At 52.2% G+C, this 140,188-nt stretch overlaps 4 protein-coding genes across 27 annotated transcripts in view; all 4 read left to right on the top strand.

Annotated features, from left to right (window-relative positions):
• The window catches only part of GATAD2A (GATA zinc finger domain containing 2A), a 108,083-nt gene extending 93,859 nt beyond the window's left edge, over positions 1-14,224 (top strand). For 12 of the 23 annotated variants that reach the window (XM_043502707.1, XM_043502705.1, XM_043502697.1 and 9 more), the window contains 7 exons: positions 306-395; positions 1,878-2,009; positions 3,225-3,413; positions 4,534-4,813; positions 9,080-9,369; positions 11,718-11,901; positions 12,781-14,224. In XM_043502707.1, coding sequence (XP_043358642.1) covers positions 306-395; positions 1,878-2,009; positions 3,225-3,413; positions 4,534-4,813; positions 9,080-9,369; positions 11,718-11,901; positions 12,781-12,911 — 1,296 coding nt within the window. In that variant the 3' untranslated portion in view covers positions 12,912-14,224. The remainder of the gene's footprint in view (positions 1-305; positions 396-1,877; positions 2,010-3,224; positions 3,414-4,533; positions 4,814-9,079; positions 9,370-11,717; positions 11,902-12,780) is intronic. The other 11 variants (XM_043502702.1, XM_043502701.1, XM_038383913.2 and 8 more) reach the window with 4 other exon arrangements.
• Positions 14,225-36,712: 22,488 nt separating this feature from the next.
• NDUFA13 (NADH:ubiquinone oxidoreductase subunit A13) lies at positions 36,713-43,939 on the top strand. Its single transcript, XM_038383931.2, has 5 exons — positions 36,713-36,873; positions 37,438-37,516; positions 37,802-37,873; positions 39,143-39,212; positions 43,692-43,939. Exons 1-5 carry the CDS (start codon positions 36,780-36,782, stop codon positions 43,809-43,811), a joined length of 435 nt encoding a protein of 144 aa, XP_038239859.1. The 5' UTR covers positions 36,713-36,779; the 3' UTR covers positions 43,812-43,939.
• A 5,264-nt stretch (positions 43,940-49,203) lies between these two features.
• On the top strand, positions 49,204-96,974 carry YJEFN3 (YjeF N-terminal domain containing 3). 2 transcript variants are annotated; one of them, XM_038383930.2, is made up of 7 exons: positions 49,204-49,882; positions 50,870-51,088; positions 67,963-68,071; positions 84,797-84,907; positions 87,901-88,014; positions 90,756-90,906; positions 93,976-96,974. In XM_038383930.2, exons 2-7 carry the CDS (start codon positions 51,033-51,035, stop codon positions 94,173-94,175), a joined length of 741 nt encoding a protein of 246 aa, XP_038239858.1. In that variant the 5' UTR covers positions 49,204-49,882; positions 50,870-51,032; the 3' UTR covers positions 94,176-96,974. The 2 variants fall into 2 exon arrangements, with proteins under 2 accessions (XP_038239858.1, XP_038239857.1); XM_038383929.2 differs by having other exon boundaries at positions 50,867-51,088.
• A 2,036-nt stretch (positions 96,975-99,010) lies between these two features.
• Positions 99,011-115,424, top strand: CILP2 (cartilage intermediate layer protein 2). Its single transcript, XM_038384152.2, has 9 exons — positions 99,011-99,244; positions 103,528-103,626; positions 104,870-105,139; positions 105,516-105,698; positions 107,433-107,591; positions 108,659-108,973; positions 109,445-109,553; positions 110,135-110,292; positions 111,052-115,424. Exons 1-9 carry the CDS (start codon positions 99,187-99,189, stop codon positions 113,442-113,444), a joined length of 3,744 nt encoding a protein of 1,247 aa, XP_038240080.1. The 5' UTR covers positions 99,011-99,186; the 3' UTR covers positions 113,445-115,424.
• Positions 115,425-140,188: the final 24,764 nt, after the last annotated feature.

Genomic DNA, 140,188 nt, shown 5'->3' with positions numbered 1-140,188 from the left:
TATATCTATATCTATACGAGTAAGAATGAATGAATCCCTTATCTATACTTGAACACTAATTTAGGGATTTAAACATGCCAGTTAGTGTGTGTGTGTGAGATATATTTCTCACACACACACACACACACACACACACACACACACACACACACACACACACACACACACACACACACACACACACACACACACACACACACACACACACACACGTTATAAGGAGGCAAATATTTTTATTTTCCTTCATTACTCCAATTCTGCTCATACCCTGTCATGGGTCTGTCTTTCTGGTTTTTCTCTTGCAGCCTCCTGGTTCCTCTGGGAGTGCTGTGGCCACCCCTCCCCCATTGGTGCGGGGAACACAGAATGTTCCTTCTGGCAAACCATCCCTTCAGGTTAGCATGGGGGCCTCAGATGTTGCCAGGTTTGGGGCATGCAGTGGAAATGAAGGTGCATAGTAATAGGAGGGATAATTTTCAATATAGATCTAGCAAAGTTGCTCCATATATTGCTAGGTGGAGACATAGTAATATGTTGATGACATCTCTCCTACTTCTAATCTCAATAAACATTCCAGGAAAGTTGTACAGTAGGAGGTAATGAACAGTTCTAGCACAAAAAGCATCCTGCAAGTTTTATTTCATAGGACTGGATGTCTAGAATCTGGTTAGTTGTCACAAAGAGTTTGGTTCCAAGTGGCATTCTTTTTATTGATTAAACCAGTGCTAACCCCATGAATCCAGTTACAATAAGCTTTTAAGACTGGGAGTGGGGGAGAAAACCCCTATAATCATATTTTCCAGTGGCTGATTTTTAGTCCAATTCCAAATGCACTTTCCTGACTGATTTAAGGCCTGATTTAAGATAAGAGGTACTGAAAGAGCCTTTGGCCAAAGAGCACTCTGCTTAATTTTGCTGTGAAACCATCCTACCATCATAAGCAAGTTTCAGGGCACTAGAATAAAATGATCAACTCAAAGGTTAACAGATTCTTTATTTCTATTGCACAGAGAGACAGCTGCCCTCACTAAAGACAGCATTTTAGGAGGAACTTGCACCACAAATAAAATTTTCAAGTAACAAAGACAGTGGAAATTTTTTCAGTCATGGAAGGCATATAGTGTAGTGGTTAGAGTCAGGACTCCTGGGTTCTGTTGCTGTTGTGTCTCTTTCTTGCTGTACAAATTTGGGGCAAGTTACTTTACCTCTCTGTATCTGTTTACCTAACTGTAAAATAGCAATAATTCCCAAATTTTGTGAAGTTTATTGTTTGTAAAGCATTTCTTAAATTCTTGAATGAAAAGCACAATATAAAGTAAACGTTAGCGTCCCCTATGCTCTTCAAAGTATGAAGTTTTATTACTTACTATAAATAGTGATGGGGAAGCTCCAGTGCATTTGTGAGAACCTTAACTCATGAACAGTGGCCAATTTTTGGCTTCTCTAAGTGAACAGATACCCAGATGTATAAAGCTGTATTTCATGTAGTAAAAAGTTATCCACCCTAGAATGGATACCCTATTATAATTGAAATCTTTGTTTTTCTCACTGAAGCAGTTTTGAATAATGAACCTCTGTGCCTTTACGTTCAGTGTAAGGTCTGAGACTCGCCTATAGCATTCCCTCAATACCAATACCAAGAACAGCTCAGAAGATAGACAAATTAAGGCAAGTAAAGAGGAGAGGGAGGAAGTAAGAAGAAAAGAAAAATCTCTTTTTGGGTATTCACAAGGAAGGCGTGGCAGTACAGTGTTTGCAAATGACATAGGCATATAGTCAAATACCACTGTGAGAAACTAAATATAAACATCTATGTAGATAAGCATGTTCTGTTTTCTAAAAATAAATTTAAAAGTAAATGCTCCTCTGTTTTGTAGACCTCTTCTTCACGTATACCGGGCACTGTTATTCCCCCTCCATTGGTCCGTGGAGGGCAACAAGCATCTTCAAAACTGGGATCTCAGCAGAATACACAGATAGTAATGCCACCTCTTGTCAGAGGAGCACAGGTAAGAGTTGGTGTGGTGGAAGGTCTTCCTCACCGCATGAGGTATGTTCTTTCTTTCCATTCCCCTCAGGGCTTAGGGGATTGTCTCACAAATTCTCTCCACTTTTATATTCCAACTTCAAGGCTCTGAGTCATGATCACCATTCTCCTTACCCAAGAGGGTGGGATAAGGTTCTCGTAAGACCCTCTCCTTAATAGACTGGATGCATTACTGTTGAGCGATGCAAGGTCCTTCCGATATGTGCTGACTAAATGCACTGTCACTCCTAAAAGACTTATGCTGAGGACTAATCCAGGTCTCGTATGGTGATGCAGAGTACTACCATTGGGCCATCTTTAGCAGCAGAACAATGTAGAAGACTTAATCCTACTGTGTTTTTGGTTCTTAAAACATTTTTCTACTTACTTTTCCTGTTTTATCAATTTCACCTCTGATGTATGTTTTAATCTCTCTCAATGCCTTCATTGTCAAATTGACTGATGGGCTGCTAGAATGAGGTAGCAAACTGGAGAACTGAAAATGCTGTGAAGGTGTCTTGTTCTTAAGTCCATTTGTCTTCTATGAGGGGAAAGTAGTGGTTGCACCAAAGGAGCAAGGTGGGGAGCGCAGAGAGTTACCTCCAATGGATCTTATTGAATTTACTGTGATCACTGTGTGATGCAGGGAAATTTTTCTTGCTCAGTGGAGATTTATTTTGCAGTCATGGGGCTACTTTTTTTAAAAAATAAATAAACCATCTGTGCCTGCTGAATGGCTAATGTTAAGAAAGAAGGTATGGCACCTGGGATTTAGTTTCCTTTCAGTCCTGATTAATATGCAAAAAACTTGTTCACTCTAAAGTAGAATAGCCGCACTAATAATCTTAAAATTTAAACAGACTATTAGGAGCTACACATTTTTGAAAGGAACTGTTGACTTCAAAACTTAAGCTAAAAATCTAACCATTTTGGCCTTGATAAACACAATGGTTTGAAGTTTAAGCATCTTTTCTAATGTTGCATTCTACGATGCTTCTCTGGGAATGCATTTACAGTCAAAATGAAGCTGCGGATTTTGACAATGATGATGTTGTGTGGGTTTTTTTTTTTTTTGTTTTTGTTCCCTGACTTGCATCATTTCCATCACATCATTTCATCCTACCTCACCTCCTACCCACTGTTTTTTCCACTTTCTCTAACACTCTCCATCCCATCCTTCATGGAACCATTGCATCAGCCCATCTCTGTTTCTCCCCAGCAAATCCACAATATCCGACAGCACTCCAGCACGGGGCCACCTCCACTGCTTCTGGCACCACGGGCATCCGTCCCCAGTGTACAGATTCAGGGACAGAGAATTATACAACAGGGTTTAATCCGCATTGCCAATGTTCCCAATACCAGCCTGCTTGTCAATATACCACAGGTGAGATCCGAAAGATACAGAACACTATTCACTTCTGTTCTTTTGAGACTAAATACAATTACTGATTTGTCCAATTGCTACATCTCATTACTCTGTTTGCAGTCTTCTCTCCTAACTGATGTAACTGGTTATTATTGTTACTGCTCCGCTCTTTGTTCTTTGCTTGCAGGCAGTTCTTTCTTTATTTAAAGTTTTGCAAAAGCTCTAGATAATATATGCACATACGAGGGAAAAGAACAGTCCATATGAATTTGTTCAAACCCAATAAAAATCTGTTCATTTAAGTTAGTTAATTTTAAAATGCATTTAACTTTTGACATTGGAAATCTTAATTGACTTTTTTGTATGGTCTCTGAGAAGACAGAGAGGAAATATGTAACGTCCTGGGGTATGACACAACAAGACTTGGAAGGAACATAAATGTTGTGGACAAATTTTTGGGCCTCAGCTTCTATACTGGGCATGTTTAGTTGGAAATGTTCCCCAGAATCAGTTTTAGTTTCTCTTCTCTCCTTCCTTCTACCCCCTTCTCTCTTCTAAGGAAGCATTTTCTCACATAAATACAATAACCACTATTTAAGCAGAACCCAAAATGCGCAGTGCATTTCTGTTAGTGAACCAGTGAAGGAGACGAAAGCAAACTGTTGGCTTATGATTCATAATCTATGCAGGGAAAAGTCAGCATTTGTCATATCAAAAAAGACAAAATATTAAGGGGAAGTACTGTAAATGGCCTTTTCATGCTTCTAAGAATGCACTGCAAAAAATGGTGAATGAGCAAAAGTTAAGAATTCTGAAAAAGTATTAGCTAGAAGGACTAGATGCCTGGTAATGGAATGCCTAGTATTGCGCTTCTAGGTGACCCATTTATATCGAGGGCACAAGTCATATACCCTGATGTCTATTCTGTGGGCTATATGAAATTAATTTTTTGGTGAGAGATGGCTTAGTCCAGTTCCAAATAGTTTTTGTGATGTGGACGCTGGTCTACTATCACAATTGATACTAGTTGGCTCTTTGTTGGTTATCTCAAAGAGGACAAGATTAGAATGGGCTATAAGGATTAAACTATCAAGGCAGTTGTATTCTGATCAGTAACCATGCTTGTATTTTCTTTAAGGCCTCACCTACTTCAATAAAAGGTACAACAGTGACATCAGCTCAGGCTAATGCTACTACTACAAGTGTTGCTTCTATAGTGAACTCCAATGAGTCCCCAGCCAGTCGGCAAGCTGCTGCCAAACTTGCACTGCGCAAGCAGCTGGAGAAGACGCTACTGGAGATCCCACCTCCTAAACCACCTGCACCAGAGATGAATTTCCTGCCAAGTGCAGCCAACAACGAATTTATTTACCTGGTTGGTTTGGAGGAAGTAGTGCAGAACTTGCTAGAAACTCAAGGTAAGATAGTACCAGATACTTGAGGCTTGTTTATTGAGGGCTTTAAAATATACTAGACTCATTAATACAAGTGCATTAATTTCAAGTACTGTGACTTCTCTCACCACCCTTGCCTGTTTTAGAAGCAGCCTGAGTTAGTGTTGAGAGCATGCAACTTAGCCTTAGTTCGGTCACTGATACTATGTGGATTTCTCCAAATTGCTTAATCTCTTCCTTAATTTCTTCATCTTAAAAATGGAAATAATACATACCTTCCTCAAATAGGTGGTGGTTTTTGCACAGCAGTTTTAAATGCAAAGTGCAGCAGAAGTACTCAATTTATTTCTTAAAATTCTTGGTTTATGTGGTGGAGGGTGCTTCCTTAGCCTCAGGCAAAAGAGGAGGTGTTGGCCCTTCCTTATCTCCTAAGAAGAGTTTGAGTAGCAATGTCTTTTAATCATGGCTGTCTCAGAAGAAATATTTTGGGTTCTCCCACAGTAGTTAGGTAAACTGAGAACAAAAATGTAATACTGGTTTCAGTAATCTCTGTGGCTTTCAAATCTCTGTGGCTTTTTTTCTCTAGAACAGCAGTTCTCAAACTGTGGATCGGGACCCCAAAGTGGGTCGCGACAACGTTTTAATGGGGTCGCCAGGGCTGGCTTAGACTTGCTGGGGCCTCGGGTGGAAGCCGAAGCCTGAGCCCCACCACCTGTGGCCAAAGGCGAAGCCCAAGCGGTTCAGCCTTGGACCCTGGGGCTCAGGTTACAGGCTTCCTGCCTGGGGCTGAAGCCCTTAGGCAGTGGTGTGGCTTGGGTGAGCTCAGGCTTTTGTTCTCTCCCCCCAGCCCCTCCTGGGGTCGTGTAGTAATTTTTGTTGTCAGAAGGGGGTCATGGTACAATGAAGTTTGAGAACCCCTGCTCTAGAAAGCTCCCTTGCCCTTATCTTCAATTCTCTTTGAATTGAATTGAATTGAATTCTCTTTCCTCAGAGAATCTTGTTGGGTAGAGGACCAGTTTCAGAATAATATTACCTGGACATTACCTGGAAATCTGAGCAGGTTTCTATCCAAACTTGTTCCTAAAAGCAAAGAGTATTTGCATTTCCAAACTAACTGAATTTGTGTAATTGAAAAAGCTTTAATTTGCTTGCTGGAGATGAAGGAAGTTGACCTCCACGTTCAAAGTGACCTAGATCTGATCATTTTGTTTTGCAATGGAGCTTTAAGTATGAGGACTCTAGTTAAGACTTGGCTAGACAACAAAGATTTCTACACCGGTAACCTCTGAAGTTATAACCTTGAAGACCCATAGATCTGCCTCCTGTTCCTTTGGAAGGTTTTTTTTAATTCAACTACCTATTCAATTTCACATTGGGTCATTGACTCTGAGGCTTTTAGGCAGTGCCTGCATAGTAAAGTAAAAACCACCCCAAGAACAAACTCACTGCTCCAGTCGGTGGTAGAGTGATCACCACACACCATGCTGCCTCACTAGTTTGTTATAAATTTGACCTGGAGGCAACCATCTCTTAAAACACAATAAGAAAGTGGTTTCCATTGGCTGTTCGGTCTTTGGCCTCGGAGTCTGCCAATAAGACTGCAGTTTATGATGATTTGAATACTTGTGACTACTAGAACTGTGCTTAAAAGTGACTCCCTTCACATTGATCTGATTTCAATTGGCTGCTTTGTGTCTAATCCAGAGCCATCAAATCCACCCCCAAAATACAGCCAGCTTTCCTTGAGAATTGTGACCCTCTTACTATTCTCTCCTCCTAGCAGGTTAGTCATGCTAGTCACAAGTGGGTTATTAGTATGTGGCTAGGTGGGCTCAGCTTCTGTAAGGTTCTTTTCCCTAAAGATCCATTGCCACACTTCAGTAAAGTTTAAAAATATACTTGTTTAAATCCAGTATTTGGGTATAAATAGCTTTCATCCTTACTAATAATCTTGTGTCTCTTACCTGATCCATTCACTGATGTCACAATCCATCTTCCTCCTGGAAACCATTCTTTTGCTGTTAATGCTAGCTTGTGGGGACTTGGGCAGGATAGACTCTAGACTTTAAGATCAGAAGGGACCATTATGATCATCTAGTCTGACTCCTGCACAACACAGGCCACAGAATCTCACCCACCCACTCCTGCAATAAACCTCTCACCTATGTCTGAGCTATTGAAGTCCTCAAATCATAGTTTAAAGACTTGAAGGTGCAGAGAATCCTCCAACAAGTGACCTGTGCCCCACGCTGCAGGGGAAGGGAAAAAACCCCCAGGGCCTCTGCCAATCTACCCTGGAGGAAAATTCCTTCCCGACCCCAAATATGGCAATCAGCTGAACCCTGAGCATATGGGCAAGACTCACCAGCCAGATACCCAAGAAAGAATTCTCTGTAGTAACTCAGATCCCACCCCATCTAACATCCCATCACAGGCCATTGGGCCTATTTACCACTAATAGTCAAAGATCAATTAATTGCCAAAATCATGTTCTCATCATACCATCTCCTCCATAAACTTATCGAGCTTAATCTTGAAGCCAGATAAGTCTCTTGTCCCCACTGCTTCCCTTGGAAGGCTGTTCTAGAACTTCACTCCTCTGATGGTTAGAAACCTTTGTCTAATTTCAAGTCTAAACTTCCTGATGGCCAGTTTATATCTGTTTGTTCTTATGTCCACATTGGTACTGAGCTTAAATAATTTCTCTCCCTCCCTGGTATTTATCCCTCTGGTATATTTATAGAGAGCAATCATATCTCCCCTCAGCCTTCTTTCGCTTAGGCTAAACAAGCGAAGCTCCTTGAGTCTCTTTCATAAGACAGGGTGATGAGACATAAGGAAGTTCTTACGTAGACACACACATTGGTAACCAAAAGAGATGGGAAAAGACATGCAGAAAACAAATGTTTAAAGAGGTTTTGCTTATACAAGTGTTTTTAAAGAATGAGGAAGGGAGAATATTCTTTAAAAGGCATTTACTTTGTATTATGAGACTTTATACAGGTTGTCATAGTTAACTTCTGCATACAGTATAACCCCATTTAGTTAACTTCAGGTTAACTAAATATTGGTCATGCCCATTTGACAGCAATACTTCCCATCTAAACCCTGTTGTTGTTGTTTTTTTTTAATGAAGACTTCAGATATCTGAAACCCTTCAGAAAATTGAGGTTGTACTATATGGGCTTCAAGAATCTATGTGTGTCTCTAGTACCTGTTCATTGGTTTCTTGGGGAAAAAAATGACCATTTTTAATCCATGCATAATCTTTCATGAAGCTCCTGTGAGGTTATTGTCAAATGTTTTTTATATGTGGTTTAGTCAGTTTGGATATTGAGAAAAATTGTAAATAACCTTAAATAGATGGTTTTCATGCCATAGACTTGAGAGGTCCCTGTTTAAAATAGGTTAGACCTGCTGCAACAAAGGATGACAATAATGGGGAGAGTAGGACCATTTATATACACATTTTGGTAATTAGACTTTTAAAAAAAAAAAAAAAAAATCTTGGTGGACAGGGTCTGGAATGAAGATTGAAGTGTCCCTCAGTTTAAAAAAGAGATGAAAGATGTATTGCCAACCAAACAAAACTGTCCAGATGTGCAAAATAGCCATGTGACTTTATAAATGTAGTTCTTATCCTTCCTTAACCCTTTCTCTCATCTTTATTTTTTTAATGATCATACTTATTTTGTCATGTCAAAAAATTAGATGTTAGTTTCCTTGCCACAAGGACTATATTGCTTTTCAAGTGTCTAGTATACTTTGGGGCAGTTTAAAATAGTAATTTTTAGCTTTCATTTGAGCAGTAGGAAAGGAGGGAGGGGACAAAGTAAGGAAAATTTACTTCACAGATAAGGATTTAGAAACCAGAAGCGTAATGCCATAGTTGCTAGTCAATAATGATACTTTTTAGGGGTCTGAATACAAGGGTAAGGGAAGAATTACACGCAAGTATTTTCTTGCAAAATCCTCTGATCTAGTTTTTGTGAGGAGAGGGCTTTATTTAACTCCCATGGCTCTGGGATGGTATATGGCTCCACTGTGTATTCTTTAGGTAGTCTGCTTTGGTAAGTAACTGCTTGTTGCCAAGATTCAGACTTGCTTGATGCGTAGATAAAAATTGGTTAAAGTTGTTACTAAGAGTAGTAAATGAAGCTGTGTGAGAGGATAAAAAGGATAAAATAGGAACATAAACGGACACCCACTTGGAGTGATGGGAGCTTGTGAACAAAAGCATAGCTATTTTTAGAACCTGCAGTGGTGAGCTAAACTGGTTGCATTCCACAGGTAAAGTTTCAGTCACAGCCTCATCTCAGGAGCCCTATATGTGTGCTCAATGTAAGACTGACTTCACTTGCCGCTGGAGGGAAGAGAAGAATGGAACCATTATGTGTGAAACCTGTATGACATCGAATCAGAAAAAGGCCCTCAAGGCTGAGCACACTAATCGACTGAAGGCTGCCTTTGTGAAAGCATTGCAGCAAGAGCAGGAGATTGAGCAGCGGATACTGCAACAGACTGCTTCTCCTGTACAGACCAAGTCAGAACCTGTAGTCCAGCACCACTCACTCAAGCAGGTAGGAATCCTTCAGTACTAAATTAGCCATTGCAGATGATCAAGAAAGGCTTCCTCTGCTGTACATGCCCATTGTGCTCCTGCCATACATTTTAAAAGACCATGCACCTGTTTTGCACCACACACAGGTGTGAACGTTGATACAAGAGCTTGTTGTATAACCTCTGAAGCATATTTTGAATTAAGTTTTTTTGACTGCCCTGTTGTTAATCCAGTGTGCTATGGTAAGGGAATCCTAAGGTTAAGATGTGAGCTCTGCTCCTAAAGTAGCAGAGAACAAACACTTACTTCTGCAGAGGCATCCTGGAGAGACACTTGCACTGTTTCAAAAACCTTCTCTGGCAGATTGAGGAGGAACCCTGATGAATCTGAAGAGTCACATCCAGCTCTCATTAAGAAATAAGGGCATGAACCTGCAAATTCAAAGGGGAAGGGTGCCCCCAAGACTCCAGGGAAGGAGAGAAGGTTTTTATCAACACTGGTGTGTTAAAGCCACCTTCTAGTAGCCACCAAATAGCATGCGTCCTTGGCTGTAACACCAGTGGGAGGGCCCAGTGACAGAGGTCATAGAGCCATTTCTGTAATGCTTGGAAGAGCTCCATTTTTAGATATTGACTGAAATGTTAAAGAACTCCTGGTTGTTTAGGCAGGAGGTTGGGTATCAACGGGACACTTTAAAAATTCTAATTTTAGTTAAAATATTTCAATTGCAAAGACTGCTCTTCTCACCTTGTTTCAGCTGAACTACTCCCACGTATACTCCAGACTCCCACGCTAAGGAGCACATTTGGGACAGCATTCTTTTAAAACCACAACCAAATTCTCTGACATCCTATAACTTGGTATAGATCAGATACATTCCAGTAACCCTGTGTAGATTTGTAATACTAGCAATTAATGAAAGAATAAAAGAGCAGCAAAACTATTACAGGCAAGAACTTGTACAAAATAATAAACTGTTGACTAGCTCAATTATGGCCTGATTATGTAATTTCTACTTAAAATCAATATCACTGGTAAAATGAGACCATTTGTTGTTCTCAGGGTGTTATTTTGGAAGGGGAGGTGGCAAGAGGAGCAGAATAACTCTGCTCTGTGTGACACAGTAGAGCCCAAAAAATAATTGGATAAGTTCATGGAGGATAGGTCCATCAGTGGCTATTAGCCAAGATGGTCAGGGACACAACCCCATGCTCTGGGTGACCCTAAGCTCCAGAGTGCCAGAAACTGGGACTGGATGATGGGATGGATCACTTGATGATTGACGTGTTCTGTTCATTTCCACTGAAGCATCTGGCACTGACCAGTTGGAATACAGGATACTGAGCTAGATGTACCATTGGTCTTATCTAGTATGGCCGTTCTTTGTGTTCTTGCACAGTATGTAGCATATAAGAATGTCTTTAATTTTGGGTTTGTCTAGATCGAGGAAATTCTGCTTCAGTGCAAGTACATCAGTGTACAGAGTAGCAGCCGTGTTAGTCTGTATTCGCAAAAAGAAAAGGAGTACTTGTGGCACCTTAGAGACCAACAAATTTATTTGAGCATAAGCTTTCGTGAGCTACAGCTCACTTCATCTGATGCATTTGGTGGAAAATACAGAGGGGAGATTGCCCCTCTGTATTTTCCACCAAATGCATCTGATGAAGTGAGCTGTAGCTCACAAAAGCTTATGCTCAAATAAATTTGTTGGTCTCTAAGATGCCACAAGTACTCCTTTTCTTTTTACATCAGTGTAGTTACTCGTAAAAATTTCCCGAATTTAGATAATCACAAATTTTGATAGGAAACACTTAGAAATATAGTATAGAGAAGTGCGAAAGGAACTCCTGATGCTGTGAGATGTAAGATCTCTGTTGTTGTGTAACCCGTGTCCATGCCAGAGACTTGGGTTCAAATAGCAACTCGGATCATAAATGAAACTGAGTCACTTGGTTGTCTTCTAATCACAATCCCCACTTGTACACCTCACAAAACCACCATGGAATTGGAACACTGCCAAGGAAGTCCAGAACTGGAATAGCAAGGGATGGATAATGTAGGTCAGACTTGCTGTCTGGTGGTGCTTCTGAGAGAGGAAGTTTACACAGTACTTACCTTCTTTGCTGTTTCTGCTAAGTACAACTGCCTCACTTTTATGTGCATTTCACTTTTAAAAGGTAAAAATAAGCTGTTTTTGACACCTAGAAAAGCTAGCTTTTATTTTGATTTAGAGATAAAAAGTTTGTGGCCAGTACTAGGTGTGGTAGGAGAAGGAAAAGAAGAATGTCATAGCTGTTGTACTGAACATTTTGCAAGACACAAATTTGCATTCCTGTGCCTTTCTAATTAATTCTTCTCTTGCACTAGACTAGCCAGCTGTCTCGAGGTCCCCCAGGAACCACCCGAGGAGTCTTGCATGCATTTAGTCAGTCACCTAAGTTGCAGAATGCATCAGCTGCAGCAGCACTTGGTAGTAGGCCAGGTAAGCATGCTGAGAGACCTGTCAGCAAGAGCAATGCTACTACCTGGAAGAAGACCCCCATCACTACAGGTAGACTTTTTCTTTGTGTTCTTTTCTTTGTAGTTGCTAGTTGCATTTTGTTGGCCAACAACCTTAATTCTTTGTTACTCTTTGGCACCTCCCTGCATAAAGGGCAGTGGCCTGTTGCTCCACTGCCTCACGCTTGGTACAGTTGTTTACATCAGTCCAAAGTGGCTGTAAAGTTCTACTCTAGGAGAATGGTTGTGTTTTACCCTAAGGTGTAAATGATTTTACAAGGTGCAGGGCAATGAACAGGTCCGGTCCTGGGTGTGCAGCTAATACTGTACTGTTAATATCAACAAAAATTTCGAAATAAACATCATCTGCCTCTACTGAAAGTGGGAAATAATAAATCTTTTTTGCTGTTGGAAAGGCTACAACACATACTTGTCAATGTGCTTCACAGAATATTTAACTGTTAAACTAGCATTTTAACCTTTTAGGTTAAAGGGTCTGAGACCTCACTTCTGTTATGTCTTCTGGTCTCCTCTTCCTTTAAGCAATATTTGGAATCCCTAGGAAAGAGGAGATGCTGCAGCAGCTAGCTCTCTGCTGGCTTTGTTTTTTCTGCCCAGTATTGAAATCTTTTTATACCATTTAATTTAGAGTTGAAATAATATTTGATTTTTTGGTCAACTCAGATAGCTTAATGACAAGACTTTTAAACAATCTGGAAAGTTTTGCTACCATTTGTGCAGATGGTTGTGGAGACTTTTCCTTTTGAAAGACTGACCTGTTCTGGGTGATGGTAGTGTGTGTTCATATTTTGAGAGCATCCATCCCCATAGTATCTGGGTGCTATTTACTGAGCTGTAAATTTTCCACTGTTCTTGTCTCAGTCTAAGCATACTGTGACACTCGCTTCGTTCTCTTTTTCTATTTTGTCAGGTGGGGCTCTAGCTTTTGTAAACCCTAGTTTAGCTGTGCACAAGACTTCTTCAGCAGTAGACCGTCAACGTGAATATCTCCTGGATATGATTCCCCCACGATCCATCCCTCAATCTGCAACATGGAAATAATGCAGTGGAACGCCCAAGAGGAAGACTTACCTGTTTCTGCCATTCTTTTTTAATACCACAATACAGTGGAATCTGCTTTAAACCCAGCTGGATTTGCCCAAGCTTTGTAGGAAGCAAGAAGACTGCTCCTCATCCCATTGAGTGCTGCTGTCCTTGCTATGAGAAAATGGTACCAAGAGAGTGGAAACAGACTCGAGCTCATCTGGCTATCAAATTCTTGTGATTGGCTGATGGTGAAGGCTGTCAGGAAGGGGGAGAAATTCTTATTTTTTGGCTTTGTGTATTTAGGTGTTTGGGGGTGTGTTTGTGGTCACCAGCACAAAGGAGGACTGAAAGGACTATCTGCCTTTGGTTTCTTTACTTTACGAGCTAGCTAGTCACCAAGCATAGAGTGTTCACTGGCAAACAAGGATGCACTTCCTTGTAAGAAAAGTGGAATATGAACCTAGTGATAGCAGATGCATTTAGCAGGTTGAATTCATGTTTGCTTCTCCTCTTTCCCCCACCCCAGAAAGGCAATCTACAATTTATAATAATGAGCTAATGATAAATAAGCGCAAACTCAAATTCCAGTTGGTCGTGATTTCTAATGGACTGGTTGCTGCCCCAACAGTCCCAGCAGGTGGGAGGCAGCGTAGGCCTCTCACTTTCATTGGATTCTGTTGAATAGACTTTGTGGACACTTGATGGTCTAAACCCTGATGTTCTGAACAATAAACAGTACTTTGTTCAGTCTCTCTAATCCAGCACAGAGCCGTTGGCCCTTGCAAAAGTTCCCAGAGACTTTTTTTTTTAAAGTGAAACTTTTTTTGTTGTTGTTTTTGTTCTTTTGAGAAGTTGTATTCAAAAACTAGAGCTCCTGAAGCTGTGTGTAATCAGGGAGGGTGAGGGGAGGGAGCAGAAGGATGAAAGGTAGGAGTCGGGCAACAGGTTCTTTCCTCTGTTATCAGTGGAGAAGCAATCCTTCCTAGTCCATGCTTTAGTGGTGTGATGACTGTACAAGCACATGTTGGGCATGCTTCACCCTGATCCCTAGAATTCCATTCTTTCATGCTCCCCTCTATCATATCACTCCAGTATTTCAGTTTTGGTAGAGCTTTAGGTAACCCTTCTTTAAGGACAGGATTCTGTGTGGTTTTAATATATTTTGGGATTACACGGATATGTTTAGAATCATTTTGGTTTGTTTTTTTTCACTTTATGTTGGTTACAAGTGGCAGAAATACATACCTTGCTACTTGTATTGCATATTGGTACTAGAACTAGTGCTGATATGAATTCTTTTCAAAGTTTTTATATATATATATATATATATATATATATATATAAAAAAATAAAAAGAGGAAGGGAGAGTTACTATCCAGATTCTACTTTGAATCTGGTATTTGTTTTCTTAGCAGCTTCAGTTAGATCCTTAATTTAAAACAGTTACTGTGTAGGGCATCCCTTTTCAGATCCACCTATCACATTATGATAAGTTTTTATTTTAACCCCTCTTCTGTTGTGTGAATATCAATATTTAGATACATTTTTTTTAAACACCCAGTAGTGTAGATGACCTAGTTTTGCAAAATGGTATTTTTTGCTGTATAAAGCCCTAGAATTTCAGTTTGACTTTTTTTGTTTTGAATGTATTAAGAACTAGATGAGGATGAGAGGGGTTGTGGGGTGTTTTTTTTGTTTTGTTTTTTTAATTTTCATTCCAAGGTGTGGGGTTTTTTGTTTTGATGGGGTGGGGAGAAAGAAAGCGTGCATATTATTTTGCACAGTATGAAAGTATTTCAGTTCCTTGAATTTTTTTGTTCCTTACAAATACCTGTCTTACAGACTCACAAATACAGTTGTCCATTTCTATTTAATGACCTGGGCCAAAATGCATTTGAGTTTAAATCTCACTTCTCAAGTTACAATCTTGTGCCTGCAAATGGCTTTTTGGAAACCTAGGGTATGAACAACTTCTATGGTCAAAAAGTGTGCCCTTTCTAATGTTGGGCAGCTGTAGTTTCACCCAGTGCTGCAGAAGGGTGATGGAAGAAGGGGAAGAAGCAATAAAGTTGCTTGTTAAAAGCAATGTCAAAGCTGTTTTGGAGAGTGCCAATATCGGTATAGCAGCATTTAAAACTTTAATTTCAGTAGAAAGGATAATGAGAACTCTCAAAGGCCAGAAGATTAAATAAAAATCAAAGCCTGCACATATTGCATCTTGTAGACTTTACCCCCCTCTGCCATATTGTATCAGCATAATTTTGGACTTAAAAAAAGTAAAAATAATATACTGAGGCCAAATTATTTTAGGAACACAGTGTAAAAGATTGATCAAAACTCATTTTGCAGATATTATGCAGCATGGATCTAAAAACAGTTTTGACATAGTTTTGTATCTGTTCTTTGGATGTTGCAGGTAATTTAAAGATAATTATTGCATATGCTGTTTCTGAAAAGTTTGGCTAAAAATGCAGCAAGAAAAGATTCAAGTGGTGTACATGGGTAAATTGGCTTACTCGGTCCATATGTTCAGAGGTGTGTATTCAGTTGACCATGTGCTATACCTGGCCAGTTAAAACTCCATACACTATCTTTAGAATAACTATTAAGATTTGCAACAAATCTTTCCAAATAACTTGCATTTCTCCTCCTTACCTGCCCCTTCCAGCCCCCCCCAATATACATAACAAAACAACACGTACATCTATTGTTCAACTTACGGTATTGTGACTTAACCTTTTAAGTGGTTTGATTGTGGAGGAGGGGCATTTTAGGCATGTTGTAAGAACAAAATCTTCAGTTTATTTTTACTACTGTCATGTTTGGAACTCCTGCCATCAGAAGGGCGATTCTTTTCTCCTACAGATCTGCCCAATGCGATGTAGTTTGCTGACTCATTCTTACGGGCCTGGAAAGAGGTATCCCACACCCCAGTCCTTTTAAGTGAGGCATAATTTTACCTAAAGCTTCCTCTCCGAGCAAGAGATGATGTACAATTTGATTAGTACAACATGCAAATTGATCTCCTTTAGGTGGTACACATTGCAACATGCCCCATATTCCATTTCCCCCAACCCTGCATTGCTTTGCTGCAAATTGCCGCATGAGCTGGTTTGACATTGCTCAAATGCTGCTTGCTTCCCCCCTCTCCTGGGGAGAGGGTTAGAGCAGCGTTGGTTCTTGCAAGCCATATAACCTTTCTTTGAGACGTTGCAACTACGAGATTTTATAATACAGTAATAATGAAAATGACTAACTATTGTACTTAGATTTTAGCAACTTGTGAAATAAACCCCTGACTTTCATTTGAACCAGTGTTGAAATTTGGGAGCTGTGTGGTTTTTTAATTTTATTTTTTTATAATCTAATTTATTATCCGTTTGATTTTGGGCATTGAATAGATTACTGTTTTCTGCCCAGAAACGTGAAAAGTGGCCTGGCTGAACCTTTTATTTTTATAGTGTAGAAGATTTTGACACTTTCCAGTTCATGTAAAGTTTGACTTGCTAACTTTTTTGTATTTTAGGGATTCCTGTAAATGGCATTCCAGCTATAATACTGAGGAGGATTCTTTTTGGCTAATCTTAAATTCTGGATAGCATTGTTTTGTTTTCTATAGATATTTTGATCATTATTTTAGGAACCATTCAGTTACCTCTTAATTATCAAATTTAGTTACCAAATTTTGCTTACTAAAAAAAAAATTTACCAAAGTATAGCTAAGAAAATGAAAATGGGAGACTCGTTTCAGAGCACAGTAGAAGGGAGAAGGCTTATACAGTGGTCGCATCAGAAACCCTATTTGGCTCATATGTCACTTTCTCCTTTTGTAAGGGGGGGACACAGTTGTCATTTTTTTTAGAAAATATATAAATATATATATCTATATATAATGCAAAAAGACCTCAAGGAACCGCAGTAGTGTTTGTCTGCTTAAGGCAGAGTTATGCTGTATATTGCATTTAGCGAAATAACTTGCATTGTGCTTTTTTAAAAAAAAATTTATAATCATTTAACAAAGAAAAAACTGTAACAGAGTAACGTTACGCAAGCGCAGGGTATGTTTTTTGTCACTCGTATTTATTGTGACTCTAAATCTTTGATAATAAAACAAAAATTTTAAAAAATGTTCCCACTAAAGCCTGATAAGTCAATTTCAATGGAAGAAAAACCTGAAATCAATAACTGTATATTGTATTGTGAGGGATTTTTAGTATTTGAATGACAATAAACAAATGGACAAACTGCTGTGTGCTTTGCTTTTCTAAGCTTGGTATTCAAGTCATGCTCTGAATTCTTTAGAGACCTGTTTTCCCAGAAATGTGCTTGCACACCACTCTGATCAAAGTCCTTGGGAGTTGCATGTATGCATTTGAGAGCAGACTTTGGGCTTAAATGTTTTGGAGCTGTCTAGTTCAAGATACTACATTGCAGGTATGGCATGCCAGTTCTACCAGTACACTGTAGTCATCTGAGGGTTCTAAAAAAAGTTCATATTTCTGGCTTTTTTTAACTACATGCAGAATATGAGGCAGGCTTTCAAAATCTTGAGGTCCACAATTGTTATGGATGCACATAGGAAGGACCTCTGCATTAGAACAGGGAGGCTGGTTTTTGTTGTGTGTTTGTTTTTTTTTTTTTTTTTTTTCCCTACCCCCAAAAATACTTTTTTTCTGAACTGGGAGGGTGGGGAGGTGAGTAAAATCCACAGACTTCATGACATGAAACATAAAGCATGCTGACAGCCAGGGTGGATAAAAATCAATTTTTTTTAATCTGATTTTTTTTATTGAAATAGGTTATCCAAAAAATCTGATCTAAAGATACATTATAGCTCAAAAATATCTCATCATGGTATAGGGATTATAAATTCTAATTCTACAGTATGAGACAATATATTCATGTAATGTTTAAGAATTTTGTAAATGAGTTCCAATAGTTCATGGATTAGGGACCCAATCTTATGGTGTTCTATAGGCTTCTGTACAGATTATTTAGGTTAATCTTTCTATCTACCCAATGGGACTCAGTGCTCAGTCTAGAAGATACCATCAAAGATGCTTAGTTTTCCAGTTCTCAAACTGTGGATGTGTCTCTCCAGAAGTAACATGCTTGTTAACAGCAAAAATAAATATACAGAGGTGATAAATAACACACCTCAACTCCATTGTCCCTCTGCAAATTTATGTACACAGTCAATCCCTTACCTCTAAAAGTGCAAAGTTTCAAAAAGTTCAATGAATTGAAGATTGTTGGGGGTGGAATAGATCTGGACAAGAAGAAAGTCTGGAGATAAATGTGAGAAGTGAGGGACATATGTTTGTTTTGTTAAAATATTATGCTTGCTGTTGAAGAAAAAATCCAGAATACATAACGTTGTTGTTTTTAGTTAACTAAAACCATTTAAATGTCTCTCTGGCGATGTTCTCCTCCTAATACAGCACGGCAAGAAAATCTTCCAAATATAAATGATTAACCTGTTGAATCGGAGATCATTCACCTCCCAGTGACTTCATAAATATCATCTTTAATTATGTTTGGTAAATGAAATAACCAAACAATCATTCATTTTCTGATATAGCTGTAAAACTAATCTGAAAAGTTTTCAAAATAAATCTGTTTAAAAATGTATCATGTTACCTTCTAAAAATGACACCTACATCTCTGAGTTGTGAAGAATGTGTATTAAGGTTATAACAACCAACAAGAATGCACTTTTTTTAATATAGAAAACCATGATTAAATAGAGTTTCCTGACTAGTGATTTAAATCAATTTGATTTTAAATCAAATCCACCCTGCTGACAACATGCAATTCTGTAAGTAAAACACCTTTCTAGTCAATGCTACATGTCGCTTTTGGATGCCTATACATGTTTTCCCCACCTTCCTCTCAGTCCCTTGTCTGTTAAATTTTGATGAGACCAAACTACATGTGCTAATGCCATAAACAGGTGGGCTGGATAGCATTACAGCAGGACTCACAAAAGCAGACAAAGTTCCTACTTCAACTGTCCTGTCCTCCATTAATTCCCCTCACTAGCTATGCTCTTCTCTCCAATCGCTAATGGCTCCATCCACTCCCTTGCCCTCTAGGCTTCTAGACAGCTCTAACTTTCTCGTTTCCTAAAGTGAGACAACGACAACCTTGTACAAGTTCATTTCTTCCCTCTTTAACTTCTTGGAATAGTTTAAATTTTGTATTCACATTAGAAATTCTTGAAACAAGAAGAGGCTGAGGAGACTGTCTGACGTTCACTTTTGGATGTTGCTTTCCATACCACTCTAGATCAGGTCTTCCCAATAGCTGAGATTTCTGTGCCTGCACAAGATTATCATCAGGGAAAGTTTCATTCACACAGTACGTTCCACCTACTGGGAACTTTACCTTATTACAAAGAGGGAAGACTTCATCTCAGGGAGGCCTACAATAATGCTCTTTTTTTCAACTAGCCAGAGCCTGGTCTTGTTATCTCCAGAGATGCCTCAGACCACTAAGGAAAGAGTTATTTACTTGCTGCCACAGTAATAGTTGTAGTTTCTCTGAGTGTAACGTCACTCTTGAAATTGAACAGCGATTAAGGAGAAAGATGGAAGAATTTGTTCAAACCATGGTGAAAGCCTGTGGTCTCCTTGCCTCTCCATCTCCTATGCAATTTCCTCAACTTGTACTTTCTCCCTGGACCTTTCTTTACTCTAGGGGCTGTAGATAATCACATGGGCTGTGCAGACAGTGATTCCTCCTCTTCCAGAGCTGGTGAAGCTGCCTGGCTTCAGAGTGCCATAACGTCACAGAACCTGGTCAGAGCCATGCTACTGTAATAACATAGTCCTTTGATAGGCTCCAGGGAAGTAGGTTACAAATCTCTGCTAAAATATCTATTTCAGGTAAAGAGGTTTCTTCCACCTCATTAGGAAGCTGATCCATGGAGTGAAGTTGTGGAAGATAACGTATGAAGCTGGCAGGCAGGAATAAAAGTCTGAGTCAGTTTACAAGCATCAGGAAGATCATGTAATATCAGATGAGCAGAGGTGGGTGTATCCATTCTAAGCCTTGAATTAGTTAGCAGGTGAAACTGCCACCCTCCAAAGGGTTAAACCCAGTGCAATCATCCTTCCAAAGTTATAATGTGGGGGTGGGGCTTTGCTCTGAGTTACAGAATTCAGCCAATGGAAATTATAGGCCTTTTGATGCCGCCACCCCAACTGCAGCAGGCTGGGCAGCACTTAAAAGGCTGAGCTGCTCCAGAGGCAATTTAAAGAGGGGATGGGGGAAGGAGGCTAAATGGCTCTGTGTAGCCCAAGCGATAACAAACCAGGCCCTGCCTGGATAAAATTCCAGCTCAGGTCTGTGACCTCACCAGAGCCCCTTGGTGGAATCCTAGTTCCACATTTCACTCCCCTCTTTTTTTTTTTTTTTATTATGATTATTCTGTCTGTTTGCTGTGGATGCAGCCAGACCAGTGAGGCCAACTCTTAAAAGTTGATGTGATAGGAATCTGTTGGGATTGGCGGGCAGCCCTCTGTGAAGCCTTGGACAGCGGGCTGGCTTGGTTGGAGCAATCCATAGTGTGTTTCCGCCAAAGCATTTACAGGATTTCAGCTCAGCAGCCCTCTCCTCTCACTTCCGGTAGCTTTTATTTGCTGCCAGACCATCCCCAAGCTCCAGGCCGCTGGGGCAAGGCACGCAGAGTGAGTGGAGTGTTGTCACCTGCACCCCCACCCCACCCCACCCCCCGGCAACCTTGAAATACCAAATGCAACTTTTTTGTATATGAGGTTTTAAAACCTCCTTAAAAACAAAGTTTAGACACCCAGCTGCAGTTTAGTTGGGATTCTGCAGGCGGGGGGTGACCTGTACGTGGCAAGCTAAGTTCCATTAGGAAACTGCTTAAAATGCCTCATATCTCAGACTCCTTTCCCTGAGGCCCAGTTCTCCTCCTAGCAAATACAAAAGGTTTCTGCCTATTGTGAAAACAATCCAGCAGCCAGAATGGATGCTAAACATGCAGCTATATTATCTTCTCCATCCAGCGGGACAACTTGCACGAGGAAGAGGTCCTTCACGCTATGGGATAGTGCAAATGTTTTAGATTTCCACAATTCACACACACACACACACACCCCTGCTACGGAGGGCTGCTGCTGGCATCTCTTTGGACACAGCAATTTCAGCATTGCTTCAATCTTATAAACATTTGGCTTGGTGCCAAAGATCTTAGCCTGATGCGGCTGCCATGCAAGAACAGGCCAGGATTGCATCAGCCCATTACACACAGCTGCCCCGATAGAAAGCTGGTGGAGAATCTTACCTTGCTTAGGGCATTGTGCATCCCATAAGACATTTAACTTTAAAGCCAAGGGGATTCCTAGTCCTGCCCCTTGAGAGCGAAACCCTTGGCCAGTACTGAGCAAGTAGAAGTTGCCCCATAACATTTTACATTCATTGTTACTCTTAGGCCAAAAATGAAGCTGTAAACTAGAGCCAGGAAAGCACTAACCCTTAGCTCCCCAAGTAGATTTTTCTGTATTCACCACGATGGTGTCCAAGTCTGTGCCAAGACACCTTTTAAAAGAAAGGGGGAGACTAGCTCCAACTCCTTGCCTGAGCATTTCCCTAACCAGCTTGACAGGTTTCAGACCTGATGCACAGGAACTGTGGTTGGGGCGTTTGGGAGCTCTAGCTTCTATTCCCGGCTCTCCCACGGTCTTTGTGAGACCTTGGGCAACTCACTTGGTTACTCATCTCCAAAAATGAGGCTAACAACCCTACTTAAATTGTAAGCTTTTCAGGGCAGAGGCTTGTATGTGCATTGCCTTGCAAATGGGGTTTCTCAGTGGGGCCTCTAGGAATTACTGCTCCACAAATACATGTGCTATGTACTTTTTCACAGTGACCATAAGGTCAAACTTCGCTGGTCAAGACCCAGCTAGGATGACTCTCCTTCCAGGGGAATGGGATCCAATGCTGAGCTGCTGCGTAGCAAGGAGGCATCTTCCTTAAATTGACAGCAAGCTTCTCGCTCTGTGTACGATAATTGCATTTCTAAGACTAAATGGTGCTGCTTTTTTAATGAGGAGAAAATGTCAGAACAAGAGTTTTACAAAGTCATTTTAAGTAATTACTTCTGAAAAGCAAAATAACATTTTCCCCTTTACAACACAGTAGCCCAGTTTAAAATCTCTTAGAATTAGACAAGCACCCCTCTGTAGACGGGGTTGCAGAGATTCTTACTGCTTGCAGCAATATTCAGAAAAGAATAAGGACGGTTTCCTTCTCCTTTGCCTACACATAAGGAGGGAAATTAACCCTAGTTTAGAGGGCCCAGAACAAGGCTAAAGCCCTCTTTAAACCCCTTGTGCTGGTCTCTGCACAGGGATAAATTTAACCTACTGTGTACAAAATTAACCACGTGTAACCCAAATTATCCTTAAATTATTTAGACGCAGGAGCTGAGTCTGGCCTCCAGTTTGTGGCTAGTTACAAGTACATTTGATAAACAGACTGGCTGTTTACACGCAAACACCCTGCACTGTCTCATAATCGCCTTGTTTGTAAAGCATGTAGGATTTCTAGAGTTTCTGGAAATGCGGGAGTAGCAATGAGCTGGCTGGAGAACTAAATCAGGGCTAATGGCCTCTGGCTGTGCTGGGGAGCCTGATCGACTGTATGCATTCATCTCCTACAGGGCAGAAATGAAACACATGCTTATGGAAACTAGCTCGTGATGTTCAGCCATGTGACCATCATCTGAACTCACGGCTGCTGGCAAGCAGGATGCTCCCATGCACTTCTGCTAAGGGGTAGCTCTGGACTTTACACAGGCCGGGTGGAACACTTCTCCCAATAAAGAGCATTCTAGCATTAAACCCTCCAGAACTGGAGCCAACTTTAAAAAAAAACAAAAAACAAAAAACTTGCATTGTAGTGAAAAACTCCCAGCTTAGCTCCCCTCTGTATTTGGGAGCTGAAGGTTACCAAACCGAATTTAGTTTTTAATTCCTACGCTGGGAGTCATCCCCAGTTCATTGGATCCACCTTGTAACAGAAATACTATTTCAAGATAGGCGTTGAAAACCTAATTTAAAAACAGCTTGAAAGGTGGTAACTCACTGAGGCAGTGGTCCTGATGTCTGGGAAGCACAGCTGTTAAGCTCAGTCTGTAACATCCCTCGGGGGAGGGCGGAAGTCATAATGTGCTCTGAATATTGGCCTGGTTGGCGCCCATTGCACTGATGCAAAATCACCAAGGTACAGGACTGCCCAGTCCAGAAGGCACTGGGGCCTCTGGCCTGGGCAGCATAGACCTGCAAAACATCTGTGGGGCCTGCCAACATCTCTGAGTGGTTTATAGCCCCTTTGCCTGTTCAGCCGGTAGAAAGGTGCTGCAGTGCAAGAGTGAATTCCCCTGAATGGGGTCACACAGCTGGAACAAGGAGGCAACGCTTTGACCCATATTATCATCTGTGCTAATGAAAGAGCCCAGCTCCACTTTCAGCTCCAACACTGAGTGGCTGGACTGGAAGGCTGCAGGTCAAAAGGTGGGTTTGGTTTTTGTGTTTTCTTCCTGGAGCAAACTTGACCTGGGAAATTGCTAAGGCTGGAAAACCACAGAACGCCGTGTCTTCCAAAGTCCCTTCTCAGAGCAGAATTGTGCTTTGAGTGAATGGATGCTGTAAAAGCAGCTGTCCTCAATGGAGAAGGGCAAATGCAATGGCATCAAAGATGACTGGTTTTGGTAAAGGAGCCTTTTTCCTTTGAATGAGCAGATTAACCAACCACTCTGCTTTCTCTTCCTCTCTTTAAGGGAGGATGCTCTTCCTCTTAGCAGTTGTTCTGTGCAAACAATGGTCTCAAGAGACCTAGGGTCTAGTTGCAGTATTGTCACCAGAAATCATGAGATTATGTAAAAAAAAATAGATTTGCTGCTCCCTTTTTGAGCCTCGAGGGTGCACAAGGGTTACATTTTGAAGCTTTCTCCACAGCCAGGAGAGCTGGAAACTTACTTTTCCTTTAAGAAGGAAGGCTGAAATCATCACATATCCCCTTGACTCCAGGAGCTGGGGCTTTAAGGAAAACAAGCACAAGGCTCATGACAAAATCATGGGAATTGGCAGCACTGTCCTTGTTTTCAGAAAACCCGAGGAGCCACCAAACACCACATGGAGGTGTTAAGAGAGCAGGGAAGTCGTGGCAATGACAGCCTGGCTTTCACCAGGATCCCATCGGAAAAGTGAAGTCTCCATGTGGGTGCAGAAAACAATCACCCTCCATAAGAAATTTCCTCCTGCTACCGGGTCTGCTGTGAGGTCACACAGCGTTTCTTCCCCCACTGACTCTTAGTTCACTGCCTGGACCATAACCCGCCTTCTCTGTCTGCACTGGAGCTGGCTAACGCCTCTGACAGGCTTGCAGTGCCCTCCTCTTCACACCCTGGCTCTGGAGAGCTTCCCAGCAGGACATGCAATCTGCTTCTGGCTTTCAGTAGGCTTGACTGGCGTGGGAGACAAAATCAAGGACCCAGCTCATGACTCTGTGTGGCGTGGCTGCAAGGTTATGCTCTGCGCAAGGCAGGCAAAGGTCCTGCTGTCGGTGACTGCTCAGCCAGGCTATTTCCTTTCCTCCCCCCACCCCCACTCTTTAGGTTCTTAGCCTCTAGGAGCTTTATCATGAGCTAGCGATTGCCTTGTATCACCTCCGTCACCAGACTGAGTAGGAAAACAAAGGGAACAGGGGATGGCAAAGTAACATTTAATGACTTAACCCCCTCAGGGTAGCTGCCTGCAGGTTGTTTACTGAAGCTTTCCTCCAAGGGGAAACGCCAAAGTCCCAGAGCCAGCCTGTGTTCAGGCTCCAACCCAGAAACCAGCGGGCCCTTGAAACTGCCCCAGGGCCCCACAGGAAACGCAATTGCCAAGGTAGGAGTCCAGCTGGTGCCACTGCATCTTGCTACCCCCTGCCTGGGGTACCTGAGGCAAGATTCTGGAGAGGAAGCCTCTGTGACAGGAGTGAAGCAACCTGGGCACGGAACAGTTGCAGCAGCGCAAGGAGGCTGAGCCCAGTGGCTTCGTTAACCTAGACCTACGGGGCCATGCCACTGGGTCTGCACATATGAGACTGAAGAAGAATTTGGCCTCATCTACAGCGTCTTCCTTATTGAGAACATGCTTTACGAACCCAGCTTGACTCTCAGCTCCCAGACTGCGGCACTGGCACTTCAAAAATATCTGAGCAAATCAAATCTGGAATCATCAGGCTGCAACTCCCACGGAGCCTCCTTCGAATCACGCTTCCACGCAGGACTGCCCTTTGGCTTTGATTCTCCACAGCCACCTGAAGGAGCTTCCATCACTGTCCTCCAGTTCTCAGAAGAACAGTGAACTTAGTATTTGCAGCAACAATTGAAACCAGGCCAGTGGGGGGTAACCGAGGTGTTTACTTAGGTCCCACAAAAAGTAGGGGCTACTGAATTTCTTTGTCAGGGCTTGATGCATTTTAATTTTTCAGTATCAGGCACAAAGTCATGCATTAACAATAAACCAACACATGGGCATTGTATAACTTAGTTTTAGTCATTGCATTTTCCTTTACTGGGGACACACAGTTCTTTGGTTGTTTGCAACTTACTCTAGGGAAGAGTGAAGGGGGTCCAAGTGAACAGGGTTGATCTTTGTATCTTTTTCTCTGCAGTCAACAGGTCAGACTCCTTCCCTTGTACCTGGTCCAGTGGCTTGTGTACTAGTCTAAGACTTAGAAAATCCATGTTCAATTCCCTGGTCCACCACAGACTTCCTGGGTCATCTTGAGCAAGTCATTCCCTGAATTCAGTTGGTTCCTGGGTCCAGTGGTCCCTCCAGCAAGGCTTGGGGGAGGGGGCTTTAGACACGGCCAGGTGTGCACCCGCCCGCCTCCCAGGATTTCCAATAAGGCCCTTGTACCTGGTTTACACTGAGAGGGTTGTGGTGACTTCAGTGGCCTCATGCCAGTTTGATACTGGTGGTAGTAAGAGCAGAATCAAAATAATTGGCCTGATTCTCAGTTACGCTGTTCTGCGCTGTGGTCAGTGTGTAAGTGGTTAAGTCACCTGTGTGTTCCCTGCATTCTGGGGCTCACCCTGTTTCAGGTCCACACGCACCTCCAGCCCTCGACTGGAGACTTTCCATTAGCAGTATCCGTTCGGCCTGTGCATGCATCCAATACACCTTCGGGCCGTGCACTCGATATATATGGCTGCTTGGGAGAACCGCCCTCAGTTCCTTCTCAAATGTCTCTGCCTGAGACGGAGCCCTAGCCTGTCTGTACCTCCTGTGAGCCTAGGAAGCAGCGGGTAGCCGCAGGGCAATGGTTCCAGTAGTGCCCTGATCTGCCAAGCTGTGGCAAGGGGCTGGGAGCAGGGCTGGCACAGAGCTCTTAAGCTTGCTCTGCACCAGCTGAAGGGAGCCTTAGGCAGGGGTATGCTGAGGGCCTTGTCTCCCCTTTTAAGGCCCTTTTACAGTGCTAGAGTGCACTCAAACGGCCTTCATGCTAGCGCCAACTGGGCCTGTTATTTTCTATATTAGACTGAACCCAAGTGATTCCTCCACTCTAGGGTTACTCCCATAGATGCTGGGAGCCCACACCCATTCCTGACTCCATTCTGGTCTGTGAAACTCTTCCCCTATTTGTCTCTCTCTCCAACCCCAAGATCCTGATGTTGCTTTTCTGTTTTACTCTGAGCCCTGGACAAGGGTTGGCATTGACGTGTGTGTGTGTGTGTGTGTGGGGTGGTGCTGGGGTGTTATTCCAAAGGTAGGGAGGACAGAAACCATTACTGAGCATTAGACAAAGAAAAATGACTTCCTGGTTCTCAGTTGCCATCCGTTTTGCTGGCGCAACAGGGCTGGTAGCAGTTCTTGACCAAACGCCATAACTTACAGCAGCTATTAAACTAAAACATGATTCAAGCCCCTGTCAACTCACCGGTGAATCATTAACCGGAGCTGCCTCCCCTGGATTCAGCCATTTGCAAGTGGCCCAGGCATTGTGTGCTTGGGGACTGGTTGGTCTCATCCTATTGCTCGGTGCGGGAACTGTACATCCAGCTAAGGGCAAAACACACTGCGCCCAGCCTGTTCTGCCAGGGAGCTGAAGGCTGCTTGCCTGGCCCAGAGCGTTCTCCCCAGCAAACTAGGCCGAGTTCAATTCCCTGGCTCTGCCACTGACTCCCTGGGCAAATCGCTTAACCTCTCTGGGTTTCTATTTGCCACCACTACCCCGCAGAGGCAGTGAGGATACACTCCTTAATGATGGGAGGTGCTCATGTGCCCTGGGGGAGGGGGGATAAATAAGGACTAAGACAGACAGGTTTTCCTGAGCCAATAGGCTCCTTTCAGATCAATGTATAACCACCTGCTGGCTGTAAACTTCTCCTTTCCCTGAATTCCTGCATGGGGCGTTTCCACACTGATGCCTTCTACTAAAAGCAAAATGCCTTAGCCAGCAGCGGCTGCCCTCCCCAAGGGCTGGGATGGGGAGTCTCTGCTGTGGGGGTTTTATATGGACAGATTCTCAGCTCGCTCTTCTTTGATATAGAAAGGAAAAAATGAGCTGGGCTAGCAGCACCTCTAACCAGACGGAGGAGCAAGTTAATTCAGCCTGGAAACCCTCTTGGTGCTGCTACTGACTTTAGCAGGAGTGAGGCCTTAGTTCTCGGCTGAATTTCTGTCCTCATGCACGGAGGAGGCCTCCCGGAGCATGTCAGCATCCTGCTCTGACAATGCACCTCAATCCTGAGCAGCAGCCCCAGGGTTATTCCAGCTCTGGGCCTCCACCCCCAGTGCTGCCAACCGCTCTCGCTCCTAACCAGCATACTAGCTCACCTTGCCCCTTCTCTACCAGCCCTAGGCAGTTCCTAGGCTAGCCCAGTGGCGCTGGTGTGCCATGGGGGCTGACTTGCACTACGCTCGTGCCACTAACTATCTAGGAGGCTCAGGACAGCACATGGGGCTGACGTCCTCTGGGCAGAGCGAGCCCGCAAGGCACGTGACTGTCGCCCTGGGGTGTAACAGGGGAGCCTTAGAACCAGGCTTGCTGTTCTTGCCATCGGCTTCCACCCCGTGGCTACTTGAACAAGGGGTGTTAGCCAGGCAGTGCCATCAGAGTCACTGTGGGGCTTTGGAGGCCTTGCCCCTCCCTGTCAGAGGTTACCCCAGGGCCGCAGCTGCAGGGTGGAAGGGTGAGGCTTAGCTGCAGCCATTTTGTTGAACTGCTGCTCTCTTGTCCTTCCATTTTCCTGTACTTCAGCCAAGAGGGCAGGCCCAGCGGAGCCACCCCGGGCTCTGCACAGCATGTGACTCTGTGGGGCTCACGGGCTCTGCCGCCTGCCTCTCCCTCTCCCTTCTACAGTTTCAGACAGGGCTAAGCCTTTACCCTCCCCCACTTTTCCCAACACTCCCTCCCGCACCCTGGAAACAGTTGAGGCGGCTGCTTGCTTGTGCAACGTCACCAAAGGGGAAGAAAACCACAGGCGCCCACAACCCCTCGCCCTGCCCCACCCTGGAGCTGCAGCCCAGGAGAGCTGTAGGAATCAAGCGCACAAAAGTCCTTTGCAATCATGCTGCCAGTGCTCCCCACGCTTCCCCCTCCCAAAGTCACAGCCAGGATTGAAACACAGAGCCTGCCACGGGGAGGAATCCAGAGCCACTAGCGCCAGCTGAGGAATGACCCTCCAGGGAACCTCCCATAGATTAAGCCAATAAATCATTTTGGGCTCCAGCCCAGTCTCTCTGCACCATTCTTCCAGCCAGTGGATAAACGCAGGAGAGGGCCAAGCAGGTCGCAGCATCCCCGACGCTGGGGCACCACGGAGGAGGCAGGCTCTGGGCAAAGGCCAGCGTGGCCCAGTAGGAGAGGGTGAAATCTAGAGCTTAACCCTTTGGCTGCTGCAAGTATGGTGGCCTATGCTCGCCCGCCCCTTTTGAAAACCCTCCGTCAGCAGGCAGGCTGGGAAACGCCGGCAGTGCAAGGGTTAACACAGTGAGCTCTGGCCCTACAGTGACACAGATTAGCTGTCACCTGTGAAATGGGGGCGGGGGGGGGGAGAAGTGGCATCTGTAAAATCCCAGCCAGGCACATGGGGCCTAGCACGATGGGGCGGGGATGCTGTAAGGGGCGGGGGGTGTAACTGGAGCCCTGTGGCCTCTGAAACCCTGCTGAGCTGGGTGAGCTCAATCTATCCCCTAGCGGAGGCAGGCTGCATTGCAGCGTAGGCCCAGGCTTGGCCCTGCCCCAAGAAGCCCAGACCCGGGGCGGGGGCAGAGTCGTTGGATGCAGGGGCATCTCCCAGCACGGCCTGCCCTGCAGAGCCATGTGTGGTGTTGTGTGTGTGCGTGTGTTTTAAGCGAGCGCCTCACAGTAACTGCCCATCCCTGCTGCGCCACGTCTCGTCCAGGCAAGTGCCTGTGATGCTCAAAAATGGGGGGGAGGGGCCCACGAGGAAGCACCGTTTTTCCACCCCCACCCCTCCAAGACTGCCTGATGTTGTAGGAACAGCGCAGACATGCAGGGTGCTCGTCACACTCAGGGCACGAACGCAACCGAGCGTGCATGCTTTGTCTCCAGTACCGCCGAGGGGCTGGAGGTAAGGGGCGCTCTGGCTGGCCGGGGAATGCCTGGTCACTATCTCTCCTTCCATGGGGAGTAGGAGAGAACCCACGTCTCCCCGGGAGCGGGGGCTCCGGCGAAGCCATGGCTGCAGCCTGCAGGGAAGGACCCCTGCTGCACGTCTGAGATACCCGGTCCTGTCTGCTATGCGAGATCTTGGTCTGACCATCTGCAATGTTGTTAAGTCCGATGAAGTGAGCTGTAGCTCACGAAAGCTTATGCTCTAATAAATTTGTTAGTCTCTAAGGTGCCACAAGTACTCCTTTTCTTGTTGTTAAGTCTGCGGCAGCTGAGTGATTATGAGCCCTGATTAGAGTTAAACCAAGAGTGACCTTGCTCTGAAACGTTCACCAGCTTAGGAAGCAGCAGGGAGCTTGGTGGCCAAAGAAGGAACTTTTATAAAATAAAAATAATCAAACTGGAGCCAGTAATTGCTTTAATGATTCCCTCCCCACACCCATCCTTCCAGCCCCGGGCTCTGAGTCAATGCTCCGACCCCCACCGAAGGACAAATGTGACCCTCCAGTTGGGGGGGGTCTAGGCCTCCCGGGGCCTCCCGCCAGGCTGCAGGTGCTCAAGCGGCCTCAGCTGCTCTAGCCCTGAGTAGGGGATACAGGGCCATGTAAGGGCTGTGGACTCCTCTTGCTCCCTTGGGTCCCAGGGCAATGCTGCCCACCACTGATCATCACTGCCTCTGACTGAGGCTTGACAGCTCAGGGACCAGGGGCTCAGGGAGTTTCACCTGGAGGTTGCTGTTCAAAGCCAGCCCAGGTTAGCAGTGACCTGTCTGACAGGTTCAGTGCCGTGTGAAATGCCAATTACCGTGGCACCAAAGTGCCCTACATGCTGATTTAATTGGCACCCAGTGGCTCCTCCTTCCCAGATGCCAGAGGCTTCCCTCTCTTCTGCTCTCCTTGATCCCCGGTGCAGTCTGGCCATGGTGTGGTTACTGAGGGAAGGCCTGCAGCTTGACCTGAAAGTGGCCGGGGGCCAGAGAGGGCTCAGTCTCGTCTCCTGTGGCAAGGAGTTCCGCAGCTCGGCAATTGCTGGTGAGAAGACTTGGGCTTCTCTAGCTGTATCATCCCCTGCAGCCAGGCTATTGCTGAGGTCACTGGCTCAGGGAGCCAGAGCTTTGAATTCAGCCTGGAAGGGAAGGGGAAACCCGTGGAGGGAGGGCTGGTTGCATAAACCCCTGTTGTTCTTCCAGCGGGTGGCACACCGTGGGGCCTGTGCTGGAGCAGAAAGGGTGCAAGGAGACAGCTTGCCCAGCATCTTGGTTGGCAGAATCCCCACGGCCATTTGGATCAAGCTGCATCCAGCTGCCCCCGACGCTATCTCGCTGGCCTTGGATTGTCTTGGTGGTCATGGAGGCTGATGCCCAGCTGCCAGTGCCAGTCAAGTCTTTGCGGTCTCACAACCACAGTGGATGTTGAAGAAGAAGAGCCAAAATTTTGCAACCTGTGGGACGCCACTGGGGAGGGGTCCTGGGAGGGGCTTTCTGGGAGCTGGTGGAGGAGGAGTCAGGTCCATTGTGGTGCTGTTCTACTTACTCCAGTTGAGACAAGGTCACTGGTGGCAAAGACCTCGAGGGGTCTAGCAGCAGGAGCTGCCCTGTTCCTAGTGCAGGAGTGTCCATCTCACACCTGGCCCCCATCATTGGCTGACTGGCGGAGAGCCCAAATGGGCCACAGAGCCTGTTCAATCCCTCTTCCCCTCGCCTTGGCCTGCAGTCTGGGGAATGGTGAAAGCAGAGATGCAGGGGGAGGAGCTTGCCTGTGGTTCACCTGCCCAGCAGATGAAATTCAGGATTCTTAGTCCTACCCCCTGCCCTGCAATAATCCTGTTCCAGGTAATGGTACGTCCAGCTGGGTCGGCAGGACCGGGCCCAGAACTGGCACCAGAAGCTCCCTAAGGAAGCTGGCCTGAAGGAGTGTGTCGGGCTGGCTCTGGGCATGGCCGAGGCTGCTTTCCCTTATGCGCAGCGGGAGAACTCCTGGCCAGTGGCGCAGTGGCGTGGCTCTCGTCCTGCGCTGGAGAGGCGGGGCTGCTCCAGGCACCGCATGGGCCTGTTTACACTGCACCGCTCCACAGGCACTTTTAAAAAAGCCTTAAATAAACCCCAAAGAGCGACGGGTAGGAGGTGCGAAAACCAGTTTTCTGGAGTGACCAGCCCAGCCCAGGGGCGAGTGGGAGGCAGGACATGGGAGCAGCTCTCTGGGGAGGAGCAGATCGCACCTGCCCAGCACCATTGCTGCTTGTGGGAGTTGCTGCCTTCGGCCTGCAGGCTGATTCCACGCAGAACGCTCCTTTTAATTCTGCTCCTGCTGTGCAAAGAGTGACATCTGCCTTGGCCAGCTCGGCCTGGCTCCTCCCCTCCGGCAAGGATACTCCCGCCTGCCACCAGCTCAGCCCAGCTCCCAGTGGTTTGGCCAGGGCAAAGTTCCTCGCAGGCTCATTGTTGAGAGCTGCTGGCTTCAATCTCTAGGCAGGGAGGGTCGGGCACCACTTTTGACCACCCTAGCGCTTTAGACAAGGTGCCATAGCAGTTTTCCCCTCTTACTCCTCCCCTAAGCTGTCAGATAATGCACCATTCTAATCATGCAGTAGTGAACCTAATACTACTTTTCCCTTTGCTAGAGCTTGTCAGCTGGGGAACTCAGGAACTTGATGCGTGTCATTAGACCCGTTGTACAAATGGGGAAACCGAGGCACAGAGTGGTTAACAGGATTTACCTGAGATCACACAGTCAGGCAGGAGCAGATCCAGGAGTCCTATCTCCCAGTCCTCCGTACCAACTTCCTAGGTCCTACTCCCTCCCAAAGCTGGGAACAGAACCCAGTAGTCTTGTCTCGCCATCTTCCTGCTGTAGCCCTCAATTCCCATGCCAGGCTGGCAGCAGAATCCAGCAGTCTTGATCCCTGGTCTCATCACTCTAAGCACCTGCCAACACTTCCTTCCCACTCGTGAGTTACTGCTTTACATTTAAAGTGCTGCCAGGAATAACAGGGTGACAAAATGTCAAGAACAGATAAATCTATAATGTGGGATAAAATTGAACTCCACATCAGCAAAAAGTCCTGTTCTGACACCGTCATCGCTCCTGGTATCACTGGCATTTCAAGGGCCAGGGGCAGCTGGTAGATGTGACCCCACTCTGGCCATTTCTCAGCTGTGTCAGCATCTTAAATTCACACCCAGGTTTTTCTGCCTGGCAGAAGCTTTACCACACCCTGTCCAATCTGCCTGCATAGCACCTGTGCACACATAACCTCCCTACCAGGAGCCAGAGCGTAAGGGCTAGCTCCGAGTATATGCCCTTACAAAACCTCCAACCTAGGTCTGTCTCCTCCCTCGCTGTGGGGCTCGTGAACTGTACCAAACAAAACCCTGGTATCGGCTGACGGCTCTGGGCCACCACTACATTCCTCGGGGACACAGCAGCTCCCTTTATCCCAGTGAGGTGACAGCAAGGTTCACCTGGGACCTACAGTTTCAACCTGTTTATAACATTAAAATCCCAGGCTTCCAAATCAGTTTTCTCTAAATGTCATCAACCAGCTCCCAACACGTTATACAAACCTAGACCATTTGCCTGCTGCTGAAATCCAGCCATCTCTGGTACTGAACACAGCAGTTCTTTAAACATGGGGGCGCGATGGTGCCCAATCGATCCCTGTGCAGAAGGGCCCCAGCATGTGGGGGGGGGTGAAGGGTCAAGGGTCAGCCACATCTGCAGCACCCTTCCTGCACAGAGACAGTGGTCTCTAGAATCTGTGCATGGTGAGGGTCATGCATTCCCTTCCCGCATCCCAAAATGCAGGCTGTTCACCCCCTTCTTTTTAACCGTTTCTTGCCATTCCCCATTCCCCTTAGCAGAGCCATGGCCCCTCTGTGACTCCTTCATTCCCTCCCCTTCCCTGTTGAGTTGCTAGGGCTCCTATACCTCCCTTGGGAAGCCAGGGATTTTTAACATCCACTAGAAACACTAGGTACGAGGCAGTGCCTTTGAGCTTGTGTACAACATGCCAAGGCAATTAGTGCAGAGACACTGCCCTCCTGCCCACTCCCCAGCTCTGCTGCCCTGAACGTTTACCCCGTGCTGAGAATGGGCCACGAGACAGGAGGGTGGCTGCTGTGGCTCCTGCAGGATTTAGCAAATGCTCTTTTTAAAATCGAGGGACATTTCAATTCCAAAGGTACCCTGCAAGAACGGTGAGGGAGGGGCGCCATCTAGCGCCAGGAAAAGAACAATCGGAGGCGCCACTGGCTGAGTTGCAGATCACTATACCCTTCACAGCCTCGCCTAGACTAGGGGTTCTCAACCTTTCTTTCTGAGGCCCCCCTGACTGCATAAAAACTCCACGACACACCTGGGGCACAACATCTGGTTTTCTGCATACAAAAGCCACAGCTGGCATTTCAGGGTAGCAAGCAGGGCAATTGCTCGGGGCCCAAAACCACAGGGAGCACCGAGAAGCTAAATTTCTTAGGCTTCTGCTTCAGCCCCAGATGACAAGGCTCAGGGCTTCCCCGCTTCAGCTTTCTTCTCTGGACCCCAGTGAGTCTAACACCGGTGCCATTTGGCAGCCCCCATGAAACCTGCTCATGGCCCCTAAGGGGGCCCCAAACCCCTGGTTGAGAACCACTGGAAAGCACCTGAATGAGTTCAGCTTCCTTTTGTTATTTCTTGCAGACAGTTCTATGCACTGTCGAGACCAAAACTCAGTGGCTAAGCTCAGGCCTAGGTGCAGAAAGTCCTGTCCAGGCCACCACGTATCTGACCCTCAAACTGGCATTTTGGGTTTATAGACAAGTACTGTGGAACCGGTACTTCTCTATAAACAGCCTAGGGCTGTATCAAAACTGATTCTCCGTGGTAAATGGAGAAAGACCATCTCCCCACTGTATTTTCCACCGAATGCATCCGATGAAGTGAGCTGTAGCTCACGAAAGCTTATGCTCATATAAATTCGTTAGTCTCTAAGGTGCCAGAAGGACTCCTTTTCTGTTTGCATCTAACCACAGCGTGACTTAACCGTCCGATAGCATTCTGTTAAACCAGCCTAATAAAACAGAGAAAGGTGGTAACTTCTACTTACAACAGGGTTTGCAGGCCACCCCACTGCAGGGATTTAATCCTCAGTTACGTTTTATAGGATGTACTAAAAATGAAGGTAGGTGATAATTTTCTATTCCATTTTCTAGGGCTTTTTCCACTAAGGGGTTGTTGAGCCCTACTAATTATCCTGTCCATTCAACGGATATGTTCCCGGCCTTGCCTGCTGATCACTTTAGGGTGGGAAAGCAGGACAAAAGCTGGGGCTTGGACTTCATTTTGAAGGTGGAAAGGACTTGGGTCCTTGTATGTCCAGCTCTGGGAGGGGAGCGGGGCCTAGTGGTGAGAGGGGGGGAGGGGCCGGACTCCCGGGTTCTCTCCCTGGCTCTGGGAGGGGAGCGGGGCCTAGTGGTGAGAGGGGGGGGAGGGGCCGGACTCCCGGGTTCTCTCCCTGGCTCTGGGAGGGGAGCGGGGCCTAGTGGTGAGAGGGGGGGGAGGGGCCGGACTCCCGGGTTCTCTCCCTGGCTCTGGGAGGGGAGCGGGGCCTAGTGGTGAGGGAGGGGAGGGGCCGGACTCCCGGGTTCTCTCCCTGGCTCTGGGAGGGGAGCGGGGCCTAGTGGTGAGAGGGGGGGAGGGGCCGGACTCCCGGGTTCTCTCCCTGGCTCTGGGAGGGGAGCGGGGCCTAGTGGTGAGAGGGGGGGAGGGGCCGGACTCCCGGGTTCTCTCCCTGGCTCTGGGAGGGGAGCGGGGCCTAGTGGGAGAGGGGGGGGAGGGGCCGGACTCCCGGGTTCTCTCCCTGGCTCTGGGAGGGGAGCGGGGCCTAGTGGTGAGAGGGGGGGGAGGGGCCGGACTCCCGGGTTCTCTCCCTGGCTCTGGGAGGGGAGCGGGGCCTAGTGGTGAGGGGGGGAGGGGCCGGACTCCCGGGTTCTCTCCCTGGCTCTGGGAGGGGAGCGGGGCCTAGTGGTGAGAGGGGGGGAGGGGCCGGACTCCCGGGTTCTCTCCCTGGCTCTGGGAGGGGAGCGGGGCCTAGTGGTGAGAGGGGGGGGAGGGGCCGGACTCCCGGGTTCTCTCCCTGGCTCTGGGAGGGGAGCGGGGCCTAGTGGTGAGAGGGGGGGGAGGGGCCGGACACCCGGGTTCTCTCCTGGCTCTGGGAGGGGAGCGGGGCCTAGTGGTGAGGGGGGGGGGCGGGGCCGGACTCCCGGGTTCTCTCCCTGCTCTGGGAGGGGAGCGGGGCCTAGTGGTGAGAGGGGGGGAGGGGCCGGACTCCCGGGTTCTCTCCCTGGCTCTGGGAGGGGAGCGGGGCCTAGTGGTGAGAGGGGGGGAGGGGCCGGACTCCCGGGTTCTCTCCCTGGCTCTGGGAGGGGAGCGGGGCCTAGTGGTGAGAGGGGGGGAGGGGCCGGACTCCCGGGTTCTCTCCCTGGCTCTGGGAGGGGAGCGGGGCCTAGTGGTGAGGGAGGGGAGGGGCCGGACTCCCGGGTTCTCTCCCTGGCTCTGGGAGGGGAGCGGGGCCTAGTGGTGAGAGGGGGGGAGGGGCCGGACTCCCGGGTTCTCTCCCTGGCTCTGGGAGGGGAGCGGGGCCTAGTGGTGAGAGGGGGGGAGGGGCCGGACTCCCGGGTTCTCTCCCTGGCTCTGGGAGGGGAGCGGGGCCTAGTGGTGAGGGGGGGGGAGGGGCCGGACTCCCGGGTTCTCTCCCTGGCTCTGGGAGGGGAGCGGGGCCTAGTGGTGAGAGGGGGGGAGGGGCCGGACTCCCGGGTTCTCTCCCTGGCTCTGGGAGGGGAGCGGGGCCTAGTGGTGAGAGGGGGGGAGGGGCCGGACTCCCGGGTTCTCTCCCTGGCTCTGGGAGGGGAGCGGGGCCTAGTGGTGAGAGGGGGGGGAGGGGCCGGACTCCCGGGTTCTCTCCCTGGCTTCTCCTGTTGTTGTTTGTGGCCAACGCAGCAGCCGCGACAGGTCCGGGGCGGGGGGCGGAAGCCGGGTCTCGAACTGCCCGGGGTGGGGGTGGGGGCGGGGCAGACGCGAGGCCGGCAGCGCCGCAGGCCCTTTAAGGCGCAGGAGCCCGCCACTGCGGTCACGTGACGAGACGGCACGTTTCCAATATGGCGGCAGCGCAGCGTCTCGTCGTCACTTCCGGGTGTGCGTGGTAACGAGCCGGTAGTGACGCGCGCCTGCGTGGGGGGGGGGGGCGAGGATGGCGGCGGTGAAGGTGAAGCAGGACATGCCCCCCCCGGGGGGCTACGGGCCCATCGACTACAAGCGGCACCTGCCCCGCCGGGGGCTCTCGGGTCAGTGCGGGGGGGGTAGAGTCCCCTTCCCCCCCGGGGCTGTTACCCCCCTTCCCCCCCGGGGCTGTTACCCCCCCCTCCCCCCCAATCTCCACCCCCCTTCCCCCCCCCGGGGCTGTTACCGCCCCTCCCCCCCAATCTCCACCCCCCTTCCCCCCCCGGGGCTGTTACCGCCCCTCCCCCCCAATCTCCACCCCCCTCTCCCCCCCGGGGCTGTTACCGCCCCTCCCCCCCAATCTCCACCCCCCTCTCCCCCCCGGGGCTGTTACCGCCCCTCCCCCCCATCTCCACCCCCCTTCCCCCCCCGGGGCTGTTACCGCCCCTCCCCCCCAATCTCCCTCCACTTCCAGGCTCTTACGGCCTTGCTCCTCTCCCGCCCCATGTTGACCCCTCTGGGCTCTTACTGCCCTGCCCCCATCATTGCCCCCCCCCCGTTTTGGGGTGGTTACCACCACTTTTTATGCGGTGCTGCCATTTGAGGGGCTCTGCTTGCAGGGGGCTGAGAGGCTAAAGCGAAGCTCTGACCCAGGACAGCTCAGTGAATTTCCCTCTTTCTTCTGGTAGGTTATAGCTTGTTTGCCATTGGCATTGGCAGCCTGCTCCTGGGTTACTACAACCTGGTCAAGTGGAACAGAGAGAGGAGGTAAATGTCTGTTGGGCGGCTGTGTGTTCTTCCCCCGTATGCTATATAATGTGGCCTGACTGGAGAAAGGGGCGAGCATCCACAGGCTGCCGGGTCTCCTGTGTTTGTGTAGTGTGATGATGTATTGCAGAAGGCTGGGAATTCTGGCTGATGCGCGTGTGACAACTGAGTGGCGTGGTAGTCTAGTGTTCTTAGTACAGGCGTTTTTGAAATTAAGATACAAAAATGGTCCTTTGGATTCTCCGATAAGAAATCCACTCTTCGAACCTTTATCTTTGGTACCAGGCGCCTGCAGATTGAGGATCTGGAAACCCGTATCGCTTTGTTTCCCCTTCTGCAAGCAGAGTCCGATCGAAGGTAAGTTCATCCCCACCCTGAAGCTGATCATTTCGATTCAGGGGACCCGTCTCCACATGCCACCACATTTACCTGCCTTGCTCAGCCTTTGCTTTGGGGAGGGCCTTGTGGTGACTAATAGTCTTGTCCAAGGAGGGGTAAGATTTTGCACTTGCTGGGCCCCTGTCATGGTTGCTGTAGCACTGTCATGCCCCTGCTAGCTATTGTATAAAGACCCAGGGATACCTCAATATCCTGAACAGCTGCTTACTGTGCTGTTGCCAATGCCCCGGTATTTGTAAGGGCTGCAAGCTACATCCCCCTGCATAGGGCAGAGCTGCCCTTTTTTTGCACCCAGAGAACCATGCAGGACTGGCTCTGCCTCACACTTCATGATGGGACTGGAGCTGCTGATTTGATGAGCTGTGAGGGAAGCTTCTGTCCCAGAGGACTCAGCAGATGAATGTAAGGGGATGGCCTACCTTCTTATCCCCCTTCCATAACCTGGCCCTAACTACTGGCCGTGAATGGCATGTGTTTGAGGGGATTGGGGTAGCAGTGAGTGAGCAGGCTGACGGGAGCTGACTGGAAATGCCAAAGCTGGTGCATAACATGAGCTTGTTAATTTTGCTTATATGTTGTAACCATTCCCCCACACCTGCAATGTTCTGTTTTGTCTCTTATACTGGAAGCTCTTAAGGGCAGAGCCCAGTCTGTGTAAGGCCCATATCATTCTGGATGCTGACTGAAGACTTGAGCCACTGGTACCCTGGTGGGTCCCTGCATGTGAATCCTTTGGAGCCCTGTAAGGTTCCTTCCTGCATTGAAGGAACCCTTGTTAACAGAGACAAGGCACCATTTCATCTCTCCAAAGGGTGTTGACAGGTCCATTGCTTTGCAAGGCCTGAAAGTGCTGCAGACCTCATGTGGAAACCGCTTCAGGAGCAAAATCTTTGACCACAAAAACAGTATCTCTTCATAGCTTGAGGCCTGCTGTGCCAGGATTCTGTGCCCTATGAAAGGTGAACCTGGTTGTTATCTGTAGAGAAGTTGGTTAAGGCTCCCCCAGGTACCAGTGCTAATTTCACTGGGTGTTTGTGGGTACTTCAAACAGAATAGTATACTGTGCCTCTTTAAAACGTGGCCCATGGCAACCTGATCACCTCTGAAACAAACTTTAGGGCAAGCAGGGTCAGTAAAGATCCTCTAGTCTCTTTCGTGCACCATGCAGGAGTCAGACTGCCACCCAATGATTTCTGATCCAGACACAGGCTTTTCTTTCTGTTTAAGGACCCTGCGGCTCTTACGGGAGAATCTCGAGGAGGAGGCCAAAATCATGAAAGATGTTCCTGGGTGGAAGGTTTGTGCCTTGCAATGCTAGTAGCAAAGGGCAAGGGGGAGTAACATATAGTCTGGGGATGGAGAGTGGGGTGGGAGGAAAGCTGATGGAAGTTACTGACACCAGATCATTAGTGTTTTTGGCAATAGTGCATGAGGAGGTGACTTGTAATGAGTATCCCAAAGGTCACTTATAACCAGTGGTAGAAATTAATAATTCAAGAGGCTGGTTCAGTCTACCTTTTGGTTTTCTCAGCAGGCTCAGATAATGCGATTATGAAGGAAGGCATTAATGCCAGGTGGCCGCCTAAGGGGAGGGTGTGAATGAGAGCATGCACAGCTGATACTAAGCAGGGTGGGACCAACACTTTATCCTAGTCATGCTGGGTTGCATTCGAGCCCTGGTACATAGGACAGGAGTGAATGTGATTAGAGGAAAAATAGTTTTCTGTGTAGGGAGAGACTGGCATGTTCTGTGAGCCTACGGGGAAATCGAGGGCTTCTCGACTGTGGTATGTTAATGTCCCGAGGGGATGTTTGCAGAACATGCAGGGTCTTGGTCTTGCGATGGTCACTGCTGTTTGAGACACCTGCTAAAGTTTCATCTGGGGAGCTCAAACTGAAGTCCTATTTATCCCTGGAGCAGCTACAGTGCAGTCAGCAGCAGTGAATTTTTCTTCAAGTGTGTGTCCCTATGAGTGCTCCATGGTAGGATGAACGTGCACCCATGTGCTCTCCACCAGAGAATGCAGAGCAGTGTCTTTGGGCCGCACCTGCGCAGAGCAGCACCACATGCCTCCAAACAACAGTGTATAAGAAGGCACAGGTGCGCTGCCACTCAGTTCCCTCGCAACTGCCTGCGCTCGAGACGGAGCCATTGCATGTCTGCTAATTCTCTGCTTCCCACATTTCTTAACCTAGCTATTTTCTTAGTTTATCCGTTGCTTTGTTTAGTTATTTTATTTCTTTTTAGTCTTAACACAGCCCGTTTTTGGTCTAGTACCTCTCTGGGTTATGTGGAAGACTCTGGGTTTTAAGCCCTGCCAGGCAGCTTTTCCCCAAAGTGATGGGCATTTGAGCTGCCTCAGAGATGTCCCATCAAAGTGGAAGGTCTGCGTGGGATTTAAAGGCATGTCTTGAAAGGATAGAGGCTAGACTGAAGCTCCTCCTAATGAAGCACTCACTAGCTCCAGTGAGATCTGCTTCACCAGCCTGTACATTGGCCTCTATCTTAGGCTGCTCCCGTGGCTGTTGGCAGTTTCAGCAGCACCTTTTAAGCAGGACTTTTAAGAAGAAGAAACCAGGGAAACTAGGAAGAGGAGTAGGTCACCCTATAAATCCCACTCTAAGGAGTCCTCACATTCCTCGAGGGGTACAGCTGAGGCTCCATCTGGTGCCAGCTCCAAGCCACCAGTACTGCCCAGGAAGCAGCCTGTGGAGAATAGCCAGCACAGGGAGCCATCTACCTTGTACCGACTGACATCTCTTGGCATCAAGATGCGCACAGGGCTCTTATTCATGCTCCGGTACCATTGATTTCCCTGTACCAGAGCTCTGAAGTCAGAGAGGTTCATCAACAAGCCTCTCTGTTACCGGGCTCACCGCCTCAGCATTGGCGTTCCCTGGTACAGCTCAGACTCCTGCAACTGCAGTCCTCCCAGACTGAACTGCAGTCAGACCTCCAATCTTCAGTACTGGCACCTATGTCTGATGTACCAACCAGAAAGACCCCAATACCTACAAGTAGCACATCACTCACAAGCACTTTAGGATCCTCCTTTCCCCCCGCCAGCCCCTCAGTACCTTCTTTTCCTTCAGCACTGGGAAGCAACCAAAAACAGGAGGACCCATAGATGGAGGAAAACTCCTCCCCAACAGCAAAGTCCTCTTCAACCCCAGATAAGGCAGTATTTCTCCCCCACCCTCCCTAATCCTGTCTCCTCAGGAGTCGATCAATTCTAGAGTCTATTTGGCACTAGCCCTGTTTCAGTCTCTGGGTCGTCTTATCAATCAGAAGAAGTCTGCATTGAGCCCAGTTCAAAGAATAGACTTAATCAGAGCCGCTCTAGGCATGCTGTCTCCTGAAAGAGAGATTCTCCACTCTGTCTTGTCTAATCTTGGTGATACAACACAGCCTGCAAAGAACTGCAAGAAACCAAGTACAATTCTTGGGCCCCATGTTGGCCTCCACCTTTGTGACACCTCATGTGAGATTGGACCTCAGATTCCTTCAGATGAAGTTACGGTCTGCATTTGCCCTCAGTGCATCACAGTACCTTAGAAAGTTGTGGACTCTCTCAGGTGGTGGAAGAACCCACTGAAGTGTGGAAACCCCATTCTCACATCCCTCCTACCCTCAAAGATCCTCACAACAGACACTTCTCTTTAGGGATGCAGGGTTCACCTGTAAGGGGATCCAGCCCTGGACAAGCAGTTTGCACAAGAGGTCACGCTCCACATCAATATTCTGGAGCCAACAGCAGTTTGATATGCTTGTCAAAACTTCCTTCACATCACACTACACAGGGCCACTCAGTCAGGATAATGCGGGACAAGAGGACAGCAGTGTATTCTAAAACTGACTGGGTGGAGCAAGATCAGTCCTTGTGTGCAGAGTCGCTAAAGCTGTGGAACTGGTACATTTCCCGTCAGACCAATGAGATTTTTTGTCTGCAGCTATATTCCAGTAGCCTGAAAGACTCCCCGAACAGGAACTTCCATCAGGACCACAAACGGGAGCTCAACAATTCTGTCGTCTGTAGTATCTGCCAGACCTGGGGTATTCCAGACACAGATCTCTGCCAGCCCAGACAACGCAATGTCATCTTTTCTGCTCAAGGGAGGCTACAGCTACAACTCACTGGGAGATGCCCTGATAACACTGTGACCCTTATAACACTGTATGTTTGTCTACCTCTAACTCTAATTCTCAAAACCCTAATCAAACCACATCCGAGCTAGAATTATCCTCCTAGTGCCATCCTGGCCAAGGCAATTTGTGGTACTTGAACCTCCTCTACCTCTCAGTGGCAATGCCTTTCTGACTTCCCATCAGGAAGAATCACAACTCTGGGACCCTGATCCCTCTCGACTTCTCCCTGAACCAGAGAACGTAGTCCCTGGATGGTTCTCGAGCCAGGAGCTAACCTGTGCGAATAAGGTTCAGTTGGTTCTCCTATCTAGAGCAGGAAATCTAGTACCCCCAAAACGTACCTTCAGAAATGGGAACGCTTTTATTTCTGGTATTCTCTTCACTCTTCTCAAACCTCAGAGGTTCCACTCTCCAAGATCCTAGGCTACCTGTTGGATTTAAAGAGACTGGGTCTATCATTGAGCTCACTCATGGTGCTGTCACAGCCTTCCACACACCCACTGAGGGCTCCTCAATTTTTCCCCACCTCTCTATGGCCAGATTCCTCAAGAGCTTAGATAACTTGTTTCCCCTGTAGGAAACCTGGCTCCCCACTAGGACCTTCATTTGGTTCTCGGGGCCCAGAAGAAAACCCCCATTGAACCAATGACCACCTGTTCTCTCCTCCCCCTGCCCCTCAAGACTTGATTCCTCATTGTCATTATGTCAGCTAGATGAATGGGAGAGCTTGGTGCTCTCAAGGCAGACCTGCCATTTACTTCCTTCTTTAGAGATATCGCTACACTGCATCCCCCTCCTTGCTTCTTTTTGAAGATCTCTTTGGAAAGCCACTTTAATGAAGAGATCCGCCTACCAGTATTCTACCCAAAGCCTCTTGTCTCCAGAGCGGAGACTAGCCTACATGCACTAGATGCCAGAAGGGTCCTTGCCTTCTATCTTGACAGGACTAAGACTTTCTGGCCCTCTTCTAGGCTATTTGTATCATTTTCAGAGATGATGAAGGTGCAACATATTTCTACCAAAGACTGTCAAAATGGGTTCTGGGTTGCATTTTAACTTATGAATCTGCTAGGGTGCATTGAGTCCCCTCCTAGAGTGACAGCACATTCCAGCAGAGCTCCATCCACAGCTGTAGCTCTGCTGAAAGGCGTTCCCGTAACAGAAATCTGTAGGACTGCACCTTGGTCTTCCCTCAAACTTTTGCCAAGCAGTACGCCATCTCACCAGCTTCCAGGGATGATGCAGTCCTCAGAAGCATCTTGGATTTGCCTCCTCATTGAGTTGCTGCTTGGGAGTCTCCTCCAGTGGAGCCCCGAGTGGGACATATATTCCAAGAAGGAGAGTTTACCTACCTTGTGGTAACTTGAGTTCTTTGAGGTGTTTTATGGGTGCTGCACCTCCTGCCCCCCTTCCCCTCTGCAGTGGAGGCTCTGCTTAGTGCTTAAGATGAAACTGAGTGGCAGCAAGTCCATGCCTCTTTTATGTGCCCTCATTTAGAAGCTCGAGGTGCTACTGCACAGACACAGGCCCCCAGACGCTGCTCTGCATTGTCTGGGTGAGGGCACGGGGTGCAGGGATCCTGCCTTGGAATACTGGTAGGAGCTGCAGTAACCAGCTCTTTCTCTCTAGGTGGGGGAGTCTGTATTCCACACTGACCGCTGGGTTCCTCCGACACCAGATGAGCTGTATTACCTCAGGCCTCTGAGTGAGCTGCACAACCAGAAGTTTGGCTTGCAGTGGTATGTCTGAAGCTTGGCCAGTACTCTCCCCAGACTGCTGGTTCCTCCAATTATTGCACCGGTAGCATTATCTATGTTAGATGCAATGCTCAAAGGCCATGTGTTCCAAGTGTGTGACATTAAACAGTCTGGTGGAAATGTGTGTGTGTGTGCATTTATTTTTTAAACAGCTGACTGCACTTCTTCCTGGGCTCTTCATCCTTAGCACGAAGCCTCCTGCTTTAACAGGCTGTCCTGGTGCCATGCTCCCAGCTCTGTCCAGCCCCATTAGCAGCCTTTGCCTTCAATTATGTATCTCTTGGGGAGAGGAGATGTGGAGAAAGGATGATGGGTGTGTGTTTAGGCCACTGGGCTGGGACTCAGGAGAGCTGGATTCATTTTCCCATTGACTCTGTGGCTAGCTCCTAAATCTACCCCCTAATCTGTCCTTATGTTCCCTGTCTGCCTCCCTATCCAGAATGTACAGATAATTCTTCCTTTTCCAGGCTGGCCTATTTAGAGTGTAGTCTCTTTGGGGCCACGGTCACTCACTAAGGGTCTGGGCAGCGCTCAGCATATTGGGCTCCCATCCCCCCTCAGTCAGGGCCTCCTGATCTCTCTTATTAAGAGAGAAAATGTGAGGACTGTTGACACATGCCCACACACACACACATACACACACACACACACACACACGCACACCCCTCCCTAGCCATGGGGATCCCAGGGCTTGTTTCAATAGCTCAGTCTTCCCAGCTCCTACGGGGGAGAAGGTCACATTTCTAGTGTCGGAAAGGATCAATCAAATCCCAAGCTAAGTTCATTTCTTCCATTTCTTTAAAAACCCAGCATGTGTCTGTCCTAAGGCTCAGTGCGACCAATTGTAGCCACTTCACTGGAGGGGGAAATGAAAATTGCTGTGCTACTGCAAATCTCTCTGCCACTTTACGGGGCAATTTTATTTAGCGGAAATAATCTCAACAGATGTCCATGCAGGCCCCAAAATGAGCAATTCTCTTTGTAGCTGATACCAAGAACCCTTGTATATGGGGCTGGGGTGTAGCTTTTGTGATGGGTCTGGATCCTGCTGGCAGGTTGGAGAGGAGCTGACTCAGCTGATACTGAACTGACTCTATTTCTTTGAATTAAGCAATTCTTCCATTGCCCTATGGCACCTTCTCTTAAGGGGTTTTAGAAGCTTTTTGAAAGCAACTTTAAAAAGCGGATAAGGGAAGACTTTCACACACTGGCTCTAGACTGTGCAACTCACTGCTACAAGCTGGAAGCCAAGAGATTAGCGTTGATTGGACATAAATTTGGGATCTTTTTATCCCAAAATCTACAGCTTTGGAAGAGCTGGAAGCCCTCCTGCTGTGGGACATGAGCCCCAATCTCTAATGGGAATCAGGAAAAGCTTTTCCTTGGGAGTAGATTGGCCCTCTGGGGTTCCTAGCACTTTCCTCTGAAGCTGCTGGTGCTGCTGGATAGGGGGCAGGATGGACCCTGCACTAGAAATTCCTACTTTTAGAGATACACGGGCATTGCTTCTACCATGTCTGACGAACAGGGCAGAACAGCATTACCCAAGAGTCTGAGTCAGGAAATGGGGAGGGGATCTTTGCAGGGGGACTGCAGGCAGCCATTCCGGCTTTCCAGAGCTGGAGAAGGAGCTGGCTGTTGCTTCCTGGGGTGCGATGTGCAAACAGGAGGCAAGGAATTGTGTTTGCGGGCTTGTCCCCTGAGCGTTCACTTACAGCCTTGTGCCACCAGAGGGAGACGAGCAGGGCCAGCCTTTCCTGTGCAGCAGGGCCAGATGTGGTCTGCTGCGCAGAAACTTGGCAGGTGTGCTCAGAGAATCAGTAGGGCTCTAGCCAGAGCAGCACGCTGGCACAGGCTGGGCTTTAATTCTTAGAGAGTATTTCCTGGAGCCCCCCATGCTCCTTCCCAACATGCTATAAAAACTCCATGAGGTTTGAAAATATTTACTGGAGCTTTGCTCCAGACAGCTCTGGCTGAATTGAAGCCCTGGGTGCAAGGGTGCATCACAGAAGCAGCGTTGGTTACTTAAACCGCAGATGCTTTCATCAGTCGAAAGGTCAGCTTGTGCCTTGATTTGGCCAGGATCCACTTGGCAAAGCACTATAAGACTTCTATCTAAGGAGTGGTTGCCTGCCCCTCCCTCCACACACACTCCCTCGCAGCTGTGTGATTGCTAAGCAATACAGGCTGGCAGCTAAGATGCTGTGAAATAGGAGCAAAGGGGAGACATGAATAGGCATTTCAGAAAACGGGAAAAGGCCAGCATAGCACCAGGTGGAAGTGGATGGACTCATTAAACAGGATCTGACAGACCCCTCTCACGTACCCAGGGTGATAGAGGGGGGCCTGGTATCCACCCTATTACACCTGTCAGTGTTCTTCACAACCCTGAGAAATGGCTTAAAGCCCCTCCCCTGGGGTGTTAAAGGGCAGGTGGCATTAAAAAACACAGAGGTATTTTAAATCTCCTTAGCTATGTTACCACCATCACTTGCAATTGTGGCACCAAGGAGGAATTCCAGTTGTATTTTACTTCTTAACAATTCTGCTTTGGAAGTAAAAATTTAAAAAGTGTCTGGGTCACCTAGGCGTCCAGATCCTATTTTCAAACGTGTCAGTCTTTGCCTATGCTGAAAAGTGTTTGCCAGGAGAGCCATCCTGGCTTACTAGAACTGCATTAAGCTATCCCAGGACACCCTCCTCTTGGGTGAGCTGCTCTTACCATGCCAAAGAGTTCTTTTTGCTTAACCCAGTTCCCCAAATGGAGTATGTCATACTGGCACTAGGACTTCCTTGCCAGTGTAACTGCAGCTACGCGAGGGCTTCCGCTGGCACAACTGTGGTTACGCGGGGTTACTTTTTTAACCCCAACCCTAACCCACACAGCTATGCCAGTAAGGGTACGTCTGCACTGGAGCTGGTGGCGTGATCTGCAGCGTGTGGAGACATACCAGTGCTAGCTTTATCTAGTTCACTAAAAATATCAGAGAGGACACAACGGTGCGGGGCTTCAATGTGGGCTGCACAATCCCACCTGACACCCCCACTCCCCCGTTTGTGCAGCCCATGCTGCCTGTTCCTCACTGCTATTTCGATCGAGCGAGCTGGAGCATGGCTCACGGGAGTACGTATATATGAGCTGCCAATCACATGCCTGGCTTCAATGTAGGCAGACTTAAAACAGTGACTTCAGTGAGACTTCAATCTGAGTGCCCAAGTCACTTCTTAATATGCTGGTCCTTGTCTGTTGACTAGTTGGTTTCCCTTTCTGGCTCTTCCATCCTAGCACCTGTTCTGGTGCTTGGGCTGTAACCACTGCAGGGAAAATTCTATATCTAAACTGCACTTCCTTAGTAGTTCGCCATGTTAGTAGCAGATATGAGAGGGACAAGGTGGGGAAGGTGATCTATTTTACCGGACCAACTTCTGTTGGGGAAAGAGACAAGCTTTTGAGCTCCACAGAAGTCTTCACGTCAGGTGCTCACTGTAAGCTTGAAAGCTTCTCTCTTTCACCAGCAGAAGCTGATCTAATAAAAGATATTCCCTCCCCCCCCCGTGTCACTTTTTTTCTTGAATGTCAACTAAAAAATCCCACCAGTTTCTATACAGATCAGGGCCTATAACCCTCTGCTTCTTTCAGTGTTTGTTCCTTTCAACTGAGCCTAACCTGCCTGAAATGTCAACTTGAAATTCTTTGTGGGTGAGGGGAGCTTTCCAGCACAGCCCTCTAAGTATGTCCAGTCTTTGCTCTGCAAAATTGGGCTAGCAATGGAAGGCAGGTGTGGAAGGCTGCTACTTTGAATGTTTTTGTTAGCTAATTGGCTAATATCTGCAAGTACCAAGTATTGTGTTTGTAGTTGTGTCTCAAGGTGCCAGCTGAGATCAAGACCCCCCAATGTGCTAGGTGCGGTATTGAGTGAGACACAGTTCCTGCCTGGAAGACTTTGTAGTTAAACATCTGAGAAACAAATGCTGAGTTGGGGGTGGAGGAGAAGTGTTGTCCTCATTTTGCCTAGGTACAGAGACACGGAATCTCAAAGGCATGGGCGTTGTGTATGTAAATACCTTTCGAGGATCTGGGCCAGAGAGATGTAAGCCAAAGTCACCTGAAAAGTTTGATTCAGAGCTAGAAATTCAGCTTTCCTTAATTGCAGACCAGAGTCCTAACTGTGAGAGCAGCCTGCCTTGTACCATAGATGTGGGTGTGTAATGTAAAAGATGGGTTCCCCCTCCCACCCAGTGCAAACCTGAGATTTTCCCCCTCCATCTGCAGAACCAAAGGGAACAAGTTGGCAATTAGTTAAGCTGAAAGAAGAGGGTGGTGAATTTACGAAGGAGGAAACCTCCATCCTTCTAAAAAAAGGAAAGATAAAACAAACCCCACTTCAAACTCCGCTCTAGTATTTTTAAAATGTAACTGAGATCAGGTCCATGAAATGCACGTGTCTCTCCAGCTGCCTGATTAAAGCCTCACTTTGAAACAACATGGCCAGAATCTAACGAGTGCAGGAGAAAGTCAAGCTGGCAGACTGAATTTACACTTATCCTTAACAGCAGGCAGAACGGCATAGAGGGAAATAACTAGGCTTGTGTAGCCTTTTAGCTTCTAGGAATTGTAGTGCAGTCCGTTGTTGGGCTATTAAAGGACTGTGAGGGGGCTAGGAATGGGGGCTTGTTTTATGCAAACCCTGGAAAGAGCCATTCAAAGCCTAACCCACTTAGAAATGCCTACAGAACCCCAGTGCTTAGGGCCAATACCTTAGCAGCTCCCTACAGTCACCCCTGCCCCCCAAAATATTATAGGGATTTGTTAAAATGAATTTTGAAAAACAGGCAATTTTAAATTTATTTTAAGGACCCCCCCTCCCCACCTTGTTGCTCTTTCAGTACCTCTATTGTCCTGGGCTCCTTTCCTAGTGGGAACTGCTGTTTTACTGACCCTTCCCAGCAGGAGGTGCTGTCCCCAGCTGATGCTAGGCTGCCTTTCTGCTGTGGTAACTGAAGTTTGCCCTTTGAGCGCACGGTGAAGCCTGGATCCTACAAACACTTTGAATCATAGAATCATAGAATATCAGGGTTGGAAGGGACCTCAGGAGATCATCTAGTCCAACCCTCTGCTCAAAGCAGGACCAATCCCCAATTTTTGCCTCAGATCCCTAAATGGCCCCCTCAAGGATTGAACTTATATACACATGCTTAATGTCACCCTCCCCATTTTAGGGACTGAGAGGGGAGATCTCTGACCGTGTTCTGCCCGTAGCCTCGCTGATGGCTGTGCTGATTCTGAATGCTCAGAATTCTGTGGCTGCAGCCTGCTGCTTCTGTCAGAGCCCAGGGTGGGGGCTTTGGGAAGAGCCTTGCTCAAGTGCAGAGAGGATGGGTTAATGGCGTGAACTTTAAGCATGGGAAGAATGGCCCTGGTGCAGCTTGCCTGTCTGACGGTGAAGCACGTGTGTAAGTGTTTGCAAGACTGGACTGAGCTGGGTGAAACTCCGTGCAAGGAGCCAGCGTAGAGGCCAGGCTCCAGTAACTGCTCACAGCCACGGGGAGGTTGTCAGATCTTGGCTGTCCAGGCAGCAGCTTCCTCTTTGTTAAATCACCTCCCATCTGTAGGGGAGAGACTTTTCTTGGCGACTTACTCTATGTTGTGGTGATTGGGGTCCCCTTCCTTTACAGGAGCAAATCCCCATCTACGCCCCTACCCAGGGAGCAGCCTGATTTCCTTAGACACTAGTAGCTGGGGCTTTGCCTAGTTCTAAATGATCCACCCCATGCTTTGGAGGAGGCTTATTGCAGGTGGAAGAGATCTCACTGGGCCCCAGGGCGCTGGAACAATCAGTGAGCTGTCCCGGGGCCATTGCCTCTGGGGGGAGGGACTTGGGGAAGGCCCCTCCCGCTCCCAAGGATGTGCTGGGGAAGGAGCCGTCTTCTCTGCAGAGCCGGAAGCCCATCCTGTCCACTGCTGCTCCCTCCCGCAAGCAGGGCTGCAGGCCCCCGAGGTCATTGGGGAGCAGCTGCAGAGGGAAGGAAGACAGCTTGGAGCTGTGTTTTACAAGGAGCTCGGTGAGTGGCTCTGCTAGCTGCCTGGCTGGATTGTGGGGAACGTTGTGCTTCAGGGTGGCTGTGTGGATCAGGAAGGGATGTGGAGGGTTGCACCAGGCTGGGTGCATTGTGAGTGGTGGTAACGAGGTGGCTGCTTTCACCAGCTGAGCAAGGACCCTTTCCAGGCGGCTTTTCTCTGGCTCTGCAGGTGCCCTGGGGATCTAGAACTCAGCTGAGGAAATGGCTATTGGTCTCTTCGCAGCAAACCATGTCCAGACCTCGAGTGGGTCTGAGTGATGGGGGATGGAGGCTCCTTCAGAGGTTTGACTGACCCCACTGATCTCTCCTGACTTTATTGCCAGCCGTGGCTGTGCTGGGTACCTCGTCCCAGGGCAGAGCCTCCCCTGTGGCCTTGAGTCGGCTGCTGTCCCTCACGCTGGAGTGTCAATCAGGAGTGACTCCACTACAGCCGAAGGGGTGACGCTGGTGTAAGGGCAAGCAGGGCTGGGCTCCCTTGCCCCTGGGAACCGCTCTGTGCAGGGCAGTTTGGAATCTGCCAAGCTCCCACCCTGGTGCTCATGGGGGTGAAGCCAGCACCGGGCTGAGCGCTCCGGCTCTCCCCATGCTCTGTGACCAGTTGGGAACGGGGCGCAGTGATGCAGGCTTCCCTCCAGGCGCCCTTCGTGCCTCTCTCTCTCTGGATGGGGAAACCCAGTTCTCGTGTTTCGGCTGGCCCCTCTGCCCGGTCCCAATCTGTTCCATTTGTGATGGCAAGACAGTACTGAGACCTGCCAGCTCATTCCACCCTAGAGCAATGCCCCAGTTCCCTCGGGTGGGCATGACGCAACCTGGGGTACTCGCCATCTAAGGATCAAGCCCAGCCACGGGACTTGTTGAAGCTGCTTGATGGCCATGTGGGCTGGAAGGGGTTAACAAATTCCCCATTTCCCATTGGGCGAGGGGAATTTCGCTTGTTCCTCCAACCAATCGCCCTCCTTCCCGCAGCAGCTGCTGTCTCATGACTGGCTCGGTCTCCTGGAAGGTGGCTCTACTCTCGAAGCCATAAAGAAGAGGAGCAGAGAAGCGGCAGCAGTGCAGGGAGCTCCAGCTGCTGGGAGCCAAGGCAGAGAGGGGGCAGCTGTACCTCCTGCCCCGTGCTGAGCCAGGGAAAATGAGCAGCCCGTCCACCCAGAGCAGGGAGCAGAACGAGCCGCTCAGGTACCTCAGGTGAGTGGAGCTGCAGGTGGGAGAGCAGCTGGGCTACAGGAAAGGGTCTCATGCTCGCTGATGCTCCGGGCACTGTGGGGTCAGAAGTTGCCCCAGTGTGAGCCCACGGGAAGGGACAGGACTCCCAGGCAGTTGGGAGCCTGCAGCTCCATCGCTGATTCAGAGTGGATTAGGATGGCCAGGGAAAGTTTCTGCACGAGCAGGGGTGGCTGGAGCAGGTGCCCATGCAGCTGGTTTCCTGCCCGCACCTCTTACTTGCTATCACTTAGTAGGTTAGGAAGCTGAATTCCCCATTTGGCTCTTCAGCGCACGGGAGGCTGGATGTGGGCAGAGTGGGTGCAGCCTGGGCTAGCTTGCAAGGGAGCGGGCAGGACACAGCAGAGTTGCTGACCCAGAGGGGTTGGAGCCCTGGGGATGCTGGAGGGTTTCTTCCTGGACAGAGAAGAGAAAGTGCCACCCTGTGCCCTGATTTCCATGCCACAGCTGTTCTCGAACATGGGCAGGGAATGGGCTTGCCGCAGCCCTGCCACCCTGCCCACTAGAGTCCCCACTGCCATGCCCCCAGGCACTAGTGTGAGGTGCAAGCCAGTGTTGGACGCTCTCCTCTGAGCCACCTGCTGTGTGTCCCTGCCCTTCACCGAGGCACTGGGATGCGGTTTGAGGGAGCCGTGGGCATGTTGAGCTATTTCGGGTTCCCCAGGTGAGGCAGGGCTGCCTCCGGTCCATGAGAGTGAGCCCTTCCTGGCGCTGGCTGGGGCACAATGGCTGACACTGGCTGCTGTTTCTGATCACACCCTTTCCCTGTTGTCACCACGCCCTTGATGAGGTGGTCAGCGGGTGAGCTGTGCTGTTCTTGGGTGCTAGCTCTGGGCTGATCTGAGGGCAGCCGGTGCCAGGGCCGAGCACTGCCCTGGCTGTGTTAGTCAGGGCTGTCTCTTGTGCCAATGAGCCCCATGGGTACTTCAGCAGCTGGAATGAGCAATTTCCACAGTTGACAGGTTCCGGGGCTGGCACAGAATCTTAATCAGTTGCACTGGGGCATCCAGGGCCATCCAGCTGCCACCTTTTGGCAGCAGTTTTTAGCCCTGTGTCCCTTGTCTCTGGTGCACTGGAGGTGTGGTGGCTCAGCAGGGCTGCCGGAGGTGTCCAGAGCACCGGGATGGTCTGGATTAGTGCAATTGCTGTAATCTCATTGGGGAGCCTAGAGAGGGGTGCCAGGGCCAAGGAGAGAGGAGATTTCCATTCTCTGTCCCTGGCGGGAGGATTGGCTGGGCCCCTCCACATTCAAGCAGAGGGGAAGCATGAAGGAAGCACAAGGTATGGCCTGCAGACTCTAGGGGTGTCACCCAGCCCTGCCCCCACGTGCAGAGGGGCTGTCAGCTACTCGAGGCTCCCAGCCCTTCTCCTAGGGACACCTCTTCCGGGAAGGAGAGAGAAATCGTGTGGCACTGGTATCAGGGACTCAACGATGCACCTCAGCCTTCACGCTGACGGGACAGCCTGATGAGAGCTGTTCCCCATGCGCTGACCTAGAATGGGGCACAACTCAGAGCATCTTGTCAAAGCCAGGATTACTGGGATGGGCCAGCTGGCATCACCCTGCCCTGTGGGAGGACCCACCTGCCAAGCACTCCTGGAAATGGGACCCTGAGCCTGCCTTCTTCCACTCCCAGCACTCGGAGAAAGCTGCTCCTGGAGCTGGAGTATCCCCAGCTGGGCCAGGGCCCTGCTTAGATACCCGCTGCACCCCTCCTGGGTGACTCCTGCAGGTTGCCCCGGGGCAGGTGGGGGGACCCGCTGTATGCTGGGGTCATGCCCCATCTGGACTCGTAGCAGGGGCTGAGAGACATCGCTGTCCTGGCTCTGATTGGTCCCTTCCCCAGGCTCTACCCCCGCTGGTCCTGTTCTGTCTGCTGGGGTGGGGCAGCTTCCTCCTGAGAGGGGCCTCGAACACTGCTCCATCCACCCAGGCCAGTGGCTCCTGCATGGCCCATGGCCAGATGCTCAGGAGGAGGGTGACCTCCCCCTACAGAGGCTGCAGCTTGGGGAGAAGAATCCAGTGTCCCTGCAGCAGATGGGGCTGGGGGAGCGTGGGCTGCGTCCTCTCCAGACCTGGCGGCACAGGGAGGGTTGAACGGGGGCCCAAGTCCTTGCGGGTGGGGCTGCAGGGAACCCTCATTAGGGTGGCCTCAGCCCTTAGGAAAGCTTTGGACCTGCAGCTGCCTCTTCGGCCTCCCAGCTGGCTGCACTGGAAGGTGATACCCCAGTGCTCTCGAGACAGGACCCTGGCCTCACCCAGTGGGGGCAAGTGGCACCCTAGGGGCAGGGATGCTGTTTCCATGGTGCTAGCAGGGACAGTACGCATGAGAGGAGATGCAGAAAGGGTGGAGGCAGTGTGGCTTAGGGGTTAGGGCTGCTGGCCTGGGGCTCGAGGGCCCGGGGTTCTATTCCCAGCTCTGCTACTGACCTTCTGGGTGACCCTGAGTATGTCCCTTCCCCTCCTGGCATCTCAGTGTCCCCTTCCACTCCGTCTTTTCCGACGGTGAGCTCTTTGGGGCAGAGACTGCCGCTCACTGTCTGAGCAGCGTCTGGCATAGCAGGGCCCTGATCTCAGATGGGGCGACTATAATACACACACTAAACAACAGCTTAGGCTGATGGCACATTGGGCCTTCCCAGCAGTCTCAGCCACCTGCTCCATCTGTCTTGGCATCAGTCTGCTCTGTCAGCTGCTAACTGGTGCTTCCGAAGAATGCAGCTTCCCCCTATAATGCTTCATCTCAGCACGCACAGAGCTGTGGCCAGCGAGGGGTTGTGATGGGACGAACTTCACCGCACATGTACTCGCCAGCTGTTAGTTACCTCACATGGATTCCAGGGAGCACTGAGTGCAGGTGGCACCTTCTCTCCTCTGGGCCTCTCGGGCTTCTCTTCTTCCTTGGCTGATGGGCCTTGCTAGTGGACGGAATAGCTCTGGGAACTGTCCAAGGTACAGACGGGGTTGGGGGGAACCTGGGCAGAGGCAGAACCGCTCAGCAGCCATTTCCAGATGCTCTGCTCCTGCTATGGGTGTGATCAGGTGCAAAGGTCCCTTTAGTGCCAGGTTGGGGGCCCCCCTGGTGGTACTGGGTTCCTGGCTGAGGCACGTCAGAGCTGAGCAGGCCCCCAGCAGGTGCAGTGCAGGGGAAAGTCTCTCCCCACACATCAGGGCTTCTCCAAGCGTGAGCACATGCTGAACCATCCTGGGGCGATGACAGAATGAGCATCTTGAGCAGTCGCTCCCGCTCCTTGCAGCTCTGTTCTCCTGAGGCCCCTGGCACCAGGACATTGGCATGGTAGAACTGTGTGATTAATCAGGGTGGATCTAATCAACAGGCTCAGGCCATAATTACCATGACTTCTTGGGGGCCCTCTCTGCTCTGTGCGTGGTGGAAATGTGTCTGCATTATAAACAAAGCTCTTTGCCAGCCTCCTCTGAGTGCAAGAGTAGGGAGCCCTAGGTTGGGAACAGGGAAACCAGGGGCTGCGGGTCAGGATTGAAGAGCCATTTAATGCTGTTTGTGGTGTGAGAGACTTAAGCCGGGTCAGTACTAAAGAAGAGTGGCTGGAGCAGTTATTTCAGTGTAGCTATACCAGCACATTCTCCTGGTGTAAATGCAGCTTATACTGGCAAAAAAAACCAGGGCTTTTGTACCAGTTCCCTGAGCAAAATATGCGATCCTTGTGAAAGCACTTCTGGGTGGGTCTCACGGCGCCTGCACTGGGGCTCTTGCTGGGTTAGAAATGTCACCAGTCAACCCCCTAACCAACCATGCTACCCCAGCAAAAGTGCCTTGTGTTGGTCCAGCCCAAGGTTTGGGGGCCGGGACCCTAAGGGGGTTTGCAGAGATGCTGGGAGCTCCAGCTCAGGTGACCGTGTGGGCAATGGATGTGGAAGGTTCTGGCTGGAGACCGAATCCTTCATTATTCACTGAACCAGGGGGCTGGGCCAGTGTCTGCACAGCTTCCCCTGCCTGAGTCAAGGCCTGGGGACCATGCTGGACCTCTGACCTGAGCACAGAGGCTGGGAAGCAGCCAGGGCAGCCCATAGCCCCCGTCTGCGCCAGGGATGAGGGATAAGGGTGACTCCATGTGGGAGCATCTCGGCAGCTTGGCGCTGCTGCCTGCAGCTGGAGGCAGTGCAGCTTCCCAGATAATTGCAATGAGTTTAGCTGTAATTACAAAATTAAAAAGCGATTGAGGGGAGATGGATGGATGTGAAGGGGAGTTCGCTGTGAGAGGCAAACCCGGGCTTAGCTGGAAGAGAAACCTGTCCGTGGCTGCCGCTGGGAGCGGAGGCATTCGGAGGCCTAGGGCTGGATAGCTGGAGGGTGGCTCAGGATTGAGGGCATCAGCCTTACCCTGAATCCTGGCGCCCTGCCGTGGTGTTACTTCCATTCTGATCAGTGCTCTGAGGCAGTGAGTCACCGGGGGGGGGGGGGGGGGGCGAACTGCTGAGCCAGCTGGGGTGTGGCTGCCGGAGCCGTCCCTGCAGATGGACTTGGAATCAGGGGGGGCATCCCCGATGGAGCCCTTCGTCAGCTCTTGAGCTGCCTTTGGCTGCCAGCCACGGAGCTGCTTAAAATCTTGATGGCTTTGATCATCCCTCTGCCTGCTCCCGGTCATGGCCCTAAATGTTGCCGAGATCAATTGATGCTTGGCGCGGCCAGTTCTGCCTTGATACTTCCCCGTTGCTGCTGGGCCCACTCTTCTGGGGACTGGGAAAATGGATAGTGCTGGCCCCTGGGGTGTCTGCAGACATGGTCCTGCCCCCCTGTGGATTCCCTCTCCCCTCAAGGATTTTCCTGGGGCTGATCTCCCACCGTTCCCCTCCCCAGCCCTATGAGATGTTGCACTGGATATTTTAGTCCACCTTGGTGGGGACCGTCCCCCTGGCAGGTGCTCTGATGTGCAGGGAGAGTGAATTTAGCCCAGGCAAAAGGGCCCTTGAGAGTCCAGAAATCCCTGAGCTCCTGCCTTTGCTCTGGCCCCAACCCTTAGCCTCAGGAAGAACCACGCAGCTCCCCAGTGCCATGGGGTTAATGCCAGCGCAAGGCCTGGTGCCCACCACATTCAGGGCTGGTCAGCCCCGACCTCCCTCAGCCTCCTGGGGGTGGAGGAGGGGCTCAGAGCTGGAGCTGCTGCCGTTGCTACGGAAACTGCTTCCCGGGTATCCATGGATTCAGCCGGCGTGTTTGCTGGTGGGCGCCCACCCAGCTCCCTCCTTGTCAGTGAGGGAGCAGAGACAGGCTGGCTGGGGGGCAGGGTTCTGGGGGTTGAACTAAGAGCCCCCCAGCTCTTACCGTGACAACACCCAGGCTGCTCCCACATATCCTTGCCCAGGGCTGGGGTCAGAGCGTGTGTCGGGGGGGGCTCGGTTTGTGACGGGGAGCACTGTGGGGGATGGGGTGAGGCAGACGGGAACGCCATGGGGGGCAGGGTCCTGGCAGAGTAATGCCGGGATGCGGATCCCCAGTCGCCCGGGGCTGAGGGTTAAAATAGAGGGCTTATTTTCAACTGAAAAAAGAAAAGGCACCTTAGAGACTAACTAGAGACTCACGAAAGCTTATGCTCAAATAAATTTGTTAGTCTCTAAGGTGCCACAAGTCCTCCTTTTCTTTTTGCGAATACAGACTTACACGGCTGCTACTCTGAAACCTATTTTTAACTGGTATCTCTCAAACCCTGGGTATAGAATTGCAGGGCCCCCCCCCCGGCTGCCCCTGAATCCACCCTGTGGAGGCGGCGGTGGGAGAGGGGCCCTGCTCGTGCCCTTTGCATTTGTGCTGCGTCCATCTCCCCCTCCCCCAAAGGCCTCCCGACATCTACATTTCTGGCATTACGAAAGGTTCCTGCTGGGCTCTCAGGCCCAATCCTCCCTGGGGTGGGTCCAGACATCTCCCCGTCCCACTGAGGGCAGAGGGCAGCAGGGAGGGGCGGGCTGGCTGCTTTGCTTGCATGCTGGTCATCCAGGGTTAAACTGTTTTTGGACCCTCGGGAGTCTCCATTTCCATTGCCTGTTCTGGGAGCCGATTAATCATTAATATGTCCCAGGTGGCAGTTCAGCCCTTAGACCTGTGCTCTGCTTCCAGAGGATGGAGCCTGTCTCCATGTCTCCTGTAAGATGGTTGCCACTGGGCTGGCAGCTGCCTCTGCATGTGCAAAGCAGCCTGACGGATGGACAGCACCTCCGGCGGGCGGCTCTCGCTGAGCCTGGCCCCGGTGCACTTTCAGCTCAGGGGATCTAGGCTGGCAAAGTGGTTCGAACCCAGCGTGAGCGGAGTCTGTGCCAATCAATGTCCACTAGCATCAGGCGCATCAACCCTCGGGCTTTGCACTCCTGCCGCTCGGTTGGCTGTAACCCCAGGGTGGAATGCGCCTCGCTTCAGGGCTTAATTTGTAATGAAAGAGGCGCTGGGGCTCCACCCATCTTTTTAACTTTCATAATTGAGGCAGCAAGCCCAGAGGTGCTGGGGCTCAGCCCTGGCACAAATGAAGCGCTGCCTTGGTTTGCTTTTTTGGAGCCTTTTACTTAGCTGGGGCCAGTATAATACCATATTGCCCCCCTGCTTCTCCAGAGTTTGCACAACACAGGTCAGGTGTTTTTTTTTTTCTTTTTCAGTTCAGTTTCCATTGGTGTCGGCTAGAGCTGTGGCTGTTCTGCATTTCCAACAGCCAGGCCCCCCTGATGTTTGGAGGGAGGGCGGTGTTTGAATCTAGGCGACATTCATGAGTGTGTGAGATTTGGCTTAAGGGTTATGAGATTTTTAAAAGAACACATGTTGGGTTGTTTATTTGCCTTCTGGCCTTTCAGCCTTTAAAGGCCATGTTGTCAAGCTTTTCCCTGTAACCAGGCTGGCCGGGAACTCTGAAAACCGTCACTGACTTTAAAAAAACCCATTTCTGTTGTCGCTAAGCGTCTAGAAACCTTTTCCAGTGAGAACGGTGGCAGTTTAGACCTGTTGTCAGCCCTCCTTGAACTGGGCTGCAGTTTGGCATTTGGAATCCGTCAAACACATTTTCTCCCAACCCTGTGTTTTCTTTTGCTAGGAGAAGTTACTTACATTCAAAGAACAACAGTGACCAACAGGGAGTAAATGGGGGTATAAATTATTGTGAGTGTTTCTTCCCTTGTGCTAATGAATTTCCCCAGAAGTCTCTCTCTCTCACTCGCTCACACACCCCCTTGCTACAAAGAGTGACCTGAAAGTGCAGTTCCACCATTAACATATCCTTTGTGTCAGTTTCCACAGCAACTATTAGTGGGTGTTCTGAAACTGACAGCCTTAAAAAAACAACACAACGCAATGCGTTTGCACCAGCGCCTCTAACGAGTTTATCCTTCTCTTCTCCAAACAGCAGGGAGGAGGATTCTAAAGGGGTTTGAAGAACTCAAACTTGTGGGGGGAAAGACAGAACGTCCAAATGTGGCCTCTGGGAGGGGGATTTGAAGTTTCAGTTTGTGCCATTTCACATCCCCGTTGCTACTAGATTCATGCATGCAAAGGCAAGGCCTATCAGTAGGGGATTAGCAGTCCAAGCTGCTCGACTGATGGACAGGACTTTAAAACCTTTGTGCCCTAAGTTACTCCGCCCTGCCCTTCAAAGGGGTTTTGGCAGCTCAGCAGAATCCTGGTCAGTGGATGCTTGCTTGGGGGAATGATCGTGTCTAACTGGGCTGGACAGCTCAGATGCTGCCCCACCGGTGCACCCGATCCCACCTGATGGCCGGACTTGTGGAGAAGGTACAAGGCTAGGACTCATGAGACCTGGCTTTGAGTCCCAACCCTGCTACTGACTCCTGGTGTGATGCACAGACGCAGGGCCAGACAGTCTCTGCCTCTAATTGCTCACACTCTAAATAGATCAGCCAGGCAAGGCAGGGCGAGGGGAAGGGCCTCACCCATGGTCCTAGGGCTGCGCTGGAGGCACCTGGCTACGCTGCTGAGTGCTGGAGAAACGGGTGTGAAAAACAGCTTGATGAAAACAGGGCCGCCAATGAGCAGCCACCACAGCTACCCCCTGAGCACACGCTATGCTGGGGCAATTTCCCTTCAAATCCAGCCCCTTCTGTGGAGCAGAGAGACAGGATCCGGGCGTGGGGCGCATTCCAGCGGCTGGCAGGGGGCGGGAGCCATTTCCTTTGGGCTAACGCTCCTGGCTAGGCCTGCAGCTTGTGCTGCTCGGGGCTCAGTCAGGTCCTTGCAAGAGCTCAGCTGTGTCCGGCTCCAGCTGGCTGAGGACAACAGGAGCTCACAGCGCCCGGTCCAGACTGGCTGTCTGGGGCACTCAGTCCTTAAAGGCACAGAGCCCAGTGCCCCGACCCTTGGCGGCGACGCATTACAGCCGACCGTGCTGTGCAGCGTTTGTTGGAGGACTCGGAAGGCCTTTGGGGTGAGTTCTTGCACCTGGAAGGCGAAGGGTGGAAATACTGTGTGTGGATTTTTTTAACAAACCTCTTTTCTCCCCATGGTTAATTAGGCCTCGGAGTTAAATAAGTGCCATTGGAAGGTGGGGCGGAGGGGGAGTCCGTTAAGCTAAATCCCTTTCCCATTCATTTGCCTCATCAGCTCCCTGAAAGCTAATGATGGCAGGTAAATGGCAACGCTGCTAACTCTTTCTCTGCTTGCCAGTGCCCACAAGACACTAGCGGGCTGACCATGCTCTGAAGGGCTGCATGCTATGCTGGGAGTGGGGTGCCTGGAGTGGGTAGACCTGGAGGGGTGGACGGAGCCTGGGAGAATGCCACTGGGTTTTCCCCCAGCCTGACCCCTCCCCACAGGAGTTAAGGACATGGTTCCCCTGGTTTGGAGGCAGGAAATCTTTTTTTAAAGACACCCAGAGCTGTAATAAGGGGCTTTTGTTGAATGTGAGTGCAAACGCAGGTGTTAACAATACCCATAATGACAGGGACACGGAGCATTAATGACCAAAATAATTGCCTTTCTCCGACTGTCTTTGAAGAAGGGGTGGAAGGGGAAGAATCCGATCAACCTTTGGCAAGCAAATGCTTTGTGCAGCTTTTGTAATATTGATGTCCCTCCCGCCCCAGCTCCCAGTGCTGCTCTGACACTAATTGAAAATTGACTTTAGCATTTACTGTATTATTTCAATGTTACATATGTATATCTGCCTCCCCTACAGCTCCTGATATGCAGCATCCCAAAATACCCACCCATTAAACATTCACTCATCTCCTGGCTGATAGGTACCTCTGTGCTCTGCCGTTCTTGAATTCCCTGTGCGAATTAAATGGAATGAGATTAATCTCTCTAGAGAGCCCAATGCTGGGCGAGGAAATGGGGAAATGTATTTAAGAGTCTGGCAAGGAGGAGCGAGAGATAATAGCTTCTATCTAATCTACCAATCCAGCTATTTTTAGCCTTGCTCATTTTTCCTCATTTCACAAAAAACTAATGCTTTGGGCTTCCGTAACATCTTTTGTCTAAATGATCTTGAAGCTCTTTGGACTCAACCCTCAGTGATCCCACTTTTGTGGGTGGGGAAACTGAGGCATGGAGGCTAAGTGACTTGTCCCAGGTTAGCTAGCTAGTTAGTATTACTATAATTTGTACGATTGTATCATCTAGAGGCCTCAGCTGTGTTTGGAGCCCATTGTGCTAGGTACTGTACATACATATAAGAAAATAGACAAGACAGAAGTGGGAGTGGAGAAAGCCAGGATCAGTGTCCCCATTTTACAGGTGGGGAGCTGAAGCCCAAATCTTCAAATGATTTTCAAGGGCTCCGATTTTCCAAAGGGCTCCATAGCCACCATGTGGAGCTCAAGTGACTGTCCAGGGGAGTCAGTGGCAGGGCTGGAAATTGAACCCAAGGCTCCTTAGTCTCAGTCTAGCTCATCAGCTGTAAACCCCAATTCTCCTTCCCTCTGGTAGAATTGCCATGCGACTCCGAGACTCCAGGCTGCTTCTCCGGGCTCCAATGAGTGTTCTCAGCACAAGTGTTTGGAACCGAAAAGGAGGCACAAAGGACTGTGAAATAAAACCCAGGGGTGACTGAGTGTGGAATTGTCAGAGCTGAATGATGCCCCATCTCATCCACTCCGCTTTAAAATGCTCCCCAATGCACTGAACCTTGGGCTGTGTCGAGCTGAGCGCTGAGGCTGGGCTCAGGGAGGCTTGTGGGTACCAGTGTCTTTTCAAGCCAGGCTTTCAGTGCCTGGAGTGGAGGGAACCTGCAGAAGAAGGTCTCCAGGTGGCTGCTTTTTGCTGCAGGGCTGTGGAGCATTTTGCCAGGACTAAGCTTTCCCGTGTGATACAAACCTTCAATTTCCTTTCGTGTGTGTGTGTGCACCGCGAACCTGGGATTTAGAGCAGGGGTTCTCAAAGTGGGGGTCGGGACCTCTCAGGGGGTCACAAGGTTATTACACGGGGGGTCGCCAGCTGTCAGCCTCCACCCCAAACCCTGCTTTGCCTCCAGCATTTATAACAGTGTTAAATGTTTAAAAATATAAGGGGGGCAGGGTTGCATACAGAGGTTTGCTGTGTGAAATGGGTCCCCAGTACAAAAGTTTGAGAACCATTGATTTAGAGGAATGCCACTAAGGGGCCAAGGTCTCTGTATTGGGAGCTCGCCCGGGCTGGAGTTCACTAGGGGGCACCAAAGGACTAGGAAAATGCTCTTCCTTTCTTGAGCCATCCATCAGCAGGAACCCGGTGAGCCTCTGAAGGAAGAGAGATGGGAGAACAGGGCAGGCCTGATGCAGCCTCCTAGGGGCTGGGCCTTAGCCGAGCTGGGGTCTGGTCCTGGCTCTGCCACTGAGATATTGGCACTGGGCTAGTCACGTTGCCTCTCTGCGCCTTAGTTTTCCATCTGTAAAATGGGGGCAATCCGTGGCTGAAAAGCGCTAGATGAGATCTGAGGATTATGATGCTGTGGAGCTTGGTGCTGTTCCGAGCAGTGACCCCGGGCGGAGTCACTGCCTTTCTCCATACTGTTCTTTCTCCTCCCACTCCATGTGTCTTCGGGACTCTGGCTGTCTGTTGATCAGGGACTTCCGGGGGCTCCTGTAGCATATGCAACTGGCGATGATAATCCTCTGCTCTCGTGTACGCTGATCTAATACCATTATGTTCAGCGGAGTTACTTCTGAATGGCACCCATGTTGGGCATCGCCTGCCTGTCTGTTACATAAGAGGGAACTTCTGCAATTTCCTGTTGTAGATGAATTTGGGGAATTGCGCTCGAACATCAGCTGCTGGAGGAAACCCTTTTGCCCATCTGTTGTTTTGGCTTATAATTAAATTCCAAGAAGCTATGAGTTTGGAACTAAGAAATGTCTGAATTGACTTTAAGCATCAGGTTGTTAGCAGCAAATTAATGCTAAAAGAACACTTCCACTTTGCCTATGAAGCTGTGTTATTACTGTTACGCCTGGGTACCATCTAGTCTAACAACAAGAATTGCCGTTACTCATGGCATCTTTCTGAAGCAATTACCAGGGCCTCTCAGTGCTACACACAATGGGGACTTAATTCCGGAAGTAGGTTTTGAGCAATGAGTTGTGTCAGTAGCGCGTTGTCTCTTGGAATATTGGAGTAGAATGGCAAAGTGCATCTGAATTGCTGCCTGTATCCTTCGCTCTTTAATTGTGATCCAACCTTTGTCACTGAGGCCTGGGGTCCATGAAACCAGTTGTAGCTCCACTGATTTCACCAGTTCATACCAGCTGTGGGGCTGGCTAGTAGATGCATGTTTAAACCTCGCTATAGGGAATCCCATCAAAACGCAGAGGGAAGGAATTTCAGAAACTCATTTCAGCTTGGCTGTCCCAAATTCATCAAGCAAATCTATATCCAGGGATGAGCTGCAGTGAAAGCCACTAATTTTATGCATAAATTTAGCGAGGAGTGCAGCATGTCATTAGTCTCTTGTGTGCGATAATTAGCTCGCATCCTACTGCATCACCAAATTTCGTTAGAGGACGTGCTCGCTAGAGCTCTGATCATGCTGTTGGCAGCTTCCAGCTTTCTCTGGGTTTCAAACACTATTTCGTGACCGTCATTCACTTCTCAGCTAGCTGGCCCAATAAGCCAAAGCATGCTGACCTTTGCAATAAAGTTCCAGCTGCAGCCATGGGGTGTGTGTCTGTGTGTGGCTAGGATTGTTGACTAAGTTCTTTGGCCCAGATGCTCTCTTCTTGCCCTAAGATATGCTCAGTGCAGCTCGGCCTTGTTTCGCATGGTGCATCTGTGGAAGCTCCAGCCCATCACCATCAAGTCATGTCCTCCGGCCCCTGTCACATACACCAGCTGGCCATGGTCTCTAGGGGACCTTACATCAGCTGTGAATTCGAGTCCTTCAGGGGCGCTGCACTCCACCGAGTGTGAGGGGGCAGCTGGCCAAGGAACCAGCTACGCCACTTGATGCCTCTATGCCTGAGTGCTGCAAAGTGGCTGGAGCAGGCCAAGAGAATCTGGGCTTTCAGAGGCTATTCAGCATTGACCCCGGATCCGGTGCTGCCATTGACTTTGGTGCATCTTTCCAAATGCAAACAGATGGACATTGAATTGACTTTGTGCTATACCAGAAAACGGAAGGTGGCTGGGATGGGTGAGTCTCAAAGAGAACAGGGGGGTTTGGACTCGGATAAACACCCAGCCGTCCGGATGCATAAATCCCTGCCTGGAATCAGAACATCTGGGAACCTGCAGGTGGATGTTGTTCTAAAATGGAGCCTGTTTACATTAGGGGCTGCTACAATAATACAAATCATAAATAATAAAACCCTGTGCCCGTGGCTGATGTACTACAGTGGGCAGTGCCGCTTGCTGCCACAGGGTGGGGGGCTTCAGGTGGGACTGCTCTGTAGGTCAAAAGACCCTGATCTATCAGTTTCAGTTTAGCTCCAAGGAGGGAGAGCCTGGTGCTGGCTCCTTTATGGCTTCTCAAGTTGCTGGCTCTGGGGGCGGCAATGAGCTGGGTGTGGCTGCAGCCGCGCTCGGTAGCCGTATTTGAGAACGGGACGGATTCCTGTCCGAACCAGAAAGACGAGTCCCCGAGCAGCTGCCGCCGGAGAAGAGGGGCAGCCTCCGATCTCGACTGCCACCATTCCGTGGCTCCAGAGCGCAGGTGGAGCCAGGCCAAAGCAGCCAGGTGTTTGCAGGCCCTGACAATCCGCTGTGAGGTTTAGCCGGGCGTGCTGGCACCGCGGGACGTGCACCAGGCTCCGGGCCCGATTCGGCAAGTGTGCAGAGGCTGCTGTTGGCTATTTTGATGCCGATTAAACAGATGGTGGAAATGTCACGACCGGGCCCCTTCTGCTCGGCAGCAGCAGCTCGCTGTGGAGGCACGCAGGGATGTCACCTATTTCAGAGGGCTGGAATCAGCTCAGCCTTGCAGACGTTTTGTCAAATAGCAAAACTTACAGTGAACTTAATGATCTAGAAAACTGCTGACTCTGAATCCTCTTTGCTAGGGGAAGGGGCGTTGGCTGGGCTCGAACCCCTGGCTCAGGGCGCACCCTTAGTTCAGGGCATCAGCCGGCTCAAAAAGTGCTGCCTGTCGACTAGCCATTAGAGGGGGCAGAGCCACAGGGTGTGAGCCCAAGTTACACAAGACGCTGCTTTCTACAGGGGGTTTGGGCCACAGGAATCTTTTGGGCCAGGGTAGAAACTAAAACCAGGCCAGAACAAAGCCTCCGGCTCCAAACCCACCAAGCGCCCGAGAGAATAGCTTGGGAAGTTTTCAAAGGCCCTGGTGTTTGTGGCTCCGTGGTGCTGCCCGTCTTCCTCGTGAGTCTGGCCGCCAAGAGCACATTACCGCCCGGTGCTTCACCGGCTTCTGACGCGCAGCAGGGGCAGGCAAGATCCTGGTTCAGGAGGGCTGGCAGATGGCTGTATCACAGACCTCTTCTCCTAGGCCCCGTGATGGCCCGTGAAATAAGCTGGAGAGCTCTTGCCATTGATCTCAAAGAAGTGGCTGGGGTCCTGCCCCAGGCATGCTGGGATGAAAGCCGGGGCCTGTGGAATTCCCCACCTCCCTGCTGTCTGTCTGAGCCCAGGTTTGGTGACCTTCAGGACAGAGTTTAAGCCGGGGGAGGCCCAGGATCTGCATGAACAGACAGGCATATCCTCAGTTTACCTGGGCGCTGTGCGTGGGTGAGACGCTGCCCTGGCCTCGCTCATTCCGGGCTGTCTAGTGTCTGAGCACGTACCCTCCCTGCCCCAGGGAGCTGGAACGGTCTCATCAGCTTCAGAGAAGGCAGCTTATGGGAGAGAAGGCACTGGGTTGGGACCCTAGAGCCCTGGGGGCAATTCCCAGCTGTGCCACTGGCTCCGTGCGTGAGCTTGGATCAGTCACTCAGTTCAGATAACGACCCTTCCTTGGTCGGCCTGGTCTGGGTTGCAATGGGCCTCTGATCTCAGACCGTGCCTAGGGGCTACTGTCCTGTGAATAATCACCATAAACCCAACCTGCTGGAGCTGGAGCTCAGAAACCCCCGGGCACTTTCCAGCAGTGAGGTTGGGCCTCTTGCCCGCTAGAAATATTTCTGTTTCTAAACCAGCGGAATCTGAGGGGCCTCGCATCACCAGTAACACGCGGTGTGGAGTATGCAGAATATAGAAGTCTGGGGGGGCCTTGGATGCACATTAAGTACTCAGGGCTACATTTAAATAACCGGTCTGGAAGCTGACTGAAAGCAAGGACGTTTCACACTGAAGCTGCATCCCTTGTGCCTGGTTTTCCAGGAGCCTAATTAACTGTCTGAGTTTGTGATTTTATTTGGGAGACAATTGTGGGCTTGTGGTTTGAGCAGGAGGCTGGGCGCTAGAATGGCAGGGGTTCCAATCCCGGCTCTTCTGCTCAGTGGTGCCTGTGGCCATATGCGCATTACGCACAGTGCATATCATTGGCATGGGTGCCGATGGGTGGGGATAGGGCTGCCCAGAGCAGTTTGCCCCAGCTGCCTTGTTTGAGTGGGCCCCCAAACCGAGTGGCATAACTGGCATTGTGGGGTCTCAGCTCTGCTCAGGTTTGGGCCAGTGGCTCCTTGATGGAGGGGCCGCTGAGCCAGACTTGAGTGGTGTTGAAACCCCTTGCGCCGGGTTGCAACACCCAGAGCGGGGAGCCCTCCTGGTGGACCAGAGCCAAGCTGCCGCTGTGGTGAAAAAGTTCTGGCATTGCCTCTTCTGCCACTAACAACATGTGTGGCTTTAAGACGCCCTCTCTGTCTCAGTTTCCCCGTTGATAAAGCGGGGATGGTACTTGGCTACTTCATAAGGGTGTTGTGTGGCTCGTAAAATGATTTGCAAGTGGAAGGTGCTGAGTAGTAGCAGTATATGTGAATGGTGGCTGATATACAAGGATCACCCACTACAGTAAGGCAGCCACCTCTGGGGGTGGGTGGTGGCAGCTGTTTAACAAACAGAAATAGATACATATTTTTAAAAACTCCCTGTTGCCTTGCACACTTTTTGCCATTGACCGCCGTGCAAAGTGAGCGTGAAATGCTACCAGCTCAGAATGGTAACCGTTCACATGCCCACTCTGTGCTGGGACAATGACATGCAGTATGCATGGTAGTGAAGAACTGGATCCTTGGTGTGAATGAATACGACTCCCCCCACTTCCCAGCGTGCACCGAGTCTGACTTTGACAGTGACCCCAGGGTCCCGGTGCCTCGTCCCCAAAGAACCCGGTCTGGTGGCCATTGCAGTGAATTAAATGTCCCATTCTACATTCATAACAAACGAAATGGCACTGTCCTGAAAGCAGCACCTGCTTTTCTTTTCCTGCAGTCAGGTGACCCAGCAGATGTGAACAATCATTGTCCAATTCCAAAGCCAGCATTCTGGGATCACTCGTGAATGAACAAGTGACGCGTTGTTTAGCTTTTTGCAACTTGCAGATTCCTCGGCACGCAGATTTCCGTGTTCTCCCACCGCGGTACCACAAACAGGTGGCCAGGGCCAGGTGCAGAGAAGGTCCAGGGGTGCACAGCTCTGCCTTTCATAGATTCATAGATACTAAGGTCAGAAGGAACCATTCTGATCATCTAGTCCGACCTCCTGCACAGCTCAGGCCACAGAATCTCACCCACCCACTCCTATGAAAAACCTCACCCATGTCTGAGCTATTGAAGTCCTTAAATCATGGTTTAAAGACTTCAAGGAGCAGAGAAGCCTCCCTCAAGTCAGCCATGCCCCATGCTACAGAGGAAGGCGAAAAACCTCTAGGGCCTCTCCAATCTGCCCTGGAGGAAAAATTCCTTTCGATACAGCCGAGCCCAGATTAACCCTGCCAGGTACTTGTGGGAGCTCAGGTCCCTCCAAACCTGGATTTGGCAAACGAGCGATGAGAGCTCTCCCAGAAGGATCCAGGGGAAGGTCTGATTCTTGAACGAGTGGCAGCCAGGTGGGAAGGGGGCAATGGGGAGCATTACTGAGGTCTGGGATATGGAGCCACTTATTCCCTTCCTCCACAAAATACTGCCCTGTCGGTGCAGCGGGGAGTCGGGCTGTGATGTTACCCAGCACAAGGGAAAGCCAGCGGGGCTGGAGATTAGTTGCAAGAGGAAATCTTTTGAGGCAACTCACTAGCAGGATCATTTTTACCTAGGCTGGTGCTTGGTGGGCCCCATGTCACACACAGGCCTCGCATGCAAAGTGGCAAGCGACCAGTGGCTGGTGTAGACTCCAGTGGGGGCTCCTGGCTGATTGGCATGTGCCGAAAGCCGGTCGCATGGACCTAGGAATCTGGCTTCAGGCAGCCGCTTTGGAAAGTCTCGGCCTGAGCATGCAGGTGCAATAACAAGCTGCAGCATGGGGGATCCCACCAGCATCCTCACAGCCCCTCTGCTTCTTGCCTTGCAGCCGCGTGGAGGCGGAAGCCATCGAGAAGGAGCTGCTGGAAGATTACAGATTTGGTCGCCAGCAGCTGATTGAGATCTGGGGACACGCCAGTGCCATGGCTGTGACCAAGGTAAGGGCAGCTCCGTGCCGTGAGGGGGGCATGCTAGGATTTAGAGCAGCATGCGTCGAGGGTGCTCTCCCCTCGGAGCTCTGGGGATTGTTTCTCGGAGGGACCCCCGCAGCAAAGCCAGGGGCTTGGCTGACATGCGAGTGTGCTCCCCTGGGCTGTTAACAAATGTTTCCTTTTCCTGTGGTCTCTTTTTCCCTCTCCCAGCCTGTCTTCTCTGTTAGCTTCCCTGTTCTGGACCAAACTTCAAGTGCAGTTTGTTGGCGGCACGGAAACGTCTGGGTAATGTTCTTACCCCTCCATTGCCGTGTTTGGCCAACAAAGCACAGATTGACCCAGGGACCTCCAGAGCTGAAAGCACAAGTCTCGACAGGTTGAGCTACAGTCAGACTCTGGAGCAAGATCTCGTTCAGGGAGGGACATGTAATGGGCACTGACCGGTAGGTTTTACCATCTTCACCTTCCCTGGAGCCAGCCGGGATCCGAAGCTCCTTGGCATCGGCTGTTTTCATGGTCATTCCCATGTGGGACCAGAACTGAAATGCCTGAGCCCGTGGCTGTTTTCGGGGTCTTTCCATCCAGGGCTGCTCTTTCCAGCAGACTCCAGCATCTTCGAGGAGTTTTGGCTAATGTCAGGACCAAGCACAAACTGCGAACCTGTCCACATTCGCCCATTGCTAGGGTAACCCTCATGCAGCTATTGCAACACAGATTTGCTTTGGGAATTGGCAAATGTGCTGAGGACACTGGAGGGAATAAACTTGCCACGGGGCCAAGATTTGTCTTGTGCGCTTGCTGGTCTCCTGTCATGGGGGGCGGAAGAAGCTGCCTGGTGGGGGAATGCTCTTAATGCCCCATCTTCTTTAAGAAGCGGGGCTGGTTCTCCCCAGTTGCAGCCTCAGCCCCAAGGCTGCTACCCTGAGAGAAAAAGGGCCAGCTGGCTTCTTGCTTCAGAATTACCGCTCTCTCTTTCAGGGAGAATCAGCCAGTGGGACCTGGGAAGCACGTCCTCCCCTCAGACACTGGAGCGGGGCAACATTATTTGGGCCCAAACTTTTTTTTTTGTTTTTGGCAAGAAAACAGATTCGGCAACCCTGAACCAGTCGGTGAATTTGTGTCAAATGGTTTATTTTAAACCCCCCCCCCCCAATCTGAATGTTCCATTGCAACATTTGTTTCCATTTTTTGGTTCAAAATGACTCTTGGAAAGTTCCTTTGATTGATGGTTGCAAAAACAAATCTCAATGTGTCCCCAAATCAAACCTGAACGTTTAATATCTGATCAAAGTAACTGCTGGGGTTTTTACTTTTGGAATTTCCCAAAAAAAACACACACAAAAAAGGGGGAAAAATTCCATTTTCGGTTCGACCCCCAAACAGATTTCCCCCCTGATTTGGATGGAATTGTTGGCGAACGAAAACCCTGTCATTCACCTGTTGGAGATGTGCTTACTGGCTGGAGAAAGCCTTCTGGCTCTTTCCAAGAGAGTTTTGGGGAAGTCACTGAGCACCTTTGAGGGCTGGATTCTGGGTAACTACAGAGCCACTGGTCCAACAGTGGCTTTATCTCTGCACGTCTTTATCCCACGGCTTCTAAGGTGAGGAGGGCATCCTGACCCAGGACCATGGGCAATGATGGGCCAGTACCGGGTGTGGGAGCTCTCCTCTCCCACGCACACCTGCTACATACTGAACTAACAGGGGTCAAACCTGCCTGGACCAGGTCATTCAATAGCGTGTGACATAGGCACTTGTCAAGGCTTTATGGGCTGTTGCAGAGACACAATGTAGAAGATTTATAGAGGACGTCACTGTTAATGGAGTGTAACATCTCTCAATATACCGCAGTATCTAGCATCCTCACATGCATCTGCAACAGGCAGTCTTGCCTTGGCCTGCTTAAAAATTATTATTGTGCGTAAAGGACTTAGAGCTATAGCTCGCCATTCATCCGGAAGGACACCAGAGTGCATTACAAATGTGTATACAGGCATTGCTTTGCCAGCCACTGAAATGCACCCGCCTCTGGGGTTGAGCATGGCAGCTGTTTAGTAGCCACACCACATCACTACGCCACATCACTACGCCACACCAGTTCCTCACCTGTCACTCCATTGACTGATTTACACCCACTGGGGATCTGGCTGGAAGTGAAGGAGATACCACCTTCCCATTTAAAGAGTGGGCTGGGCAGGGAGGCGTGGGAGTTAAGGAGACAGAATGCAGTGATCCAAACTGAAACTGTACCAGGCCACAGGTGTGATGCCCCGAGCCCTACCGCACCTGAAAGAGTTTGAGTCAACAGATGTCTAGCAGCGAACAGCTCGTTAGTGGAATAAGCCTGTCTGCCGACAGATGTTTTGCTGCTGCATTCCGGCTTCCCTAAGGGATGCGAAGTGCAAAGCTACTGAAAGGTATGTGTGGGGGTGGGTGAGTCAGCTCCCCTCTTAACTACTGCAGCAGAAATTTCTGTTCGTGACACGCTGTTGCTTTTCACTTTGGATCATCAGCCGAACTGTCACAAGCCCCCACATCTGAGTCGGTTCAGTCTTTGATTTCTGCTTTCACCTGAACTCAGCAAAACCCAAGTCCGGGTGCGGGCTGGCCTTTGCTGGAGCAGATTTTAATGCAAAACCTAAATGTCAGCTCATAAATATTTATCTCAAGATCTTTCCACAGCAAATTTGCTCTGCAGGGGCTGAGACAGAGTGAAGAGCGAGAAGGTAACAAGAAGGGGGCCTGATTCTCATTCACACCCAGGCCCTTCTATGTGGCTCTGCCACTGTATGTGGCATTTGTACCCACTTTAAAGCCCCTTCGCACTGCCAGTGTGGTGCAAAGGGGTCTTAGTGGAAATAGAATAAGGTTCATATTTCCTTAACAAAGATGGGGCCAGATTCTATGGTGATGTAAGCAGTGGGGAAAGTTCTGTGTGGGGTGTAAGCCAATCAGAAACCAGCTGAGGCTGGTAAAGTGGGGTAACGAGCACTCATTGTGCATGCGATGGGTGTGTACAGTTGGGAGTGCAGGAGCTTGGGAAAGCAGCGTCCCCTCCTCCCCCCGGTGCGATGCAGCGCAAACCTGTCCTCACTGGACCCTGTACCTTCCAGCTAGCTCTATGTGGTGTGTACCCGACACCTGGTGTCCAACACCCCCCCCACAAATGCCAGGGCAGTGCCTAGCCATCTTAGGGATGTGCTGACAGGACTGGGGCTTGGTCACGGAGTTGCCATCAAAGACAATGTGAACGACGCGGCTAAACCCTCCTCACCCCACTGGCAGCTTCCTGTGGGGAATGGTCTTGTGCCAGCCCAGCTGCAATTCCCAGCTCTGTCCCTCCCAGGTGAGGTGAGATGCTGGCAGGGCATCCCTGGTGTGCGTGTGCTGCTGGACAGACATGAGGAGCCAGGCTGCGGCAAATCAGTGGTGAGTCAGTCTGCAGATGGGCCAGGACTAAGTGGAACCGAGTTGGCATTTAAAGGGCCGGGGTGGTGGGAAGCGCTAGCTCTTTGCATGGCCCCGTGGAAGAACCAGCTTGACCCTGCTGGTGGCTTCCATCTTTCAGAAGCAGCATCACCACCCCCTCGGGTGGCCCTGTGCTCAATTCAGGAGGGTGCTGACGGGGAGTCCTGTCTGGCAATGAACCTGTGGGACAGCAGCCAAGCTGTATGGAGGAGATCGCCACCAGGCTTCCAGAGAGAGGCAGAAGGCCCAGGCACCCCCCAGGAGGAAAGAGGAGATCATTTGTGGAGTCAGAGAGGAACTGGATTAGCCTACTGTGTTCAAGGTCTCCTCCCCTCCTTTCTGCCACTGCTGGGATGAGGCCAGATCCTTTCCTGAAGGCCTCCCTCTCTGGAGCTGCATTGCCTAGAGAAGCCAATACAGCTGTAAATTACAATCCTTTCATGGCAATCTCTGGGTGCTTTCCAGCAGGACCAGGGCTTGGCTAATGCTGGCCCCCACTGGCTGAGTCATCAACATAGCAGCCACTGGCCATGGCCATTCCCTGGGAAGGACCGGGGAGAAGGCAGCTGAGGATAACCAGAGAACAACAGCTGACTAGAGCCAGCTGCCCCCAGCCTGCCTGGTGCTCACTTTCCACACTGAGCTGATACTAACTTAGGGCAGAATAGCTGATTTACATGGAAACCGAGGAGGAAGCAGGGAGCTGCTTTTCTGTTGAAATTAACATCACCTTTCCCTTCCATTTGCAAAGCTCGGAGGCCAACACTCTCCCTTTCTCAGCCAGTAATCATCAGCGTTTACTCCCACAAGGAGGGAGCCTGTATTTACCAAGCGGCTAGTTTTGTTGTTTGCCCAGCGGCTGGGTAAGATCTTGGAGATGTAGTAGCGAGTCAGGCCTGGAGTTCGGTCCATCTGTCTGCCAAGCTGCTGTTCTTGTCAAGTGTGACCCTCCCATCTTGACTTACCTGGGAGATGACACTTCCCGTCCTGCTGCTGTGAGATCTAACAGCCCACTTCTTTGTAATTGGGTCAAGGCAGGTATTATGCCCAGGCCGTCTCTTTGGGAACTGCTCTTTGGTGCCACCAGATTCCACCCCAAATCTCTTTGTAGGTAGCATTCCCGTGCTGCAATCCGAACACAGGCGGAGCAGGTTGGCAGACGGACAGACGCCGCAGCATTCTCCTTCCATTTTGAGGGACTGTAGGATTCTTCTTCGCTTCCTGTCTCAAACTGCTGTGTAGTGTAGGTCAACAGCTGGGTAAAGGGATTCAAATCAAAACTCGGACCTCTACAGGGTCCAGAATTCTCTTACTCGGGGTCCGGGCCTAGTACTGGGCACAATGGGAGTGTGACTTTATTTGGGGTCTTTAGTGGAGCTGGGCAAACACTTTTCATCAATTAGTAAATTTCTCCAAAAAAAAAAACAAAAGCAGATTTTGGGCAACTGAAACGAATTGCAAATTTGGGCCAAATTGAGTGAATAGTTTCAGTTGAATAAAATAAAATTCCTCATTTTTAAAAGTGTAAATGGCTCATTTTGACATTTCATCTAGAAACAAACCATTTCCTTTAGAAAATGTCAATCGGAATCGATGCTTCCTTTGACGCGAATTAAATGTTCTCAGCTTTAGGCGAAAAATGGAAAAGGGCCCGTTTGGGTTCGAAAGGGACCGAATTTCTTTTCAGCTCGGCCACCAAACTGAAAAATCGGTTCTTCACTGAGTCCCAGTCTCCACTCACTAGAGGGCTAATAAATAAATTAATGAGACAAGCCCAAACCCTGGATCCAGAGACCCTGAGATTTGGGGGCAGTTTAGAACTAGAGCATTTATGGCCCAGCTGTGGCTGGAAGAAGTGTCCAAACTTTTGGGTGGCTTTTCTGAACTCAGCCTCAGCAGGATTTAGTCTGTCACTGGGAGAGATTATTCCACACAAGACGGAGCAGGGAATATTCCTTCTTGGTGCATCACAGTTGTGTGTGGGAGGGCCCCTTGCCACATTTGTAGCTGGGATGTACATCTGCTAGCCCAAGATTTCCTCCAACCTTTAGATCATCCGGCAAACACCTTGCTTTTTAACTAGAACTCAGGAAGTAAATATTGACCTGGAATCAGGCGGCTTTAACAAACAGCTCCAGATTCGGCAGACTTAGGTGGTAAAATGTCAAACACATTCAGAGATGCAGGCTGGGTATTGTCTGTTCTGCACGAGGGTCTGAGAATTCAGTTTCCCTGCCCAGTGTCAATAGTCCATGGTTAGTTTTATAACTGTACCAGTCTTCAGAGCTACCAACTGGAACTGTGGACCCAGATCTGTGCTGTCACACTGAACCGGGAGACCCAGGGTACTGCCTCAGGACTGAAATCTCTTACAAATGAATCCTGCACTGTAACACTTTTTAAGATGCAACAAGCAACATCTTTTACAAAATGAATATAAGTGTCAGGGAGTCAGGCTGGAGCATCTGCCTCTGACCTTTTGTTGGGTTAATTTCTGGAAGAGGCCAGTTCAAGGGTTTATCCCTGCTTTGGTATTAAGAAATCCATTCCTAATGGGTTTAGACGGAGATCTGATTTGCAGCTTATAAAAGAGAGAAGGAAGCAAGAGGGTGTTGGACTAGCTATTGCAGATGGACAACACTATCTGTTGGTTTCCTGGCTTTGCTGATTTTACTGATCAGTTAATGCCCCTGTGAGGTAAGCAAGAGGATCAATCGCTTTAGTCCCCTCTGGGGTGGGACACTGGTGCATAGTGACAGTTTAGAGCAGGAAGTGGAGAAGAATTCTGTATCCAATTGAAGCAACGGGGGAAGCTCTCAGGTGTGCAGGAGGTTACCTGAGTTTGACCCAGGCCCCCACACGCTTTTGCAAAACTGGATCTTGAGTGTATACCGCGCACCAAAGATGCCTCGATGGGGCGTTGTTACAGGTCAGAGAAAAGAACCCCTCTGCTGGACTCACCAACCCGTCGTCTCATAGCACCTGGATTTTCCACAGGGCTCTTCCACACAGGAAGTCTGATGAGATCACCGCTCTGGGGGGCTGGAAGAAGGTAGGGCTGGGGTGTGATCGAGCTTAAATTATCTTTTTAGACCAAAGAACCTGAATTTGGAGAGTTCTAAAACAATAAATATACCCCAGGGTTTTGGGTTTTGTTTTTTTTTTGCATTTTTCTCTTTCAGAACCAAGCTGTTTGAATGGTGATTCCAGCAAAGGCTAAAAGGTTGATCAGAGCATGAGGAGGAGTCTTCCTCCCTTTGCCCCAATCTCCGCTTAGAAAGCCCTGGCCTCGTGGCTAAGGCACTGGTCTGGGGCTCAGGAGATGTGGGTTTGATTCTGGACTCTGCTAGACTCCCTGACCTTGGGCAAGTCACGGCATCTCTCTGGGCCTCACCCCACCCTGGGGCTAATGATCCTTCCTGTGGCTGTCTTGTCTATTTAAACAGTGAGCTCTTTGGGTCTGTCTCTTCCCCCTGTGCCTATGCAGTGCCTGGCACCATGGGGTTCTCAGCTCAGGTGGGGCCTCTCTCTGGTACTGAAATAACGATCAGGGGCAGCGCTCATGGCTCCAGAGTATCATGTCACGGCCACGATTCCCCCTGTCCTGGACTCAGAGTCTCAAACCCCACAAATTCCTTGCAAGTGGTGACGGATGCCTGGCGTGGCAGAGTACGGGGGGGGCTGTGCAGAGTGGCTCCAGGAGCTGAGCTAGGCCCTGAAACAGCCGACAGGGCGAGATCCTATCAGCACTGCCTTAAATGAAGGCCAAACCTGCCAAGGGGAAAAATGAACCCTTCGCTTGTCCGGCGTGATATACAAAGTGGGATTCGATCCCCCCGCGCTCCTCTGCGGCATTAGGAGAGCCCAGGGCAGCCCCTTCAAACCAGAACCCCCGCTGCATGTGGGCCCATTGGCCCTTTTGACAGGACACGTGAGCACCTGAACAATTTCTCCTGCCTCCCTTCTTCTGCGGAGAAGGGTTTGGAAACCAAATGGAGAGAGGCCCGAGTCACAACGTCAGACCCCAGGTCCAGATCAGTGTCCGACGCTGGGAGCCACTGGGGCATTTGAGGTCAGATCAGCCTTGCAGCTGGGCCCCAGCTGGAGAGTTCGGCTCCACATCCATGCATGGCTCTGAGGTTCCCAAGCCTTTGGGAGATGGAGTCAGGCCCTGGGGGTTGAGCCTGGCTGCTGTGGGTCTGATGTTCCGGGTCTGGAGGCTCAGAGCCCAGTGGTCAGGTCCACTTTCCCCAAGGTAACTCCTTAGAGAGCCACGGTATGGAGGTGGGTGGTTGTCAGTGACCCTCCAACGGCTCAAAGTGCAGCTGTGGGACTGGGTGGGGCTGAGCCACAAACGGAGTTTGTGGCATTTGAAATGCACAGCAGAATTCCCTGGTTCATCCTCAGCTCCATCCGGGTTAAATGTGGCCTTTGAAGCCCTAAGGACCCCACCCCAGTGAAGACGATCCTTGCCCAAGAGCTCCCAGCCCTACGCACACGAATACAATCCACCCAGTGTTCTGATTAACCCTCAGCAGCATCCCCTCTGCAGTGAGCTCAGCAGCAGCATCCTCCCTGTACAGATGGGGAAACTGAGGCACCGAGAGGGGTCCCATAAGCCAGAGCTGGGATTGGCACCCAGTGGCTCCTGGCTGCGTGGTGCAATCAGTCGTGCTGCAGAGCTTCGCTTCAGCTGTGGCCATTCCTGTCAGCTGCTGACTGTTTGCTGGGACATTAAGCAGATGGCAATGGGACCAATGCTTTCCATTCTCCTTCCTCCTCCTGCTGTTGTTTTTGGATTCCTTGGGCACCTTCAGTTATTTCATCTGGGTTAAACTGCTTGCGCAGGAGGTCAACTTTTTATTTTCTTTAAAAAAAATGTGATCTGAGGTTACCAACTCCAAGGGAAAATGCTCTCCCGTTCCCAGAGAGCCAGACCGGCCGCTGGAGGGGGAAAGGGGACCGTCTCTGCTGGATGCAAAGGTGATTGTGAGCCATTCAGTGTTCCAAGTACTGTAGTCAGCTGCAGCGCCCAGTTATCCGGTGCCTGTGGCAGAACTGGGGGTACCCAGTACCCTAGGGAGACAGCTGCTTGCATGGGGATCCAGTGTATCCATGCAAACCAGGCCTCCCCTGGCAGGGAGCCTGGAGCTGGAGGAAGGCATGGCCCAGTTCCCTCCCCATCTATCAGCAGAATCCATGGGGAAGGCAGCTTGGCACCTCATCCCTACCTGGCCCCCGCTTGTTGCTTGGAGCGGGGCATTGTTAACAAGAGTCCAGCCACGAATTCCAAAACCCAGCTGTGTTTATTAGGAGGGAGGAATTGCACAGCAGGAGCCACATGGAGAGCACCATGTGCCATCTGCTGATGCTAGTGGCAGACTTCCCAAAGAGCCCGCAGACAATGCCCGCATCTTGCTGTTCGCTGGCTCGAAGCTTGCAGCATTAAAACAAGCCAGCCCTGGCTGATCTCCCAGGGAAGGAGGCCGTTACCTCGGGGAGCTTTGTTTCCCTCCCAGGGCTTTTGAGGCCCTTGGGAGATGATGCCAGGGCAGTGGAGACATGAGCCTGATTTCCATTGCATCTGAGGCCTTCCACCCCACAGACGCCCGAAGATCTGTGGGCTTCGTGGGACCCCTACAGACGGCAGGGGCATCTGCTTCACTCCCTGGGCTGCCTGTCTCCACCAGCTCCTGCCCCAAACCCACCACGTTGGGGGAGAAGGGGAAGTTCCACGCCACGTGAAATCTGACCCACCTGCCACAGCTGCACTGGACATGCAGAGCCCTGGCCCCACACAGAGAGGCTGTTGCAGGATCTGGGCAAGAGGGAGCTTGCCCACCCCAGGCCCCCTTTGCTCCCGCTCTGGTCCCCCTTTGCCAGCGCGCTGCTCACCCAGTTAGCACGGCTCGCTGACCTGGCAGCCCGGTAGAGACAGTCAGATTTGCAAGGCGGGGGAGGGAGGCTATGGCTCAGCTGATCCATGCTAAAATAGTCGATCGCGCTCTTTATAATGGGCCATTCTTAAACTGGCTGCTCCTGGGGCCGGCTGCCTTGTGCCGCCTTGCTAGTGTCTGGTCGCAGAGGCTCCCGGGCTACGGGGCTGGCCTGGAAGAGGACAGGCAACATGTACGAGTTTCCCTGGGGTTGGCGAGGAGAATGCCAGTTAGGACGGCCGCCGTGCACGGAGTGAGAGTTGTGAGCTCGTCTGTCTCTGGGCTCGCTCAGGCACACTCGGCCTTCATGCACGGCCGCAGGGATGCCTAGAATTCAGACTCCTCCGGCTCGTCGCCATGCTCACGCTCAGCAGCCCCGTTTTTCTGCCTGTGTCATGTGGGGCAGGGATTTGTCCTGGGGGCTGAAACATGTTTTTGGAATCCGGGGTGGGAGCGTTTGATTCGTTTACTGCAATCGCTCCTGTGGCGTTCTGGGGTGCAATCCAGACTGGAGGGGCTGGCACCTCTTACCTTGTAACCCCGAGTGCCTCCCGCTGCCTGGCCACTGTGACACTCTTCCTGGGATGCCCACAACCAGCACCAAGCATGCACTCTGTCTACTACTGGGAAGCCCTGGGCCGAGGCTTTGGAGCCTGCCTGCAATACTACAGATTTCCCTTGGCTTCCCCCAGCCTTGGGTCACACCTAGTACGGTGACTCCATGCTCTGCCCCAGAAAGGTGTGTTCTGAAACCTCCAGCCCAGTCCTGGGACAATCAGATGTTAAGGTTCGTTGCCCTTTTCAGGAGTCAATAGTCAACAGTTTGCTACTTTAACCGGAGTTACCAAACAGTTCAGTTTAAAGACACGTTCCTTTGGAAAGGCCTGGTTACCAACTCCCCCACCATACCTGGGTCAAACACATTCCAGTGTGTATCCATAGCGCCTACTCCCCGCCGCCTACACACATCCCAAGACTATCAGTGATCAGCCGCAAGTTATTAGTTTTCACCTCACCAGGTGTATTTTGTACACAGATTATTACAGTGGCCTGTAGGATGTGAATACAGGGGTGCTCGGTGTTGCAGTTTTCCATTAGAACAGCCTAAAAAAGCCACAGTCCGGTTCTTGTGGTTCTGACCCACCTGGATTTGCAGCCTCCTGAATTTTCTGGTCGAACGAACCCAAAATCTCAGCTACATGCTTGGGTCAAAGCAAAATACCGAGTTGCACCTGGTTTTGCACCAAGTTGCCCTTTGATGAGATAACTGGCTCTATGGATGAGGGAAAAGCAGTGGATGTGATATATCTTGACTTTAGCAAAGCTTTTGATATGGTCTCCGACAGTATTCTTGCTAGGAAGTTAAAGTAGTATGGATTGGATGAATGGACTATAAAGTGGATAGAAAGCTGGCTAGATTGTCGGGTTCAACGGGTAGTGATCAACGGCTCAATGTCTAGTTGGCAGCCGCTATCAAGTGGAGTGTCCCAAGGGTCAGTCTTGGGGCCGGTTTTGTTCAACATCTTTATCAATGATCTGGATGATGGGATGGACTCACCCTCAGCAAGTTTGCAGATGACACTAAGATGGGGGGATAGGTAGATACACTGGAGGGTAGGGATAGGGTCCAGAGGGACCTAGACAAATTGGAGGATTGGGCCAAAAGAAATCTGATGAGGTTCAACAAGGACAAGTGCAGAGTCCTGCACTTAGGAAGAATTCCATGCACCGCGACAGGCTGGGGACCGATTGGCTAAGCAGCAGTTCTGCAGAAAAGAATCTGGGGATTCCTGTGGATGAGAAGCTGGATATGAGTCAGCAGTGTGCCCTTGTTGCCAAGAAGGCTAATGGCATATTGGGCTGCATTAATAGGAGCATAGCCAGCAGATCGAGGGAAGTGATTATTTCCCTCTATTCGGCCTGGAGGCCACATCTGGAGTACTGTGTCCAGTTTTGGGCCCCCCACTACAGAAGGGATGTGGACAAATTGGAGAGAATCCAGCGGAGGGCAACAAAAATTATCAAGGGGCTGGGGCACATGACTCATGAGGAGAGGCTAAGGGAACTGGGGTTATTTAGTCTGCAGAAGAGAAGAATGAGGGGGGATTTGATAGCAGCCTTCAACTACCTGAAGGGGGGTTCCAAAGAGGATGGAGCTTGGCTGTTCTCAGTGGCAGATGACAGAACAAGGAGCAATGGTCTCAAGGTGCAGTAGGAGAGGTCTAGGTTGGATATTAGGAAAAACTATTTCACTAGGAGGGTGGTGAAGTACTGGAATGGGTTACCTAGAAAGGTGGTGGAATCTCCTTCCTTAGAGGTTTTTAAGGCCCAGCTTGACTAAGCCCTGGCTGGGATGATTTATGACTTATGAGGAGAGGCTGAGGGAGCTGGGATTGTTTAGTCTGCAGAAGAGAAGAATGAGGGGGGATTTGATAGCTGCTTTCAACTACCTGAAAGGGGGTTTCAAAGAGGATGGCTCTAGACTGTTCTCAATGGTAGCAGATGACAGAACGAGGAGTAATGGTCTCAAGTTGCAATGGGGGAGGTTTAGATTGGATATTAGGAAAAACTTTTTCACTAAGAGGGTGGTGAAACACTGGAATGCGTTACCTAGGGAGGTGGTAGAATCTCCTTCCTTAGAGGTTTTTAAGGTCAGGCTTGACAAAGCCCTAGCTGGGATGATTTAACTGGGACTTGGTCCTGCTTTGAGCAGGGGGTTGGACTAGATGACCTTCTGGGGTCCCTTCCAACCCTGATATTCTATGATTCTATGATTCTATGATTCTATGATTTAGTTGGTGTTGGTCCTGCTTCAAGCAGGGGATTGGATTAGATGACCTTCTAAGGTGTCTTCCAACCCTGATATTCTATGATTCTACTGTTACTGGAGGGTAGATGGGATTTGGCTCTATTTTGGGGGGACTGTTTGAACCTGACCGGTCTTTGTTGCAAAAGCTGGTGAAGCTTAGCAGCCTTCCGGATTTCTCCTGTGGCAGTTCTCAGAGCCCCAGTCAAGAATGGGCTCAGAGCTGCACAGATAAAGAGAAAGGCACGGTCCCTGCCCAGTGATCTTACAATCTAATTAAAGACAGGACACTCCAGGGGCATGTAGCACATGCCAGAGAGGAGAGGATACCAGCAAAGGGACGCACGGCTCCATGGACTAGCTGCATACCTCACTTGCCATCGGGCAAGGAATACGGCAGGGCAGAGGAGGAAAGAACAGATTTGCATTTGTGGGGAGGCCCACGTGGCCAGGGGCCTTTCTCCAGGGGCCTGAAAGTGTCTCTTTCCAGCCCCATGTGTGCAAAGCTTTGTCAAAATCCAGTTATGTAAATGGGGGGAAATGTAAAGAAGGCGCATTGAGTGCACCCCTCCGGGGGAGAGCGTGGCTAGCAGACAGTGGTTAATAGGAGTATTAGACAGATATTCTTCCCTATCCAGGCAGGCTTTTTTTAATCACCTTCCTCTGCTATCTTTGAGCCGCAGGATTAATTCTGGTCCTGGCAATGGGCCGTCAGTTCAGAAGCAAACCCGCCAGCCGCTGGGATTTATAAAACCAGCCCCTTCTATTTTCAGCTGTCGCTTAAAACCCCTCGAAGCAGCTCCTGCTTCTGCTCAGCCAATCCCCGGGGAAGCTCCCGAGCGGAGAGTGCCTGGGAACTTGCGGGACCCTCCAAAGCGCAGCTGCCAAGGTTATAGTTAGAAGCTGATCTTCACTGTCCTGCCCACGATTTGTCTCTCCCCTCTTCCCCCGAGACCTTGCTCCACATTTATCTGCTACAGCCGCTCACTTCCCACTCCCCGTCTCCCGGGGCAAAATCGTCTGCGCAGCCCAGCGCTGCCCCACCCACCAGCAGCTGCGTGGATTGCACCGGTTGCTCTGATAATGGCTAGCAGGTGAGCTCTGTGCCCGCGCTACGGGGACAGCTGACCCCTGGACAGTGGAGTGCAGAAAGATGACCGCACAGGCCACCTCTGCAGTGGGCATTGCATTGTGGGAGCACAGCGGGAGGGCTGTTTGCACACTTCCTCTCCACCAAGACTTAACTGATTGACCGCTTGTTACTGTTTATGCTCTGTATTGCAGAAACGCCTAGGAGCCCAGGCATGGCCCAGGCCCACGCTGTGCTGGGCTCTGCACAAAGCCAGAACAAAAAGACAGTCCCTGCCCCAAAGTGTTTCCAGGCTGAGTAAATCTAGCTTTGTCCCTGAGTAAGGCTTCATCCCTGGCTGGAATCACTTGATGGACAGGCTGTGAAAAGTTATTTCCGCCTCTTGTCTGCCACATCAACTTATTTATTTGTATGACAGCAGCACCTAGAGACCAGGGTCCCATTGTGCCAGGGGCTGTACGTACACCTAGGCAGCCCCTGCCCCAAGGATCTAACGATCTAAACGGACAAGATGAAAGGTAGGATGGGAAACAGAGGCACCCCAGCGGGACTTTACTGATAGAGCCAGGGATTGATCAGGGGTCCCCTAGTCCGATGTTCTAGCCACTAGGCAATGCTGCATCTAGGCGTGCCCAATTAGAGGTTGGCCTCTCTGCTGGAGACGAGGCCTCAGCTGTGTTAATGAGGGGGAATAAAAATGAATAGATTGTAGCAAAAACTTCCTCCCAGCCGCAAGTCCCCTCTGTATGTCAGGCAGGGAATAATTGCTTCTCAACGCCCCATTCAGTCTCATGGCTTCCAGATCCCGGAGCCCTGGCTCACCGCACTGACACCTATGGACAGGGCAAGATCCTCAACTGCGTGTTTCTGTCACGACGAAAGCTCGGCAGATAAGCGCGATTCAGTCTTGCCTTTTACGTGGCGCAGGACAGGACAGAACTCTGAAGGTCATTCTCGCTCCGTTTCCAGGAGAAAATAGGTGCCCAAGTGTTTGTACAGCTTGGCCTTCATAAACAGAGAGAGAAGATTTATGGATCAAAGATGGCTTTGTGTCTTATGAGGGCGAAGACTCAGTAGCGCCACTGTATTTAGGGCTGGCTCAGCTTTTCCATTCTAAGCCTCTGTGCCAGCTAGTGCCCCCCCCCCTTTTAAGGGCACAACAATTTGTTTTGGGAAGAAAAACATTTGGGAGTTGAGCTCCTCGATCCTCTGTGGCCTTGGCTGCGCAACGCTGGCTGGGCATGCCCGAGCGTTCTCCCCGGGAGAGCCGCATGCACGGTGGTGCAGCTCTTTATTTCTATAGCCTGGCCGATGAATTGTTTTGCAGCCCGGGAGGGTGGCAGGTGGCAGGGGAAGTTACTGCTTTGTGCAGGAGGAGGGCGGGTTGGGGGAGCAATCCTGGGGGGGTCAGGAACCTCAGGCTCAGGAGCTCTGGTGACTTAGCTGGAGGAAGGGGTGTGCCGGCCCTGTGAAAATCAGGCCCCTGGGCTAGAATCAAATTGTTGCCACCATGTGACGGAGGGCGGTTTTTGTTGTTTATAATAGAGGAGCAACTAGAGGCCCCAGCTGAGCTCCCCGCCCTGCTGTGTCAGGGGCTGCAGAGACACACCGTGAGACACAGTCCCTGCCCCAAAGGGCTCACAGTCTAACTAGCCAACCCATGGGACAAAGGAAGCATCATTGTCCCTCTCGGATAGAAGGGAAGCCCAGAGTGGGAAAGTGACTTGCCCAAAGTCACCCAATGCGTCTGTGGCAAAGCCCAGGGTTAAATCAAGAGCTCCTGATTCCCAGCCCAGTGTCTTACCCTCAAGGCTAGCCTTGCTCTCAAAGCATCTAGGAGAGAAAAGCAATCCTCAACACCCTCTGGACTCCAGGCCTTTAGTTGCTGTGTTGCCTCAGTTTATCTAGGTGTGAAATGCGGGTAACATTGTCTTCATTAATGCTATCATGTACTTTGAGAACCAGTCAGCCATCACTGTGAGAACTGGTTCATTCTCCACCTTCCTGCCAAGCCACTGGGCACATCACGAATGGACTAAGCAAAGTTTATTGACCCAGACGTTTTTTGGCAAAAAATTCAGATTTGGTGACACCGAAACATTTTGTGAATTTGTATCAATTTCAGCTGAGTCTTGAGCTAACCCCTAAAAACAAACCGAAAAAATCAAAATGTTCAGATATTTTTTCGACTCAAAACAAATTTTTGTTTCAAAATTTCCTTTGTTTTTATTGTTAGAAAATGTAAAAAGAAAAGAAGCGCTCCGTGTTTGACCTGAAACGGATTTTTTCCCAACTTTTTGATTTGCCAAAAATGATGTTTTCGGTTTGACCCAAAACAATGTTTAAAACCAATTCAGACTTGCTGGTGAACTGAAAAATCGGTCAATCCCTGAGCTCCAATCCCGACCGCGGCGCTTGCCGGGAACAGCCTCATGGCTGCAAAGTGCGGTCTCAGGCCCCAAGGAGGGGGCTCGTGGAGCAGCATTTTCTCTCTGTCTCTGTCCCTCCTTTCCAGCAATGGTGACATTCCCTCCTCCTGGAGCCAGGAGACTCCGGAAACATGGCAGTGCCCAAAGTCTGGAGTCCTAGCCAAGGTACAGCGGAGCCAGCCAGGGCCCAGGGACTGAAAAGCTTGTTCAGGACGTCAGGAACCGTAAATAGTTTGTGCAGTTTGGTTGTGTCCGGTGTTTGGATGGAACTAGAGGCCAGACTCCAAGAGCAGGAAAAATCAGCCAGTGGATAAATGGGAGGTTGTGCCTACGGTGTCTGTGCAGCTTCGTAATTTTCAAACTGCTTTTGCTCTGTCCAGCAGGGCCGCAGCGAGTGAGACAGTTAGGATCCTGCCAAGCTGCCCTGCTCCTCTGCATCAGCTCCTTCGCTCGTGGTGACAAGAAAGCAGCTTCGTGCACGGGCTCCACGCTTGCTAGATGGCTGCTGGGGCTGGGAGCACATCATGTCTCGCGGGGTGCTTCCAGCCTGACTTACGTGTCCCAATCTGGGGGCTAACGGGTCCTGTGCTCCTAGGGTCACCGTCTTTCAGACAAGTCTGGCGGCCACTCTGGGACCACGTTGTGCAACCATTGAGGTGTGAATCCCAGTGGCCTGGCTAAATTCCAGGGGGTGTAACGCCATTCTGCCTTCCCCACTCCGCTGCAGTTTCATCTGGATACAGCACACTTCTCCACTTCCTATTCTAAACCACTGGTGTAGCGTTGTTGTGCCCTGTTAAACAGCTGCTGTGTTCCAACCCAGAGGTGGCTGCAGTTTTTCATGTCTCTGTTTATGGATTTAGGCACCTTGGGGATGGAAGGCCAGAGAGAGACATGGGAGGTTTTTCCTACCATGGGGACCAATCTGATATGAATGGGGACGGAGATCAGATTGAGTGACGCTGCAGGGTTTTTATCCCATTGTTTTTCTTTGCGCTGCAGGTATTCCCTCTGCCGTCCCTCCCAAGGAAGCAGCCCACAGTGCTTGTGGTGTGTGGTCCCGATCAGAACGGTGCCATCGGCTTGGTGTGCGCGCGACATTTGCGGGTGTTTGTAAGTATCCTTAACAAATCAATCATCCGTGACCTTCCTTGTGGCTCCTGGGGGTGGGTGGCCCCATGCTGCGATCTCAGTGGCCCTTCTCTGGGCCTCCCGGTGCCCTGACTATCACTTGCCCGATAGAGCCAGGCACGTGGCTGGATTCTCTAATTGCCCCATTGCCGTCAGTGAGCGCACTCCTGATTTACATGGGTGTAAGCGAGAGGTGACTTGATTCCATGGCCTCTTGATCCATGCTAGCGGCTGGGACAGAGGCAGCTCTTTGGTTCCTCAGGGTAGCTGCCCCGGTTAATTCATTCGTCAGAGGCTGTTCACCTGCAGCAGGAGATGCAAGGACAGGGACCTGGCACGGATCCCCGTTCTGCATCACCAGTTGGCACCTGACTCAGACCCGCAGGGCCCAGGGTGAGACACTCAGGGGCTGTTAGGGGCCCAGGGTGAGACACCCAGGGGCTGTTGGGGGCCCAGGAAACTCTGAGACTGTTTCCCGGGGGACGAATCTCCACATGGCAAACTCAACTGGTGCCTCTGGCGGGGCCTGGCACCTCTGTGGGCAGCCCTCGCAGAGGACCCAGGACTGAGTGGGTCACAGAGATTAGACCCCTCCCCTTATCTATCCGTTCAGAGCTGAGAGGTGGGGGAGGCCCCCGCTTTCACTGTCTCTGAGCCACCTGTTCTGGGGACAGGTGCCTTTCGCCAGTATTAAAATCCCCTGTAACAACCTTTCTTTGTTACTGGAGCCCTGGGGCAGCCAGGGAAGGGCCTGGGGGCAGCTAACCTGATCTTGCAATGAGATCCAGAGTGTGGAAGCTAATGCAGTTTGCGGGCTGTGTGACATGAGCAGGTCTGATATTCCATCTGCTAGAGGGCAGACAGCAGCTTGTGCATTCAATGGGCCCAATTCTCAGCTGCTCCATTCCCACCCTGGGACACACTGTGGGAGGTGGGACTTCGGGGTGCTGAGGAGCTGTAGCCACCATTGGGCTTACCATGTTCTGAGCACCCCCATGCTCCCAGAGTGACTGAGAGAAGCCCCAGGACTGCTCTAATTTATGCTCTGCTTCCTGTGGCCCCTAGGAATGGGAGGATAACCCTAGTCAGAGTGCTGTCCCCAGTGCCAGAGACTGGGCGCAAGGCTGGTGCAGAGCCTTTATGTCCAATGTGCAGAGGCATCCCAGCATGCTCTAGGGAGGTGAGACCCCTTGTCTGTCCTGCTGCACCCAGAGACCGCCGGGTCCAGCTCTGGGCTAGAAGCCAGTCACAACACTGCAGGAAATTCAGGAGGCACTAAACGCTGCCAGAGCTGACTGACAAATAAAGATCAGACAAGCTAAATACAGCAACTCCCAGCGAAAATCCCATGGGAAAGGGTTGGGCAGGGTGCAAGGGAATGGAGCAGAGAAAGCTAAGAATAGTGCAGGCTGCTCCTCCGGAGCCTCGGGCCCTGGCAGCGCGATCTGTCTGACCCCAGCGTGTGTCTCCTCGGGGGGCCGTGACAGTGGTTACAGTCAATGCGCTGCAGGATGCGGCCGGGAACGATGCTGAGATAGACGCATGAGGCTGCTGCTGGGAGCTCGCTGGCTGAGCGGCGCTTTCCTAGCTCAGACCAAGGGCTGCCCACCGCTCAGCTGTGCTCCACACTCTGTGTCCCAGATGTCACAGCAGCAGGGAGTTAGGGGGTGTTTGGGGGTGCTTGGGTGCTCCCAGCAGGGCAGAGGGATCGCTCTCCTGGTAAACTCAGGGGTGGCTTGTCTTTCCTGGCTCTCTCTCACCCCAGGAAGGGCAGGGGGTGGATCTGTCCCATGTGATGCTGCAGTCTCTTGTAAGTGCTGTCAGTTGGAGAGGTCCCAGCATGGTGCAAAGCCAGGCAGGCCCAGTGGCAAACACCGAATGGGAGCAAATGCAGCATCTCCCTGGACACCTGCTAACGCCACCTACCTGCCTCTCTTCAGTGCTCCCTGTATCCCAGCAATCAGGGGCGAGAGCACCTCCTGCTCCATTAATCCTGGCTAACTCAGGCTAGAATCACGCCAGGCTCCCAGGGAGGAACCAGCTGGGTCCTGTAACCATGAGCGTCATCCTGCCATTCCTCCCCCCGATCCCTGAGGGGCTGTGGGAAGCCCCCAGGAACCCTCCCAGACAAGCCCCTGGGGGTCTGCCAGCGGGTTAGACCCAGCTCCTGCTTTCAATACAAAGCTCATCCACTTGCCTGCTGCAAACTCGACCCAGAGGCCTATTTCCACGCCCCAGAGAAAAGCCCAGGACCAGCACTGGGCACGGTTAGGAGCCGGTCTGGTGAGAAAAGCACGGCCCCGTGCCCCCGCTTTGAGTGCTCTGAAAAGAGTGATTAAAACCCAACTCCCCTGCGGGGCGCAGGATTCTCCCTGCTCGTCTAGTGGAGTGATGGGGCACCGAGAGGCAAAGCGACTGGCCCGAAGTTGCTCAGGGAATTGCATCTTCCAGTGGAACCCAGGAGTCAGCCTGAGTCCCTTCTCCACAGCCACAAGACCACCCTTCCCACCCCTCTGGTAGCCATCTGCTGAGCCAGTCATTCCGAGTGGGCCTTCCAGCTGAATAACCCCCCTGCAGCCGTTGGCTTAGTGCCATGGCAGTTCCCGAGCCAGCGCCCACTGGGCTCAGGGTGAGTCTTTCTAGTGATGCCGGGAGCGCTGGACTGGGCCCTGGGAGGAAGTGGGGTTTTTTTACCCAGGAAAACTTATGCCCAAATAAATTTGTTCGTCTTTAAGGTGCCACCGGACTCCAGGTTGTTTTTGTGAATATGGACTACCACAGATACCTCTCTGATACTGGGCCCCAGGAGATTCCCTTTCTGCCTGTGGCCCTTTCAGATGCTGGGGGAGGGGGAGCAGAGGTCCAAAGGTGCTGGATTGCCTGCAGCTGCCAGTCAAGGTGGGGCAGAGGAAGGAAGGGGCTGGAGTGGGAAGAGGCCTGTAGGGTGCAGGTTAAAGTGTTCTCTCCTCCCTCAGGAATACGAGCCGACCATCTTTTACCCCAAGCGGTCCCTGAATTCCCTGTATCGGGATTTCACCACCCAGTGTGAAAAGATGGACATCCCCTTCCTCTCGTACCTGCCGACGGAGGTGAGTGACGCCCCGGTGGTATGGAGCGCGAGGGGGTGTGTGTGTGTGTGTGTGCGCGTGTGTGTACGCGGTCCCCCTCCCCTTTACTCTGCCCACCCCGCCTGCCGAGCCGTCCCCCATTCAGATCCAGTGCACGCGCTCTCCAGCCACGTGGGAGGCACGAGCGCCCCACCAGAAACCCACACTTAACAGCCAAAGTTCTTCCACGGTTTAGAGCCGTAACCCCACAGCAAAGTCTGGCTTGAGCTAGTGCTGGCTGTCGGGGAGCAGGTTTCTGCAGCCTGGCACAGTGGGGGCTTTATAGGCACTGGGGACCTTGGGAGACTTTCAAATGGCCAGTGGGGACATCCTCGGTGCAGGATTCACCAAGCTGCCGTTGTGTGTAAAGGAAGCAACTTTGGATCATTTCAACTGCGCTGCGCTGAGCTCTCCTTTCCCGAGGGAGCTGGCCCAGGGCGTTTCCCTGATCAGCCCCGCAGGGCTTTGTCTGGCGGCTGCACACAGTGGTGCTGCAGGGAGGCAGGTGTGTCCAAGGGCTTAAAGAACATCAGGTTTCCAGCTCTTTTTAAAGAGCACCCCCTAGTGGTGTGGGCTGCCTTGCTGCAGCCTGGGCTCTGTCTCCAGCCCGGAGCATGGGTGGAGTGAGGGGGATTTGGAAGGTTTTTTTGCCATGCCAATCACATGCGTCCAAGCAGAGCCTCTCAGCTCTTAATCTCCTCCGGGCAGGAACTGTCTTTTCTCTCTGTTTGTACAGTGCCTAGCACAATGGGGGTGTGGGCCATGCTTGGGTCTCCTAGTGCTATAGTAATACAAATAATTAATAATCCTAATTACATGCAGTTTTCTCAATACGGGTAAGAAGGGAGGCACAGGGGCTCTTAGGTTAAACCACCTGGGGTCTAATACTGGTGTGTGAGGAACTCAAAGGCTGAGATTATGGGGAAAAGCAGAGTCCAGACTAGATTTGAGGTGTAGTCCGTGCGGAGACAGTTATGGCCTTTTGTTCAAGCATCTGATCCAAGCATCAGGGTTCCAAAAACGCCAAACAGCGAGTGTAATCTGCCCACTGCTGGAAAAGGAATTACTGAGTCTTATTTCCTACCGTCCCAAACAAACACTGCCAGATATTTTATTTTTTAAACATTGGACTCAGTTGGAGGAATGTGACCTCAAATTACTGTCCCTTGTGGCTCCATTCCACTGTATGGGCAAGAACACAATTGCTTTAAAACCCTTTGGGGTTTTGGTCCCAGATTCTGCCGCAGGCTCTGGAAATGCACAGTAGGAGAAGTTTCTAGTTACAGCAACAATAAAATCAAATATGTTCAATTTAAAACCTGTTACAACCTGGCTCCTTTTGGGGGCAGTGTTTTTTTTTTTAAGCTGTGCATTAGAAGTTCAGCATCAGGACAAAAAAAAAAAAAAACCCTGTAAAAATAATTTTTTAAGCTCTTGCTTCTGGCCAGTACAGCAGGTTTTCACTCTGACGTCCTGGGTGTTAGCAGCTTTTACTAACCCTCCGGGAGACCAGGCCTGCTAACTTTAATCTTGTGATTTCTTCATTCCGGGAAGCCACCTGTCACTCCAATGCCTGTGGTCAGGCCTTAAAGAGAAACCTCCATGGGAGAACAATGATAGAAAATGACACAGATGAATCAAGCTGGGCTTACTTGCTGCATTCAGAAGTCCGAGCGCTCTCTCTTGCTCTGCCTTCGTCTTTGGAGATGTCCCCCGGGTAATGTTCCTCTTCTGTTGAGGGCCCCGGCCATTTGTGATCATTAAAGATCCTCTGGCAATTTTTGTAAGAGCCGGAGTGTGCTGCCCAGACTCCAGGTGTGGCAATTTCCAGCTTGCTTCCCTGTAGGCCCCTGCATGGGATTAGTCTTCACTTCCTGGCCTAAACTGCAGAAGCCATGTTGCCATATGCAGTTAGACAGCTGGAGCCTGATGGTCTTTCATCATACCCATTGGATGACACCTAGTCCACTGCTGTCACACCAACCGGGAGCAATGGCTCATGGTTGCAGCTTCTAACCGAACCCAGTAGCTGCAGCCAGCACCTACCGACACCCTACCTGGCCTGCGGCTAGAGTGCGCACCCTAACACCGAACGACACTTGATACAAGCCACATGTGCTTACTTCTCCTGCCGAGCCACTTCATGAGCCCCCTGCAATAGATATAAACTGCCCACAGCTGTTCTCTCTCCATTGCTCTGAGCTGGCTAGACTGTTTGCAGAGGTTGATCTTCAGTGCTGGGCTGGGCAAAAGTTCCCAGCTAATCTGGAAGGCAGCTGGTCCTTTTATCTGCATCCAGGACATGTTGTAGGGGGACACTTCACTGAGGGGGAAAAGGCTCTGTGAGATGCTTCTCTTTCTCATTGAACGGTACTGTCAGATGTTAGGAGCCTTGCAGCTCTCATGGATTCAGCGTGCTAACAACATCTGTTCCGTCTCTGTAGGAGTGATGGGGAGAGGGAAAGTGGCCACGGAGAGCTCTGCAGGCAGAGGGGATGAGGCTGTGCCCCAGCATGAGGGTTTGTACAGGGAGAACATGGGGGAGGGCGGCCAGGACCGAGAGTCAGCAGCCCAGTGCACTGGATCGGGTGCACTCGGTCACCTTGGCCTTTGTGCGCGGGAGTCCACGGAGGGCTTATGGACTGGATGAAGCCTTCCGGCCAGGTGCTGTAAGGCTCGGGCTGGCAGATGGGGGGTTTCTGACTGGGTCCCACCCCCTCCAGGTCCAGTTGATCAATGACGCCTACAACATGGTGATCGACGCCATCTTGGGAGCCGACGCTGAGCCTGGGGAGGTGAAGGAGCCATACGCCAGCATCTTAGGCACCCTGAAACAGATCCGGATCCCCATCATCAGCCTGGATGTGCCCTCAGGTGGGGATCCCAGAGCCTCCCCGGGGGGGATGCCCGCATCTCGCCTTACCCTCTCCTATTGGCACTTGCTCTCCCCACCGCGCACTCGAGAGTCCTCAGCCCTGGTTACCCACCTTTTGCCACATCAGGTCCATGTGGCTGCAGGGTCTCACCCCCACCAGCCACATGATCTTACTTCCCCCTCCCCTTCTGCTCCTCCCAATCCCCCTCTCTGTGGTCCCATCCGCTTCCTGCTTGTCCTTTCCTGCCCTTGGAATAGCCGGCAGGATCCGATCCACCAGACAGCCCTGATCCATCCAGGGATGGTTGTCTTGTCCTCCGGCATGGGGCAGGGCCTTTGTCCTGGGTTGCAAAATGCTGGGTACAGCCACTCTAACAATACTATTTCCTCAGGAAGGGCTGATCACTAGCCACTCCTGTAAGGACCTCTCCACCTCCCACATCTCTCTTGACGCCCTCTGCAGCCAGGGACCCTGGGGTTACTGGTTACGTGTTAAGAGCAGCTTCCAGAAGAGCAAACCCCAGGCCTGATCAGTCATGTCATCGTGTGCATTAGAGCAGAGGACGGATAGGACTCCTGGGCTCTTTTCTCGTGTCTGGGAGAGAAGTGAGATTTAGTGGGATAGCAAGGGGAGGCTAGGAGTCAGGACTTCTGGGTTCTGTTCTCAGGTCTGGGAGGGAAGTGAGGTTTAGTGGGTTAGTGCCTCAGTTTCCTTTCCTGTGTAGACTAGGGAACATGGAATGGCCCTCCTGAGTCTCATGAGGCTAAATTCGTACATGTTTGTAAAGGGCCTTGAATTCTGTTGAACGAGGGCAGTGGTTCTCAGCCTTTTCCATTCCAGGACCTCCCCTTTAACTTGGACCTTGCTGGGGCCCTCCAACGCAGCAGTGCAGTGGGGAGCCCCTGAACTGGAGCGCTGAAGAGAGAAGCAGATTAGCAGGAGCAAAGCCGGCAGAAAGCACTGCTTGGTCTCTGCTGGGCTAACGAGAGATGTTCGATGGGGTTTGTAGGAGTGGCTGAGCAGGTGGCCCCAGGAGTGCAAATGCTGCCTGTAGGTCTGGGTTTGGATCCTGCCTCGGGTGGCTAGTGAGAAGTGAGTCCACGGTGGGATCCAGCCACGGAGGGATCCATTCACGTTACAAAGCCAATAGGCAGTGTCTGTTGGGGGTGCAGCTGATCGGGACAGGGGGTGTTGTCAGAGGTTGGAGCTGGCGCCTTGCCCAGGGATGAGCTGGAGTGTCAATGGGTGGGCGCTTTCCCCACCTGTGTGAAATGAAGGAGGAGGTGGTGTGTGACAGAGATCCAGACAAGCAGCTGGATGCTGCGCTGATGCATGGCGCGAAAACGGTCCCTTCTCCTCCCTATAAAAGTGACCTAGCTTCTCCTCGGGGCTCTGACCCTGGGGAGCGTTTGAACCCTGTCTCCTGCATGCCAGCTTCCCTTATTCCTGGGCGCCCTTTGCTTGCCAGCGGCTCTGGCAGAGCAGCTGAAAGGGAGCTGCCTCGCGTTGCATTCAAGGCATTTGTAATAAATACTACGCTCCCCGAAGCGAGACATGATGTAATTTCAACACACAGTCGTGTCTGGTGGCCAGGCCTGGTATTGCCATCAGACTGCAGCGAAAACCCCCACACAGCCCAGCCAGGGGAAGAACAAACAGGAGCCCTCGAGATGTAAATGTGTAAATTCTCACCCAGTGCCAGGGCCTGTGTGGGAGAAGCTGTTCCGGCTCTGCCTGGCCCTGCGTCCCCTAGGCTGGCCACTGCCATGGAGCGGAGGGACACAAGCCTCCCTCTGTTGATGCTGCAGAGCTCTGCTGTCTCTTCCACTCTGTCTGGGGGGTTGTGGGTGCGAGACCAGCTGGTGTGGGCAGAGGACCCACTCAGTTCATTAATCTATCGGGTGGGATATAAATCCGCCATCCTGCTGCTTGGCACTCTGCATCTGATTAGTTATTTGTATAGCCCTGGGCAAGGTTGACAGGGCATCACAGCTCACTGACCCTAGCTGAATTCCAGCTTAGGAAGAGGCATTCTGCCTCTCTCTAAATTCCCTGAGTAGCAAGAACTGGATCCGGCTTCCTTCTTTGCTTCCTCTCCCACAGTGTTGCTGTGTGCAGGGCACACAGCTGCTGAGTTCCACGCTAGAAGTGTCTGCATGTCAGGCAGGAGAGACTAGCCAGAGCACACGGTGTCCCCGATTGCTCCTGAGGGGCACAAAGGGGCTCTTCATCCAGTTGAGGTGTGATGGGTTTGGTCACAGAACCCCCCTTGGAACTGTCACCTGACGTGCTAAATTTACCTCTGAGCCCGTTTTCCCTGCCAACTTGGGACTCCAGACCCCTGCCTTGCTGAGCCAGACCCGCCAGCCTGATGCAACCCAGACCCAGGTCTGATCCCCGCCCCCAGTGCTGCAGCCTTTAACCAAAACCTGCTCATCAGGTGCACAAGGCGGGAATCTTTTGTCTCTCTGGGTTCCCACCCCTTCTTCTAACTGGAAAAGCCCCAGGTTTAAGAGGGATTCGAGTGTCAGGTGACACATTCACATGTCCTGTGAGACCCCCTCCATTCTTCCAGGGCTGGCCCGCACCTGTGCAGAAAAGCTTGCAGGTAAAGAAACCTTTTACACCCAATTGTCCTAGTCAACGGGAGCCAACGAGATTCTAACCCACAATAGGACCTCAGAGTTATACTTCATATTCCTAGTATCAGACACAAGACGGATACATTCATACAAATAGGAGGAACACACTCAGTAGATCATAGGCTTTGTAAGGATACTTTACAAGAGAACTTTTGCATAAAACATATTCCAGTTACATCATATTCACACTTATAAGCATATTTTTATAAAGCAGATGGAGTGCAATGTCCCACAAGGATTGGCCCAGCGGCGCTGGGTGGGTGCGTGAGCTCTGGACACTCCTGTTAGTGACACGGGGGGAAAAGCAGACGTAGGAATGAGCATCCCCTTTCCCCACCTAACTCCTCCCTCCCTGTCAATGCCGTTCAGACATACCTTGCTCTGGCTTGCCTCTGACCTTTCCTTTCTCTCCTTTGCCACGGCAGGGTGGGACGTGGAGACGGGAAACAGTGAGGGAATCAGCCCTGACATCCTCGTCTCCTTGACCGCACCCAAGCAGTGCGCAACCCACTTCCTGGGCAGGCACCACTTCCTCGCTGGCCGCTTCCTGCCCTACGATGTGCAGAAGAAATTTGAGCTCAACCTGCCCAAATACTCAGGCACAGAGTGTGTGGTTTCGCTTTAAGGCTCTGGGGGGAGTGGGGGAGGGGAGTTGGGGGTGGGGAAAGAGGAAAAGCCACCCAGCTCCTCCAGAATAAAAAGGCTTCAAAGCGTTTTGTATTTTTTGAGCAGCTGGGTGACTCCCTGATGGGATGCTGTGTCCAGGCAGCAGGGCCTGGCTTCCCATCCAGAGGCCATGCAGCTCCCAGGGAGTGCGTCTGCTGGCAGGAGGTCCTTGGGCATCTCAGGCCACTGTGACCAAGCCTTCATGTTGATCATTTAAACTGGTGGGGGTGCCCAGGGGATCAAAGGCAGTGCTGAACCGAACCCCTCCCCTCCCATGGGTCCCATGCCCCCAGTGTCTCAACCCAGGGCGCGGGGTTGAATTGTGGAGTCACAGGGGCAACTGTGTCATTTTGCGGCAGGGTGAGGAAGGCCGGGTGGCTTGTTCCTGGGCTGCCAGGAGCTCAGATACCCCAGCAACAGGCACTCATGTAAGCGCCTTGCTGAATAGGTCCCTCCAAGGTGAATTGTCTCCCAAAGGTAGGTAGGGGATGTACGGCAGGAAGAAACGTGCGCTCGGCCCCTGGCAGGACGGGCCCATCTGACCTCATAGGCCTTTCCCATCACTCCCTGTCCTGATCCACGCGTTGGGGTTTCTCAATGCCCTTTTCACAGGAACCCTTTGTAAACAGGAGCCTGCTCTGTAGCCAGCCAGTTGGCAGGTTGCTGCTGCCACGGGCTGAGGAAAGAGCAGAGAGAGGCAGGATCAGGAGGCGATTTCCTCCAGCAGCAGTTAGTGCAGCTCTCGCCCCCCGGGCCTCGGTTACTGCTCTTGTCGGCGATCTGTCCGCATGTGGAAAGGGAAGGAAACAACCTCCCTCTGCACTTGCTGTAACCGCCCAGCTGCCCCTCAGCCAGAGAACAGGGCTCTCCTTGGGTGGCTGGCTGCTGTGCTCTGGACATTGGGCCTAGAAGGTTTCTGTGCTGCTCTCCCCAAGCTGCCAAGAGCTAGGTGTCACTGAGCCGCCCTGGAGCTGGGGGAATGGCTGGGTGGCCATCGCCCAAGGGGTAACCACCGAGGAAGGCCATGGGTTCACAGGATGGTCAGCATCGCCCTGCTTAGCAGGTGTCCCCCAGCACTGGCTCAATGCAGTGATGGGGGTGGGGGTCCAGTGCATGTCACTAGCAAAGGATTCCCCTAGAGGTAACAGGGACCCAGGCTAGGACCATGGCCACCAGGCTAACTACCGCAGGCAACAGTGATTTGGGCAGCTCCCTAGTGAATCCTGCCCAAAGCGGTGGCTGGTGCTGTTCCTAGCCCAGCTGCTTTGCCATGAGGGGAGAAACTTGCATTTTTCTGCAAATCAGTGAAATCTCCAGGGGCCAGATGCACCCCCTCCCTGCCCCCCGCATCATCTTCCACCTGTTCTGAGCTAAAGCTCTTGGTGGCCACTCCATTTGCACGAGCTCCTGGTTTCCAGGTGCAGCAAAACAAAAAAGCAATGCTTAGGTAGTAGCGTTTCCTTTCCCCCGTGCAAACTCCCCTGGGAACTGGCCTGGCAAGTGTTCTCTGAGGCTGGGTGAGACCGATTTTATTACAAGTGCTTAGTTCCTGTTAGCAGCCCTGCCTCCCTCCCTGTACTGTTAGCAAGACCCTGCAAGAGAGGGGGATGTGCTGCTGTTTACGCAGCGAACGCTCCATCCCAGCTCAGCTTGTTCCATTTATGCTGGTACATTTCTTCTTTGGGGAGCTAGAGTTTGTACGACGCTGTAGCATTGATGCTGAGTGAGAGCATGGCTTGGTCTTGGGAAGCCCACGCAACGTACTGCCCGGTCCAGGGGGCTGCACGGCCTCCCCAAATCCCACCCAATATGCTGCCTTGGGGCCCTCGGTGCCAGCAGATAACATAAGAACATAAAAATGGCCCTACTAGGTCAGACCAAAGGTCCATCTAGCCCAGTGTCCTGTTTTCCGACAGCGGCCAGAGCCAGGTGCCCAGAGGGAATGACCAGACCAGGGAATCATCAGGTGATCCATCCCCTGTCGCTCATTCCAAGCTTCTGGCAAACAGAGGCCAGGGACACTATGGCAGCAGGACCTGCCCCCGCTCCCCCTCCCATAGCATTTAAGGTGGGGCCTGGGATGAGTCACACATGGCCTGATTCTCCACCAGGGCAGCCAAGCGGAGTTTTGTCCTTGACCTCATTGGAAGCAAGATCAAGGCCAGAGCCTCCCTACAGCTTCCTTCTCCCCAGGCACATGAGCCAAGTGACTTGCTTGCATGGCCCCTAGTGGCTCCGCAGGGCCACAGCTCTGGCCTGGTTATGCCCCAGGATGCTTTGGCCACTCCCCCCATGGACTCTGTTTTTTCTGATGGAGGCCCTGTGGCGCTGTCTGGACGCTGATTTTCCAGCTCCTGCCTTTACCTCCCCTGACCTGAGCACGCCACTGAGCCACAAGCGGGAGGCCCATGACCTGCTGTGCTCTGCCAAACCTACCATCATGCCGCCCTCCGAGGTCATGCGAGGTAACCTGCAGGCTGGGCAGGGCGAGCCAGGGGAATTGCGCATGTGTGTGTAGACAGTGATGTATTATCCAGGTCAGTGACCGCAGCGTCCACCCCACAGGGGGAACTGAACGGACTAGAGAATCAGGGCCAGGCATTGTGTGGTGGAGCACAGCGGGGCAGATCGCTCCGTTGGGATTTGTTCCTGCAGGTGTTGAATGTTTCTGTGTCTCTGGGCTCCTGGAGCTTTGTTGTTTGCGCCTAAACAGAGAGCCAGGGGAGAACGCTGCTAATAAAGATGGGCTTGGAACCGACCCAAGGTGCCTGGGCTTTTTATTCAGCATGTCAGCTGGGTGTTAAGAGCTGACTGGGGCCCCTAAGACAGCACAGGGCTGTCATTTTCACCCCGACTGGTTTCTGTTATCTTTTTGCCTCTGCTCGAGCATGATGAATCCATTACCAAACTGGGGCTGTGGATGGGGAACAATTGGGTCACCTCCCAGGCTGTACGAAGACGAAGGCTTCCGTTTGAAACCTTGCCAAAGTCAAAGCAATGCGCCTTAGCGTCTGCTCAGCCCTGGTAACCCCAAGTCTGCTCTAACCTTGCAGGTCAGGTCCCAAGTGGCGCTTAGACACTGAAAGAACCTGGTCCCTGGTGTTGCCAGAAGGCCAAGTGATCATGGAGAGGGTTGTTAGCCAGTCAGTCCCACCTCTGTGAAATGCATCATCTGCAGACGTCTCCTGAGCTTGTGCCTCTGTAGAAGGGGGCTCATCCATCTTGTTGCCCCCCGCCAAGTGGTAGCAGGTGCTGAGGCCTTGCAGGCTGGTTTCCTACTGGAGGAGAAAGGTCTCCTGCTATGCCCCAGTCCACGCCTGGCGCTCTGTCCCGCACCCCGTTGGATTGGGTTTGATTTCTTGGAGCTTTGTGGAACAGAAGCGATTCCCCCGGCACCGTGGGGTTTTTTTTAAAGTGCAGTTTGCTCTCAGGAACCTGATGACAGGCTGCTGGTGGCATCAGATAAATTCACAGCCCTTAACACCAACTGGGGCCGTTATGGTCACCTAGTCCCACCACCTGCATCGCCCAGGCTAACAAATTGTACCCGGGATTCCTGCATCCCACCCGACAGAAGGGACTGTCACTTTTTGAGAACTGCCCCGTGCTGGTTTGAAGAGGCCAAGGGACAGAGAAGCCGGTTTAATTACCCTCCCTGTTAAAAAGGCGCATCTTACCCCCAGTGTGAATGGAGAATAAACCCTCTGATGTTGGCCAGAGTGATGCCCACTCACGCGTGGACTGCAGCCCCCCCAGGGGTACCCTGTTGTGCCCAGGGGTGAGCTCTCCACCAGCCTGCGAATGCCACTTCCTTCCCCTGGCCTTCCTCTTGGCCCTGGGCCCGTGTGCAGGAAGCACCGTCTGGGCAAAGCAGGCATCTAATTGTGTCACTGGTGAGTGACTGCATCACTGGTCCTGCCAGGCTGGCACTGCCGGGGCACGGAACGCCCTCGCTCCTCAGGGGCGGACAGAGTGGGGGAGGAGGGGTAATCTTTTATTGGACCATCTTCTGCCACGGAGAGACGCAAGCTCGGGCGCTCCCCAGAGCTCTCCCGCAGGGCTGGGACACGGGCACTGTGTCACCGGGCAGAGCCGCTTGTTTAGTGTAAGGGGTGAAAATGTCTCTCAAGGGACCATTGCTGGAGAAGTGGCCAGTTAACGCCCCTCCAGTGATGGGGGGAAAGGAAGGAGGGAGGGAAAGGGGGTGTGTGTGTATGTGTGAAAGGCAGCATAAGTGTGTGTTTGTGTGCGTGGATAGTGCAGTCCGTGATCATTAGTGTCTAGCAAAGTTTATGTAGTTAAGCTCTCAGGCTCCCCTTGCTCGGGGCCATACAGAGCCATCGCTGTGTGAGACGCTTTGGCCCAGAGTGACAGGGTGTTTCTGTCTGTTATCGTTTGCCTGTGTGGGTTCACTGGGGGGCGTTGTGATTGTCTGGTTTCACTCAGTGTGCTGGACGAAGTGCACCCCATGTTGTGCCAGGCGTGCGTGGGACCCATGGATCTCCAAAGGTTGGGGGGGGCTATGGGGGGTTCTGATCAGACCTCTACAGCGTTTGCATCTGTTGTCCTGGCAGGGGCTGGGTTGAGTGGGGGGGACCTGGGCCGCTGTAGGTTCCAATCCACAAACTCAACCAGTTCTAGCGCCTTTGCAAAGCCACGATCCCCTTCTCCCCGGGGACCGCAGCCCCGCGCCTGGCCAAACCTCCCCAGCGGGGCTTTTCCCTCCCCTTTCCTCTTGACACCTTTCCAGCCCCAGCCGCGCCGACAAACCCCGACGGCCAGTGTCCGATTTCTCCTGTCAGAGCAGGATCCCAGCGCAAACCAATGGTGGAGGGAGCGGGGGACAGGCCTCCTATATAGCCCGGAGACTCCGCTGTGCTCCCAGTCCGCCCCGAGCCGGCTCCAGGAGCGCAGCGCCCCGCGCCGCCGAAGCTCCCGGAGGAGGGTTATTCGGAGCCCCGCGCAGCGGGATGGTGCGAATCACGCCGGCCCTGCTGCTCCTCGCCGCCAGCCTGGTCCTGGCCCGAGGTAAGGCTGGTGTCTTGCGGGGTGAGCCGCGGCTGGGGCCCGCAGATCCCTGCGCCGCCGGGGGCAGCCCCAGGTGAGCCCGCTCCGGCTCCGGGGAGAAGCCTCCACCTGGCCGCTGCCCCCCCAGCGCACTTGTCTCCTGGGGTCTCGCAGCGCGGCCCGGCTGGGGAACCCCCGGACCCTGGCTGGGCTGGGGAGACCCCTGCCCACCTGCCCTCCCGCCCTCGGCTCGCTGCTCCCCCCCCATTCACAGTGTGGCTGCCCGGTCCCCCCGGGCCGGCGGGGCTGCCCAGAGAAGGGAGCCAGCATCGGGACGCCTGGGTTCCCCGGCTGCTTCTGTCGCTGACTTGCTGCGTGCTTGACGTGACCTTCGGGGAATCCCTCGCCGCTGCCCGGCTCCCCGGGTGTCTCGCCGCTCCCTCGGTGGAGGCAGGGCGGGGAAGCCGAGCCACGGAGCGCCCGGGGTGCACCGAGTGTGACTGCAAAGCGCCGCGAGGTTAGAAACACAAAATCCCCCCTCCCGCATCACCATGGGGCTCCCCTAGCCGGCTGGGGATTGCATCGGCTTAGACCCAGCCACTGGCGGGGTTACTCCCTTCACCCCAACACCCCAATCTCTGCACCCCAACCTCACCCCTGTGCCTGGCTCTTAGCCTCCCTGCCCCTGAAGATCAGCTGGTGGGTGAGTGCTGGGTGCATGGAGGTACCGTGGCTGGCTGGGGGGCCCTTGTGGCTAGTGGCCTCTGGCTGGCTGGGCCTTGGGGAGCTCTCCCGGAGGCTTCATGCTTGGTGGTGGGGAGTTGAGTTAGCTGACACAGCAGGGCCCGGTAGGGGAACAAGCCACTCCGCAGGTTCCAGTGACCCCCAGTTTTGCTCCTTGCCCAAGTTTGGCATGACCCCAGTGGAGACACTGGGCACAGCCCAAGCCCTGACTGCGTTACTGGGGCCCCGAGCCTCCCAGCTGCTGCTACCCCCAAGCACCTGTCTCCTAGGAGAATTCTCTATGCTGCATCTTCCCCCAGCCCCTCAATACACTGGGGAAGAGCTAGGACCTGCCTGGGGAGTCAGGGGGCTCCTGTGCAGTGCTGACCTATGGTAGGTTGATTTTACAGCTACCGCAGTCATGACTGTGGTTTTTCACGTCCAGGTCACCCAAACGACGTCGCCCTAAGCCCGATGCCTCTCGGCGAGGTGGATTTGCTAGGCTGGCGAAGCGGGCGAGTTACAGTGGCGGGAGGGACGCTGTAGTGTGGACACTTACATAGTTAGGTTGATGTAAGCTGCCTTATGTTGACTTGACTTTGTAGTGTAGACATGAGTGTGCCTGGAGAGGTCCTGGGTGTATATCTCGGGAGATCCCAGTACAGCACCTTCCCGCTCTGCCAGCAGTGTGCGGCAGGGTGACCATATTTCCCAAAGAGAAAACAGGACACCCCCAGCTGCTTGCCTGGGGCTACCCCACCTCACCTGTGGCCGTTGCCCATCGCTGGAACACTGCCTCCCCAGCCCAGTCCTGCCTCCCCCAAAAAAGGGACCATCCCAGCTGAAACCGGATGTATGGTCACCCTAGTGTGTGGGAATGGAAATGTGCCTGATGTCAGGGTCAAGCATGGGGAAATGGGCTTTTCCTCCATTATTTAGCACTGATCCTGGTAATCTGCTGGCATGAGGGCAGGGCCAGGGGGCTCCTGGAGTCAGGGCTTGATGTTGCAGAAGACCCTATCACCCCCTGTCGGAGACTGGGAGTCATTTTGGAACTCAGTTTTAAACAGAGATTCAGATTGGGGCCAGTTTGACTGACAGACAGACAGAGACTGACCGACGGACTGACACACACATGCACGCATCTGAAGAAGTGGGTTTTTTACCCACAAAAGCTTATGCCCAAATAAATCTGTTAGTCTTTAAGGTGCCACCAGACTCCTTGTTGTTTTTTGTGGATACAGACTATCACAGCTACCCCTCTGATAGAGTGTGTGTGTGTATAGTGAGTCCCTCACTCTCTGCATTCCTTTAACACCTTGCACACAGACACACTCCTAACCATCCCTTTGCAAGGGACCCACATTCCCTGGGTTACCTCCCTCATGGTTCAGAGCCGGATTGGTTGTGTTTCAAACCTCTCTGGTTCCTACCGGACACAAGCCCAGAGAAATCGGTGTCTGGAGGCTTCCCGCAGCAGGGACACCAGGCAGAACCATTAGTGAATCCAGCCTGGGGCCTGTGATGTGTAATAAACAAAGGATCCATTGATCGTTCACCCCTCATAGCTCCCTTTGCTCCCCTGGACGAGGTCTTTTCTGTTCTTCTCTCCTGTCAGGTGAAGAGGGGTGGATTGTATGGTGCATGCCACCTGCAATAGGGACCTGCATTGTGCCTTCAGATGCCATCTGCTGCACAGTTGTGTCCACCAGACTCCCCCTACCCCCGTGTGAAGGGGGGATCCAGCCCAGTTCAGTGTGGGGGGGACACATGAGCACAGTATCACTTATACACACCACGGGGAGGCAGAAATAGACCCGCCCCTTCCCTTCCCATCCCAATAAATTAAGAGCCAAACAATTTGTTGGCAGGGAGATTCCTCCCAGATGAAATTAACGAGCAGCCAAGGGGGCTCCAGAGAGAGAAAGCCACCCTCTGAGGGTTATTTTCGCATCAGCAGCCTTGGCTCATCTTATCGCACAAGCCTGTTGGCCTTTGAAGTCTGACTCATTGCAGGTTCCCAGCCTGTTCGCCGGATTTGGTGTAAATCTGGAGTCACCCCATCGACTCGCGTAAAGCGGCTCCGGATTTGTGCTGGTGCAGTTGAAATCAGAATCCAGCCTTATCTCTCTGATGCATTTTCGAGGAGGCATCACTCCTGTTCAGCCCTTGGGCTGCGTTCCTGCTTTGATCAGCACAACCTCTGAACCGTCGGGGCCACAGATCCCATCACTTACAGGAACCAGCCTTTCGCACCAATATCAGCCCAGTAGCTCCAGCCCCGCGTCTCTCAGACATTCCAGATTCTCAAGCACTTATTCACAGTCAAAAATCTTCACAATCTCCTTATCTTTATGATAAAAAAGTATTGGCAAGGCTGCTTGGCCCATACAGTGACTTTGTGTGCCTATTGGGAGCAGTGGGCAGAGAATGCTGGGCCTTGGGGGCAGGAATGCAGCGTGTGGGGTGGGAGTGACTATTATTTCGCTTTAGATTGAAATAAACATTTTATGCCTCCTGACCCCCAGCCGGGAGGCATGACAGCCCTGGAGTCACAACCCACCAGCTGAGAACCACCCATCTAGACAGACGCATCCCCGCTGTGGGAGCCGTTGTGTCTTTTACGGTTAAATCACTGAGGAGCCTCTTGTGCAGGTTTTGGAGTTCGTTCATACGCAATACAAAGGCCCTTGGGAACAGGTCCTTCCTTTGCTGTCAGGACTCCCCGCTCCTCCCGCTCGCAGAGATTTAGCAGCAAGTGCCGGCAGGCAGGGATGGGATGAAGTCGGAATCTTTTGACAGAAGGTTTGTCTTTGGCAAACCCCGATTGGTTGAAGCCCAGACTTCTCCTGGGGAAGGGTCACATTTTTCAGTTTACAAGTTTGTTTTGGTTAAAAGGTTTGTAATTGTGAACCCCGTTTTCGAAATGAACGAGGGTCCAATGTGAAGTGACTTTGGGTGTCAAGGGGGGAAAAAGTCAAAGTCAAACCAATGTTTTTAAATGATTGAAACAGACTCTCGAGCTTGTTTTTTATTCTCATTTCTGGCTCACAAAATTTTCTGAGATTTCCGCTTTTTGTCTTGATTCGGGACAGGGACATTTTTTTCAATTGCTTGAAAATGTTCCCAGGACAAGAGACAAGGTGGGTGGAGTAATATCTTTTGTTGGACCCACTTCTGTTCAGTTTCCTGCCCAGCTCCAATGAACAACCTTCATTCCTCCTGCAAACAAAACCCATGGATCAGGGCCCTCCAGAGAACGTGACAAACCATTGCAACTGCTCATCAAACAAACAAGACAAATACATTTAGCGATGCGTTCTGACTGACTGCGTGTGCTGCATTAGCACTGGGGAGCCCCAGCCCTACCAGCCTTGTGCCCGGCGCTGTACAAACAAGTCTCAACTGTTGTTATGAAACCAACCTTTTGTTTATTCGCTGTGGGGAAATCCAGCAATTCAGAAGGGCTCTGTGTTCATAGTGGGGATGCTGGGCCAGTGGAGGAGGGGACTGGCATGGGGCAGTGGGGTGGAGCAGAGGTGGGGGATACAAACACTTCCATTGTGTGATTCTTTCGACAGAGCCCCTGGAGGATGATTCCCGACCGGCCAAGACCAATGTGCAGGGGAAACACCAGATAAAGAGGCCTGATGGAAAGCCTCTCAGCATGGACATGGCAGGTGCGGTGCTGTTCATAGCTGGCCCTGTTTGCAGGTTCACGGCCTGCCCTGTTATGAAGTAACCAAATGCCATCGTCAGGGGAGATGGCATAGTACAAAACTTCAGGTTGGGATTGGGGTGTGTGTGGGGGGGAAGCACCGCTGAGCTAGTGGGGCAGCCCAGGGCTGGGCTAGCAAGGGGCTGTGGGTTGGGATTGGGGGGCACTGGCAAAGCAGCAACATCCCCTCCCTTTCAATTCATAAAATATTTAAAAATAATTTTAAAAAGAATAACTGCAGCTTAAAGGCCCCGGATCCGAAAGCCCAGACAGATCCTGACTCCTGGCTTCAGCAAATCCCTCAGGATGTTGCCAGCTGAGGCCCCCCACCCCACTCCAGTCCCCCAGGATCTGTGATGGCAAGATGCAAAGGGGGTGCAGCTGGCCTGCAGGTGGTCCCATGTCCCTTAGCCATTGCGGCGACGTGTGGTGCATAGACAGACCGCGCTGTTTATTATCTGTGTCCCCTGGCACAGAGGAGCTGCGGGGCTAGGGCTGGCACAGGAGCCAGGAGTCAGCAACGTGTCCGTGCGGTAAAAAAAATTGAGGTCCGTGGTAATTTTTTAAGAAATGAAATGACTGAATGACACAACCCCCAGCCAATGTCCTCACTAAGTCTGGTAATTTTGTCAAGTGTCTGTCACACAACTGCAGACCCCTGCACGGGATCACTGGCACTAGAGGCTGTACAAACAAAAAGCCAGGCCCTGCCCCAACGAGCTCCCCGAATAGCCCCACTAAGAGGCAATTTGCTGCTATAAACTGAACCACGGAAGAAGCCTGGACTGGAGCATCCATCCTGGAGGGTGGTAACTGACAGGGGCATTGGGCGCGGATACCCAGAGGGGCAGAGCCTAGGCAGGCCACTGAGCTGGTGCACCGGGTAATGGCAGCTGCTGTGGGGAGCACAGCTGCCTGCCAGGCTGGTGAGAGCGCCAGCAAACATACGGGCTTTGACCTAGAGCAGGGACAAATAAAACCAGCCCTGATCCTGCAAAAGGCCAAGAAACAAGCCAGTGTCCCATCTATCCTGGACCCTGGCGCTGCCTAGACGTTGCACCTGCTAGGGTGGCATTATACCTTGGGGGGAGGGGGGAACACCTTCCTGATGCAAGTGGGGAATCTGCCCTGAAGCATGATGATCAACCACCCTCGCCCGCAAGCTCCGAGCGGGATAACCGTGGGTTCCTTTCCCTGCCCCCTAGGCCCCACCGAGTGGACCTCCTGGTTCAATGTGGACCACCCTGGCGGGGAGGGCGATTACGAGAGCCTGGAGGCCGTCCGCTTCTACTACCGGGAGCGGGTGTGCGCCCAGCCAGTCTCCATCCAAGCCCGCACCACCGAGTGGGAGCTGCCTGAGGATGTGGGCGAGATCGTGCACTACAGCCCAGAGAAGGGATTCTGGTGCATCAACTGGGAGCAGCCGGGGGGCAGAACTTGCTCCAACTACCACGTCCGCTTTCTGTGCCCCGTGGGTGAGTGAGTGTCTTGAAGAGGGGGAGGGGACTGGCTCTGAGGATCACAAGGCAGTGCCACCTCCAGATCCCCGGTGTCATGGGTGTTGAGCCCCGCCGACCCTGCCGTTTTGTGTCAGCCTAGGGGGGTCCCACGGGTGCCGGGCCCTTCCACTCTTCATTGCCAGTCCCTGGTGCTTCACCCCTGTCCCAGCGATGCACGAGGCCCAGGTTGCCCCTGCCCTCCCTCCTGACTCCTGTGCCCTGAAGGCTGAGGACCCTTCTGCCAGCCGGGTGTCTTGAGAGAACGGTTACTCACCATGAAATTACCCCATCGGGATTCTCTGCCCTGGGCGCTTCCCCGCAGTAACCCCTCTTGTCTCCCTGGCCTCCCCAGAGCACGATGACTGGTCGCAGTGGTCAGCCTGGAGCGCCTGTTCCAGAACCGCCTGCGGGGGCAGCGGGCTCCAGACCCGACAGCGCAGCTGCCTCAACAACCAGCCCCTGTCGCTGCTGCAGCTGCCCAAGTGTGCAGGGAAAGCCACGCAGCGGAGGGGGTGCAGCGGCGGGCCCTGCGCAGGTAACGGGCCGTGGTGCCGCTGGGTGACCCGGGAGGCTTGTGCCTGGGTCCGGGTCCCGGTCCCAGGATCCGAGCTCAGCTCTCCGGTTCACCACGGGGCTGGCCGGCCGCAGCGTGAAGCCTGGGCACTCCTGGCTCGCTGTGGGCACCGATCGTTCGTGGTGAGAGACACGCGCTGGATGGACAGCGAGGCCCCAGCGGGGTCGTCAGCCTCCCACCAAAAAGTGACTGACAAAGATCTCGCGCTATGGGGCCTGTGGTGTTCAGCGGAGCAGCTGTGCTTCCTTCCCAGGGAGGGCAGGGCACCTCCATGCATACATGTACAGTCTCAGCCAGCAGGGGGCAGTGTGTACACACACACAACCCCCCCCCCACTTAATCTCCTTAGACTGTAAGATCTTTGGGGCAGGGACTGTCTTTTTGTTCTGTTTGTACAGCGCCTCGTTCTCTGGTCCGTGCCCGGGGCTCCCGGTACCACACACAAATACTAGGATTTACCCTAATTTAACACCAGTGTCCCCCCACCCTACACACACCGAGTTATTTCAGAATCCTGCACGTGGCATTCTGTACTGTGCCACCTCTGGGCACAATGGTACATTCAGCTTTTCTTAAAGCCACCAGCTGAATTATTTTAAAGGACTTTTTCTTTCACCAGTTCATTAAAACAGGAATAAGGCGGGGAACCCCCCCCATTTTAAACAATAAAGGCCCTCAGTGCAGCTGGTGCATCAACAGGCAGGAATGTCAGACATGTGCCTGTGGTCTAGAACAGCTGATTTTTTACGGCCAAGGCTCTTTTTAATGGACTCTTTCAGGGAGCCTGGTGTTCATTCCGGGTGGCTGGCAGCTCTGAGCGCTGGATACGTTCTTTGTGGGAACAGGCTCCAGATCTTTGCATAGCTGGGGGGGGTCTCTTCAGATGACTTCCCCTCCTAGCCCAATGCATGGCAAGTTTTCTTTACACCCAGCTCTCCAGCGCTGGGCCCATATGAGCAGCTTCCGCCCCATCTGTTCTCTGGGAACCCGTTCAGGGTAATTGAAGTAGCAGGCCTAGGACATAAAAATAGTCTGGCACGCGCGTGCGGAAGGGTGAGCCTGTGAATTTGATGCTGGGAATGGACAGCTCCGCGGGTCCTGGCACTGGGCGTGCCAGGCTTGGTTTGAATGATCCTCCAATTCAGGGGGGCCGGGACCTCAGGCCGTGCTGGGGTAGGGGTGGGGGAGTTCTTATGAAACCAAGGTTGGTCGCATCCCTGGTTTGGGGCACAATGGGACTCCAGGCAAGGCACGTTCCGAGTCTCCGTTGCCTGGCACCTTGTGTCGTCATTTGCACCAGTACGAACACAGGTGAGAACTGCTGCCATTGCACTCTGCTTGTGTTTCGCGCTCACTTTGCACTGGTGTCAATGAGGACAAAGGCAATGGAGCCTTCAAAGCCCTGCCCCAGCATGCCCTGGGCTCAGTGCCAAACCCAGCTTGGGTTCCCTGGAGGGTCACGTCTGCCCCCAAGTAGGATTCAGCAGTGGGGGGGGCTGCAGGTGGTGATCCCCCCCCTTTCCCTACCAGACATGTTCACCAGGCAATGCACAGGGCAGGGTAGGGGAGCTCTCCCGGCGGGTCTGTTTCCAGGGCTGGTGGGCAGCCTCTGCTCCTGGCTCAGGATTCTCTGTGTAGCACCCTGCGCATGGAGGAACTGCTGCCTGATGGGGTCACTGGTGTCTCCACCCCCAGATGCTGGGTGGAGTGAGTGGGGTGCCTGGAGCCCCTGCTCCAAGAGCTGCGGTAACGGCGGGAAGCGAGTCCGGCATCGGAGCTGCAAGAAATCCAAGAGGTCCCATTGTGTCGGCCGCCCCTCGGACGTACAGAAATGCGCCCGGACACCCTGCTCAGGTACTGGCTGCGCTGGGGCTCCCTCCCCTGGGCCACCCACAGCAAGAGAGGCAAGCCTCTGGAGGGGCCAGGGTTTGGGGGGGCAGGTCATACCTGACCTGCACTTCGGGGTATCTGGCAGGGCATTTCGGGGTATCTGTCCAGGAAGGGCGGGGAACTGTTGTTCTTCAGGACAGTCCAAAAATCCTCTGGATTTGTGAATTGGATTGAGATGGTTGGGACCTGAGCTCAGCCCCTTGTCCGTTATTACCCTAGGTCCTACTCCATTCATCCATCCATCTATCCATTCATCCCATCTAGCCAGCCAGCCAATCCAGCCACTCACCCAGATCCACGTCTCTCTCCCTTTGTTTTCCCCTCCGCTCTGAGGGGTATTTGAAATCTCTCACTTTTCAGATCTTGTCCAAACCTGTGTGTAAGAAAGGCAGGACTATTATGACCCAGTAAGTGAGCTCCCCCCTCACCCCGCATTCTCTTCCCCCCTCCCCCTCCCCGTTTCCTCTCTGTCCCAATCTCTCTCCCCTCCCCGCGGCCCTGGGTCAGGCAGAACTACCCTAGGAAGCTCAGATGCCCGAGTGATATGGGGGTGATAGCAGGGGGAAACACCTGTTCTGCTGGCACTGAGCAGAGCCCAGCGCTCCCCACTCCGGGACTTAGAGACAGGCCTGAACCTAGCTCCGAGCAGCACAGCACAGCAGAGGGGAGTGTGCCCTACCTCTCCCCATGCCCTGCCACCACCACCCTGGCATCCTGGCCGTGGGTCTTCTTTAAGCACGAGCTGCCTCTCATTCCCAATGACGTACAATGGCCAGCTGGCTGGGCCACCTTGCTCCACTCCTGGCATATTCCCCAGGAGTAGGGGTCATTGAGTGAAAGTGCCTGGGAAGGGCTGATCCTCCCTTGGAAGGGTCAAGAGCCCTGTTGCTGCCACATGGATATTTTGAGGAGGGTGGTGGGTCCCGTAGGCCCATCTCAGAGCCCTGAGGGTCCCCCATCCTGCTCTGTCTGGGCGGGGGGGCAGCCTAGAGTGTTCCACTCTCATTGCATTCGCCTCTGTCCCCTCTCAGCCTGCCAGCTGAGCTGCGCCGTGGGCAAGGTGAGCAAGAACTGCAGCAGTTGCATGTGCCAGGACCACACCCTGGTGGGCACCATCTTGAGCACCGAGGGGGCTGCCCTTGCCAATGCCCGGGTCTCCCTCAAGGCCAAGCCACAGGCCGTGCTGGCCAGGACTGACCGCCGGGGCGGCTTCAGCATCCGGGGGGTCTGTGCCGGCAGCGGGGCCATTGTCAGCATCCAGCTGGAGACGTTCGCCCCGGGCGAGGCTCCGATTGTCTCCAACGGCTCCAGGACATCATCGGTGCAGGTCACGCTGCAGAAGCTGGGTGAGGGGCCCTGCCTGGTGTGTGGGGCAGTCCCATGTCCACCTCTAGGGACTGTTCCACTCAGAGGGGAACAGCCTGCTAGTGCTGCCAGCTAATGGGGTTGCTCTTTGAGCTCTAGTGGCTAGAGGTCTGCACTGCAGGGATGAAGGCCCCAGGTTCAAGCCCTGCTGGTGACCCATCTGGGAGGGCTGCTACAAAAAGAATCCCTTGAAGCACAGGATCCCCCTGACTGAAGGCGCCATGAGCCTTCTTGGGGAGCTGACAGCAAGTGTGTGTGGGGGGTAAGACAGAATTGGGGGGAGCCGGGAGCTGGATTCTGGGCAGACTCAGGGCCTGATTCCTGAGGGAGGTGGAACACAGAGGATGGGATGGGAGCAGATGGGGGGATGGGAGTGGAGTAGTGGTGCGGGAGGGTGGTTGTTGCTATTGCTGGGGCATCGTCACCTTTTCTGCTCCCTCTCTGTCCGGCAGAGAAGCCCTACATGGTGAAGCACCCAGAGTCCAAGGTGCGGGTGGCAGGCCAGCGCGTGACTCTCTGCTGTGCAGCCTCCGGCACCCCCCGGCCCACGAAATATTACTGGTGGGTTGCAGGAACAGGACTAGCCAGCCCTTGGCCACCACCATTGGCCTTGGGGGAAGCCCTGGGTTTGCCCCTGGCTTAGTATGGCCTCCCAGACCGAGGTGGGGGCAGTGTTGTAGGACAGGAATAGCAGGGGAAGGGGCTGCAGGTCTGGAGTGAGGGGCACCGTCAGAGCTGTGTGCAGGAACCCTGCATTTCACCAGCCTGTCCCATGTCCCATTCTTGTCAGCAGAACCAGCTTTAACGTTCAGACAGCAACATGAGTTTGTGTGTGTGTGCGGGGGGGGGGTTGTGTGTTCATGGGACTTATATGTGTGGGTTGTGGGTGGTGGGGTTGGAGTGGTGATGGGTGTTATGGGGGGGCTAAAAGAGGGTTGGGGGGTTATGTTGGGGGTGGGGTTGGAGGGGGGGGTGTTGTGGGTGTGGGGAGGTTAAGGGATGGGGGTTGTGGGGGTGTGCATGGAAGGGATGGGTCTGTGCATACAGGGGAAACTCCTCCAGGAGCCGACTGAGCAGCAGGCTTGACCCGATGCTCCAGCCCCGCCAGTCGCTGATGCTCTCTGCTTGCTGGTCTCCTGCAGGTACCACAATGGGACGCTCCTGGACAGGAAACTCCACAAGTACAACAGCAGCTTGGTGCTGCGGGACCTGGAGCTGCACCAGGCCGGACTCTATCACTGCAAAGCCAGCACTGACGTGGGCTCCATCAAATCCTCCCCCGCATTCCTGACCGTGACTGGTGAGTCCTGGGGCGGCCGTGCCCCCTGCGGGGCAGCCCTGGGCAGGAGACAAGATCGCTACCCCCAGCTCACCCCGGTCGGCCATTCCACTAGCTGTCTTGGGGAGAGCCGGGTAAGGAATCTCCTCCAGTCCTGAAGGCCACTGATCGAAAGGCCCTTGACTGTGGTTAGAGACTTTCCAGTGATGCCAGTGGGGGCTGGATCAGCGCCCAGGCTGCCCTCAGGGTAGATCCTCAGGCCCTGAGAGGGGCAAGAAGCAGGGGGCAGCTGTGGTGGCCACCTGGGCCTGAACCCGGCACCGCCAGAACCGGGAGCTGCTGCAGGATGAGCTGGAGCTCCCGGCTAGGCTGTGATGTGCTCCTGTCCTGTGGGGGGCTGTCACCTACGCTCCCCAGCAGCTGAGACTGGGGCTTGACTCCAGGGCTACTTGAGGCTGCCAGGCCTCCACCCAGCCTGGTTTATTATTGTAGGGTTGCTTCTGCCACTGGATCCCAGGTCAGACACGCAGCAGCATGGGGCCTGGCTGCCCAGAGGGATTGAGTAGGGGGTGGCGGGGTAGGGGCAGGCCCTAGCAACCTTACTCAGGGTGAGTAGTGCTTTACTCCTTGCTTTAGAAGGAGCCTGGTCAGGGAGGAGGTATCTGGTGCTTGGTGGGGGAGACGCCGCTGTGTTTGGCATCTCGGGTAACGATCAAGTGCGGTGGAGGGATTTTGTTTCGCAGCCCCTGACATGACTTGTCTCTTCCCTCCCCGGCTCAGCCCAGGGACAGCCAAGCTGCAAGGCCGAGCCGGAGGAATACCTCATCAAGCTGCCCAGTGAGTGCTTCCAGGAGGCTGGGCGCTCCCCATACTACAATGTGGGGCGCTGCCCCGACATCCGCTGTGCTGGGAGCCTGAAGGATGAGCTGCAATGCCGGGACGGGGCAGGACGCTGCTGCAGGGTCCGGCGCATGGAGGTGCGGGAGATCCAGTGCGCCGGCTCCATCCTGCCCATCAAGGTGGTGGCTGAGTGCGGCTGTGAGAGGTGCGCCCGGCCCAAGATCCTGGTGCACGGCAGGGTGATGGCAGCCGACGACGGGGAGCCGCTGCGCTTTGGCCAGATCTTCCTGGGAAAAGAGAAAATTGGCTTCACCAGCTACAAGGGCACCTTCACCATTGATGTGCCCCCGGACACGCGGCGGCTGGTGGTCCAGTTCGTGGACCGGCTGCAGAAGTTTGTGGATACGGTCAAGGTCCTGCCCTTCGACCCCCGGGGCAGTGCCATCTACCAGGACATCAAGGTGATGCGGAAGAAAGAACCAGTGGACCTGGACCCCACGCAGGCCAATACCATCCTGCTGGGGGAGCTGGAGGGCCAGGAGCCGATGGGGGAGATGGTTATACCAGCTGGCTCCTTCCTCCGGCCCAACGGAGAGGTGTACAATGGCACCGTCAAGGCCAGCGTGACCTTCCTGGACCCCCGGGACGTCACCACGGTGGCCGCTGCCTCCAGCGACCTCAACTTCATCAATGCCAAGGGGGATCTCGTCCCGCTGAGGACCTACGGCATGTTCTCCGTGGACTTCCGGGAGAGCGAGTCCAACCAAGTGCTGCAGACGGGCCGGGTGGAGGTGCGGGTAGACGCGGAGCAGATCCGCATGCCCGAGCACCTCCAGAAGATGAAGCTGTGGTCCCTGAACCCTGAGACAGGCCTGTGGGAGGAAGAAGGCGCCTTCCGCCGGGCCAAGGAGCGGCGGGGCAAGCGAGAGGAGAGGGCCTTCTTGATCGGCAACGTGGAGATCCGGGAGAGGCGGCTCTTCAACCTGGACGTGCCCGAGAGCCGCCGCTGCTTCGTCAAGGTCCGGGCCTATGTCAACGAGAAGTTCATCCCCAGCGAGCAGCTGGAGGGAGTGGTCGTCACCCTCATCAACCTGGAGCCCGAGCCCGGCTACTCCTCCAACCCCCGAGCCTGGGGGCGCTTCGACAGCGTCCTCACCGGGCCCAACGGGGCCTGCCTGCCTGCCTTCTGCGATGGCCAGCGGGCCGACGCCTACACGGCCTACGTCACCGCCACCATGGGCGGGGAGGAGCTGGAGGCTGTGCCCTCCAGCCCCAAGCTCAACCCCAACGCCGTGGGAGTGTCCCAGCCCTACCTAAACAAGCTGGGCTACCGCCGGACGGACCATGACGACCCCAGCCTCAAGAAGACAGCCTTCAAGATCAACCTGGCCAAGCCCAACCCCAACAACATAGATGAGGTCAACGGGCCCATCTACGCCTACCGGAGCCTGAGGGAGTGTGAGGAGGCCCCCGTTGCCGCCAACCACTTCCGCTTCTACCGGGTGGAGGTGGACAAGTACGAGTACAACGTCGTGCCCTTCAAGGAGAGCGACCTGGCCTCCTGGACCAGGGACTACCTGTCCTGGTGGCCCAACCCCCAGGAGTTCAGGGCCTGCTACATCAAGGTGAAAATCAGTGGGCCCCAGGAATACATGGTGAGGTCCCGGAGCGTGGGCGGCAGCCACCCCCGGACACGTGGCCGGCTGTACGGCCTACGGGACACCCGCAGCGTCCGGGACATGGAGATCTACAACAGCTCTGCTGCCTGCGTGGAGTTCAAATGCAGTGGGATGCTCTTCGACCAGAGCCTGATTGACCGCACCTTGGTCTCCATCGTCCCTCAGGGCAGCTGCCGCCGCACCGCCATCAACAGCCTCCTGCGGGAATACCTGGGCCGCCACCCGCCAGTGGTGGAGAACAACGACACCACGGTCTTCAATATGCTGGCGCCGGTGGACCCGCTGGGCCACAACTATGGCATCTACACGGTCACCGACCAGAACCCCCGGCTGGCCAAGGAGATCGCCATCGGCCGGTGCTTCGACGGCACGTCTGACGGCTTCTCCCGGGAGATGAAGTCTGATATGGGCACGGCCCTGACCTTCTACTGCCAGGAGAAGCCCATCACCCATCAGAACTTCTTCCAGCGTCTGCTCAGCTCGCCCACAGACACCCTGACCGAGATCCGCCGCGAGATGAGAGGCAACGAGCAATTGCGGGCTCCCTCCCAGGTGGTGGCCTACCCCGCTGGCCTCAGGACCGGGGTCTCCACCCAGACCCGACGGACCCCCAGCAGCCGGAGAAGGATGGGCCTGATCCGGGCTCAGCAATGAGCGGCGCCAGTGCTGCTGCCCCTCAACTCACACATGCCCCCCATGCCCCCACTCTGGTTTAAAGGCCCTTTCACAACATGCCCTGGGGTCCCCAACGCAGAGCACCATCTCACCCCCCATCTGAAAGTGTCCCCCCTCTCTCCCCACCCAAGTCACTGTCTCCCATGGCTTCTCCCTAAACTCTGCTAGTGCCAGTGGGGGAAGCCAACCCACAGACTTTCCTCGCATGAAGTGTCGGCGGGGGGACCCTTGTTCCCGATCACTAGAAAAATCAGCTGAGGTGGGGGAAGCACCTCGTGGCTGGGAGCGGAGCCCAGAACGGGACAGTCAGCATCGGTTGCTGGTCTCTCCAAACTGACTCCTCCCTGCTACATTCTCTCCGTCCTGTTGGTAACATCCCGTGCCTGGGGCTCTCAATGGCCCTGCGCTAGTGCAGGCAGGATAGGGCTGGTGCCCGGTGTGATCCAGCCGCCTGAGCTTTCCAGCATTCATGCAGTTAGCTCAGCCCCACACATCTGCTCCCAAACCCTGGTTTGCCCCTGCCCCACCATAGGCGTAGCTTGATGTCTGTGTTTGGGAGGCAGCGCCAGTCTGGCCAGTGGGGCTGTGCATGGAGGGGCAAATGCTGCACCTGCCCCCAGGCTTTCAGTTTGGGGGGGGAAATGTCCCCCATTCACTTCCCCCAAACTATGCCCATGCTCTCCACCGCTTGCACCATGCACCTGCCAGGTCCAGCAGGGAGACAGAGGGTGGTTTCTGTTACTTACTTTGACCCAGCCATAATATGCTACAGAGGACGCTGTCAGAGTAAGGCGCACAGACCCTCGCCTGGAGAGAACCAGCCCCTGAGGTTATTTTTTAAACAGGAAATTTCAGTGGAAACAGGTGAATTTGACAGGAATAGCATCCCGCATCTGTACTGGCAAGCCCCGACCTCGCTGCTCCCTGCAGAAAGAGCAGCGTCTGAAACTGACTAGAAACAAACATGAAACTGACCAGCAGCCCCTGTTTTCAGGTTGGGAAAGTGAACAATACAGAGAAGCAAATTAGATATTTTGACGTGCTTCCTGTGTTAATATTAATGCTCTGAGTGCCGCAGATAAGGAAATCCATAGCTACTGGGCCTGACAGCATCCTCTTCAAGCACAAAATGCTTCCATTTGGGTCAGTGCAGAGCAGGCCAGAAATGAAACCCCATCGGATGTGCTAAAGGGAAAGGAAAAAAACAGGAATTTGGCATCCATTTCATAGTGTCCCCCCATCCTTTCTGCCAGGGTACAAAAAGCAATAGAATTATAAAGCAAAGCAAACTGAGTCTCCCCTAGAATAGACCACAGTACCCCTTGATATGGGCTTCTCTACAGCAGTACTGGCACCAGGCCATTTTTTCAAACTATCTTTTCTTTGGTGGGGGGGGGGGCCAAAAATTAAAACCAAAATTATTTTCTTTCCTAATTTTCTATGGGTTGGATGGTAAAATATGTCCTCCCATCATTTGGTAACGACGTTCCTCCCCTCCGGAAAAGAGGGGAAATTAAGAAAAAGGGTGTAGGGAAAAAAATCCCACTTGGCAAACAGACCCTGAGCAGGTGTCCACACCAGAACTGGATACAGCACATGCCACCCATGGACTCGCTGCCCCAGACAACCTTAATGCGCAGTGATTTGCAAATCTCCGGCCTTGTGTCCATAGCAGCTCCCCACCTTGCTCAACCAGGGACCATCCCACACCAGAGCCAGCAGCTCTGCTTGGCTGGCTTCAGGCCAGTGTTGGTCCATGGAACAGTTCAGTGCAATTGGCCTGAATTAATGCAAGGGCCTATCCACCAGCCTGGCTGCTCCTGGTGTGTCAAGACACAGGGGCAGGGTTCTGCTAGGGACAACGGTCTGTGTAGGACGGTCTGGTTTGCCAAGGCATGTCGATAAATTGTGCAGATTTGTACATTATTTATTATAAAATATATGGCTGTGTTTTCATCAGTCTGGATGAGATGTGTCCCTGGTTGTGCTGCGTGCAGCATCGGCCCAAGCTGGGCTGGAGCCGGGGCTGGAATGCAGGTATCGGCCATGGCCCTTGTGTGTGCTCGTTTTCTCTCTCTCTCTCTCTCTCAGCAAAACTGCTCAGGCCCTGGCTCCCTCTTGTTAAGTATTTCCCAACCCATGGCTCGGCCCAGCCGGAACTGAAGGAACCTGAGCGCCTGCATGGCACAAAGTTGTAAGCCCTGCAGTGACGCTGGCTCAAGGGAGGCAATTATGGTACTGCTCTTAGAGGGCTGATTGGGCTGTAGAGTCCATCTCCCTGGGCTCAGAACCACCCGTTCACCAGCAATCCAACTTCCCATTCACCCACCCATTCACCAGCAAGCCAACCTCCCACCCATTCACCAGAAATCCAACCTCCCCCTCACCCCGCATTCACCAGCAAGCCAACCTCCCACCCATTCACCAGCAATCCAACCTCCCGCTCACCTCGCAGTCAGACGTGACTCTCAGCCAGTCAGTAAAACAGAAAGTTTATTAGATGACAGGAAAATGATCTAAACCAGAGCTTGTAGGTACAGAGAACAAGCTCCCTCAGCCGGGTCCATTTTGGGGGGGCAATGAGCCAGACAACCCTGTCTGCACTTCATTCCATGTCCCCAGCCAGCCCCAACCGACTCACTCTCCACCCCTCCTCCTCTGGGCTTTGTCCCTTTCCTGGGCCAGAAGGTCTCCTGATTCCTTTGTTCTCCAACCCTTTAGCTCTCACCTTGCAGGGGGGAAGGGCCCAGGCCATCAGTGGCCAGGAGACAGCGTGTCACCATTTATGTACCTTGGCCCTTTGCTCTGCAACAATGACACCCCCTGTCTTATCCCACCACCTAGAGACTTAAGAAATGCCTAGGGGAAACTGAGGCACCCCTACAGTATTCAGAGGAAACATTAAGAACAGTCCCGCTTCGGCACAACCCCCTATCTATCTATCTATCTTCATACGCCCCCTATATCTAATCTAATCTCCATATACACCCGGCTCTCTCTCACTATCTCTCTCTCTCTCTCGCTGCCCTGTTCCTGGGACTAGCCTTGCTTTGCACACCCCCCCCACACCCATCAATCCCATTCAGACACACAGCTCCCATGAGAGCATCAATCTGTGCCCCCCACCACCACGCTCCATGCCGCCTAGCTAGCAAGCTCTAAACCCAGCCATCCCTTGAGTCCAGGCGTGGCTCTGGCTAGCTCTGGTTAAATGTTTCCACTGTCCAAAGGATCCAGAAGCTGTGCCATGAATGGGCTGAACAGCCAATGCCCACGTAACCAGCCGCACAAGCTTGGCATGCCAGATACCAGTGGCTGGAGAACCTGGTACTAGACTGCCAGGAAAATAGCTGTGTTCCCTTCAGCACCCTCTGCTGGCAGCGCTGAACGCATTACGTTTCCACCTGTCGTGGAGGTGGAGAGGCAGACTTCTCACCTGGCCTGGGTCATGTTGGCAAAGGCTAGTGCCACCAGCCAAAGCCTGGGACCTGCATGTCATCACCGAAGCGCCCAACGCAGTCAGAATCGGAGGACTTGATTCAATCCGGCACCGAAGGGGTTAACCACAGAGCCACAAAAACCGGCGGTGGCATCTAATTAAAGTGCCTTAATTGTGCTGGATTTAATTGCATGGGAGCCTGGCTCTGGCCTAACTGGGGTGTAATTTGAACAGGAGCCTGGATTCTAAATTCACACTTTGGGGCTTGGCTGTTTCTACCGCGCCTAGGAACAAAGCTCCAGCTGACTGAGCCGAGGGGTGGCGTAATTGGGAGTGAATGCAGCAGCCTGGAGGCCTGCCCCTGACGTCACTGGCTGATGGGGAGGCTAAATGCCTGCTGCTGCCTGAAAAGTTCATTCAAATTCCTAGTCGGTGCCTTGGTCTGGGAGCCGAGGATCTCGTGTGCCGCTGGCCATGCAAGAGGGCATCCTGCTATATTACACCCTGGGCAAGTGTGTAGCAGCCACGATCTCAACGCACTGGAGAAGCAGCAGCATCCCCGTAATGTCTCAAGCATCTCGCTTTGCTGCGTCCCCGCAGGCCACAGGAAGAAACAGAGACTGCGGCCTCCAGGGATTGCAGACGCATGAAGTACGCCTGCTTATGGGCCAGAGCTTGCCCCTCATGCCCATGTGGAGAAGTGTGAAGTTAAGGACCTTTTCATGGGAATAAGGGTGACAGAACTGGGCCTGATAGCATTATATCACTGGCTTCAATCTACCCAGGCTCATAAACCCAGCGTTGCCTCAGTCCGGGGGTTGGGAAGTTGCAGGGGCTGTTTCCGGCTCTGACACTAATTTACTGGTTGACTTTGGGCAAGTCACTTGCCCACTCTCTGCCTCAGTTCCCCCTCTACAGAACAAGAATAGCATCAGTGGCTCACGTCCCAAAGGATTTATTAGTTTGCCAGCAGCTGCAAAGTTCTGGGAGGCATCGGCTTGTTACCGGCTTCTGAGGCAGACTGGAATGTTGATAAAGCTTCAAAGAAAAAGAAATGGACCAATTTCTGCCTAAGTCTCCTTGTGTTTATAGGTCGATAAATGGAACAATGTTTTCCCTTTTAAACATGGTTTGGCCAATCTGAGGCATTTTTCTGGCCTGACTCTCCAAGCTGCACTTTGCCAGATCAAAGGGGATGGGGCAGCCAGTGGGGACGAGGTAAACAATTCCCAAAGGTTTCAGAGTAGCAGCTGTGTTAGTCTGTATCTGTAAAAAGAAAAGGAGGACTTGTGGCACCTTAGCGACTAAATGCATCCAATGAAGTGAGCTGTAGCTTACAAAAGCTTTTGCTCTAATAAATTCCCAAAGCTGCCTCTTAATGCTTTTAAAAGTAAAGGTGCCAGGGCCGGGCTAGGTCACCTCAACAGGCTGCTGTGACAAGTGCCGCGTCACTGCTGCTCAGAGGAAGCCATTCGCACGGCGTTTCATTGGCCCAGGGAGCTACCCGCCGTGTTCTCGAGTGCCATCTGCTGGCACTCCTCTGTGAACTACCTGGGGGTTCCTATATACAGGCGCCCGTGTCTCAGGCCTGGAGCACCCCAAGTACAGCTGGTCTGGCAGCTGCAGGAGAGACACCAGGGAGGGGCCTAAGCAAAGCCTCTGCACACCTTGTGTTTGGTTAATGACCACCATAGCACCTCATGCTTTGCAGCTACAGGCGATAATGTGCACCACCCAGTGAGCCGAGCCGAGCTGAGCCGAGTCCATACCATACCATACCAACCAAGCCCTCCCAAGCTTTGAGAGGTTTAGCTGCATGGCTGCCCCAAGCAGCAGGGAAGTGTCATGATCCCCATTATACAGATGGGGAACAAAAGACGAAGGGCCAGAGTATCAAAGGGGTTTAGGCACCAAAGGCTGCAGAGTGGGATTTGGAAAGCACCCGCGCCCCATTGAAATCCAGCCTGCAAGGTCATCGAGGCAGGCGAGGGCGGAGCAGGGAGTTAAACCTGGTTTGCTCCAGCCCCAGGCAAGTAGGGTAAACACTGGATGACTCACAACAACCTCCCTAGCTCCTTGGAGAGCGCTAGGCCCCTGTCTTCGCATGGCAAGGCCATGGCAAGCAGACCTAAAGAAGGCTGTTTATTTTTTCTCATGGGGAAAGATTCTTGTAAATCTCTTGCAAAAAATTTTGAGCCAGTGGAGCTGAGCTATCTGACTTGGATTGTCAGCCAAACAATTCACATGCTTGCCTTAGGACCCCCCCCCCCCCCACACACACACTCCAAAGGAATTGCATGCAGCAAGGGGGCCATTCTGCACCATGCAGTAGTAACTCTCTGCAAGGCTCAGCTCGACCAGGGGTTTTCCTCCAGGTGAGTGGAGAATGTGACTTTTCATTAAGGTAATGTGGGCACCAGAGCAAGGCTTGTCCTGTCAATCCATTACCCCTACTTCTCCAGAGTTTGCCTTGCCAGGTTGATGGCAGGTTGGTGAGAGGGGTCCTGTAAGAGCTCCGCACTGAAGCAGGGGAGGTTTGCAGCACCCTGTGTCTGTCGGAGCAGTGCTGGTGTGTCATAAACATACAGCTACGGGTAGCATAAAATCCCTCCTTTACCTATAAGGGGTTAAGAAGCTCAAATAACCTGGTTGGCACCTGACCAAAAGGACCAATAAGGGAAGAAGATCCTTTCAAATCTGTGGGGGGAGGTTTTTTGTTTGTGGTCTTTTGTTGTTCTCTCCAGGACAGAGAGAGACCAGGGCAGAAAAAAAAAACCCTCTCCTAAAACCCTACCGGAAATAAGCATCTAGATTACAAAAATTGTAAATAAATCAAGGAAATGCATTAGATTATCTTTTGTTTTAGCTTGTGAATTTTCCCTTTGCTAAGAGGGAGGTTTATTTCTGTTTTTTGTAACTTTAAAGTTTTGCCTAGAGGAGAATCCTCTCTGTTTTAAATCTTATTACCCTGTAAAATTATCTTCCATCCTGATTTTACAGAGGTGCTTCTTTTACTTTTTCTTTATAATAAAGTTCTGTTTTTAAAAACCTGATTGGTTTTTAGTGTGCTAAAAACCCAAGGGTCTGGTCTGTGCTCCCCTTGGTTACCTATTTGGTTGGTATATTATTCTCAAGCCTCCCCAGGAAAGGGGGTGAAGGGGCTTGGGGGGATATTTTGGGGAAACAGGAACTCCAACTGGTCCTTTTCCTGAATCTTTATCTAACTCACTTGGTGGTGGCAGCGATACTGTCAAAGGACAAGGCAGAATTTGTGCCTTGGGGAAGTTTTTAAACTAAACTGGTAGAATTAATCTTAGGGGGGGGTCTTTCATGTGGGTCCCCACATCTATACCCCAGAGTTCAGAATGGGGAGGGAACCCTGACAGGGTGTCAGAGTGGGGCTCTCCCCCAGGTTCCTGGCCATTTGCCTTTGCCATGTATGGAATTCATGCTGAAGGGGTCTCCCGCTGGGTGAGAAGGCAGAGTTCGCAACTGTCAGCACAGCCTGCTTGTTGCAAGGAGGAAGCATGGATGGGTGCTCCCAGCAGACAAGCTCCCCACTCCCCCCGTTCTGTGCAGCAGAGCAGCCAAACGCTGCCTGGAGGCTCACTGGTATGAGCAAGGCCCCCAGAGGCCCCGGTCTGGGTGCTGGGCCCATCGTGCATGGAGACCCGCAGGGCGTTAGATAGGGGGCTGCTTGTGCTCTGGCCCTACCGAAGTCCTGGTGATCCCAGTGAGAGAGGGTCAAGGTTTCTATAGCCCTCCGTGCCCAGCAGCAGCCACTGAGAACAAAGGAGCACCCCCCTCCCCTGCTTGGAGAATGATGGAAAATCTCCCTCCCCCCTGAGAACAATCACTATCTCCCTCCCCTCCCAGGGAGATCAATGGGAGCTGTTGGGGGCTGAGCTGCTCTGGAAATTTGCTCCCCCTCCCCACGCCTGTTTATCCCAGCTGTGGCACTTGGCCCTTTCCATCTGTCTTTTCCCCTCAGCGACTGGGCTGTAGGCCCTGGCCTTTGTCACTAGCGCAGATCCCTTAATATTACACACTGCTCCAGTCCCAGCAGATTCCCTCTGTTACAGAAATGCAACTGCTTCTGGGGTGGGGCACACCCCAGCACAAGTGTGGGAGGAGCAGGGGTGCTGGAACTAGGGGTGCTGGGGGTGCAGCAGCACCCCCTGGCTTGAAGTGGTTTCCATCATATACAGGGTTTACAGTTTGGTTCAATGGCTCTCAGCACCCCCACAATACAGGGGAAAAGTTGACCAAGGACAACCAGGTGAACCACCCCTTGTTCTCACAGTGCCCGCGCTGAGCTGGTTTCTAAGGCTTGACCCCCATGCATGGTGAACTCCCCCCTGGACAGGTGAAGGGCTGGCACGATGCTTTGAACCTGCAGTCCCTGGCAGCCTGGGTCCAACCTGGGATGGCTCCGTTGCTGGGATGGCTCCGTTCCCGCTCTCCTCATTCCCAGGGCTGGAGTGGACAGAGCGTGTGTCTCAGCTGTAAATCCACGTGTGGGAAGCTGACTGTGCAGTGGCCCCTGGGGGCATCTTCCTCTCTCGCTCCATGTTCTTGGGATCTGGGATCCTGCCCGATGAGCCGCAGGCACTGCCTGAGCCATTGGGCTGAGATTTTTCCAGGCAGAAAGTGCTCTCCCCCAATGAATGCCAGCCAGTCCCAGTCCCACAACCCCACGTCAGCACCTGCAGGGATCCAAAGCCATGTCAGCCTGGGCTCAGCCTGCCTGGAGCTCATTGTCCATGAAGGGTCCCACATGGGGACCTCACGCTGGAGGGAGACCCCAGTACACAGCGCTAGGCTGCCCCAGATCAGGGGGTGCAGAATCTCAGCTGCTCCTTGAGTGACAGGGAGCTCACTCCAGCAGTCAGAGCTGGAGGCTGGATCTCAGGACTCCTGGGTCCAAGTATTGTTTAATGTTCAGATCACGGGAGATGGACACCTGGCTTCTATCCTGGCTTCAAAGAGGGTAGCGGCTGGGGAATTAGGAGCCAGGACTCCTGGGTTCTATCCTGGCTCTGGGTGGGTGTGTGCTCACAGCAGGGGGACTCCTGGAGTCTGACACTGACTTGCTATGTGACCTCAAGCCAGTGACTTTGCTGGTCTGTGCATCCTTGTCTCCATCTCTAATGGGCCTGGGGGAATGTAGTGGTGAGTGGAGAATGCTTTTAGTGTTATTATTCAAACTGTTCTCTCCAGGGACCCCTGCAAAGAATGTCCCTTCCCACCCCACCCCACCCCCCTCACGCACCCCTGCATGCATGGTGTCGGTGCTCCAGGCAGGCCTCTGAGGAGTGCCCAGACATGAAGGCATGTCCTGCCAGTGTGCGAGCGGGACTGCAGCCTGAGCTGGACCTACTCCCGAATGGAGAGGGGAGGAGGTGTTTGCAGAAGAATGGTGGCTGAATAGTTTGGAGTATGCGTCACTGACCTCAGAACCCGTAGGGACGGCCAGTGCTGGTGTTGAACAGATTAGCACTTGGGATTGTTTTCCACCATCTGTTTAGCTTTGTCAAAGGCCCTTACGAACACGGGGGCAGATGGACATGAAAGCTACTACAGCTTTGGGGTTATTTATTTTAACCTACTAGGAACAAAGTGATATTACAGAAAGGCCAGCAGGAACCCAGGAGTCCTGGCACCAAATCCCCCCCTCCTTTAATCACTAGACCCCGCTTCTCACTCAAAGCCATAGACAGCACTCAGGAGTCCTGGCTCCCAGTCCTGTGCTCTAATCACTAGATGACACTGCTCTGCCAGAGACAAGAATAGAACAAAAGGTGGATAAGGAATTGGTAAAAGGGGAGACTGCAACGGGTCCTACTGAAAGGCAAACTGTCAAGTTGGAGGGAGGTTACCAGTGGAGTTCCTCAGGGATCGGTTTGGGGACCAATCTTATTTAATCTTTTTATTACTGACCTTGGCACAAAAAGTGGGAGTGTGCTAATAAAGTTTGCAGATGATACAAAGCTGGGAGGTATTGCCAATTCAGAGAAGGATCGGGATATTATACAGGAGGATCTGGATGACCTTGTAAACTGGAGTAAATAGTAATAGGATGAAATTTAATAGTGAGAAGTGTAAGGTTATGCATTTAGGGATTAATAACAAGAATTTTAGTTATAAGTTGGGGACACATCAATTAGAAGTAACGGAAGAGGAGAAGGACCTTGGAGTATTGGTTAATCATAGTTTGACTATGAGCTGCCAATGTGATATGGCTGTGAAAAAAGCTAATGCGGTTTTGGGATGCATCAGGAGAGGCATTTCCAGTAGGGATAAGGAGGTTTCAGTACCATTATTTATACAAGGTACTAGTGAGACCTCACCTAGAATACTGTGTGCAGTTCTGGTCTCCCATGTTTAAAAAGGATGAATTCAAACTGGAGCAGGTACAGAGAAGGGCTACTAGGGTGATCCGAGGAATGGAAAACTTGTCTTATGAAAGGAGACTTAAGGAGCTTGGCTTGTTTAGCCTAACTAAAAGAAGGTTGAGGGGAGATATGATTGCTCTCTATAAATATATCAGAGGGATAAATACCAGAAAGGGAGAGGAATTATTTCAGCTCAGCACCAAGGTGGACACAAGAACAAATGGGTATAAACTGGCCACCAGGAAGTTCAGACTTGAAATCAGACGAAGGTTTTTAACCATCAGAGGAGTGAAGTTTTGGAATAGCCTTCCAAGGGAAGCAGTGGGGGCAAAAGATCTATCTGGTTTTACGATTCTACTCGATAAGTTTATGGAGGAGATGGTATGATGGGATAATGGGATTTTGGTAATTAATTGATCTTTAAATATTCAGGGTAAATAGGCCTAATCTCCTGAGATGGGATATTAGATGGATGGGATCTGAGTTACCCAGGAAAGAATTTTCTGTAGTATCTGGCTGGTGAATCTTGCCCATATGCTCAGGGTTTAGCTGATTGCCATATTTGGGGTTGGGAAGGAATTTTCCTCCAGGGCAGATTGGAGAGGCCCTGGAGGTTTTTCGCCTTCCTCTGTAGCATGGGGCATGGGTGACTTGAGGGAGGCTTCTCTGCTCCTTGAAGTCTTTGAACCATGATTTAAGGACTTCAATAGCTGAGACATAGGTGAGGTTTTTCATAGGAGTGGGTGGGTGAGATTCTGTGGCCTGCGCTGTGCAGGAGGTCGGACTAGATAATCAGAATGGTCCCTTCTGACCTTAGTATCTATGAATCTATGACTTCCCCAGGATCCAGCCTGGGCGGACTCGCTGTTGGAAGCGCACGGAGGGACAGAGGACGCTGAATGCTCCGAGGTCAGACCCAGGAAGGGGGAAGCCGGGTGAGCTGTGTGTCCTGCAGACAGGCTGCTCCCAGAGAGGAGACTTCCCCAGAGTCCTGCCTGGCTTTGTAGGGAGCAGCTCCAGAGCATCGCCCGGGGACGCCGTGACACCTGGCACAGCCCGAGAGGACAGGGTGCACTGGGCGAGGGGGGGGGGTGCGACAGGACTGAAGTTCCTTCAAGAATTTGATTTCTTTGCAGTTATGATGATGCCAGGGGGCCAGCTCTGAAGTCAGGGCTCAGGAGGTGCCATGGTAAGGCCCAGCAAGGAGACACATGAACACTACAGACCAGTCCGGGCACCAAAATGTATGTCCGGGACTCAACATGCAGCCTAACCCAGCCACCTCCTGGGTCACTGCCTCATCCCATCGGCCAAACCACCCTTCACTGAGGGGCTATGGGGGACCCACATCCTGCAGGCAGCCACCCATCGCCACCTTTCGCTCACTTGGTGTGCCGAGAGTCTCCTGGGGCTTGTTCGCTGGGTCCTGCTAACACACCGCGTGGGACAGTCACTCAGAGCCAAGGCACAAAGGAAGGGTCAGTCTGTGAGGGCTCAGCACAGGGCCTGGGAGGGGGACGGGCTCCAGGGATTAGGAGTGACAGAAGCAAAGGCCCATGCCCACAGGGGGTGAAGGGGACCAGGGGCTGGGAGGTTTGGGCAAGCAGGGTGGTGGGATGGGGGCAGAGGCAGCACTGGGAGGTCAATGAACAGGCGCTTACTCCATGCAGCTTTTCCGAAACCCAAAGGAGGGTGGGGTGGGGAAATTCAAACCTTCAAGGGGAAGCTGCACATGAATGATCATTTGTGCCAAGGTCCAAGGTCACCCAGCAGGTGAGTAGCAGCGTCAGGAACCAAACCCAGATCTCCAGACTGCTAGTTCACAGCCCTACCCACTAGACAATAACAAACAGGGCCTGCTTCCAGTGAGGTCAGAAAAACCACGAGTGTGGCTTGAGCCCCAGAATGACAGCTCCAGGGGCTCCCGCCCTTTCCAGGGCATCCCAGCACTCATGCATCTGGTGCCGGCAGTGAAACTGGACCTAAACGCCACCCCCTGGGCAGGGTCACCATTGTGTGCGGTGGGGGAATTGTCCAGCTGGTCCAGGAGCTCGTGATATTAAATCTATTCCCCGCTGGGTTCGCTGTAACTCAGGTAGATCCTGGCGTGCAAGTGGCACTGCGCCCCTCCCCACCCCCAACCTGCCCGAGTGCTCACGCACAGCGGGCCAGTGCGGGGCTTGAACCCACAATGAATCCAAGTCCCCAGCTCCAGCCATATGGATGTTCACAGACATGTCATACAGTTACCTCCCCAGTGCTGCTCATCAAGCCAGGGCTGTTCGCTGGTGTGCTGGCACCAGCTGAGCGAGGGCTCACCCTCAAGCCCGGCTAACACCCATGTGTAATGAACCCGAAGACAGTGGCAGTGCAGGCTGGCCACCGGAGCAATCACCCCATGTTCCAGGCAGACTCACACAGCCTGTGCTTCCACAGTGTCACCGCACCGGTGCCTGGGTGAGTTAGATTCGAGCTACCTTGGATGCGTCTACACAAGCTGCAATAAGAAAAGGAGAACTTGTGGCACCTTAGAGACTAACAAATTTATTTGAGCATAAGCTTTCGTGAGCTACAGCTCACTTCATCGGACGTTAGTCTCTAAGGTGACAAGTCCTCCTTTTCTTTTTGCGGATACAGACTAACATGGCTGCTACTCTGAAACCTGTCACAAGCTGCAATGACTCCCCATAAAGCATCCGTTCATCCCGACCGTGTAAAGTGGCTGCAGGCAGCAGGTGAGACAGGGCTGGAGGAGAGGGAGGAAAAGCCTCAGCACTTGTGCAGGGTGAAGTTCTGAGCTGAGTATTCCAGCCGGAGACCTTCAGAGCGGCCCCCACCAGAGGCTGCGGTGACGGTTCGGGTGCTGTTTGCCCGGTGCAGCCAGCAGCAACACTGAGAAGCTGAGCCCAGCCCACCACCCAAGGGGGCATTGGGCCCCCCCAGGGCGCCTGAAGGACATGCAAGGGCTCCTGTGATCCAGGGATGGGGGAAGACACTCCTCTATGGCAGAGGTGTTGGGGGAATATAACGTGTCTGAGCTCCTCACCCAGGAACCTTTGGGCCCTGCTTGCGGCTCTAAGGCAGAGCAGTAGCGTCCAGTGGGTGCCAGGAGGGGGCTTGGCTCATTGTATGGTCCCTTGTGCATTGCTTACGGTTCCCCCTGCATCCCAGCAGTACCCTAGAGACTGCATCCAGATCTTCTGGGTGCCCAAAGCCCATGAGATCCCCACCGAGCTTTCCCACAGCTGGTTGGAATCAGCCTGACATGCATCCCACCCGCAAGCTGAAGCTCTGATGTCATGCTAAGGAACCCTCTTCAAGCATGAAAATAAACTCCCCTATGGCCGCAGCTCTCCGGGAGATGCAAAACCTCGCGCTCTGATTACACCGCTGGCCTTCCAAGCCAGCAGCTGGGACGGCTTTGTCTCTAATCCACGAAACCACGAGCAGCCGGCTCAGGGTTAGCTGGCTGGTTGCTTGGCCCCCAGAGATGCTGCAGAAGGAGACCGTCTCTCCCCATGCCCTGGAGGGCCACAGACCAGAACTCGGTGCTGCAGGCTGGGCGGGTGTCTGAGGTGTCTTGGGGGGGAAAGGTGATGCTCAAGGTGCAGCAGCTGTTCAAGAACATCCAATGGGCGCATTACGGGAGGGAGAGGAGATACCATGGGATATTGGATGGGCAATGGCTAAGCATTGGTCCACCTTTGGTTGCTTCACAGGGAAAGGAGGCTGGGGAGGTGCAGAGATGGGTGTAGAGGCAGGTTCTGTAGAGCAAGGCTGGCAGAAGAGTTGGGGCACTGACAATTATTGGCTGGCAGGATGAAAACAGGCTCCTTGCGTGAATGGCTGGTCCCTGCAGAGAGGCTCTTTCTTCCTACTCAGCTGTGTTCTTCTCGGGGTTGCACTGTCTTCGTGAGCCACCCCGGAAATCCAACCATCCAGGGCTGAGATGGGGAAGGTCCTTATCCTCTTGGATTCCGGATGGGTCTGGACGATGACCAGGCCAATAGCAATGCTGGCGGGTGAGCACGGCTAAGGGCAAGCCAGCCCCATGCTTTGGGCCCCGAATGATCTCTGCAGAGTTTGGGAAGGAAAAGCTTCCCCCACACCTCCCCACGGTCATGCTGTTGGCCACCACTGCAGTCAGGACATAGGCTAGATAAACCCAGGGTCTGATGTGACTCTGCAGGGCGTGGCACATGGGGCTGGATGGAGCAATCTCTGGCCCCCATTACCAGAGAAGCAGAGCATCTCAGACTCGGTGATGTATGCCTCCTCGCAGGGACACAGGGCAAGGTGTTAGCCATGTTCTGTGGAGGGAGAACTGAGCTCTGGAGAGGCTAAAGGACTCACCCAAGGCCACACAGGGACTCTGTAGTAGAGCTGAGACAGAACCCAGGTTTCTTCAGGGCTCTAACCACTGGATGATCCTGCCTCAGTCATGTGCAATGGCAGCCATTCGGCTGGCAGCAACACAACTCTGTGCTGCAGGACTCCCTTCCTCCCGCCATGCTCCTGTGGGGCTCTTCCCAGGACCAGGGGGTGCCCCTGCATCTTTGCATGGAGTCCTCCCTTGGGAGGCGTCTGAGCATAGGGAATTTGTGCGTCCTCCCCCCTGCTTTCTCCTCTCACCCACCTCATGCCTCTGCACTCCCACCCCCTGGAGGTGCTGACCCGGAGCCAGCCCACAAGGACAGCCCAGTGACCTGCCTCTCCCCACCTTTGGGGGGGGCACGCCTTCCTGCAGGGCACGGAGCTCTCCTCAGGCGGCAGCCGGCCCAATGGGAAGACATTGGTGTGTTCTCGCCTCAGGGAGGGGCTCTCCAAACTCTACCAGGGCTACTCGCACCCCCGTCTCTGGCCCCACTTGTTGTGCCCCATGGGGAGGGCTGCTAAGCAGCAACGGCTGAATGGGGGAGCGTGCAGAACCGGGGTTTGCTGGGGGACTCACTACCAGCGACGCAGGGTTCACAGCCAGGACCCCGTCCCAGGGGTGGGGGGGAAACGTGGGCAAAGGCAGACGAGTCCCAGCTGATTCCAGGTCAGTGCGTCTCCCGGCTCAGCCCAGGGGGAGGCGACACTGAGGTGGGCGCAGCGAGACTCCTACAGGCTTGGCCCAGGGGGAACAGACCCCCAGCAGAGACCGGTTCAGCACAGCTCATGAGTTGGCCTGGGGCAGCCCCCTTCTGCTCCCTTGGCGGAGCTGCTGCTTGCAGCCTCCAGCCCTAACCCTCCTGAGCTCCGCGCACAGCTCTCCTGCAGGCTGCAGTCACTCAGAATCCCTCCCTGCAAGGACTGGCAGGATCAGACCCACGAGCTGCTCGGAGCCTGAATCCCAGAAGCCTTTGGAGCAAGGCCTTACGCAGCGGCCGAGGAACGAAGGACCAAGCCAGCTCACCAAGGCCGGCGAGAGGCCCCACCTGCCACAGTTGGGACGTGCCCGATGGGGGCAGCGCCCTGGGACAGCCTTTCTGAGGCTTGGCAGGGCTGTGGCGGTGGTTTGGACCTGGCTCGAGAGGCTGATTGCCTGGCTTTATTTACCCAGCGCGGTTCAAGGCTGCTCCGGGGAGGCCTTGATGAGAAACGCAGCCTGGGGCGGTTGAAAAGCGCAGGGCTCGGGTGGGCCCAGCTGCTTCTCGTTATGGTCAAACATGTCCAAAATAGAATAATAAAATGGGCAAAGGAAAAAAGAAGAGAGAGAGAAACCAGCTCTCCCCCACCTTCCCCCTCCGCAATTAGAGGTGGCCGGAGCCCAAGGTATATTAATGAGATGATCGCCGGCTGCCACAGCAAATCACCAGTCACATCCTGAAATGCCACCAAGGCCACTTTGTTGGCGCCACGCAGTTAACTTGATCTGGCCTCCGTCAGAGCCCATGCGCATGGGCTGGCCTCAGGGAGCAGCTGCCGTCTCCATGGGTCAGGGACAGAGGAACCCAATGCCACTTGACCCATCAGCCCTGCATCTCCCCACATACCATATCTCTGTACGCACACACTCACCCCATGGTTGGTTTGCTGGGAGCTGGGGCCGGTACCACTTCCCCTTCTGCATCAGGGGCCAGATTCATCCTTGGCATAACTCCTCTGAAGTCAGTCACCAGCCAGGGATGCACTTAGCCCCGTGTCCGCAGTAACTCAGAGACACTCTCCGGCCACAGGCTGAGTTCTCAGTGCTCGTCTGCCCGGGGAAAAGCCGGCAGAAGCTGGTGCACATTGGTGACTCCATTCAAACTCCCCAGGTGGATGCACTAAGCGTGACTTTGTGAGTATTAGCTGCGAGTTTGGAAGTGTACAAAGCTAAACCGCCCTGTGCAGTACAAGCATCCACACAGAGAGTTAGTGCAGAGTTGTCGGACATTTTACAGTCACACCGCTTATTGTGCACTCACTTCCCTGTGTAGACAACCCCTCAGTTTCTCCATTCCTGTGCTTGGGCAGGGGAGGGGGGAGTGTTAAGGGGGCCTTGAGACACCTTTGTGCTCCCCACAATCTGCCTAGCTCCTGCTGTGAGTTAGAGCAGCCTCAGGGCTGCTGTAACTACACTCCGTTTCCATGGCTCCCTATGGGCATTGGGAAGCAGATCACAGTGCATTCTGGCCATGCCCCCTAGGCTGGGGTCTGGAAGCAGGGCCAGTGCAGCGCACGGGCAGCCCAAAAGCTGCCATCATACAGATGGGAAAACTGAGGCCCAGAGAAATTAAGTGACTTGCTCAGTGTCACACAAGGTGTGAGCAGGGCAGGGAATAGAATCCAAATCAGAAAAGAGCTGAAAGAATGATTCAAGGTCTGCAAAATCTGCCTCACGGAGAAAGACTTAAGAAGCGCCATCTATTTAGTTTATCCAAGAGAAGGTGAAGAGGAGCCTTGTGCCTGGTCCCCCCTAGGAGAAGAGATTTCTGAGAGCGGAGGCCCCTGGAATCTGGCAGCGACAGGCAGCACGAGATCCCGTGGCTGGAAGCTGAAACTAGCCAAATTCAGACTAGAAATAAGGTGCAAATGTGTAACAGTGAAGGGACTGAACCATGGGGACAATTTACCCAGGGCGGGGTGGATTCTCCATCACTTGAACTCTTGAAATCAAGAGTGGACTGTTCCAACAGCTAGCTAGCTCAGCCACAAGTTATGGGCTGGAAGCAGGACTCATTGGGCTAGGGTCTCTGGCCCCGGTTATGCAGAAGGTCAGACTAGGGGATCATAATGGTCCCTTCTGGCCTTAAAATCTAAGACGGTCCCGAGTCCACCCTCCTTAGCGCCAGGCAGAGCTGCTTCCAGGGTCTTGTCACAAATAATTCAGGTTACAACGTTAACCCCACTGTTTGGTTATCTTGATTTTCTTCTAACCCAGCTCTTGTGCAATTGGGCTTCTAAGTCACATGGCATCGTTTCTGTCACCTGATTGGGTGACCAAAAATATTAGAAATAATTAATAACACGCTTTGCAAGGACAGACCCGAGCTGCTGCTCATGTTAATGCTCTGCTGAGTGGCGAACATCTCCTCGCAGCTCTGGGTCCAGGCACCGCGGGGAGCGCTGGGCTCGCAGAGGCAGGTACCAGCTATACCTGCAAACACAGCAATTGCTCTGCACCAGCAGAGCCTTATTCATTAAGGGAGGAGTTGGCTGAGCCCGTCCCCCAGCTGCTGGCCCTAGGATCAGGACAAGGTGCGGTTTAGAGATGGCCCACCCCCTGCCTAGCCCCACGGGAATGGCCCAGCATGGGATCCATCTCACCCATGTCCTGGCTCTGACAGTGGCCAGTATCAGATGCTGCAGGGTAGCCTTTAGCTGAATAACTTGCCTGGAGATATGCATCCGATGAAGTGAGCTGTAGCTCACGAAAGCTTATGCTCAAATAAATTTGTTAGTCTCTAAGGTGCCACAAGTCCTCCTTTTCTTTTTGCGAATACAGACTAACACAGCTGCTACTCGGAAACTTGCCTGGAGATGAAATTCGCTCCTGACCCTGTTAGTTGGTAGCTATGCCCTGCAGCCTTTACGGTGTTTTAATCCTCTCTGATGCAGGATGAAAGGACTGGGGAAGAGCCCAAGCCGGACGTGGGACTCAAACCCACCACTTTAAGGTCCAGAGCCAAGCGAGCAGAATGGCAATGCACTTCAGGCCACGCAGGGGCTGCCAGGCTTCCCCTCCCCTCCTGGTTCTTTGGTCTCACGGAATTTGCTCCTCTGGTGCAACTACCCTTTGCCATAAAGGAGGTGGTGCCTTGAGCCCTCCCAAGGTGTCCGGGTGATGTCTCCCTCTCCTGCCCTCAGTGCCCCTCCTCCCATCCTGAGCACCCTGATCCTGCTCCATTTCCTCCCCTCCACGGGCCCCTCCTGCGTTTCAAGAGGAGTCTCGGAGTCTCTCTCCCTGCAACCCCATCAGAAGCAGAGGAAATACCTGGGCCGCCCCTGCAGGGAAGGCGGGTTGGCAAGAAATCCAGCCTGTGCGGCGAGGTGACTTGGGGTTCGGACGGGTCCCAAGCGCAGAGTGTGAAATGTCACTGAGCTGTGAGGGGCTGGGGGCTGGGAGCAGAGCCCCCCCTCCACTCTCCGGCACATGAGGCTGTAACCCTAGAAGCCTAACTGGGAGCTTGGCGTGAGTTCCTCTCCCAGCTTATTTCTTTCATAACCCGGCAGCTGCGGGGCCGCATGCTCTCAGCTTGTGCTCGCAGGTGGCTGGTGGGGGTCCAGGGAACATGGTGGGCCTCACCCCTTCCCACCATTGCTAGGGCTCTGTCAATGCCCGGGCATGTTGGCGCTGGGGCCCAGAGGGTGACACCTGGGGTGGACTGTGCAGGGAGGGGCTGGGGAGGAAAGCAGGAGACGCTCTGAGCTCAAACGTGCCATGGCCTGGCGCTAATGCCCCAGTTCCCCTTCCTGTTGGCCTGGAGAAGCGGGCAGGGGCTCACGGCCACATTGGCTGGGGACCCCACAGGCAAGGGGCTGCACTGGAATTTCTGGGACAGAGCTCCTGGGGGTCTATGTTCCCACAGCCTGGGGGCAGCCTGGCTGAGGTGCTCCCTAGTGCCGGCAAAGGAAATGGGGGGTGAATGCGCGCGTCGCGCAGAGAGCCCATGCTGGGCCCAGGAGCAAGGATGGTGCTTGGGAGACCTGGTTCAATCACCAGCTCTGCCCAGTGTGACCTTGGTAAGTCACTCAGTCTATCTGGGTCTCTGGACTGTCACATCTATGCAAACAGGAGAGTGGCCCTGCCCGGCCTCACAGGGGTGTGACGAAGTGGGACTGTTCTTAATGTTTCCTCTGAATACTGTAGGGGTGCCTCAGTTTCCCCTAGGCATTTCTTAAGTCTCTAGGTGGTGGGATAAGGCAGGGGGTGTCATTGTTGCAGAGCAAAGGGCCAGGGTACATAAATGGCCGACACTCTGTCTCCTGGCAACTGATGGCCTGCACCCTTCCCCCTGCAAGGTGAGAACTAAAGGGTTGGAGAACAAAGGAATCAGGAGACCTTCTGGCCCGGGAAAGGGACAAAGCCCAGAGGAGGAGGGGTGGAGAGAGTTTCAGTTTGGGGCTGGCTGGGGACATGGAGTGAAGTGCAGAGGGGGTTGTCTGGCTCACTGCCCCCCCAAAATGGACCCAGCTGAGGGGTCCTGTTCTCTGTATTTACAAGCTTTGGTTTAGACTGTGTTCCTAATAGCCAGCCAGTAAAACAGAGGTTTGAGAGTCAAGTGTGACTGCAGAGTTGGGGGGCAGGACCTCTGGCTTCCCCAGGACCCTGCGTGGGTGGACTCGCTGTGGGAAGCACACGGAGGGGCAGAGGATGCTGAATGCTCCAAGGTCAGACCCAGGAAGGGGGGAGCCGGGTGAGCTGTGTGTCCTGCAGACAGGCTGCTCCCAGAGAGGAGACTCCCCCAGAGTCCTGCCTGGCTTCGTTGGGAGCAGCTCAAGAGCATCGCCCGGGGACGCCGTGACAAGGGGCGGGGACCATAAACACGCTGCGGACCACAAGGCGCTCAGCTATTGTGGGGCTGGGGGCCAGATAAGTAGCTGAGCGAGAAGAGCCGAACAAAGCCCCGTTCTCTCTGGGCAGCATTTTCAAACCCCCTTGGCCACAGAAGCGTGACTGAGCTGGAATTCTGCTGCGGGACGCATCTACTCTTTTTTTTTTTAAAGTTAATAACGGAAAACAGAGTTTAAATAAAATTAAAGACCCCACTAGGAACATCAACCCAAACCAGAGGCGAGCGAACGGTAGTTAGAGCAGAACGAGAACAGCCCAGGCAAGAGATGAAATGGAAATCCAGATGTTTTCAAGCTGCAGACTCCAGCCCAAGCCCTGCAGTAAGGCCTCCTGTTTTCCTTCTTGCTACGGGCTAAAACCTCATGTAACTCACTCGCTGAACAACGGGAAGGAGCTGGGCCACAGAGCCACATTTCCAGCCATCCAACAGGCCTTGAACAAACAGCAGTGTTCTTAAAACACCGCTAGCCAAGCCACATGGCTGAATCGAGGTGGGATGACAAGCATCTCGGCTAAACCAAGCATCTGTCCCTCTCTGTGATCATGGAAGGAAGGTGCTTATTTCTGGTTAGAGACTAATGAATCCATGGGCGAGTGCCAGCCCAGGAAAATCTGCTTCCAATCACCCAGTGCTTCATGGCATCCCCTGCTGCAGTGGGGTTGGCTTGCACCAGGCTCGACTCTAGAACCACACGCGAGTCCTCACTAGCACATGCTGGTTCTGAGGTTCAGTTCAGGGAGTCACTTGCCAGGCTCCCTGGGGTGATTTATAGTGCTTCCTGGGTCCATTTGGGTCAGACACCAGCATCTTCACACTTCTACAACCGACCCCTCTCTGACAGCCAGTGGGATTTGAACCCAGGCCTTGTGAAGTTAATAACACAAGCAGCTACCCCTTGAGCTAAAGGACTGTATCCCCTAGGAGCAAGTGGTAGCAGGCTCCTAACTCCTGTGACGACAAATGGAGGCCAAAGATCGCCTCTCTCTCTCTCTCTCTCTCCTTAATACTTAGATAATACATAGTCCTGCCTTGAGTGCAGGGGGCCGGACTAAAAGATCTCTCAAGGTCCCTTCCAGTCCTACAAGTCTATGAGTCATTCTTCCATTTCCATCCCAGAATAAGCACCACACTGGCCCATAAGCACTGTGGGCAAAGATCCTCCCCACTCACAAGCTGGGGTGGGGGGACCCTGGCATTGGGCGGGGCCACATTTTACCTGGGACACCCACACCCTCCATTCATTCATAGAAGGCAGATTCACCTTGCCAGAAAACACCATCCCCTCCTGGCATCACCTAAGGCAGGGGGCAGTCAACTTCTCCATCTGGGCACCCCATAGCTGTACGAGGCTGCCCTGTCCCATCTAGCCGGACTCCCACCAAGCAGCACAGACCCACTGACACCTGCTTGCTTCACCCAGGCTGAAATCCCCTGACCTATGGGAAGTCTCTTGGGGTTTTTGTACTCCTGGTGCCTTGCAGAGCCGCTCCCATTGTGAAGCCTAGTTAAGGCTGATTGAAAATACCCCCAAGACAACCCTCTGGGTTTCCAATCACCATGATCTCAACTGTAGCAGGAAGCCTGCCCCGAATGCTATTAGCTGCACTCCGCAAAACATCTATAGATCAAAAGTCATTACCAGCCTCTCATTAATCATGTTATTAGTGGGCAGATCTCTGCCAGCAGTGAGCTACTCACTCCAAGAATTCCCAGCTCTGTGCACTCTATTGTAGATATAGAAGGAAACACGGCTTTCCATGCCCAACGAAAGCCGAGCGTCCAGGCCAATGACTGTTCGTGCTGATGGGTTTTGCAGGGTCTATCTGGAGTCGCTGAGAAGGACAAGTGCAGATGAAATTTCTATGAGTTGGGATTGGAGACCGGGCTGCCTGTCGTCCACCCACCTGTCTAGCATTTGTGCCCTGCGATGTTTTCCCACTCTTGAGTGCTTGGAAAACTCCCAGTTCTCCTATTCTCTTGTTGCCGTTGGGAGCTCACGTGCCACACTCTGCATGGGGAAGTGTCTCCTAAATTCCCATAATGCCCACTCCTTTTGCTGCTCCAGCCTGTGCCCATCTTGTGCCAGCATCTCTGACTCTTCGACAGGGCCCAGAGCTGTGCACCCTCCACCCTCACTGCACCCCTTCAGGTTCGACACATCTCTGCCGAAATGCATCGTGTGAGATGCTATGACACATGGGAAGGGGGCATCACCACCACAGCAACCGTGTGTAACATCATAATGCATCACAATGACCACCCAGCCCACCGTTGTGCCAATGCAGCGCTGCGCCTGGCCCCGGGGCACAGTGGGCAGCAAACCACTGCCGAGGGAAAAAGCAGATGGCCAGCTTCATGAAGCACGTCCTTGCAGCACTGAGCCATCTCCTTTCCCAGCAGGCATAGAACCTGGGGGGACAGTCTGGGGGGCCGGTCTCTGCTTGGCTTCACCAAGTCCTGACCAGGACATGGAGGGACATTCTCAGGCTGTTACCAATGTCATCACTTAGTGACACAATGTCCTGCCCGGACTTTCTGCTGCATCTGCTGGACACATCGGTGCTGCTGCCAGCTGATATTGTGGGGGACGGAGCCAAGCAGCTTCCCCAATCATCACCTCTCAGCCATCTTGTTTCCAAGACCTACATCTCTGGTCTTCCTCTGCATCCCCGAGCCCACCCGCCCTTCCTCTCCTTCAACACCCATTGCTTCTACCTGTCTCGAGCACTGACCACTCACCAGCCTCCTCATGCAGAATAGTTCCTTGAATTGTACTGGTCCAACATACTAACACCGTCCTCCATCCAGTCTGCCCTGGCGTCACCTCTCCCCTTCCAGGAGTCCTAGAAAGCCTGATTATCTCTCTCTCTGTCTCTCTCTCTCCTCTCCCCTGCCCCCCCACAGATCCTTATCTAGCTAGCTAGCTGCCTATCTATCTCCTTCAACCCTAGATCCTCACCTGTCTATTGTATCTGAGTGCCTAGTAATCTACCCTGCAAGGAAGAACATGCCGCTGCCATGTTTCAGGAAATCCCATGCCATCCTCCCATCTGTAAGTTGTGGGACAGATCTTCTGAAAAGCTCAGGGGCACCTTTCCAAGGGCTCAGCTTAGGCCAGATATTTCAAAAGAGCTCAGCTCCCAGTGAGGCCCTAAAGGAAGAGCCCAGATTTCCCCATGTGCTAAGCACCCACCGTGTTGGACTCTTTGTAAAGATCTGGCCGCTCATTTCGGTGCCTAAAGGGGAGCGAAGCCTTGTGAAAACTGGGCTGAGTGTAGACTGTAAACTCTTAGGGGCAGAGGCCTTTTCCTCAGAGCTGTCTCTACGAACCCGGTGTATTCCCTCCCACAGCTACAAGTGAACACCCGGATGCATCCAGCTGCAAAATTCCACTCCGTCTGGCCAAGGAACGTGGCCCTTTTCCCCTTGCTCGATCTGGACAAACAGTTAAGGAGGAAAACAAACACTTCCTAGAACGTTGTCGAGCTGAGAGACCAGCGACTTCTTAACCTGATCCTCTTGCTTCTTGGCCAAAACAAAAGAACTCTCATTTTTAGCATTGCTCTGTGTTTTATGGAGTTAGCGCTCCCCCTCCACCCGCTGGCTACATCACAAGACAAGGCTCACATGGATCACAAGCCTCATCTAGGGCCAATCCCTAGGGTAAACTGGACAGAGATAAGATACTGACCACCCAGGGCAGAAACCTGCAGCCAGGGAGTTGGAATCTCTGTGGCTTTTGGCTTCTCTTGGCTTTAACCAGCGTCAGGAGGGGGTTTTAATGAGTTTGGCTCTGTGGGCAAAGAAACCCTTTCCCTTGGGAGACCTGGGTTCAATTTCCAGCTACACCAGACTCCCTGTGCAAGCTTGGGCAGGTCACAGAGTCTCAGTGCCTCAGTTTCCCCATCTGTGCAATGGGGATAATAGCATTGCTCTGCCCCACAGGGGTGTTGTGAGGATAAACAAGTTATAGATTATGATACTGCAGTGATGGGGGCCATGCACAAAACGATGACGGGTAATGAGAAAGCTCACGGGAGAGCCTGACTCGCAAGCAGGGCTGCTGTGTGCTGGGAGGAGGGCAGGACACCTGGCACTACACTCAGGGTCCGGTGGGGTTCAAGCAGCCATCAGGGTTTGATGCTTCTCGTGTATCAGTGATGGACTGTGTGGGCTTGGGATGGGGGTGGGAAGACGCAGGCAGGGCTGTGACTGGGGTTGGCGGGTTGGAGTTTTGGGTGATTGTCTCTCCCCCAGCCCCTCAGCCTGGCCTGCTGGGAACCTGGGCAAAAAAGAAAAAGCTTCAGCTTCCCAGAGCGGAGGGGGAGCACTCGCCTCCTGGCTTCTCTCCCCAGCTCTGCCACATTCTCACTGAGCGACCTTCATAAATGTTTTCCTTCTCTGTGCCTCAGTAACATAGGGACAATGAAACTGGTCCCACAGAGAGGGCTGGGAGGTTTGCTTCTCTACTGTTTGAAAAGTGCTTTGAGAGTCCCATGGAAGAGGATAGAAAAGAGTGGGGTCTGGATCCCCTCTCTGCTCCTTGAGAGCTGGATGGGGGTGGGGCCCAGGACAGGCCCTGTCCCTTCCTCTCACTAGATTCAAAGCTCTGCCTGCACAAGCCAGGGGCCTTTGAGCTGCCAGCCCTGAGGTGCAGAGCACCTTGCAGAGGCCAGCAAGGTCCCCAGTCAACCCCAGCCCCTGGTTCAGAGGAGCAGGGCTGGGGCAGCACCTTTCCTGGTTAAGGAAGGTGGGGTGGTCCCAGCATGGCACCTGCCCAGGCGAGAGCATGATGGACTCTTCTCGTTGGGCTGGAAGAGCTATAAAATGGAGGGGGCTGGCGATCAGCGAGTCAACCCAGAGTCCAGCTGGAAGTCTGGTTTTCTCCAAGCCTTTACCATCACTATAGGGAATTGCTGACTATGATTGTCAATGATTTGATCAAACCCACTAAGATTGTAGACTCTCTGGAGCAGCCATTCAATACTAATACATAGCTCTTACCATCCCTAGGTCTCCAGGTGTTTTACAAAGGGGGGCAGTATCGTTACCCCCCTTGTGCAAGTGGGGAAACCGAGGCACAGAATGGGCCCACCCAGCAGGTCAATGGCAGGAATAAAACCCAGATCTCCTGAACCCCAGTCCAGAGCGCCATCCATTCGCTTCATGTCTGTACAGCACCGGGAACACTCAGACACAAGCAGGTTAGGGCCAGATTTTTAAAGGTATTTAGACATCTAAAGACTTTTCAAAATCTGGCTTTTTGTTACTAGACTCAACTACAGCAGAAAGGGCAAATAATTTTTTTTTTTTTTGGGTAAAGGACTTTAATTGAAACATCATTCTGTTTACCAAAAGAATCTTCCTGAATGTTTCACTCTACTAAATGTCAAGACTAATTCTAGTTGCAAGACTTTACAGAGAACATTCCACTCCCAGTTGCTTTTCAGATGTATTCTTCAGATTTATTTAAATCAAGTTATGTCTTAATATCTTAGCATCTCAAAGGACATTATTATGTGAGCCGGGTTATAAAAAAAATCCATTCCCATTTACCAATTTATTTTTGAGAACTCTCCACCCTAAATCATCCCCCATATTTAGATAATAAATAATAATAATCACATTAATAAAATACCTTAGGATGACAAGCCATCCATTTGACTAGAGGATTTTTTAAATTTTCCAGATGTTGAAAATCTGACTCAAAAACTTGACGGTCAGTAAATATTATTTTGGGGGTGGGGTTCAGTTTTGCAGCCACACATTGTTTTATTGCATAACAACAATAAAAAGTTTACTGAAAGGGCTATTTTTAAGAAAAGATTTTAGAAAAGATTTCATGCCAGACAATAACATGGTGTCTTGCTGAAATTCAGAACACAGGACTACTAACTGCAGGCAGGAAGCCAGCTAGGGCATTTTAGTGCAACCTGTTCTTTATTATTATTACTGGAGACGTTGGTCTAGTGGTTAAGAGGAGAGAAAATGGGAGCATGGATTCATGACTGGCTACTTTGATACATGGGGTTAATGAGCCAGTGGTGACCTGTGCCAAGGAGGCCTGATCCATACCAGCAGAAATGAAGCTTTCATGTAAATAAATAGTTTCAAACTCTTGTTGCTGCAAAGAAATCCTTCTGATGCAGGCTGCCAGCGCAAGTCTCCAACCAGGCAGCCTGAAACAATTGCTCTGAGAGGTAGAAGCAAGCTAACATCAGTCATCTCAGCAGGGGTATTGATTCTGAAACCTAATGACGATGCCATTGTAACTTTCAGCATGGTTAACTATGTCACCGCTGTTCATAGAAGCACAAACCCTGAGATACCCTAGAGAAGAGCTTGCTCAGAGTACCACTGACTTTCCCAGCCCAACACTGAACCCCGATCCCAAAGGGTTACCTACACAAAAAATGCTTTGCCGACAAAGTCCCCTGGTGGAGATACAGCTTATACCAATAAACAGAGTTCTTTTGCCAGGATAGTTAAGCCCCCACCCTGAACGGCATGACGCTATAACAGCAAAAGAGGCCTGAACTGCGTCTACACTGGGGCTCCATTGATTCCAGGCGTGCAGGATTGGGCCCTCCCTATGCTGTTTGTACACACACACACAACACTTGCTCCCTGTTAATTATTCGCCCCTCTTCCCCATTGTCTCATTCAGCTCACGTGGGATCCCCGTTGGAATTAAAACAAAGCAAAGCGTTCAACCCATGGGTCAGGCAGGGAGCCATGTATGCAGCAGGGCTCGGGGCTTTGTCTCCTTTTAATTAGGATTAGCAGAGCTTTATGAAGCAACTTTCCATCAGGCTGGGGCAGGATGATGTGCTGCTAGGAAGGGCACAGACACAGCAGAAATTGCCTCTGCTCTAGGAACGTCGCCCCACATACCATAGCCCTCCC

The sequence above is a fragment of the Dermochelys coriacea genome, chromosome 25, assembly GCF_009764565.3.
Source record: "Dermochelys coriacea isolate rDerCor1 chromosome 25, rDerCor1.pri.v4, whole genome shotgun sequence".
Taxonomy (NCBI): Eukaryota; Metazoa; Chordata; order Testudines; family Dermochelyidae; genus Dermochelys; species Dermochelys coriacea.
The sequence above is the reverse complement of the archived record's forward strand: the minus strand, read 5'-3'. Positions and strand labels throughout refer to the sequence as shown.

Bases quoted from the DNA above. Each gene is read 5' to 3' on its own strand.
- CILP2 (XM_038384152.2), top strand. From the start codon at position 99,187: ATGGTGCGAATCACGCCGGCCCTGCTGCTCCTCGCCGCCAGCCTGGTC. The intron at 99,245-103,527 runs GTAAGGCTGGTG...TTCTTTCGACAG, and splicing joins CAGCCTGGTCCTGGCCCGAG to AGCCCCTGGAGGATGATTCC. The intron at 105,699-107,432 runs GTAACGGGCCGT...CTCCACCCCCAG, and splicing joins CAGCGGCGGGCCCTGCGCAG to ATGCTGGGTGGAGTGAGTGG.
- YJEFN3 (XM_038383930.2), top strand. From the start codon at position 51,033: ATGAGCAGCCCGTCCACCCAGAGCAGGGAGCAGAACGAGCCGCTCAGG. The intron at 51,089-67,962 runs GTGAGTGGAGCT...CTTGCCTTGCAG, and splicing joins GAGCCGCTCAGGTACCTCAG to CCGCGTGGAGGCGGAAGCCA. The intron at 88,015-90,755 runs GTGAGTGACGCC...CACCCCCTCCAG, and splicing joins TCTCGTACCTGCCGACGGAG to GTCCAGTTGATCAATGACGC.
- NDUFA13 (XM_038383931.2), top strand. From the start codon at position 36,780: ATGGCGGCGGTGAAGGTGAAGCAGGACATGCCCCCCCCGGGGGGCTAC. The intron at 37,517-37,801 runs GTAAATGTCTGT...CTTTGGTACCAG, and splicing joins AAGTGGAACAGAGAGAGGAG to GCGCCTGCAGATTGAGGATC. The intron at 37,874-39,142 runs GTAAGTTCATCC...TTTCTGTTTAAG, and splicing joins CAAGCAGAGTCCGATCGAAG to GACCCTGCGGCTCTTACGGG.